Here is a 110,257-nt window from a genome sequence, read left to right as displayed (position 1 = left end):
AGTGCAAACAGAGGAAAGGATGGTGGTGCCCTACGTTCCGTCTAGGAGTGGCTGCCAGCAAAAAAACACTGAAAAGAACGAAACCCCTGTGTATCCCTTTGCTGCAGTGGATGTGTCATTACATTTGCTCCCTCTTTTGGTGGAAAACTGAGATGAACATTTCCAAAACTTCAGCAACAATATACAGAATTACAATGCACATGTTTCCCCAGTGAAAATGAGCAGAGAGAATGCATTGAGTCATCAATAAAGATGTAATTGTGATTCCTTATATTTCATGGTAATGACAGATCAATACAGTATGCAGGCACTTTATTAGCTTGTGCTTCAAATTCACCCAGGCTTTCTGGCCCCCACCACCGCTGCCACTTGTCACCATGAACCAGGGGGCGAGATGGTTGGCCAGGTTGCCTAGAGTTCCTAAGTTTATTCACAGGCCGAGAATCAGCCCGTGTAGCATTTGCTTTAGCATCGAAAATATGGAGAGAGTATTGTGTAGACACCAGAAATTTAAATCAAGTTGTAATTGGTCATTTCTATTTATTTTTTGTGTTTAGCGTTATTTCCCTTTGTTTAATTCTGTGGTCAAATTAAATTGTTATCTTGTTGGTAGGGGCTTAATAGCCCTAGCAAGTAGAAAGATGTTTTCAAATCAAAACAGTGGATGATTAGTAAAGGTTCACTGTCTGTTTTAGGTCGTTCAGCATTTTTTAGCTGAATGCTAGAAAGAAGCAGAATAGGAAAGCAACCACAGGTACATATCAAGACCTTCATTCACAGACTTTAGGGCACAAACATTTCAGAATGAAGTTGATAGCGGAAAGCTGTCAGAGTACCTGGATGAAGGATCTACACTGGTACCAGTATTTTTCTTCTTTGAACTGTAAGTACTTATTCCAGGTATTTTAAGTGAAGCGTGAGCTGCCATACAGTTATGTATAGAAAAAGACTGTGCAAAACCCATAGTCACTCACTCGAAAAACCAGCTTGACAAAAAACGAACGTCTGTACCATGTTGCAAAGCCAGCTCTGTTTCTTAACCTTGGGTAATCAAATGTTGTTGGGCTACCACTACCAGCATGCTTTAAATCTATATTTTGAAAAATGTTGGGAGTTGTAGACTAGCAACATCTGGGGAACCAAGGTAAAAGGTGAACTTTCTAATATACATTAGTTACAATTGTTTTCAAGCTATTTGTACATATAATTGCTATGGAGAGCAATATCTGTCTGCTTATATTCTCTGTACCTCTTGTTCTGACTTCTGAATCAATGTAACAATAGGAGCTGGTTTTAACAGACCCAGAAGAAAAATTACTTTCATAATCTCAAGAGTCAGAACCAGATATCAGCAATTGCTAAACAAATACAGGTTTGAGACCTGTATTTCAGAATGCTTGGGATCTTTCTGTATTTTGGATCTCGACTGAGAAATCATTTAAATATGAATTAAAACCAATAGGATTGTTTTGCCTCCAATAAGGGGTAATTATATCTTAGTTGGGATCAAGTACAAGGTACTGTTTTATTATTACAGAAAAAAGGGTATAATTTTTAAAAAATTGTAAATATTTATTTATAATGGAATGGGAAAAGGCTGTAATTCTGACCTTTCTGGATAATGGGTTTCTAGATAATGGATCCCACGCCTGTGCTGCTTTGTAAGAGGGTCGTAGAACTCCTTTTTGCTGAGGTAGATTATGAAAAAAATGTGATAAATATGCCCTTAAAAATCCTATAAAACTAATTATAGATTGGTGCAAAAGCTGTTAAAATATATAACTTGTATGTAATATAGGGATTCCAGCTTGCTTAAAAAATCAGGGATGTGTCTAATAAAAGCATGTAGCAGGGCTACACTCATTGCATTTTAATGACATTGAAATCAGTGCAGCCCATCAAGCTGGATTTTCTAGATATAAACTTTAATTTTTAAATGATTTGGTAACCCTAAATTCAATAAGGGTCATCAGTTGACTTTTACTTGTCTAAGGTCCTTAGAATCATGAAAGCAGCAGCTGAAAAAAGCAGCTGATCTAAAGAGATTTAACTTGAGTATTTTTCTAAAAAGAAATATTAATGCTGCCAAAGAATACAAAATAAAAGAGTTTAGATGCGCCATACTCTTCACTTCTAACAAAATATACCAGTTTTGTATAAAGTTTTTATCTCTGCTCCAAGCTGACAAGTGAATTCCTTGCAGTAAAGAGAGAGATTGCCCTGCCACCTTGTGGACAGGACAAGCAGCAATGTAGCATAAGGGGCATATTTACTGAAATACAAAACAAAATGTCACTTGAGAGCCACGGTACTGTGTGTAAAATTGCATGTATTTATAGAGGTGTAAAGTAACCACCTTCATAAATATAGCAACTAGTTCTTTGTAATAGAATTTTTACACAAATGCAATGCTTGCTATGAATTCCTAAATAAAGAAACACTAAAGTGCAAGTGCAGAAACACTAAAATGGACCGTATTGTTACAAGTATTTACACCAGTCAACACACTCCTTGCACGTTTGTATGGTTGCGCTGTGTGCCATGGCGTCTGCCCGGCCTTTCCTTATCAATTGTGTGCAAGGGGGCTTATAGAACCTGACCGTGTACCAGACTTGTGGCAAAGCTATTACACACCATGGGTATTATAAAGACAAGCACTGGAAAACGCATAATCATGCATCTGATTCACGTGTTCATTGTGACAGGAATTCTAGGAAATATATTTTGGGAAAAAAGCCTTTTATCTGCATTGCACTTTCCACACTGTGTCTGGTAAGTAAACGACCCTTAATTATATATTCTGTTTCTTATTTTACCCACCCAATATACCCCCAAATATTTTGTTCCAGACTCTCCTGCCTACCAAATACCAAAAGCTACAGTTTAAACATTATTTTAATCCATAATTATCAATGTTTTGATCTTCCAGAACAATAAATGCATCAACCCACTTGTATATCAAATGCAAGAGCATTCCTGCTTCTGCTTCCTATTCTGCATATATTCTAACTTGCAGATATCATAGTTCTACAAAATGAAATACTCTAGGGTATTATTATTATTATTAGCCACCTGTGCTGGGTTATAAACCTGGACAAAGGGGTGTGCTTAATCAGCAAGCAAATTGCGAACATCATCATGATGATGTGATGTTTCCGGCCACGTGATGACATTGTGTCCGCCAGACGTAATTTGAAGAATTTCTGCTCAGAGCTATCCATGAAAGCAAATGCAGTGGCTTAGTGGATAGAGCTCTGGTAACCTGTGGGGTGCTGCCACCTGAGGCAAGATTCTCAACTTGCTTGATGGCAGCAGCGCCCCTGTGCTTTAAACTTGCAGTTCTCCAGATAAGAGGTCATTCTGTAACCAGAAGAACCATTCCTTAAGGTTAATAAAAACATTTAAACAGTTAAAAAAAACCAAAAAACATATCAGCCTGGATTTATGCTGCTTAGTAGCAGGGTCGGACTGGGGGGTGCAGGGCCCACCAGGGCTCCCGCCCCAGGGGCCCTGCAGGTGCCCCAGCCGCGTCCCCTAACCCCCCCCCAGGGGCCCCCCTAACCCCTCCCGCAGGGCCCCCACCTGACGTCCTCCCCGAGCGCGTATAAATTGAACGTGTCGGGAAGGAACAGTCAGTAGGGGGAGCGCCGGCAAAGGTCGGACTGGGCCGCTGGGGCCCACTAGGGCCGGGGCCACCCAGTCCAACCCTGCTTAGTAGGGATGCACCGAATCCAGGATTTGGTTCAGGATTCAGCCAAGATTTGGCATTTTCCAGTAGGATTCTGATTCGGGCGAATCCATACTCCTGGCCGAACAAAATCCTTAAAATGATGTGACTTTTTGTCACATAAACACGGAAGTTGAAATTTTTTTTCAGCGTGCAACGCTCTTTAACCCTTTCGCATCCTGATTTGCATATGCAAATTAGGATTTGGTTCAGTATTCAACCAACCCCAAATTCCTTTGTCCTTTGACAAAGCATTTGGGGTTCAGCCGAATCCTAAAATAGTAGGTGCATTCCTACTGCTTAGTAATCATCAAGTAAAAATAATTATTTCATTATTTCAGAGGAAAAAAGAAATCACTCAGAAGAAGAATTATTTGCTAAAAAAGGACTCTGCAGGAAAAGACATGATTTACAAGCAAACAAACCCACCTCATTACATGAGGCTGATTCTCAGCCTGCAGAAAAACACACCTACATGTAGCTGGCATCAGTTGCAAACACACATGGTGGATATTGGCTATGGAATGCAATCTTCTTCACCAATATCTGGCATGTGTGACTGCACCTGGGCCGGCACAATGGTTCTGGGTACAGGCAAGTAAGGCAAGTAATTCAGCCCCATGTGGCATCAGCCTTATTGTGAATTATTTTACCTTATAGCAATACATACAGACATTTCTGTGCAGGCAGCAGTGAAAGCCATCCTGAAGGGACCCCTAATATCATGGCCATACATGCCTACTGCAAACACAACCTGATAACTAGAAATGTGATTTCTCAGTGCAAAGTGGTCTAATAAAAACTAATTTAAACTTTAAATAAAACCAAAAAGGTTTTTTTTTGTCCCCAATAAGGATTAATTATATCTTGGTTGGGATCAAGTACCAGGTACTGTTGTATCATTATAGAGAATAATGACATTTTAATGAATTTGAAATATTTAATTAAAATAGAGTCTATAGGAGCTTTCTGAATAACAGATTCCATACCTGTATAAGAAAGAATTGTACATTAGGCTGGATCATGAAAAACAAAACAAGAAGAAGTGAAAAAGCAGCAGAGCTGCACTGGATGCAAAGGTCATATCACAAGGGAATGATGTTTTGGTAACAAGCTTATCATCTTGTCAGAAGCAGCAGCAGCTGTTCAGATAAAGACCCATGTGTTAGTAGGTACAACATGTTTGGTAAACTTCTGAGAACTGATCTGACGCCCTTTGTAAAGTCATCTTCAACCAGGGTCCGTTCCTTCCTGCTAGGACTGGGTGCCGACATTGCGTAACTGTCCAAAGTGACCCTCTTTATTTTGTGTAAATAGTAAGGGTGGGTATTAAAAATGTTTAATGACAAAACATTATTGCCAGAAGCAGAAGAACAACCTGGAAAAAACCCACGTAAAATCAGTTTTCCTATAACCTTGCCAAGGTCAGTTTCATACTACGTTCGTGACTCATGAGCATGCTGAGTTTTAAGGATGGGCAAACTAGCGCCCTATTCCATTTATTTAAAATGATCAATACCTTATGAAATATTATACTAATTAACTGTTGGATAAAGGCCTTTTAATGTGACCTTAATTGTAGTAAAACATTTTTATTTATCAGATTCCATATCAATGTTGTTAAAAGAATTGACATAATCATTACAAGCAAATGTGCAAAATAATATGAGGTTCCTTTGTCAGGGGGTTCAAGAACATATTATTCTATATGCTTGAAATAATTTTGCACATTTGCGTGGTCAGTGGGTCTCATATTGTGGCAATTAAAGGTTATGTTTCATACACTTCTGCAAGACTTCTAAAATCAGGCAAGGAAAAACCCAGAAAGTATACAAAGCAGAACATGTATTGATTGCACTTATAGAGCATGCCCATGTTTCCTAAATCTGAATGTCTTTGGAAGCAAGAAAATGTATAGTACACCCTAAAAAGAAGGAAACTACATTGCCAATTTCCAAAACTTTTTTGACTCTGATGCCCCTATATCCAATAATAAAGCTATTCAAAGACTGTACTTATATTTTTATTAAGATATTATGCCAGCATCTAATGTCAAATCAAATAAGCAGCCGCTTCAGAAGGGGAAGATGCACTCCAAAATATAGCAAAAATTATCCGGAAACCTGTTATTCAGAAAGCTCTGCATTACAGGATGGACATCTCCAATAGACTCCGTTTTAATCTAATAATGCAAATATTTTAAAATGATTTTCTTATTTTCTGTAACAATAAAACAGTACCTTGTACTTGATCCCAACTATAATATAATTAATTCTTATTGGAGAAAACAATTGTAATGTGTTTATTTAATGTTCAAATAATTTTTATTTTATGGAGATCCAAATTACAGAAAAATCCCTTATCTGGAAACCAAGCATTCTGGATAAAAAGGTCCCATAGCTGTATTTGTAAAGAGAAAAAACATTTAGGCTGTATTGTTATTCACATTATCCCTTTCTTGTGCACAATCTTTGTTTAATTCCCTTTTCAGTGGGTGTCTGACAAACAGAAAGCTTGTGAGTGTGCCCTTTCTGTTTAACTAATGTTCTACTAATGTAGAAATATAGAACTATGCACTTTGGCTGGTCTCTACATCTTTGTTTATTTATTCATAATCACAATTATTTTTTGATGGATATTTGACAGATAAGCCATTCTTCAACAATTATATATATATTATATTTATACTAAGCACCCCTGCAAACTCTTCTCACCAGCATAAAATGAATACATTTATACATTAGCACAAATTTGAAGTAAGGCAATAGGACCTTGCAGGCTGTTGTGATACACAAAACAGCTGAATTTTGTAGTGGGTCTAGGTTTAGTTATAGCTATTCAATATAAAACGTCTGCAGTTGGACAGGCTATGCACTTCTATAACTTTTTGTGCCCAAAGAAGAGAAAGGGCAATACTGTAGCTGCTCAGTACAAGCTGTATATGCAGAGAGAAGCAGATTAATGGCAGTTTTATGAGTTTTATTTGCTTTATAGTAAGTCTGCCAGAAGTCATAATTTCCAATACATAACAGGAGCCAAGTGCTCTGGCTGTGCAGTTGGTGCATTCAGATGGGAACTTCCCAATGTATTTAAGCTTTAAAAGGATTAGGGTCCAGGGTTTCATATTCCCCCACGTATAACTGTATTGTAAAACTCCCGCTTGAATAAATGTAACAGGTAACAGCACAAGGAGATGGCGCTGCTTTTCTTCCTAAATCTATTCAGTACTGTACAAATCAATTCCAACTCATTTACACTTTTTTTATTCTATGGAGCTGATAGTTAAACAATTGGCTTCACAGACCTTCACAAGCAATAGCACTTGCTATGGGCAACAGTTTTAGCACCCATCAGGAAATTCTTCCTCCATTATATTCGGTAAAATCACTGTTTAGCACCTTTGCTCCCAGAAATAGCATGTTTTCATAATTATGTATTCAATATAGCTGCCTCTTTATAGACTGTAAAAGTTAATCGTTTTAGCAAATTGTAAAAGCAACCAGAGGATGGCAGATCTATGGTTTGTTGGGTAGGCTTGGGGCTGCAGAGCTGCCTGGGTCGTTAAACAAAGTAAAAGAATCTTTAGAGTAAATTTACAGATCCAAGCATTTTTAGCTTAAAAATCATGCTAAAAGATCAACCTACTGACAACTTATCATTTTTCAATGTTCAATGTTGTAATGAAACACATACTTACAGAATATGCAATATATCATAGTCTGAATATACACTTATTCATTAACTCAGTTGCACCTAGATAAAACCTTTTTGAGGAGTTAGAATCTAAAGACAAAACCCTAAATGGTCCAATTTATAGAATTAGCACAGAGATATCCCACACAGGTAAGGGACCTGTTATCCAGAATGCTTGTGACCTGGGGTTTTACAGATAAGGGATCTTTCCGTAATTTGTATCTCCATACTTTATGTCTACTGAAAAATAATATATATCTTATATATATATATAATATATCTTAGTTACTAACAAGTAAATCTACTATGTTTTTTATTATAGAGAAAAATAAAATAATTGAAATGAAATTATCATCTTAAGAATTATTTGATTATAATGGAGTCTATAGGAGATGGTCTTCCCATAAATTTGGAACATAATGCTTTTCCAGGTTAACGGATCCCATACCTGCTCTGTAATCGAGCCTCTTAAACAGTTAAGATTTTAATGGTTATTTAAGCAAATACCACAAAGCTCATTTTTAGATTAATTTTATATAATATGGAGATTTTTTTCACACTAAGGAACCTTGGTATGAAAGTAGCAAGACTAGCTGTTATGCTATAATAAAAAGGGTATCATATTTATGGTGTCCTTTATTATTTGCACTCAAGTATTCATTCTAATCACTTCCATTTACACTGGCCAAAACAAGAAAATACATTAGGACTGCTAATTTTACATAAAAATACAGGGCTCCCTCAGTGTTCCTCAAGCAAAAGCAATGAGGTTTCCATTTCAAAGACTGTAAGGATTAATTAAAATGCACTTATGTCAAACACATTTACCTAGTAAAGAAAAGGTGGCACTTTAAAGAGGGAGTGACATTAAGGTGAAGCACTGATTTAAGAAACATATATATAAATATATCTCCATATACAGGTATGGGATCCCTTATCCAGAAACCTGTTATCCAGAAAGTTCTGAGTTATGGAAAGGCCATCTCCCATAGACTCCATTATAAGCAAATATTTCTAATTTTTAAAAAGGATTTCTGTTTCTCTGTAATAATAAAACAGTACCTTGTACGTGATGCTAACTAACATATAATTAATCCTCATTGGAGGCAAAACAAGCCTATTGGGTTTATTCAATATTTAAATGGTTTTTAGCAGACTTAAGTTATAGAGATCCAAATTACAGAAAGATCCCTTATCCAGAAAACTCCAGATGCCGAACATTCTTGATAACAGGTTCCATACCTGTATCACAGACAACAACACACCTGATTCTTACCTATAGATTTAGATTCGGACAGATTCGCTCAGTACTATATAAATATCTTTGAACTTAAACATATATGTTAAATGAAAAACATTGGGAAATCAAAAAGGATTAAATAAAGAAATCATATCAGTTAGTTTTGCCCTATCATTGTGCATTTAAAGCCTAGAAACCAGGTTATTTGACACAGTGATCAATTGCACCGATCATTTTAAAGACTTTGACCTTCCCACTCACCTGGCATGCAGTTAATTATGGGGTTCAATCAGCATGTGGTGATCAAATTATTATACAAAAAAAAATATTGTGCAGCTAAATTCATAAATGTGGCACAGTTATTGGACCCATTTTCCAGAAACCCATTTTCCAGAAAGTTGAGAATTACGGTTAGCCATCTCCCATAGACTCCATTATAAGCAAATAATTCTAACTTTTAAAAATATTTCTTTCTCTGTAATAATAAACAGTGCCTTTTCCTTCATCCAACTATGCTCATTAATAGTAGAGGCAAAACAATCCAATTAATTAATGAAAACGATTTTTAGCAGACTTAAGTTATGGAGATCCTCATTATTATTATGAAAAATCTGTTATCCAGAAAACTCCAGGCCACATGCATTCTGGGTAATAAGCCCCATAACTGTATTTGTTCACTTTATACTTCTGCATATAATGTAACAAATATATACAGGTACGGGATTATCCAGAATCCTAGAAATCTCATAATATTTAAAAAATAATTTCCTTTTTCTATGTAATTGGAGGCAAAGCAATCCAACTGGGCTTATATAATGTTTAAATAATTTTTTAGTAGACTTATGGATGCAAATTACAGAAAGATTCCTTATCTTTAAATTGCCAGGTCCTGAGCAACAGGTCCTATACCTGTATATATAAACTTGTTATCCATTTAGAGCAAATAATGTTGAAATGTTTTTTCAGTAGACATATGGAGATCCAAATTACAGAAAGATCCCTTATCCGGAAAAAAAAGAGGTGCCAAGTATTCTGGATAATAAATCTTATGCCTGCAAATGAAACCTAGTAAAAACTTCAAATGAAGACATAACAACAAAAAATATTCTTAAATCCATATTGCCACTGGAATCAATATATAAATTGTCAAAGTATTTTGTATTAAATCATGTGAAATGCTGCTTGCAATGGCAAATTCTCCTCCTGGGCCAGGTTGCCTTAGAGTTCAAAAATGTTTTCATTCGTACACGCAAGGAAAAACCATATAATCCGCCGATATACAGAAAATCCTATCCATATACAGAAAATCCTATCCAGCAGTCTCCTGAGAGGGACATAGGGCAGCACGGTGAAAGCAGAGTGAGGGAGGCTCTAGGTGCAAAGATATATATAAGTGTAATGAAGCACACAAAATACGAAAATACAAATATATTTTACAGTATAATATTATCATTGTCAACACACAATCCCTATTTACCACTGAAAGAAAAAAAAAATCAGAATAGTGTCATTTGTTTGAGGGGATGCAAAAAAGTTTCAACAACTAACACAGCTTGTTTCTTTGCAAAATATCCCTTTACTGGTTGTAAAAACTGAAATTGTTTATGCCCACTTCCTTCTGTATTCTGACAAACAAACCAGGCAATTCATGGCAAGGTCAGAGCTGCCAAAATATTCATCTGTTAATCATTTAGACTCTTTTTGTTTTAGTATGAAGCACTACACTTAAAGAACTACAGTCTTGCACTAGCTCTGTACAAATAAGATACTTATCCCAAACTAAATAGGAATATATGCACCTAAAATAAGTTATTAAATACTGATTCACCTGCCAGGTAAAAAAGGTGAGTTGTTAATTTAAAGCATAATCCCTAGCGACTTAAGGCTATAGCATTGCTATCTGTCTGTCTATCTATATGTCTGCCTGTCTGTATCTGTCAGTCTATCTATCTATCTATCTATCTATCTATCTTGCTATCTGTCTGTCTGTTCAGTGGCATAACTACTTTGCGCCACAGCCCCTGCAAAAAAATCTCCTGGCACAGGGATTTATATGCAATAATAGAGGAAGCAGACTCCGTGGTCTGGGCCCCCTATCCCATTGTATCTGGTCGTCTGTCTACATATCTATCTATCTATCTATCTATCTATCTATCTATCTATTCTGATACCATAACATGTGTCCTGTACTTAACCTACATCTTGCATTCAGAAATTGATAGATAAATGATATAAAGATAGATAAATAGATAGATAGATAAATCTATCTATTTATATTTCTATCATCTATCTATCTATCTATCTATCTATCTATCTATCTTTTTATCATTTATCTATCTATTTATCTATCTATCTATCTAACTAACTATCATCTATCTATCTATCATCTATCTTTCTATCTATCTATCTATCTATCTATCTATCTATCTATCTATCTATCTATCTATCTATCTATCATCTATCTATCTATCTATCTATCTATCTATCTATCATCTATCTATCTATCTATCTATCTATCTATCTATCTATCAAATCTATCAGTCATTGATCTATATCTATCTATCCATGCAATTTCTGAATGCAAGATGCAGGTTAAGTACAGGACACATGTTATGGTATCAGGTGCTTGAAGACGAAACAAGAAAACGTTAGCACATACAAGTTAGTCAGGATTCGCTCTCTTATACAGAGTTCTTGTTTTAACCATAATGACTGATCTAGTCATCAGATCATGATTATAACTAATTAGAATTGTGCCATCTTGTATGTATATATATATATATATATATATCTCAAAATATTGAAGGTCCCAAAAGGGACCGAAACGTCGGTTGTACATGCAATTATAATACACAAGAGATTTTTTGAAACACAAAGACCCTTGGTGCTGGCTGTTTTATTTTGATATTTATATGATATCCCGTGCACAGGGTGCACAGGATTTTGGAGTGTGGTGCTGTCGTGTGGACTGTTTTATATATATATATATATATATATATATATATACAGTATATATATATATATATATATATATATTGTAAATAATGTACCACCTGTTGTAAAATATAAAATGTAAAAAATTATTTTATATTTTATTAAAATATAAAAAGGATATTATAAGTCAATGAGGAGTTCCATGACCTGTATAAAAGTACAAGGCCAAAGTTTTCACAACAGGGGGTGCATTATTTATTATAATACACATGTTTCAGTGAGTCATGTGACAGATAAACATCACTAGTGGGGGAATGTAATATATGCTGCAATGCTTTGCTTTTGCACAACAGAAAAATACCATCTTGAGCCCTTTGCATGTCTCTATCTTTATCCATAATTCTACCCTTAACTAGCCCTAAATGTTGGCCCTAGAAATATGTTGCTCATGCAACCTCTTGTGGCACCAATTGCCGAGGGGATATCTTTAAGTATGTATGCACAAGAACACTGACTGGAAATACAGTGTATACAATGTAAAAGAATATAACCACAGTCAAATGATTATATATGCATTTACAGACATGAAAATTAGTGTTACTGACTCAGCCCACCTCAAAATAATGTTTTTTAAATAAACAACATTTTTCCTGTGTTAAAGTGATACTGACATGATTGTTATTGTACACTTTTTATTTCTAAATTACACTGTTTACATAGCAAATATTCATTCTACCATTTAAAATTTTATTTTTGAACAACAATTTTAATGCTGGATTCTGCTGGAGAAGCTCTATTAACTGATGCATTTTGAAAAACAAATCATTTTCCCATGACAGTATTGCTTTAATTACATTTTATTTGACACTGTAACATTATTATGTTTATCTCCAGTATCACAATGCTTGGTCATGTGACATGATACAGACATTGTAACGTTCCATTATGACATCACAATACCCAAGAAGGGTTACATTCATCACAGGCACAGTGTGATCAGTCTATACTCAGACTCAGTGACTGGCAGAGGTGAGTACAAGTTGTGGGATGTTTATTTTTAATTTTAGAAATTAGAAAGTATCTTCCTATATAAATAAGCAAACCTATGTATACTTACCTAAATTATATAACAAAGAATATTCTAATAAAAAATGTATATAAGCAGTATAAAAAATATATATAAACCTCAATCAATAAATAATAACAAAAGCACTTTCAATGTGAATTAAAGTCTATATTAACACATATCAGAATTAGCTGCTGCAGCTGAAAATACTTGATGGTTCCCAAACCTGCCATTGTTGTAGAGTCTTGTTTTAATATACGTCAATACGGCAATTTACAAACATTTTATATTTGTATCCATGGCAGTTGTTCAATACATTTCACTAATTTCACTTGAGTATTAGCTACACCAGAGGTATTCATATATATATATATATATATATATATATATATATATATATCTCTAGTACCACAGTGCTTGGTCATGTGACATGATACAGACATTATGACATCACAATACCCAAGAAGGGTTACACACATCACAGGCACAGTGTGATCAGTCTATACTCAGACTCAGTGACTGGCAGAGGTGAGTACAAGTTGTGGGATGTTTATTTTTAATTTGTTAGAAAGTATCTTCCTATATAAATAAGAAAACCTATGTATACTTACTTAAATTATATAACAAATCATTTTCTAATAAAAAATGTATATAAGCAGTATAAAAAATATATATAAACCTCAATCAATAAATAATAACAAAAGCACTTTCAATGTGAATTAAAGTCTATATTAACACATATCAGAATTAGTCGCTGCAGCTAAAAATACTTTATGGTTCCCAAACCTGCCATTGTTGTAGAGTCTTGTTTTAATATACTTTAATACGGCAATTTTACAAATATTTTATATTTGTATCCATGGCAGTTGTTCAATACATTTCCCTAATTTCACTTGAGTATTAGCTACACTAGAGGTATTTGTATATATATATGTGCCTATTATATATGCAATTGTATGTAATTCAGTTTAACATCATAAAGAGTTTTATAATTGCTACAATGACAAAATTGAAATTCCAGTTTTAGATTTTAATATAGTAACATTTATATGACTCGTTAAGATGTTTATCTCTAGTACCACAATGCTTGGTCATGTGACATGATACAGATATTATGACATCACATTATGACATCACAATACCCAAGAAGGGTTACACACATCACAGGCACAGTGTGATCAGTCTATACTTAGACTCAGTGACTGGCAGAGGTGAGTACAAGTAGTTCTCCAAGATATTCATTTTTATTAGACACTTTGTTATATATATAAATTTAGCAAATATGTATACACTAACAGAGATTAATAAGGCTTTATAAAAATTGTTTTTAAGAACTGATTGTTCTCTTTATGGCTCATTAGACAGAAAGGAAAGCCCATTACAGCAATTGCTGGAAAAGGGCTCATGACTGGGCGGGACAAACTGCCAGACAGGGGTTAATAGTTGGGGCTTAGTATTTAGCATTTGGGGGGTGGAAGAGAAAAACGGAGTCCCACCCGCCCTCCCATTGTTACCCTTTGTGTTAGTTGTCACAAATGTGGCCTGGGTAATGGGGATACAGGTTAAGTTGACACAAGAAGGTGAGTATTTTGGGGATATAGTGAAGCAAAAAGCTAAGGGAGGATGGCCCGTTGTCACAGCCGGGCGGCGGGTCCCTGGCAATGGAGATAGATTTTGTTGGCAGTGCCGAGTTTAGCAAGTCCCACTTGTTCAATGGGACATGGTTCTGGATGTTTCCTCTCTAAGAGCGATGGGTCTCTGGGAGGTGTTACGTTATATTGATACCTTGGTTAAAGCATGCAACCCTGCATACCCACCATGCTGGAAGGCACGAGAGGCTGGTGGCCGGTACGGTTGTCATGCACTTAGTTTGGTCCATTGCCAGGGACTTCAGAGCGGGAAGAGGATTACTGTTTAGTATTTGTTAATATACTTGTTAAGACTGTTATTATTTACTTGTTATTTATATTTATGGTTATATATTTTATTGCTTATATTATGTAATAAAGCTGTGGCCAATACATTTTCCAATCAAAGGACAAGCTGCAAGTGGTGATTATTTCTAGGCCAGTAGCTTGGGGCAAAAGGAGGGCAGGTATTTGGCCCTGCCCAAGTTATGTCATTCATACATAAATAAAGCAAATCTACTATACAATATTATATTTACTAAAACAAATAAACATATAAAATGTGTGTTTTTACTTTACCTACATATACAAAAAATTATAAATGAATTTGTATGTAATAGAGTTAATGATCATATAGAGTCTTATAAATATTACAATGATATAATCTGCTTAAAAAGCTGATCTTCGTATTCAGATTGTTACTAGTGATGAGCGAATCTGTCCCATTTTGCTTCACCTAAAAATTTGCAAAACGGCAGCAAAATATGTGAAACAGCGAAAAATTAGCAAAACATGTTTGCCGCGCAATATTTTTGTCATTCGCATCTTTTTGACATGACCGTGCTCTTATTTGACACGCGTGCACCTTTTTTGCTGCGACCGCTTCTTTTTAATGAGACCACGCCTATTTTAATGCAACCGCGACTTTTTTGACACGTGACAAAGTTTTCAGCGGCGAATTTTCTCTGAAGTTTCACAAATCAATTCGCCAATGCTGAAATGCAGAAATTCGCTGCAAATCTATGCCTGGAAAAAAAATTTGCTCTTCACTAATTGTTACCTTATAATTTTTAACTTAATACCTAAATGCTTTTATTTATCTTTTAACTATCTTTTTGTAATCTGTCGTTTCCCCTTTAGACTTTGGTTATACCATGGCCTCTGCTAGAAGCTTTGGCTGTTTCAGACAGCTTTTAAAACCTTTAAACAAACTTTTTAATATCAAAAAATCATCAAAAAATAACAATGCAAGTTCCCCTGTGGGAAATGCCGAAAACAAGAATAAAGCTGGATTTTTTTCAAAGCTTCATTTTTTCAAGAAACGAAATGTAAAGACAAACACTATAGAGGAAGAACCACAAATCTGCACCAATATAGAAGAGCTAAACACTGCCTTAAACTCTTGCATAACAGAGGAAGTGAGAAACGAGCTCCCCGTCCCCTGCAAAGCAGAGCAAGAAAGAAGCTCAGACTTCAGTGCCTGCGCAGATGAGGAATCGGTATGTGAGCTCTCCACCCTCTGCTTAATAGAGGAAAGCACCAAAGAGGCGGCAATTGTGGAACCTGAAGAAAATACAGAATCCAAATGTGAAAATGAAAATGAACAGAATCTCTCAACCAACAGCCTAGAGGAAGAGAGACCTGTGACATGCAATGAAAAGCAAGATGATTCCACAACTTGCAAAAAGGAGGAACAGAACACTGAACCTGATTCCCCTCTTTGCAAAATAGAGGAACATCAAAGAAAAAAGCAGAAAAGAACCAGAAAGGTGACAAGGAAAGGGAAGAATAACAAACAGACCATCAAGGTGGAATTAGAAGAAAAACCCTCCACTATCTGCCCAAAGGAGGAAAATAGCAAAAAGATGGCCAGAAAAGAAAGGAAAGCTAAGAAACGCCTTATCAAGGCTCAAATAGAGAAACAACCAGATTGGGACTCTGTAAGCTTATACAGACCCTTATATGCCTGTATAAATGAGCCATCCACTTACAAAATAGAGGAATGGAAAACAGAACCAGACTTCACTCCTTGGATGACTAAGGAGCATGAAATCACACCATTCTCACATGAGAAAAGAGACAAAAAGGAGGCAAGGAAAGGAAGAAAGTACAACAGACAGACTATTAAGGCCGAGGAAAAGAAAAAGAGAGAAAAGGTAACAGATGAATTCAAATCACACACAAGATTCTATGCGGATGAGGAGAATGAATTCTCTGATGATTCTTGTGAGTACTTTAGAGTTCCAGGCCAGCCCTACCCTGACGGGACTGATGCCTGGATCCCTGAACTGAACCTGACAAAAGAGCATAAAATGGCCCTGCGAGGCAGGGAATGTCTGGATGACAGAATCATTGATGCAGCTCAGTCCTTGCTGAAAATCCAGTTTGAGGCAGAGGGGCTTCAAAGCTGCCTCCTTTCCCAAATTGGATTTCAGCCAGTTAAAGGACCATCAGTACAGATTCATTATGACAGTATAGAGAGACATTGGTTGACAAGCTGCTTTAAAATGGATCATGTGGAGATTGCAGACAGCGCTGTGATTAAACACCATTGCAACTTACTGAGGAAGCAAATAAGTGAATGCTATGGTGCGCTGGTAAATGATCCTGAAGGAACTATGGAAATACTGGATGTTGATGAACAAGAAAACACTCATGACTGTGGGGTTTATGCTATTGCTAATGCATTTGAGTTCCTGTCCGGTGGAACCCCCATCTGCAAGTATGAGAGCAAGAAAATGAGAAGACATCTCATTGGTTGCTTTGAGAGAAGGAAGTTTACTGAATTTCCTAAAAAAGTAGATGCCTGTGTGGTTGAATTGGAACCCAAACTGAACATTACATGGCTGGATAGAAAATGAGCTACAATGAATCAGCTTCTGAATCTAATCTGACAAAAGATGGAGATACTGTAAGTTACTTCTACTAATTCAAAAAAGGAAGGCAATATCATGGGAAAGACCAGCCAAACGATATAGTCTCCCAGCAACGTTAATCCTGGGATACTGAAGAGACCGGAGAAGAGACAAGAAAAAAAAGAGACAAAACCCGGTCTACTGTAAGTTACTTCTACTAATTCAAAAAAGGAAGGCAATATCATGGGAAAGACCAGCCAAACGATATAGTCTCCCAGCAACGTTAATCCTGGGATACTGAAGAGACCGGAGAAGAGACAAGAAAAAAAAGAGACAAAACCCGGTCTGTAGTTGGGAATCTGATCAGCTATTATCCTGGCTTTTGCTTCAAAAACCCAGTGGGTGAGCTTTAGCCTATAGGATAAACCCATGTAAATGAGATTTTTTTAGGAGCCTTAAGGAATTTGTTCCCAGAATCCCTTTGGTCTATTTGCATACGTATGAGGCGGTCTCCTCAATCTTTTTGACTTGTTTGTGAATCCCCACTCCTGGCTCTACCTAAGCTGATCAGAAAACCCTGCACTACACTGATGAGCCCCAAGAAGGGCGAAACCGGTCTGTAGTTGAACATCTGATTGTTCTAAAAATTTGATAATAAAAAAACCACACAAATACATTGTAGAATTGTAGAGTTTTGTAGCAATTATACCTATATTGGCTAATAATAAAAATACATTGCAAGCTTCAGGAGCTCGAAGGCCCCTTCGTCAGGCAAAATACAAATGAAAACTGGAATGGCACAAAATTTCTACTGTTTGATCAGAGAGAAGTGTTCATGAGCAATAAATTAGGAAGTTACAGATAGATAGAGATAGCTTGTGAAGATAATAAAAGTAATGAATTTTTATTAGGATGGGTTGTAAACAGTCCAGGGGTCTGGATTCAATCAGGTCAGATAGTGTGACATGAAACCTGACCCCAAATTAAGGCCCTGTCTTAATGTGTTGAATAACTCCATACATTTGAATTCATAGATCTTCCTTTCCTGTTCAGTTTCAAAGTTCCCTTTTAGAATTAACATCTTCATTTCCTGAAGCCTGTGGTTCTGATTGCAGAAGTGTTGTCCCACTGGTGTATCACATGCTTTGGTCTTGATCTTATATGTCTGTGATGGTTCATCCTGATATGTTTTTGCCCTGTTTCTCCAATGTACATTCCTCCGGTAGGGCACTTAGTACATATGATCATGTACACCACATTGGAGGAAGCACATGTATAGCAGTCCCGAGTGGTGTAGACTTTTTGTGTATTTGGTATTGCAATTTGATCTTGGCACAGGATGTATTTGCAAGTCTCACATCTTTTGCTGTTGCAGGGCAACAAGATTTATATAATTTCTGTAGTGCAATATTAAAGTTTATTTCGCTCAGCTAACATGATAAAAAGGCCCCCTTTAAGCAGGAGTATATGAGTAGTAATGCTCCTCCTCCCCTCTATAACTAGTATATATGTTATTAAGTACCCCAATAGCCAAACTTACCTAGTGGGGAACTAACTTAAGACCTCGGTGAAGGCCTTATGATCAAACTCAAGCTTTGAAAAATATAAGACTTCACATATATTTAATTTCTTGAGAATTTTAGGTCTTAGGGGCTGATTCATCAAGTACGAGTTTGAATCCCGAAATGGGTAAAATTCAGATTAGATACATAATTCTGATAATTTCTGATGATCGGAAATGTCACAAAAATGCTTATGAAAAAATCGTATTAACCACAATAATATCGTATTGGCGATCCGAAAGTCATGAAATTTTCATATCAGAACGATCGTAAATGGCGGGAAAACCTTTCTGACTTTGATCCTTCTGTGCATGATTTTGGAAGCCTCCCATAGGACTCAATGGCACTCTGTAGCTCCAACCTGGCCCAAGGAAAGTCTCCCATAGGGCTCAATGGCACTCTGCAGCTCCAACCCGGCCCAAGGAAAGTCTCCCATAGGGCTCAATGGCACTCTGCAGCTCCAACCTGGCCCAAGGAAAGTCTCCCATAGGGCTCAATGGCACTCTGCAGCTCCAACCCGGCCCAAGGAAAGTCTCCCATAGGGCTCAATGGCACTCTGCAGCTCCAACCTGGCCCAAGGAAAGTCTCCCATAGGGCTAAATGGCACTCTGCAGCTCCAACCTGGCCCAAGGAAAGTCTCCCATAGGGCTCAATGGCACTCTGCAGCTCCAACCTGGCCCAAGGAAAGTCTCCCATAGGACTCAATAGCACTCTGCAGCTCCAACCTGGCCCAAGGAAAGTCTCCCATAGGGCTCAATGGCACTCTGCAGCTCCAACCCGGCCCAAGGAAAGTCTCCCATAGGGCTCAATGGCACTCTGCAGCTCCAACCTGGCCCAAGGAAAGTCTCCCATAGGGCTCAATGGCACTCTGCAGATCCAACCTGGCCCAAGGAAAGTCTCCCATAGGACTCAATGGCACTCTGTAGCTCCAACCTGGCCAAAGGAAAGTCACGATAACAAAGCTTGAATGAACAACGAAACTTTTGTACTCTGCGCTACAAATACAATTTTGTCGCACAAATTGTTGCGCTTTTTGTCGCAAAGTACGAAAAAGTTACTCAAATTAATGAAAAAGTCGCAAAAAATATGCACAGTATGAAAACTTCGAAAAAATATGTATTCAGAAGCGATCGTACTTTGATAAATGGGCCCCATAGTTTCCTTCTGTAATGTCTACAAATGCCAGTTATAGACATATAACATATAGTCCATTTATCAAACAGTGATTAACTGGTGGCACAGAAATGTGATTCGTTTTTGAAACCACAACTAAATTAATTTCCACTAAAACCATGAATGTTTAGTCATTTATTAAAAGATCTGAATTTAAAAGCATAAACAAAATTAAAATGTGAAATGAAAACCGAAAGAACACAAAAACCACACATTTTGTGTGGTTTTTATATTTTTCCATGAATTTTCGTGGTTTTATGCTTAATAAACTTTCAAAATATTTCAAATGGACAATTTGAGTTTTGGCACAAAACACAAATCATGAAAAAAATGAATGTTAGTAAGTGCTCCTCTTAGAGTGTAAGCCCCAATGACAAGGTTGCACCTGGATCTTTCTCATTAGGGAAACTATAAGCTGGATTGATAGACTACCCATTGCTGTTTTTTTTTAAAGGCAGAATTTAATTGCTGTCTGAATTTTCCCAGATGACTTGAATGCAATATGCTGTACATATAACTGTTTTAAATAACAATTAAAGAGTTAAATACAGCGAGTGGAATGTTAGAAAATACACACCTTTATAGATTTGCCATTTATGCCACTTGTTTTTTTTTTCTCCCCATTTTACGCCATAAAGGGTAATTTTTTGAGCCATAGGGTAGGGAGCAAAGTTAAAAAAACATAGTTACATAGGGTTGACAAAAAGACCAGAGTCCATCAAATTCAACTCTTCCAAGTAAACCCAGCACACACAAACCCATACTGACCAATCTATACACTCACATCCAGACCCATACTGACCTATCTATACACTCACATACAGACCCATACTGACCAATCTATACACTCACATCCAGACCCATACTGACCTATCTATACACTCACATACAGACCCATACTGACCTATCTATCCACTCACATACAGACCCATACTGACCTATCTATACACTCACATACAGACCCATACTGACCTATCTATACACTCACATACAGACCCATACTGACCTATCTATACACTCACATACAGACCCATACTGACCTATCTATCCACTCACATACAGACCCATACTGACCTATCTATACACTCACATACATAAACCTATACTGACCTATCCATACACTCACATACATAAACCATATATACCAACATTAATACTAACTGTAGATATTAGTATCACAATAGCCTTGGATACTATGCTCGTCCTTAAGGGCATTAACAGAATCTGTAATTAAATCAAAGAAAACATAAATTTTTGCTTTTCCTTAAAACTTAACTTTTATTAATAAATTGATAGCTTTAAAATCACAAAATCAATATGAGCCCCAAATTGATTAACCATAAATAAGTTGATGAATAAAAAACACACTTAATTAAGTTAAACCCGGATATTGTTCGTTCTCAGTTCATTACCTTAATTAGATTCCTTCAGCCCCAAGCATAATCCGGTATAGAATGCAGAGAAGCCAATATAATTTATTTACACACTATATACAGGGCGGTTAAATTTTTGATACCAAGGCAATGGGAGAATTAGGTGGGGAGGATATACAGAATAAATGAGTAATAGCAGAACACGATACACAGCCTGCTCCCTAACAACCCATTCGCTGCCCCACAGCTTTTCTAACCCAACAAGCGATAATTAATCAATTCTCCCCCAGTCAGTTTACGATTCAGTACATATACTGGTAATGGCGTGGCTATCAACAGTCACCGATTTCCCGCAGCTATCGAGAGCCGCAAGCGGTACATATATTTATAATGGCACGGGTGTCACAATAGCGACACCAGTTACCCCGCAGCTATCAAGAGCTGCAGGGAGTACAGAAACTTATAGTAGTGTGGCTTTCATTCCAATTCCCCAATTTCATTTCAATTCCTCGCAGCTATCAGGAGCCGCGTGCACCCCAAATCAAAGCTATCTAGGAGATTACGACCAGAATCTGCCCCAACCTCACTGCCCTCACCGTGAAAAACCCCCTACGCTGCTTCAAATGGAAACTCCGTTCCTCTAATCAAAAGGGAAGGCCTCTGGTGTGCTGGTCATTTTTATGGGAAAAAGAACATCCCCTATCTGCCTATAATCCCCTCTAATGTACTTGTACAGAGTAATCATGTCCTCTCGCAAGCGCCTTTTTTCCAGAGAAAACCTTAACAAGGCCACTTCGGCAAATCATTCCTAGTAGGTTCTTGAACTGCCTGAAAAAGTTGTCATTTAGCATATTTACAAACCCACTAGCTTTTTCTGACTTGGCCACCCCATTACTCCAGTAAATGTCCGGATAATTAAAAATTAAACAGGTGTAAATCACTATTTTTTAGTACTTAGCAGTCAAATCTGAGTTGAGAACCTTTGATTGAAGGGCCTAGCATTCCAAAATAGAGCACAAGGACCTGCACTTACCCCATGACTTAAAATGCTGCATTCGGCAAAAATGTATTAATGAGGGGAAGGGGTGGCAAGTAGGTGTCACCTTTTCTGTCCCCTACCTTAACGCAACTTGCTAGATGCATAAGTCAGGAAATGCAGGTCTAAAGATCTAAACTTTTGTCAGGGACCCCATGATTCCATAACAAGGATAAGGCAGGGTCGCTTTAATGTACCAGCAGGCCCTGGGCAAAATTTCATTGGTGGGCCCCCACTGCCCCAAGAAACTTGTGAAAAAATATCCCTCAAGTAAATTGAGTTCAATATAGTAATGCAGGCAATAAAGACATGGTTTGCGCTTACTGAAGTAGATTTGATCCCCAGGTGTGCCACCCTGGGCCAACAACATGGAAGCAAACAAATGATAAAATGGTGATGCCACAAAAAAGGCAAAACATAAAATAACTACACTCTTCCAGCTGATCAAAATGAGGGGTCTGCCAAAAGTTATCCCAGATGAAAGTGTGCTAGTGGGACAGTTATCCTGGTAGACCCTGGCCCCCCTTTGCCCATTTATTAAAAGGGCCCTGTCTGCATCAGCTCCACCAAGTTTCCATAAATATTGAACCCTAGACTAAAAATAAATCTGTTCTGGGAAACCTAGTGCATAAGTTAAAAGCCAATGGCTGCAGAACCTATTGAGAGTCTACCATCCATGCCCGCTCTATTTTGGCTTGCTTGGGCCAATCTCTCTCCATTGTTCAGGTCGGCACTGAGCATTATCACTGTTACAATGCATATTCATATAGTCATAGGCATTTCTGTTCAGCAAGTGTTTACAGGTTGCACCCTGAGCACATGAAGAGCAAACAAATGAAGCTCCAAGTTAATCTCTGGCAAAGCTTCAGCATGGTTAACAGCAGTGTCTTAATTAGAAAAAAGAATGGCAATAGTACTTTTAATGAACAGATCTAAAATATCATTGCCTTGGAATATAGGTCAGAGCAGAGAATTAAATCTTGATTTATGAAAAATGCATTTAGAGCTCATTGCGTTTTCCATACCGTGGCAAAGCAGCATATCAAAGAACAAAAACCATCTACTGTACAGCTGAAAAAGTTCTAACAATGTATCCACATGATGGCAGCATCTACAATAGAATGCATAGGCACTTTTTTTTAAAGCCCCACCACTGATATTTAATGTGTTTTGTCTTTATTGCCTACAATGTCCCTCATATTAACGTGCTGATTTATTTCTAACTACTGTGTGCTGTGGCATCTGCCATGTAACCTATAGCCATAGCTGGTAAAGTGGGACCATTTACTTTGCATACAAAAAAATATTACATACAAAATTTCTATATTTTCAGACAGGTAAATGAAAACAAATTGTGTGCAATTAGTTTATCCTGTGGTGAAAAAAAGTCAATCTTAGCACAGAAAGAGTATGCACAGACGTGCAATTCTATGCCTGCAAAGTAACCCATATCAAGCAATCTCCATTAAGACTAATGACAGATTGGCTGCAGGGCCACATTTTTAATATAGGCACCGTGGTCCGTGGCCCATGTCTAGGGCAACAGCTTTAGGGATGTCTTTAACCAGGGATTAGTGGGTGGACAGTTTCTCAGCAAGGTTTGCGAGTTTTGCCAGCGGCAAACTTTTCTACTAGACTGTGTTAGAATTTTTCCATGTGGAAAATAAACACTCCCAGCAGGCATAATTTTTGCCCCTTGACTGCCACATTAGCTGATTAGCTGCATTCACTACGGTGCATAATTAATGGAAAATTAAAAGGGGATTTTAGTCAACCTGACTTGCAGAATTTCTGGCCTGGGAGAAAGGATACCTGGATGGTATTTTGTCCTATGTAGAACAGTTGTAGCATAGTGGAAAGAAGGGGCAATGTATATGCTATTGCTGAGCTAAAAATGTATTAAGCACAATATATTTTTACATTCTCATGGACCCAAAAGCATTTTTTGTGGGATTTTTTTTTATCATTTTACAAGATGTGAAGTGACATGCCCCAAGTTAGCTTATCACTAGCAATCATTAAAGGCATGTATGTCAAACACAAGGCCCGGGGGCCAAATCCAGCCCACCTGGCTGTTTTATGTGGCCCTTGGCGAGTGTGTCTGACCATCCAGCCTTATCAATTTCCATTTTCCTCACATAGTAACTAAGACTAAGGGGTATATTTATCATGCTGTGTAAAAAGTGAAGCATTACCAGTAATGTTGCCCAAGGCATCCAATCAGTAATCAGATTTCAACAGTAGCAAAGCATCTACTGGGGTTTTTCAGATTAGGGATCCTTCTGTAATTTGGATCTCCATACCTTAAGTCTGCTAAAAAAAACAATTTAAACATTAATTAAACCCAATAGGATTGTTTTGCCTCCAATAAGGATTAATTATATCTTAGTTGGGAAAGTACTGTTTTATTATTACAGAGAAAAGGAAATATATTTTAAAAATGTGAATTATTACCTTAAAATGGAGTCTATGGGAGATGGCCTTTCTGTTATTTGGAAATTTGGATAACGGGTTTCTGGATAAGGGGTCCAATACCTGTACAAGGTTCAGAAGCAGAGATGGGTGAGAATGGGATAGCAATGAGTGCAACATTCTGTTACCAATCCCCTGATCATGCTATTGCATTGAATGCTAATTTTCATGCCAACAGTTAACATTTTTTTCTTCAATTTAAAAAAAAAAGACACAGGGATTCTGGGAAGTGGAGGGAGTGACTTCCTGTGTCAGACGTGGAGCTGCTTTGTACCTGCTGTGAGGTAATTTGCTACAGAGCTAAGCAGCAGGAACAGAAAGAAAGCAAGCATAGCCATAGATAGAATATCACAGAGAGAAGACAACTTCTAAACACAGAAACTTGTAGACAGAAAAGTGAGAGACACAGAGAGAAAGTGAGGGAAGGATTCTGTGAGGTAATAGGAAAGCACATACTACTAATAGGACTACTAATACTATTAATAGGAGAAATCAATCAAACAAAGACATATTTATAATTGTATTACCACAGCAAGCTTCAAGTTTAATCCATTTGCTGGTAAAAGCCGATAGATAAGAATCTTTTTATGTAAATGGCCACACTGTAAGCAGCAAACAAAAAGCTTACACTGACATGGCAGCTAGGGTTGCCACCTTTTATTAATGTAATATCGGTATTAGTGTGAGGGAGTAGGATGTGATGTTACACAGGGGTGGGGAAATGGGCAGGGTATAGGCGGGACTATTCTTATAAATTACATTTGCCACTAAATTTGTAATTCCAGCCTCTTTTCCAACAGGCAATTCATGAGCTGCCATTAAGGTTGTCACCCGGTCTGTAAATCGCCAGCTAGGGTGCCTATATTTTCTTTCTTTTATTTAAAAAATTAAATACCCTCAGCCTCCGCAACAGAACTGGGAGGGTGAGGGGAGTAGGGGGTCGCAGGTTGTAAAGAATTGTGCGAATGTCACTTCACTAGCACGAGGTATGTGCGCGCAACGTCACGCACACCGTACATGTGATGTCACACGCACAGCATAGGGGCGTGTTTAGGTCTAGGGTCTGCCTAGGGCAATATACCTGTATTCCTTACACTAAGGGGCATATTTATTATGCTGTGTAAAAAACTGCGAGAACATTCGCCACACATCTTCAGGCTTCACTGTGTAAAAAAACAGCGTAAAAGCTGTGTCATTTTTGTACATGTTTTTTTCTTCCGACAGAACTAAAATAATGGCGTAAAATCTGGCGTTCAGAAGGCGATGTTCTCCGTTTAATTTACACAACTTTTTATACTGTTTTTTCAGCAAATTTGTTTTACACAGCATAATAAATATGCCCCTAAAAGTTAATTCAAAGGTGAATAATCCCTTTAACATCTGCCATGCAGGGGTGTTTCTTCCATCGCTTCCTTGGCATGTTGCACCTTCACATGCAGAAAGGGTTGACACCTTTTCCAGAGCTGAATATCAGTCCCCCAGTATATGTTTTTTATAATCTATCACCTTTTCCTATTACTAACATGAACTGCACGCATCATTTTTACCATTCAGGTGCACACTATGCAGAAACATGATGTTTTTCTGTTATGAGAGATGCAAACCACAGTTTAGGATAATGCTCTATAACCTGACTAATAACTGTGTCATACAAGTTATCAGCCACTTCACTTATGTGGGAGTTTAACTGCTGCTTTATAGCCCACTCATTGGCTTTTCGACAGTAGTGGAAATCTGGCCAAAGTTACTAATCCTTACCCCCGTATGTAATAAAATGCCCAAAGAATATTCAAGATCTATTCAAGAATAGATCAAAAACCTCTTCTTCAGCCCAAAGCAGCTGGCCCTAACCCTCTCATTGTAACCCACAACAACCTAAATTTTACAATCAGAATTGTGTCAAACCCCCATATGTTATAAAAGGGGCTAAGTTTGCCCAGAAACAGTAACCCCTAGCAACCAATAAGATGTTTGCTTTTAAATAGGTGACCAGTAAATGCTACTTACTGATTGGTTGCTATGGGTTACTGCACCTGGGCAAACTTAGTGCCTTTTGTTACATAACCCCCAAAGAGTGGAAATGAAAAATGGATGGCTAAGGAGGAATATACAGCCACTTTCCTAGACCTGCAGAAGATACTTATTTTTGCAACATGAACCTTTTCAAACCGTGGGTATTCCCCAACACATTGCGTGTTTCAAGCTGACCTACACATCAATGCCACTGATCTCATCCAAATGTCATTATGAAGAAACATCATAGCTACTGCGTAAGTAATGTCAACATTTAATTGCAAATCTGATGATATTTGCATTGTTTCATTGTTTATTTAGTTTTGAAGTGCAGTTTGTGGGTAAACTTTTCTGACTGTATTTACTGAGGTATGGAGTAGTTAAAAAGTCTATTTTGATCTTACATGAAAGGAAGTCAGTGGGTGGATTAACAGCAAAATGTTTTATAAATAGCACAGTTATGGCATATTGAAGAGACTTTCGTCTGAGAGAGTTTTAATTTGTCTGTACCCTGCCCTCACTATTTATACTTTAGGTGAGAATATCTATAAGTGAAATCATCATCTTCTTTTTTTCAGATAAGATCATTATTCTGAATACAACAGTATGATATGCTATAGTACAATTGGCATTACCTTGGCAGCAGAAACTGGTTTAAGCGACTGTAGAGCTAAGTAGAGTAAATTATGAATGTTCTGAAGTAGTGTGTGCCGTACGTGTAGAAATGTAAAAGGCTGTAGGCAGGAGGAAAAAGAGTGTTTTTTTTTTTTACATGAGGCCATGCTTACTGTTGAATTTCTTTTTTGGAGTCTTGTAAAGTAGTAGCTTTAACAGCAAATCTTGCTGCAATATGCATTGTACAGATCAGTATTTCTGCTTTACTTGAGTAGAAGGGTTAAGCTCTTATAAAAGAGTAACAGAACCTTTGCTGAATTTCTGTTTTCTCCCTTAGCATTGCCAAATGTAAGGAGCTTACGAATCAAGTTTGATAAATTTGATGCAGGTCTATTTATAAAGAGGAAAAAAAATGTAAGCAAGGTCATACTGCTAAGAAGCCTCCTTGCAGGCAAAAGTGGGAATAGCTGCTGCCTGCTGCACAATGCACAAAATTTGATCTACCCTATTATGTAGTATACAGTGTGTTCTGTATGCTGCCCTCAGTACCTGGGATCCTCACTTATATTTGCTTTCAAATTATGGCAATAATATGCTGCTGACAATTTTCTTTAGCCAGATCATCTTATACTCCACATGTTTGTATAACGGGCTTATTATAATTTTCTATTTATTATCTATTTAGTGCCAACACATTTATGCAGAGATTTGCAGAGATAATATGTCATTCATGTCAGTCCCTGCCTCATTGAAGCTTATAACTTTAGATTCCTATCACATTTACACACAGTAGGGTCATTTTTATCAATAGCCAATTACCTGCCAGTGTGTAGGAAGAAACCAGAGTACCTGTAGGAAACACATGCAGACATGGGGAGACATGCAAACTCTTTTTTTCCAATTACTTTTTCATGGCTACTAAACCCCAGAAAATACCCTGCCATAGACAATACTGAGAATTGCCTCTGCTAAAACACACATTGAGACTGTTATCAGTAAATGATCAGTGTTGTCTATTTTAGTAGCCACGACAAGTAGCTGCTACTAGTAGCTCAATGTGTCTTCACCCTTACAATATACCAGAAGAACAGAGTAAGACATAAGGTGCAGGGTTGGGCATGATCAAGATAACAGCTTATAGTGTAATGTGTTACACTAAATTAGCATAAGTTTATTTAAAGAAATCTGTTTTAAGAAACCGTTTGAACATGGAAAGGAATTCCAGAAAAGGGATTCAGCCATTGAGAAATCTTGAATGTGTGTATGTAAAGAGCTAATAAGTGAGGTGTTGAGGAGCAGATTGTTAGAAGAGTGTAATGATCACTATGGTAAGTACCTGGGGATAAGTTCAGAAATATAAGGTGGGTTGAACTGCTTTGAGCCTCAGTGTCAGTAAGTTACATCTTATCCTAAATCGTAGTGGTGGCCAGTGTAGGGAAGTGGTTGAAGAGGTGTAATGGCCTGGCAGGTGAATTTATTATGGATTGGATGGTGGCTATATTTTGAAGGAGAAGTCAATATTAGACTTGACAAGAGATTGAATTAGATTTTTTGTGGTACCTGGTGTGATAATTAATCACAATAAGTATATAGTGACAATATTTACTGATGATAGTTAAGTCGCTAACTGTAACAGAAATTTTAAGACAGAGATAAGAATTTACCCTAGCAACCAGAGAGTAGTTTAAATACCTGAAAGCATATTAAACTGCAAGCTGGAAATAGATAGCAGTGAAGGATGGCACATAATAAAGAAACTATTTAAAAAATGAAGACCCGTTGAAAAGTTGCTAGGAATAGGGCATGCTATAACACAGTTAAAGTTAACTTGTCACAAAACACCAGGAAATACCCTGCCAAAGACAATACTGAGAACTGCCTCTGCTAAAACACACGTGGAGACAGTTATCAGTAAATGATCAGCATTGCCTATTTTTTTAGCTATGGCAAGTAGCTGCTACTAGTATCTCCATCTGTCTTCACCCTACACCTTCACCACATGGCAGACACTACTTTTAATGCCCATTGGTACATACTATTCCATCTTATACCATTTTATTTTGCCATGCTGCATGCGAGGTTAAAGCCTATCCAAGCACACAGTAAACAAGATATCACCCAACCCCACTGTGCAGTGATTGTATTTGGTAAGGTCCGGTGGTGTTCTTCAGGAGAAAGCCTGTTAAAGGTGTTGGGGTTATCAAAGGGGAATTTAAAAAAAAAAAAAAAATCCTCCGTATTCTGGATATGGTACATCTGTAAAAACTGTGAAGAATAATTCTTAAAGTAGCCACCACAATACAATTATAGTCCTTCTCCAAAACTGGCTTTGTAAGAGACAAAATATTCCTTATTTGGTGCTCGTATTTTTCAAAGTACATATGATATCAACCAGTTACATTAACATGTAATGCTGTCTTGTGCATTTCAGATGTCTGGGAACCATGGCGTCATTCCAAAGCTGGATTTAGAAGGCATGAGTAAGAACATGGAAAAGATGTATTCTGATCTTAAAAAGCTAACAGGCAAACACTGATCTAAATATTTATTTAAACTGCAGTATCATACTATATGAAGTAAATAAGGAGCTGTGCAGACTCTGGCCCTGGGAATAAAGAATTTTTCTGGGAGAGGAAGTCAGATACCTGAAGAACATGTTTACAAAAAAAGGAGACAAGAAATCTTGTATGATGCCTTTCAAACACAAATACAGGGGGAAAAACCATGAACCTCAACTTTTGGAAAACAGTAACACAATATTTTCCAAAACAGGCGCTACATTGTGACCATATTAGAGCTTTGTGTGCAAGTTGTGGTCTATAAAATCTAGCTTGCACCGGCAGTTATGCTGGAATTTCAGGGTGGAAATGGTACATTGTGGGTTAAAAAAATCTAAGTAATCTGAAATTGCACTTTGCACATTGCAGTGACATTTGTAAAGGATGTGGTGTTGCACCTGAACAGACAATATATATATATATATATATATATATATAGACTCACTTAAGTTAGAAACTATGGGACTTTGATATTCTTCCTTTTATCTTTTACCACTTAAGCAATTAATCATGTAAATGTACTTTTGTATTTGTTTATATACTTTTCTTGTATTGATTCTTGCCTGTTCTATTATTGTATTATAAGTTACAGTGCTAAATGTATTATTTGTTTTTGTTTATATTCTTTTAATATAGTGACTCTTGCCTGTTCTATTTTTGCATTGTTACAGTGCTAAATGTATTTTTGTATTTGTTTATATGCGTTTATTGTATTGATTCTAGCCTGTTCTATCACAGTACAGGTATAGGACCCGTTATCCAGTCTTATCCGTCTTTCCATAATTTGGATCTCCATACCGTAAATCTACAAAAAATCTATAAAACATGAATTAAACCCAATAAGATTGGTTTGCATCCAATAATTATTTCTTAGCTGGGAACAAGTACAAGGTACTGTTTTATTATTACAGAGAAAAAGGAAATCTGTTTTAAAATTCTGAATTATTTGATTAAAATGGAGTCTATGGGAGACGGGCTTTCCGTAATTCAGAGCTTTCTGGATAACGGGTTTCCGGATAAGGGATCCCATACCTGTACTGCATAAACAATTAGGACTATATAAATACAAATGTACATGCATACATACATACATAGGGCACATTTCAACCTGGGCCTAAATTACTTGCTTAAAGGAGAAGGAAAGGTACAATTACTGGGGGGTGCCAAAACGTTATATCCCCAGAAATTGTAATCACTTACCTTATACCCTTGGCTAGTGCACCAGCCTGGGGCAGGGTCGAACTGGGGGGTGCACCCTGCAGGTGCTCCCGCCGGGCGCGTCCCCTAAGTCTCTCCTCCTCCCCGCAGGGGCCCCCCTAACCCCCCTCGCAGGGCCCCCCACCCGATGTCCTCCCCCAAGCGCGGGTAATTTAACACGTTTGGAGGAGCGGTCGGGCTCACGGGGGGTGTAAGGTAAGCGATTACAATGACTGGGTGGTGCCTAACATTCTGGCACCCCCCAGTGATTGTTCCTTTCCTTCTTCTTTAAGTCTACCCTAACTTTAGTTGTGGCCTTTCATCCAACACCAGTGTGTACCTACCATGAAACTATTCATCTATAATAAATACTTATGATCATGGTCCGACTTTCTTCCTGCACTCCTGGTCCCCCTTTGCTGTATTTTATTATTTATATATATTGAGCACAGTAAAGTTGACTTATATTGGCTGTCGAGTTTGCAGCTGATCAGGCTATGTATAGGGCCAAGATGATTAGGCCTTCTCTAATGATATCAAATCAGAAAGGCTGGAAAATCCCATTAAGCAAAGATTATATTTTCCTGTGATTATTGCGCCCCCTGCAGGGTCTTTATGTGATCCGGCAATAAAACACCTGATGATTTGCCAGACAGAGTCAAACCCCTGTGTTTACTTGTCTCACCCCATTGTCTTTCTATCCTCTGTGTGGAGAAAACTAGAGATGCCAGTTGTGCATGTTATTTGTAATTCAAAAAGAGAGAAGGGACAGATGACAATAAGTGATGAGCAAATCAGTCCAGTTTCGCTTCGCCGAAAAATTCGTGAAACGACATCAAAATGTGCCAAACGTGTTTGTCGCACGATTTGGTGTCCATTTTGATGCAACCGCAACTTTTTTTGATGCAAAACAAATTTTTCGGCTGTGAATTTTCTCTAAAGTTTCGCCAATGTCCCAGTGCCTTTCAGCAATGCCGGTAAATATCTGTGCACAGAGTACAGTCACTGATCCTATAGAAAAGTAAAACTTGCAAGGAGGAGCTGTGCCAATGCTTGCTTCATCCGATAGCACCTCTGGCTTTGCCAAGTGAGAGTGTGGTCAATTAGCATTATTTGGGCAGCATACCTGGCTGGTTCTTGCATTTGCAGCTAAAAATACAAAACACAAATAATTCCACCCATCTGAACTGCAAATATAGACTGAGAATGTATTTTGTTTCTTTTTGAATATTGTATTTAATTTTGAGCAAAGAATTCATTTGAACAACCAGTAATATTGATACAATGTCGCTAAGGTTAAAAGGCTGGTAGTTACAGTACATGTACAGAATGTGTTACATTTCAGACTGGAAAATGCACATTAAATTAAGGAAAAAGGAAAAACCTGCCTGAATTGCTTCATCTTTTTATATTCACAGGTAATGACTGCAGTCTTGTATTTTTCTCTCCTATTATAGAGAAATCACAGTTGCTACTCTGTGATCTGAATTTAGCATGCAACTACCAAGGAAAAGAGAAGTACATAAGAAAGGCTAAGGATAAAAATATTTTCAAGAAAGAAAAAACTAGCATGTTGCCCCAGGGAGACAAGGTGTTCAACTAAACATGGCCTTTATTGCATTTTTTGTTCACCGGTTTATGGAACATTCAGTTTTCTAATGTATATTCTTCTGTTTTGCATATCTTACACAGCTAACATAGCTACTGTTAACATAAATTATATTGTCACTACAAATCAAATGTGGCTGGCCTTTGTTTTATCCCTGCTTTTTTGAGAGGGGGATTTTGTAGTTTATTATGGGAATTATTCAAATATAAGACAAGTATGCTTATAATGGTGACATGCTGCAAACTGCATTATAGAAGATTATAGAAGACATGGGTTATTTATACATGGGTTCTTGATTCTGTCATGATTTTTTTGGTGTACTTTTTATTTCTTAATTACACTGTTTACATTGCAAGTAATTCACTCTATCATTTAAAAACTTTATTTTTGAAACAACAAATATATTTTTTTTAGCTGTAATATTGGTGTGTAGGCGCCATATCAGTGCATTGTGCCTGAGTCTGAGCTTTCAGAAGGAGCCAGCGCTACACATTAGTACAGCTTTCAGGTAACCTATTGTTTCTCCTACTCCCATGTAACTAGAGGAGTCCCAAGCCAGACTTTCTTGCCAATGAGTGCCGGGAGCTGCTATCTTGCTCCCTTCCCATTGTTCTGCTGATTGACTGCTGCGGGGGGGGTGATATCACTCCAACTTGCAGCTCAGCAGTAAAGTGTGACTGAAGTTTATCAGAGCACAGGTCACATAGCTGTAGCACCCTGGGAAATGAAGAATATGGCCAGCCCCAGGTGAAATTTCCAAATTAGATATTAAAAAATCTGTTTGTGTTGTTTGAAGAATGGATTTCAATGATCTAAGTTAAACATGCCAGTATGTAATAGTTTTGTGATGTTGTAGTAGGCTGTGAACTTTCTGCAAACCTCCCTGGGCAAGTCATTCAGTTAAAGCTTTGTAAACTAAAAGTGTCCTAAAAATGTTGTCATTTGACCTGAATTATGCCCATAACAAGGCTGAATCAGTCAAAAGCAGCCCCCAGTCACAAATAAGAGGTTCTTATGGCAAACTGTACTGTGTATTACAGGGAACTGCAGGAAATGCAGAACTTTTGGTCAGTTTAAAGCATGTGTTGGAAAAAGTTGCATTGTGGGGAAAAATCATGGTGGATTGTGCAAATAGTTAATATGGCACTTATTGTCATAAGAAAGTTGCCAGATCAACAATAACTCAGTGAATATATGGATAAGGCCAAATTATTAAAGCAAGTCTAATACATTATTAGATTGCTCGTCTAATCCTAATAATTTTGAGTCAATCAGTAAGCGTACCTGAGTAGGTTGCAATATGCTAGACCTTGTGAAGGGACCAAAGCATCAAATATTTAGGCAAACAGGCTTCAAATTAATTACACCCAGAACAGACAAAAGGGGCATTCCTGTCTAGTGCTATTCAGAATCTGTGTCAGTTAAGTCATTTATTTAGATTCTAGCTGGGGGGTGAGAATACAATGATTTATCTGTCTAAGGACCACATCTGACATAGCTATAGCTGAAAAGACTCAAATTGAGAAAGCCAGTCAGCTCTGTTACGAATCAGTGGAAAAAGCATAGGCAGGGTATTTGTTTTTATAAGGCTGTTGTCATTAATTAAGTAGGGCAAAGCTTGTTTGTTCTTGTAGTGGGTAAGTCCCTGATTTATTTGAAAATATTTTGCAAAGGATTTCAGATTTGGGGTGACTAGGCATGATCTTACATTCCTTTGTTTATTAAGGAGCTCAAAAAAAGATAGGGACCACCACTTTTTATATGATTCAAGGCTTTTCTAAGAATTATCAGAATAGATTAGAAAGTGCATTGTTAGATGCACTATAAAGGGCATCTAACAATAAAATAATTTGGTCTTAAACATTTTATGTCATATTCTGTGTGTGTTGAGTCATTTTCTGTTGACTAGTATTATGAGCAATGACAGGCGGAGAAGAGTATTTTGTATGGGGATAAAAGAGTTTAGCTCTGTGACTAATATAACACAAAATAAATTAATAAAAAGTATTAAATGTTGGAGATGGAGAAATGGATCAGCTTTTAAAAAGGTAGGTCATGAATGTGGGTGCTTGGGTGTAGTTGCTGTGTTCCACTCCCTTAACCATGCTAAAAACCTAATTTGAAAAGATCGATTATGCACATTTTCTAATGAGTAAGAACTATGTTTGTATTGCAGCATTACATAATGACATCTGACATTATCTGTACTACAAAAGAAGGTAAATAAAGGAAGCTAACCCTATAGGGTCAGGTTGGGGATCTCAAATTAAGCACCACTAATAACACAGTAGGGGTTATTTATTATGTGCAAAGTGCAATCTGCCATGTATATTCATTTGTGCCATGTATATACAGTATATACATTTCTGTAGGCTTCTGTGTGCCCCCAAGGAATACAGCACTGTCTTCAGTCCGAAACACTGAATTTATACGTGGAAAGCAGATGCATCCCACGCACTCCCTATTCCCTAACTTGTGATTCTAAGTGACAGAAAGTGCCAAGCAGGTAAAGTCTGTACCTGGGCCGGGTACTTACTGCCCTATGGCAGCTAGTAAAGACAGGGCTGCTCTGCTCCTGCCCATGCTTTGCATTTAACTAATTTTTTGTATTCCACGCATAAATGGCTTTTGATTTTTACTTTTTTGTAGAAGAAGTATATGTGAACCAGGCAACTTAGAGTTGCTGGGCTATTGGTAATTGCTTTTAATAATAAAACTTTAATAATAATTCCTTATAATATCAGTGTCCTTGATTACACTGGAATCTACCCAGATGTGACTTACCGAAAGCAATCTGTACAGTGGTACAAAAACAATGCACGCCGTTTCTAATATCCTTCCTATGGTGTTCAGTGCAAGACATATGGTATTGACGCACTCTATAAAGCAGTCTTTTAATATTATCAAAGCCGCCACTAGCAGGAAAAAATGTTCAAATATTCTCTCAGCATTTATTAAGGATTGCTTCATTCCATTGTACACATATTAAAACAAATGAGTACATCCATACAATATAATTGTGTAACATGGCACAGTGAAATTAATTCAAAGCCCTAGTACAGCATTTGTTGGTGAACTCAGGGGAGATGGTATCATGAGAATATTTTCTTGCTGGGTTAGGGTATACAAAAAGAGCTTGAGTGAACTCTGTGTAGCAAACATGGCCATTCATCACAATTAGTTGTGGCAAACAGCTTTAGAACTTTCTGCTTATTAATAGAGAGTAGTGATGGGCGAAAAGTTTCGCCAGGCATGGATTCGCGGCGAATTTCCGCGTTTCGCCATTGGCGGATTGTTTCGCGAAACGGATGAAAAATTTCGCCGCGGAAAAATTCGCCGCACGTCCAAAAATTGTTGCGGCGTCAAAAAAGAATAGTCGCGGGCGACGAAACAAGAGCCGCGCGACGAAACAAGAGCCGCGGGCGACGAAACAAGAGCCGCGCGACGAAACAAGAGCCGCGGGCGACGAAACAAGAGCCGCGCGACGAAACAAGAGCCGCGCGACAAAACAAGAGCCGCGCGCGACAAAATAATAGCCGCGGGCGACAATTTTTTTTGTCGCACGACATTTTCGCCGCTTCGCGAATTTTTCGCCGTTTCGCGGATCTTTTCAAAGATTCGCTAATTTTTCGGCGAAGCGAAACGGAACAGATTCGCTCATCACTAATAGAGAGCACTTTTCACACTCAGTGCAATCATTCTCAGGTTTGCTCTGTGTGGCACCAAGCCTGTGTTATCTACGAGTGGTATTTTTCATTACTGCAATAAACATTACTGCTGTGAAACTACTCGCTGAATGCCCAATAGTATGTACAGATAAACACAAATTTTTTATTAACAAGAACTCCAGTGGCATCAGCAGCCTAGCAAGAAATAGCAGTTACTTAGTATAACAACACACTGAAATACAGATTCCCACAAGCTGTTTTTTTTCTGTCCTTATAGTCGGCACTTGCTGCATTTCATTGCATAGTCATATCTTATATTGCACACAGTTAATAGGAGCAGGTTATGGATTTCTTTTATCAAATGTTAAGAGATGTCGCAACACAATTTAGATATTACTGAATATTCACTTTGCATGTTGCCGAGTCTGTTGGAGCAATATGGTTTTACCACCATATCGGAATGAATAAAAGCAATTTGATGGTATGCCTGCCTTCAGGCTTCGAAAAACTTCATTTAAAAAAAGAAAAACTGAGTTAAAAATTTTAAAAAGAACGGTGTAACTGTTATCCTTTGGAAAGCTTGACAATAACCAGTGTTCACCAATGAGTAAATGATGACTATTTGTTGTTAAGTTAGGCAGCAACCAGCAGCAAATGTAAGCATACAGTGTTGCCTCGAACTTTGATCCTTTCCATCAATAAGAAGAAGTGGTGTTTTATGAAAGTAGTCAATAATTTCCTCCACTGAAGTAAAGGTCTGCAAAAAACAGGGAATTTTGTTAACGATTAGCAAATTACAGAAAATCACCAGAAAAAATGGTGTAAAATCAGGGAAATGCATTATACCTTATATATTGGTGGGACCCCAAGACAGCAGCGTGGAATTATGGAAAATTTAACCAACCAGCTTTAGTGTTTTTAGAATATAGTGCGCATTCAATGAAAAGTTCAAGATATTGCATCATTTCATTGTAATTTTTGAAACTCTAACTGGGGATGATAAAGAGCCCTTCCCTGTATCACCTTGACACTTGAATTTCCATGCGCTATATCTCCATTCCCCTACTTTATGCACACTGCAATAAAGGAGCCACAGAGCTGAGGCTTAACTACCTTATGGGCGACTAACAGAAACTTTCCATCAGTTCCAATAATCCTTGATGTTTGGGCAGTATGGTGGAAAATGGCCAAACTGCCCTACCGAGTATCTATGGTCAGCGTTACACTACAAAATGTAGTGTAATGGAAATTTTTACAAATTTCAACAAATGGGGGGTTAAGAACCTTTAACTGATTAAGACTAGGATCTCGGCACAATGAGGGCTGCCAGCACATGATGATATTTTTTTTTTCTGCCATTTTCTTATAATTTACATTAACTTCATACAGAATTAAACATAGCTTAATGGACTGCTAAATTATGATTATTTTTGACTATATATATTTGAGGCCCCCATTTCTGTTTCCTTGTAACTGGAAATGCAGTGAAGCACTCTGAAAGCAGAAGTTAGCATTCATGATCCACATAGATCGCATTGCAATAAAACCAAAAATGAGAGACTTTAATCCACAAATTGTTCCTTTAAGTTCTTGTGGCCAACAACAATGCATAGTCAAACTCCAGAGAAATTAGAAGAATAGTTAACGCTAAACTAGTACTTCACGAATTGATAATAAAAATAAAAGGGTTTTGTTTAGAAAGCATTTGTTTCATTGAGGCAGCAAAATCAAAAAACAACATTGATATGGGTGAGAGACTGGAAAGCTGGTGGCAGAAGGTTGTAGCATCCCATTTAGAATAGCCTGGGAGTATTTTGTTTTTGTGAGCGGAATCAGGGATTTTGGTAATATTAAGGAAAATGCTATAGGGAAACAATATCATGCAAAGCTACTAACCCCCAATTGATTATCTATTTATCTTACTTGCAGAACAAACATAAATGAAGGTACCTCCTGTCCTCTGAGTCCGGTCCCCAGCATGTATAGGCCATTTGTCTGGTCCTGTCGAATCTGAATGTTGTAAACCTTGTTTCTGTATAACACCATTAGAACATATGGATGTGAAGCCGTTGACTTGGAGCTGTTTCTCACCAAAAATGTTCCATCCTGTAACAGATAGTGAACAGAAGTGACCAAATTCATAGCTACAAGTACACTGAAAGTTCATTTTTCTTCAGAATGAAGATTTTCCCATTGCCTCTTACTCCCAGATTACTAAACAGACATCCAATGAGAGTTCAGATGAGTTCAGTTGGCAGTTGTTGCAAGGTCCCATGTGCTCATAACAGGCAGTATAGATCTGCTTTTGATGAATTAAGTGCAAGCCCTGCATCAATAGGTGCAGAACACGTGCACCAAAAGAATAGGGCGCACATGTCACATGCAGGCTGAACACCAGAAATTATGCCAGAAATATTTGGCACAACTGCACCCAGTGTGTCCAATTTGGTTAATCGGACACAAATGTGGTAGGCGTAATTGCATCAAGAGAATCATCTGTTTGGGTGCAAAATGTTGCTGGGATTCTGCATTGTGGGAAAACACATGGCTATTGCACTTGAAATTGCACTTTGCACTCTGCACCCAGGGTTCCACATCATTTGTTGGCCAGCTTTTGCAAAGTTCCCTGCAGTTGCACCTTTATATCACATTGTATAAAAATGGGGTTATATATATCTGTTTCATAGACAAGCAATCTACCCTAAAGAGTTGATTTCCTGTTACCTTGTGAATGAAAATGGATACATCTGGAATAACTTACTTAGAGAGAGAGAATACTTATGGAGCTATTCTTTCGAATGAAAGCTGAAGAGAACCAGCAGAAGGGAGTCACCAAAGGTCTGCTTTCTCTTTTCTGGAGTAGATCCATTCCAAGAAACATGTTTAAAGGAACAGTTCAGTATAAAAATAAAACTGGGTAAAATAGACTGCACAAAATAAAAAATATTTTTTATATAGTTAGTTAGCCAAAAATGTAATCTATAAAGGCTGGAGTGGACAGATGTCTAACATAATAGCCAGAACTCTACTTCCTGTTTACAGCTCTCTAGTCTCTTAGTTAGTCAGTGACTTTAGGGGGGCCACATGGAACATAACTGTTCAGTTAGTTTGTGAGCACACAGGTCAGATTCAGAAGCAAACTAACTGAACAGTTATGTCCCATATGACCCCCTCTCAAGTCACTGATTGGTTACTGGATGCTAACAGCTTAGACTTAGAGAGCTGTAAAGGAGGAAGAAGTGTTCTGGCTACTATGTTAGAAATCTTCCCACTCCAGCCTTTATTGATTACATTTTTTCCTAACTAACTGTATTGAAAACATTTTTTATTTTGTGCAGTTACTCAGTTTTATTTTTACACTGAACTGTTCCTTTAAGCTGCTGCTGGTTAACTATGCTTTTTTCAGTTTTTTTTTTTTTTTTACTATTCCTTGTCTGTCTTCAACCACTACCAGGAAACAGTTGTTCGTTCATTACTTTTGTCAGCCTATCTCACTGGCCATATACCTAGCCATATACCACATACCAGAAGTATGATACTTTGCCACCATGACCATACTCTGTTTGTCAGAATCCCCAAAACTAAGTGGTAGATAAAGGTGCAGGCAGCAAAACAGATTGTAGAATGAAATGAAAGGGTATTTATTTACCTAAATGAAATGGTTTAAGATTGCATACCCAATAGCAATGGCTAGCCACACTGTTTGGGAACTACTTCCCTGTGAGAAATGGCACACAGTTGCATACAATTTGGGTGGGATGCTGGGCCAATTTTTGGTGAACTTTAAACAGCTAATCCTGCTATAAATAAAAAAAGTAATTACTAAAAAAAATAAAAAAAATTACAAAAAATGTAATTCATTCATATAACCACATCTATAAAGGCCAAACTGACATAAATTAAGCATATGCCTTCTTTACATTTTCTTTATACAGGTTATAAAATAAAAGTATCTTCACCAGGTGTTATTATATCATGAAATGGTAGAACTGATTATCTACTTGGTTGTTTTTTCTTACCTGATTGATTGATCTTAGGGCTGTTTCAGCTTCTGATCTTGAAATATTGCCAGTATACCACTGGTCTTGAGACAGGCTCTAGTATATTAAATTACATTGGTTAAGTGTTCCCCACAGTAATGAAAACATTTAAATGCAAGAATTATTTGAAATCGTGCAAAAATATTAATACAAAGTAAACACTTTTTTTTACATAACTATATGTTTCTGCTAAGATGGATAAAGATGCATTAAAAGATTACATGTTTTACTGTGGTTACTGAAACCACATGTGAGTTCCTGAACTCCAAGCCAATTACCTCGGACTGCTGATCATTTTTTTACCCGAGTATTTTTTTTTCAAAAAAATAAAAAGCTTGGCAGGTTTTAGGTAACCTCGGCAGGTTAAACTCATACATCTGTAACCTATTGCTCAAGCCCTAAGGCCCACTCATTAATAAATCTACCACCACCCTTAATTAAAAGGGTGAAACCTTGCTCTTGCAACATCAAATATAAGGCAGAAGCCTATTTTTTCCTCTTAGTATTGCCTTTATTATTTATATTTGAACGACGTCCCTTATTAAATGGATTAAGGCTGTCTGGACTTAAAAATGGAGGCAGGGGAGCTTTGACTGGGTTAGGCAGGCTTAGGAAGAAGAGGGTTAACTGGAAGAGTGAGGGTGGGGGGGAGGAGTCAGTGAGCGAGGAAGGAGCAGGAGTTTGGCCAGAAGCCTCACTTTGTCTCTGGCAGCAGTGGGTAGCAGCATCCCAGGAGCCAAGAGATACAATCTGTAGTTCATGGTGGGTATATACAGTAGTAGCAGTTTAGTTGGCAGGGGAATGCTTGTAGGAGTGGGGAATGGAGGAGGTATCCCCCCCCCCCATCCTGTAGAGTTGGTTGTGACCTCCCTGGTTATGGTGCTGGGACAAAAGGGTTTGAGCGAGGCTTACTTGCTTCTACTTGCCCATCCATGTGCAGCAGCACAGGGATGGCTGGCATGGCGGGGGGCCCATTCACTCAGTGGAGTACTATGGGCAGTGTCGGACTGGCCCACCAGGATACCAGGAAAACTCCCGGTGGGCCCAGTTGTCAGTGGGCCCTCCTGCTCCTGAGCATTTGGCCTACTTCATGGCCATTCCCTATTTCTGTATGGGAACAAAGAGGAAAAATAGATGGAAGGATAGATGCTAGCATGTAAGTAAACATAATAGGAGAATAAAGATGTTGAGTGAGGAAAGAAGGAAAAATATTTTGGAAAGTGGGCCAATAGTCTATGGTTTTCTGTTGGGCCCCTGGGGTCCCAGTCCGACACTGACTATGGGCAAGCATTCAGCATTTCATTTGTACCAGCTGATACATTATATAGCTTTAAGAAGGGGCTGGATTGCTGAGGTAATTCCAATATTTACAATGGGTTTATAATATCAACTTGGCAATCATAGGTCAGTAGGTTTGGCAACTGTAGTGCTAAAGTTATTGGTATCATGCATAGTTTTATTAAGATGAGATCATGCATTTGACATTTGTACTTAGAATTTCTGATGGGGTAAAGCTTTTGATCTACATCACTATTTGCTTTCTGGATTTTGTAGAAATGGTCTCTAGTTTTACATGATCTGGTTACCTTACACTAGATTAGTGTATTAGTTATCATCACTGTAATAATATGTAGTATAAATGCTACAGGACAAGACATCTCCTGTTTGATCCAACTTGCAATCAAAATTTAAAAGGGATTCTTTACTTTTTCCTCAGTGTGCTGTGTGTTTCTCACTATGCTTCACTGATCTGCCCATACTTGTCCATACTAGGCAAGTGATGAAATTAAATATCAGGGTTTCTGGAATAAATATGGAAACATGAACTTTCATTGCTATTATGCGTGCTGTGAGTCTGGGCTGGTAACAGTGAGCTGAAAACACAAAGTAAGGATTTCTAGCCTACTTTTTTAGTTGACCTTTAAGGGAACACAACAAGTGGAAACTAAGTACAGGTATGGAACCCATTATCCAGAGTGCTCAGGACCTGGGGTTTCCAGATAAGGGATCTTTCCAAAATTTGGATTTCCATTCCTTAAGTCTACTAAAAGATAATTTACACATTAAATAAACCCAATATGATTGTATTGCATCCAATAAGGATTAATTATATCTTAGTTGGGATCAAGTACATGGTATTGTTTTATTATTACAGAGAAAAAGGAATTCATTTTTAAAAATTAGAATTATTTGCTTATAATGGAGTCTATGGGAGATGGCCTTCCTGTAATTTGGAACTTTCTGGATAATGGGTTTCCGGATAATGGATCCCATACCTGTACCTCTACCTTATTTCATGTATATAACTAAATTCTGCCATATAACTAAATGATGCTATCTGCTGCAAATATGTCTAACTTATTACCTCTTTTTCTGTTGCTGAAGTCTGATTATAGCTGGTAGGAATAGGAGCTGGCGGCCTGCCGTTACATGTTCCTTCTGAGAAAGACCGATTCATATTACCTAAAAGTACCAAGAAAATTACCATGGAACACAGTTCACAGAATGGTCTGAGATAAACATCTCTTTTAAAATAAGGTTAAATTAATTTACACTAGATTACTGTGAATAACAGTATAAAAAGGAGAAGAGTGTGGTACACACTCTAGCATCTAAGTATTAGAAATGTTAATAGTAGCCCTGGCCAGCATCTTAAACATTTGAAATACAAGATAATAATTATCCACATATGGTTGGGTCTGCAGCTGTATTATTAAAGATATACATTCAGATGAAGCATGTTTTCCTGGGACATGTTTATAACTGTGTAATAGATGATCTGCACATTTCTTCTGTCCCTCAGCCTGTTTAACAGATCTTGTTTGTGCTAAGAGACCCTGCCCCTTAATCTTGAAGCTTTGTATCTATTTATAAAGTACTGCTGTGGTTGCCCTATGCAACTTGCCACGGTTTGCCCTATGACTCAGCCAATGCAACTTGCCACGGTAATGTAAGCAAGACCACTGTCCCACTGAACATTGACACAGCTATTTGGCTTCCATTGATATAACTTTCCAATTAACTTTTTAGTCCTGCTATCCTGCAAAAAATGTTTTGGTAGGCCACGAGATACCTTCCGGGCCATTTCTGAATACACTCAGTATCCCTCTTAAGTGGCTTTTGGTTGAGCATAAGTAAAACCTAACAAAATACTAAGAAAATATTGTCTAGCTTTTGATTCAGCTTTATAAAATAATAGGTACATACTTTAGAGTCATTTTAACTTATTGCTGCTGTATTATCTGTATTTATTATTATACTTTGTATTTATCTATTATCTTATTAACACCCTGTTTGTATTAATGTATTCTACTGTACAGCGCTGCGTACATAAGTAGCGCTTTATAAATAAAGATATACATACATACATTTTGAATCTGTATCACCAGTATGTTCTGGCCCAACTTTTTGGGCATTCTCCTGTACTGATATATCATGATATATCGTGGCTGTTTGGGTTTACTAAGAAAACACCTTCAGCTTTCTTTGTGGGGCATGAATATAGTTATGGATATAATCATTTTGGGGACTTGAGTTTGTATTTATACAGCTGTGACAACTCTGTCAGCCTTTACTTGAGGAATCAATGCATAAGTGTTAATATTTAAAAAATAATATATAATACCTTGTTTTACTTACCTGGTTTATGAGGGGGAGGTGCTGGTCCTGGTGGGGATGGACTGTCGATATATATAAACAGATGAAAAAAAGCACATTTCTTAGTTTATTACTCAAGAAATTAAAGGTCTGCTAGCACCAAAAATGAAAATTATTTATTTGATTTGGCATCCCATTTTATTCTACCTTATAAATAAAGAAGTTTTCTTTGATGATTTGTTGGTCATGTATGGAAGATTTAAGGCAAGGTTTGCTGGTACAGGTATGGGACTCGTTATCCAGAATGCTCGGGACCTGGGGCTTTCCAGATAAGGGGTCTTTTCAGATCTCGTACCTTACGTCTACTTAAAAAATTATTTAAACAGTAACTATCCAATAGGATTGTTTTGGCTCCAATAAGGGGTAATTATATCTTAGTTGAAATCAAGTACAAGGTACTGTTTTATTATTACAGAGAAAAAGGAATAATTTAACCATTAAATAAACCCAATAGGATTGTTCTGCCCCCAATAAGGGGTAATTATATCTTAGTTGAGATCAAGTACAAGGTACTGTTTTATTATTACAGAGAAAAGGGAATCATTTAACCATTAAATAAACCCAATAGGATAGTTCTGCCCCCAATAAGGGGTAATTATATCTTAGTTGAGATCAAGTACAAGGTACTGTTTTATTATTACAGAGAAAAGGGAATCATTTAACCATTAAATAAACCCAATAGGATAGTTCTGCCCCCAATAAGGGGTAATTATATCTTAGTTGAGATCAAGTACAGGTACTGTTTTATTATTACAGAGAAAAGGGAATCATTTAACCATTAAATAAACCCAATAGGGCTGTTCCGCCCCCAATAAGGGGTAATTATATCTTAGTTGGGATCAAGTACAAGGTACTGTTTTATTATTACAAAGAAAAAGGAAACAATTTTTAAAAATGTGAATTATTTGATTTAAATGGAGTCTATGGGAGATGGGTTTTCCTTAACTCATAACTTTCTGCATAATGGGTTTCTGGATAAGGGGTCTGATACCTGTATAGGATCTGTTTTCTGAAATGATTGGGATTTGGGCTTTCTGCATAAAGGATTTTTAGGTAATTTATATCTCCATACATTAAGGCTGATTATGCAGCGTAGTTACAATCAAGTAACAGATACTGTTTAATTATTACAGGATGAAGAAAATCATTAAAATAAACCCTATGGGGGATGGCCTCTCTGTAATTCAGGGCTTTCTGGATAATGGATCTCATCACAAAAATTGGGTAAGGAAGTTTTTTAAACTAAATGACAAAATGACACTTAAAAACATACTTAAAAGTACATCATTATTTAAAATGTTCAGCCTTATTGTCACATACCCTTCTGTAACTGGCAATCCAGGAAATGAATTCTTCGCAGACGGCCTTGGAGGAAAAGTATTTGAGGAAAATCCAAGGCCTCCTGGTGGAGGAACTTGCCGCTTAGGTGCTGTTTGTATAAAAAGTACATTCCTTTTAAAGTTAGGTTGCTTAAAGGAAAACTATACCCCCAAACAACGTAGGTCTCTATAAAACTATATTGCATAAACAAGCTCATACTGTATGTAAAACCCCGCTTCATCTAAATAGGCCATTTTCATAAAGATATACTTTTTTAGCAGTATATACTATTGGGTACTCCTAAATAGAAAATTGCCATTTTAAGAATTAAGGGCCGCCTCCTCGGATCATAGGATTCACAGTGCACATAAACAAGCCAAAGCACACATACATGCTAGGCCCCATCAGCCAATAGACAGAGTTCTGTCTTTTACTCCCACACTAATTCCTGTTACAGTTAGAGCTGCATTATTTCCTGTCAGGTGGTCTCTGAGGGAGCACCCAGCCCATCACAACGTGGTGGATCAAGGGAAGTGATGTAAAAGGGCAATATTTACTGATATATATTTATATATATATATATATATATATTCCAGTTTGGCGAGATTCTTTAATAAGTCAACATAATATAAACTATCACTTTAAGTATTCATCCTAGGGGTAAAGTTTTCATGGATTACTACTACTGAATGTCTTAAAACGGATCTATTATGTGCTTGCTGTGTGTATATATATTTTATTAAATCAATTTTTATATCTAATACAATGTAGCTAAACAAATGTAAATGACAAATTATTTCTTCATTTTAGGTTTTAGTGTATATTTATATTATGTCTATCTATTACATTTGGGTGCTTTAAAGTCAGGGGTGAAAAGCAGGGAATGCTGCTAGTGATGATTGAATCTGTCCCATTTTGCTTTGCCTAAAATTTGCAAAGTAAAATTCGCAAAACAGTGAAAAATCCGAGAAACGCGTTTGACACGTGGCTTTTTTGTCACACAAGTCTTTTTTTGTTGCATGCGTTTTTTGGGGTTTTTTTTGCTATTTTGCAGCGACCGTGTCCATTTTGATGCGCCCGTGCTCATTTTGACACGTCCACACCCATTTTTCATATTCAGACAGTTATTTAGTTACACTGTGCATACAAGCAAGACTGTTTGGCTTACCATCTTCTTCTGGCTGCAAAAAACAACAAAACAGGTTATTATTAGTGTTATCGATGCAAAAAACTCAATTACAATTCAGATACAACACATTAACAATGTTTCTGGTGTTTATACTTATATTATAGAGAAAGAGAACGCAATTTCTTTTTTTTATTAAAACACCCATACCTGTTATAAATGTAATTAAAAATACAATAGATGTCACTTCACTCCTCCCATTCCCCCTCCCTCCTGACTGCCTATAATTATGTAGCCAGTAAATGGGCATCAGGTCCCATATTCTGGTACATGCACAGAATTTTGGAATGATACAAAGCTTGCCTTAATAACAGCGCCAACAAAATGGTTCCTGCCTGCTTGTTGTGATTGTGAATTCCAGACTGAAGGAAGCAAGATTTAAGTAATTTATATAATGTAAGTAAAGTTTATTTTGCTCCACTACCATGATAGAAAAGGATTTTAAATTATCACTTAGGGTGACAGGTCCATTTAAAAAAACAATTGATGCAGAAAATTGGATAGTGAGAAAGACAAGGTTTTTTTACACTGATAAAACCAATTCCCTTCTTGATTTCATATTGAATCAGCTGTACATAACAACTGTTACAGTATGTACAGGTATAGGATAATTTATCCAGAATTCTTAGGACCTTGAATATTTTCCAGATAAGGGATCTCTTTCTATTGCTGCTAAAAACATTTAGTCCAATAGGGTTGTGTTGCTACCAATATGGATTCATGGTACTGTTTGTGTATTCAGACCTACTACTTACATTGAATCTTTTGTCCATAGGTAAACTGGGCCTAAAATGAATAATGTAAAGGAAATTAGACTGACAATCTATGTTAAAAAATGTACATAATTCCAATAACTAAAATATAGTAACAATATTATTATCATCATTATTATGCAGTACACTTTTTTTTCAAATTAAATCTCCTACTTTACAGCTGAAAAAAATGGATTTTGTCACTGATCCTGGCCATGTAAAATCCCCAAATAGGATGATTCCATTTTTTTAACCATTTTTTTAAAAATAAATACTGAATACAAAGAGCAAAACAAACAGTTTTGGGAGATTTATCATTGCAAAAACATGCCACAACCAATTCCGTATACTGTACCTTGGACTCGGTATTCTCCTTTCAAATGGCTGATTGTTTCTTTCAATGGGAACGGGGGGTTTTATAAGATTTGATAATTTTTCAGATGCCTGTTGACTAAAACAGACATAAATATTCAGCAAAAGCCACTGCAGTCACATTTTGCCTGGAACAATCCAGTTACTTACCTGATACCTGCATGTCCAGTCTGAATCTAGGTTAAGGAAAAACAAGTGCAACAATTATACATGTAGCCATCCTCAAACTGAGTTTTCTTAATCACAGATCAAGATTAGTTAATGAATACCCTGGATCTTCAGTTCATACAAACTGGAAGCTAACAAGAGGCATCACTATCATTTCTTTGTTTTCGTATGTTTAAAGGTGTTGATCACCAATATTTTTAGATAAGTAAGTCCGATTTTTTGTGCCTATGTTGAACAAAGTATAGATATGCATATAATTCCTCTTTAAAGGAGAAGGAAAGGTAAAAACTAAGTAAGCTTTATCAGTAAGCTCTCTCCCCTCTCCTGCTTCCTCTCCCACCAGAATGCTAAGAACTCCCTCGCCCCTCCCTTAGGAATGTGTGATCTCAGCTATAACGGCTAGACTGCAGGCAGGAAGCTACTAGAAATGGCAGCTTCTAAAGCAGTTTACTCAGGTATGGTAGAATAAATATATTGTTCTAGGTGGCGCTAATGTGGCAAATCTACTGGCAGTACAATTCCAAAATGACTTTCCTTCTCCTTTAACAAGCCCACAGCAAAACAGGAGCTTCCTCTACAAATGGGGTTAGCTGTGCATCTTGGTACACAAACTGCAGTGTGGCTTTAGAGAGGGTGGGGTTGTGCCTTGCAAAATAATTACAATTAAGGAACTGTATTGCATCTGCAAATTCTATATTAATCACTGTGTATAATTAGAAAGCCAAGGACTTTTGATAAAAAATAATGTAGGACCAGTAGTATAAACCTGAAATTCCCTTGGCTTGTGGATCTGACAAATATACACTGCTCAAAAAAATTAAGGGAACACTTAAACAACACAATGTAACGCCAAGTCAATCACACGTCTGTGAAATCAAACTGTCCACTTAGGTAGCAACACTGATTGACAATCAATTTCACATGCTGTTGTGCAAATGAAATAGACAGGTGGAAATTATAGGCAATTTGCAAGACATCCCCAATAAAGGAGTGGTTCTGCAGGTGGTGACCACAGACCACTTCTCAGTTCCTATGCTTTCTGACTGAAGTTTTGGTCACCTTTGAATGCTGGGGGTACTTTCACTCTAGTGGTAGCAGGAACAAAGATTGGCAAATTCGCCACTGGCGCCCTGTGCTCTTCACAGATGAAAGCAGGTTCACACTGAGCACATGTGACAGATGTGACAGATGGCGATGAGCGAATTTTTTCGCCAGGCATGGATTTGCAGCGAATTTCCGCATTTCGCCACTGGCGAATTGTTTAGCAAAATTTCTGTGAATATTTGATGCGGAAAAATTCATTGCGCGTCAAAAAGGGTACGGTCACGTAAAAAAAGGTCTTGTTTGCGTAGAACAAGGGCGCAGTCGCATCAAAACGGGCCTGGCCACGTCAAAAAAGTGTGGGCGACAAAAAAATATACACGGGCGACAAAAAAATTGAATTTTTCGCCTTTTCACGAATTTTCTTGCCGTTTCACGAATTTTATGGCGAAGCAAAACGGGACAGATTCGCTCATCAGTAGTGACAGAGTCTGGAGATGCCGTGGAGAACATTTTGCCTGCAACATCCTCCAGCATGACCAGTTTGGCAGTGGGTCAGTAATGGTGTGGGGTGGCATTTCTTTGGGAGACCTCACAGCCCTCCATGTGCTCGCCAGAGGTAGCCTGACTGCCATTAGGTACCGAGATGAGATCCTTAGACCCCTTGTGGCACCATATGCTGGTGCGGTTAGCCCTGGGTTCCTCCTAATACAAGACAATGCTAGACTTCATGTGGCTGGAGTGTGTCAGCAGTTCCTGCAAGACGAAGGCATTGATGCTATGGACTGGCCCGCCGGTTCCCCAGACCTGAATCCAATTGAGCACATCTGGGACATCATGTCTCGCTCTATCCACCAACACCACGTTGCACCCCTGACTGTCCAGGAGTTGGTGGATGCTTTAGTCCAGGTCTGGGAGGAGATCCCTCAGGAGACCATTCGCCACCTCATCAGGAGCATGCCCAGGCATTGTAGGGAGGTCATACAGGCACGTGGAGGCCACACACACACTACTGAGCCTCATTTTGATTTGTTTTAAGAACATTACATCAAAGTTGGATCAGCCTGTAGTGTTTTTTTCCACTTTAATTTTGGACTCCAAATCCAGACCTCCATGGGTTGATAAAGTTGATTTCCATTGATAATTTTTGTGTGATTTTGTTGTCAGCACATTCAACTAAGAATATTTAATTTATTCAGATCTAGGATGTCTTATTTTTGTGTTCCCTTTATTTTTTTGAGCAGTGTATGTTACCTCAGATGCCCCAGCTTTACCATCTCTGCTCTACTACTACTTTTTCCCCCTCTCCTGGACAGGTCTCCTTGCCTTCTTTTGCCTCTGAACCTTTACACAGAACCTGTCCATTGGTATGTTCTGTTCTTAAGGCAATTCTTGCAAACTGCAGTTTTCATTGACCCTACTTTCCTTACTTTGCATACTTTCCATATCTCATGCAACTATGTGTAATTCATCAGGCTGCACTAGCAATATAACAACAAGCTGTATGTAGCATGTATGTGTGCAAATAACTTTGCTAAATAGCAGCTAAGTGAATACACCTGCTAATAGCACCTCAATTTGCACTTTGTAGTTGTGCTTACTTACTCCTTTTTGTGTAAATAAGCCCTCATATGTTTATATTTATTAGAAAGGGCAAGTGGGCAAGCCACTTTTTATCACATCATATTTTGATTGAGTAATATAAAAGCAAAATTCCTTTCCAGCTTAAAACACAAAACAGCTTTTCAACTATGATACAGTATCTATAACAAAGTTAAAAATTATTTTATTTTAAAGTTATTTTTTTACCTTTCCTGGAATAGGTGGTTTCCCTGAAAAAGTGAGAGAAGGAGAGAGAAGGGATAATAGCAATTAATATAGTAATAATATAGTGTGTAAACAGTGCAATGCAGAACATTACTTTGTGCACTTGACAAAAACTACATTATTACTTTTTTTTATTAAAATAAAGTTGCAGATATGTGCATACAGGGGAGACTACTGTTACAGGGGGCAGTAGAATGTATTCCAGTCCCTTGTAATATAAGCATGTCAGGACAACATGAGAATGAGACAGAACTAATGGAAACAAAACTCTTTCAGGAATCTACTGTGCACTTCAGTGCAAATCACCAGTATAATAGATCACCCTGATACACTGTCCTGAGACTACAACATATGTATGATGTAGAGGGTGATATTCTGAAACAATCTGCAATTATTTAGCTTCTTGTTAAACTCCAGATTTTAATTTAATTGCCTGGCTGATGGGTTCTAAATTACCCTAGCAACCAGTCAGCAATTTGAAAGAGAGACTGGAATTTGAATAGGAGAGTGACTCAAAAGAAAGAAAAACAATGAACAGTGACAATAACAATAGTTGTTTGGCTGCCTGAGTCAGTGACACACATCTAAAGCTGGAAAGAGTCAAAATAAGCCAGTAAATAATTTAAAAACTATACAAATTGATAATTTGCTAAGAATTTGCCATTCTATAACATACTAAAAGTTAGATTAATGGTGAACCACCCCTTTAATTGAAGTTTATACTTAAATTTGCCAAGGACGGGCATGGATTTGCAGTGAATTTCCGCATTTCGCCATTGGCGAATTGTTTTGCGAAACTTCTGTGAAAATTCGCCTTGGAAAAATTAGTTGCGTGTAAATTTGTTTTGCCACGCGTCAAATTGGTCGCGGCAAAAAAGCGCGGGTGACAAAAAAAATAGACGCGGGCGACAAAAAAAAAAATAGACACGGGTGACAAAATATAGCCGCTGGCGAAAAAAGGCGCGGGCGACAAAAAAAATCGTGCGACAAATGCGTTTCGCAAATTTTTCACCATTTCTCAAATTTTCTTGCCGATACCTCTTCCAACATTTGGCGGATAGGTCATTTCAAAACTTGGCTTGATTGTACGATCAATGCTTGGACCGAGTGCTTCAAAAAACAGTTAAAAAGAATATAATGAACAAAACAAATGAGACCAGACCAAATGTATAGTAAATATTATTATAGCAAATGAACACAGATACATAAAATACTCACTATTCGCTCTGTTTTCTTGATTTGATGAGGGTGAATACCCAGGAAACTGATACAACAAACAAAAACAATAAGAAAAAGTTTCCCTTTTACTATGTCTCTGTATGTAACTGCTTATGTTAGATAAATATTTGCCATCTTTGGATATCAATATTAATTGCGGGAAGCACAGAGATATTAAAACATTCTAATTTCATTACTGGATTGCCCCCTGATAGTTTGTATGAATTGGTGGAAGCATGGGGAATACTGTCGTTGCATTTTGGGTCAGCTGATGGTCATCATTCAACCTTGTTATGTTTTTGGTTTATCAGCTTTGGTACAATTGCACTGAAGGTTGATTTGCCAAGTCAGCAATTTCTAGGCATCTCTTTCGGACAATAGATCTTAGAATGGAATCAGAAATAGAAAATATACATGCCTGGTCAGGGTCCTAAATCCATTGCTGGGTTGAATACTAATGGGGGTATGTAATAAAAGGCACTAAGTCTGCCCTGGAGCTACCCATAGCAACCAATCAGCAGGTAGAATTTACTGGTCACCTCTTTAAAAGCAAACAACAAACATTTTATTGGTTGCTATGGGTTACTGCTACTGGACAATAAACCCAATATGGGGGTAAGACTACAATATGTCCATTTTCCACCTTCTTGCATCCAGACAATAAATAATGTCCCTTCTTTACCTGCATTAAAATTTAAATATTAAAATTTACATTTAAAAATATTAAGACAACACTGCAGAGACAGTTTTTTATTGGGTTTAATCTAAATATATTCATATATTATTTTCATTTTTTTAGGTCAACAAACAACTTACAGTATGTCCCCTGTTTGGTGGAAGTCCTGGATTCCCCGGCCTCTTTGGGGGCTCTGGAGGATTTTTGGTAGAATTTCCAAACTCTCTGTCTAAATATTCAAAAGAAATATTTAATAATTAGAAATGTTTATTAACTCAAAACTTCAGAATGTCTAACAATAATATGGTCATACATATAAAACAGGAGCTTGGCTTGAAGCCTTGCTTGCATATTAAGCACCTTTCCATCGATAAACATTTAGGGGGAGATTCAGTAAGACCCGAACGCTGGAGCATTCATACGAACGCTCCGAGCGTATTCTCGCTGTTTTTTCCGCGTGCCCGCATAAAAAATTCGGAAAGGCTCTGCCGCTGTTTCCAATGGACAGTACGAAAATTTTGTGACTTTCGGATCGTCAATACGATATTATCGTGAGTAATATGATTTTTTCGTAAGCATTTTCGGGATATTTGAGATCTTTAGAAATTTTTGTTTCCAATCCGAATTTTTCCCATTCGTGATTCAAATTTGTGGATTAGTAAATCTGCCCCTTAGAGTATATTTAATTTTTTTTTAAAATAATAAAGCATATTTTTCCAGATTTTTTTCCAAATTTTTAGAAGTGTTAATTGTATGTAAATTGAGTTTATGGGTTTATGGTAATTAGAAAGGTACACAATGTACCTAATTTACCTGCATAGGGGGAGTTAGTTACATTTGGCTTTAATTGAAATATGGGAGGATGAGCATCTTCAATATTGGGAGGAGGTGGCTCATAATCTCCATTTTCATTTTCATCCTCTTCATTTTCTGATGCTGGGCGTTCATAGTCATCATCATCAAACTCATTGGGACTTTCATAATCCTCCTCCTGTTCATATGTACATTAAATATGGATATAAAATTAGTAATCAGTTGGATATAAATGACATTTTCACATACTGAGAAACCATTGCCCTATACCTTGCCAATACATACTTCAAAAACTGCAAGTAGTGAATGGTAGTGATAAGCAAATCTGTCACATTTGCAAAACTGCTTAAAAATGTGTGTAATGGTAAAGAAATTTGGGAAACATGGCTTCCACACCACTTGATGCACACAACTTTTTCCTTATTTGTCTGTGACTTTTTTTTTTTACACCACGACTTATTTTGATGCATTGACCAGATTATAGGTTTAGGCCATGACCAAGACCTGCTAGTCAGATCTGAGGACAGATTACAGATTGTGTAACAGAGGATGCCCCTTCTTCATTGCACTTCATAAAGCAGAAGGTTGCACTGCCCATTAAGATTAGATGGGTTTAATATTTGATCTGAGGTGTGCTCCATTTTTTTTTTCTAAACTCTAATCTAACTGCATTATCTATCTGAAATATATCACTTGGGTATGATTACTTACAAATGAGTCAGAGTCAGAAAATTCTTTGTCTTCAGGAATAAATTCTAAAAGAATAAGGAGATAGGATAAATTGCATTTATTAAGACATAGGGCTATGCCACACACTGAGCTACTTGTAGCCAGTTCAATAACAAATTGTCTTTGCTAAAACACTAGTAGAAACAATTATCAGTGGTGTCTATTTAGTAGCCACAACAAGTAGGCTGTGTGTCATTGCCATTAAAGGAGTAGGAAAGGTACAATCACTGGGGGGTGCCAAAATGTTAGACTCCCCCCAGTCGCTTACCTGTTTGGCGCTCCTGTTAGCAGAAAACTGCACCAGCCCAGGGTAGCTGCAACTGAGCAATCCTCTTCCTCGACTTTCTTCTGAATCCCGGGGCCCTGGTGCAATTCTCTCCTAACAGGAGCACCAGCCCGGGGTATAAGGTAAGCGATTACTGTCACTGGGGGGTGCCTAACATTTTTGCACCCCCCAAATGATTGTACCTTTACGTCTCCTTTAATGCTAAAGAAGAATCCAAAAACCATTTGTTATATCCTTATATCAACAAGTACTGACAATGACACCTAATAGTATGAAAAGCTTTTATCTTAACCCCCCCTTGTAACTAAGCTGAAACGCTAAGCAATGGTACGACACTGTTATTCCGTTTATTCTGAGATGAATTTGAAAAACCTGCTTCCAGCATCAAGGGACAATATTAACAGGAATCTAAGCTTCCAGTGATAAATGCACAGATGGAGCACAATTTATTTTCGCATCAGGCTCACAGACCATGCACAGCACTTACATTTCATTAGGAAAAGGGTTGTAGCAGTGTGAGGCAGAAATCTATAAAAAAGTGTTCTGCTTCTGTAGTCAATTGAGAAAAAAGCAATTTACATGCTTTATTTATATGCGCATAGCTATGAAGTTTTTCAATGCTCTTTAAACAGAAAACAAACTGGTCATACCCCATCTTTGCTTTTTTGGAGGGTGGGAGGTTGTTACTGACTAGATAAGGAACCCTCTAATGGTAAATAAAAAGGTTGGTCTAAGGCCAGGATGTATAGAGTCACTGTTGCCCCTGTGAAAACTTACCCCAATGGCGAATAGAAAAAATAAAAAATATTTTAGAGTATCCACTTCAAGAACAGAAAGTAGTGTGCTTCATGCATATTATTTTACTATTAGAACCCCTGAGGCCATACCTAGGTGGGATCCATGTATAGGATTTGGGAGAAATTTTCCACCCCATCCTACAGCCCGGCACTCATTGCTTAAATCTCACAAGTTATTTGACTTGCCCCATGTTTTAGAGGCCACAGAAGCACGACCACGGGTGATAAGCACATTTCTTCATTTCCTCAAATCATCTCTAACACATTGAGCCCTTTGCCCTCAACCCCCCACATAGGATTGGACTGGTTGACTGATGCAACAAACAACCATCTAGTACAAGGAAGAAGAATGAGGCCCAGCTCTACTGCAAATGGAAAGAGCTTCACAACTACAGTAGGTCAGAATGCAACTATAGCAATTTTAGTTTGGCTGGATTAATGTGGAAGCCAAGTCAGAAAACACAACACAGATTTATGTACTAGTGATCATAACGTACTAGTGATCATAACGTGGTCTTCTTCAAGATGCAGACACAACTGCCATTTTATAAATGCCTGGTTTAACCTCATCTTGAGAATGCAGAAAAGTTTTGGGCTTCTTTTGTTTAAGAAAGATATGAATGAGCTGGAAAGAGTGCAGAGACATCTAACTGGTCCAAACTGGTAAAAGGAATAGAGCAATTAAACTACACAGATCAATTTAGATTTGTTTACACTGGAGAAAAGGTGCTTGTGATATTAACTTTTTACAAATATATTTGAGGATGCTCTTTACAGCAGGGATTTTTCACATGGCACAGAACAAAGGGCAAGAGGCATGGTTTGGCCAAATTCAAATCTTTAGGTAGGACTCCAATTTCCCTAACTCTGAAACCGCAAAAGTCAAGACACAAGGTGATAGTAAAAGAGAATGGGTCAAGCCAATAGAATGTTAAAAATGTGAATTTAGAAACTTTCTAAAGAAATTGAATTCCATTGTAATGGAAAATAAAAGGAAAAACGGGAAGGTAGAAAGTAAAAATGAGGATTAGTAAAGATGGGAAGAGTAGAAATGAAGAATGTAAAACAAATGGGTCACATTTTCTTGCACGTGTTTTTGTATGATCCATACTTTTAAGTATTTGCTATGGAAAAATTACCAGTTTCCTGTGGAAATCTCGGGATTGCTGTCCTGTCCAAAATATAACATGATTATTAAAATACAAAAAATCAAACATTTTATGGAAAAAACTAAATGTAATGCTGAATGTCAGAGAACGTGTAAAAAAATGAAAACAAGAATGGCATAAATGTGATAAAAATAACTTTTATCCAGAAACCTGTTATCTGGAAAGCTCAGAATTAATGGAAGACTATCTCCCATAGACTCTATATTAATCAAATAGTTCAATTTTTTAAAAATTATTTCCTTTTTCTCTGTAAAAATAAAAACAGTGCCTTGTCCTAATTAAGACTTAAAGGAGAAGGAAAGGCTAAGTCACTTGGGGGTGCCAAAATGTTAGGCACCCCCAAGTGACTTAGATCGCTTACATTTTAGAGAGAGAACAGCACAAGCCCGGGGTAGCAGCGAGCGCTTCCTCCTTCCTTTTTGCTTGCATGTGCATGCGCAGTAGAGTGAAAAGCCGAACTTAAACATTAAAGTCGGCTTTTCACTCTACTGCGCATGCGCCGGCCCACGGATTTCGCCGGCAGAAGAGAAAGGAAGGAGGAAACGCTTCCTACAGGTACCCTGGGCTGGTGCTTTTTTCTTTCCTTCCCCTTTAATTCATTCTTATTAGCGGCAAAACAATTCTGACGGGTTTATGTAATGTTTAAATGGGAAACCCCAGGTCCTGAGCATTCTGGATAACAGGTCCCATACCTGTAATGACTTTATTATATATAGTTTTCATTAGTGTTTGTATTTTGCAAAGACACCCAAAAATTCAGCAAAATTTATAGCATGACCTGAAAAGGAACCATAAAACTCTCCTGTCATAATGCTAAAATTAGCTTTTACACTTTACACCACGTTAATATTATTATTACAAGACTTCAGTAAACATTGGAACTGTGTTAATTTTAGCACAAAAACTTTACAGCCCTAATAGGATAGACAATTTAAACCTTAGTAAACAGACGCCATAGGTAAGGGTGAAGAAAGACCAGGGCACAAATCATCCTTCTGAGTAATAAACAAAAGGACAGATTCAATTTAGTGAGAAAAAGTTATCTAAGTGTTTATAATATGAAAACTTATGGGTGAGATTTAATACAAAGAGAAGAAACATTTCTCCTAATTCAGTTCCAGAATTTTCCCATAGACTTCAATACAGTTTTTATGCGATAAACAGTGAGATAAGTTTTTCTGGATTGAATTGCATCTCAAATTGAATTTTGTCAATTGGTTTTCATGTGATAAACCTTTTTCTCACTAAATTTAATCTGCCCCAAAGGGTAAGGGGTGGGGAGTTCTTTGCAACTACAGCAACTATGTTAATAATAATAATAATAATACACAGTTGTAGCCAGGTCTTGATCAGTTACAACTTCTCATGCTCCTGTAGGAGGATTGCAGAGAAGAGGACCCATCAAACCTGATGTGCTACACTGCCTACATTTAGGAGATCTGATCCTCAGTGGTGCAGTTTAGAATGGGGGGGAGTAAAAGCAGGCTTTGAAGGTGTGCTCAGTAGTGATGTATGGGTCGGCCTGATACCCATGGGTCAAGCGTGTTGAGGCCAACCTCGGCACTTCACTTGCGGTTCACGGGTGGGTTTCACGGGTGGGTTCAGGTTGAGCTCTTCCACTCGCCCTCCCTGCCCGCGACCTTACACTGTCAACTTCCTCTATAGACGCTAGCCCAACACACTCCGCCCCTTTTGTGATGTCATTGCGGGTTGAGTCAGGCGTGGGTCTATAAATAGAGGAGAGAAGCCGGGTCGGGAAGGGTTTGTGTTGGGAGCGGGCAGGTTAGGGTCGGGTGCAGGTTGAGTTTTTCTCGACCCACACATCATTAGTGCTCAGTTATTACTCAGGCTGTAGTTCTTCTTTAAAACAGTAAAGAATTTGTCAAAAAAACTGTATGCTTCTTGCCACTCAGTCAAGCCACTATAGTAAACAAATTAAAGTGAAGTACATACTTTTTCTGAAAGAAGCCCCTCTTCTCATCTTTCTTGTTCATGTGTTGTTGGATTTTTATCAGCATTCTAGAGACACAGATTGTTACATTTTAGCAAGGGAATCACAATACTGTGTGTAAAACTCTAGGGGCATATTTATGAAGGTGTAAAAAATTATTTACTAAACTAATCCAGCCTTTAAATACATGTTGAGATGAACATAATCCTATTGGATTTTGTACTTTGAATATTTATTTATTATCCATAAATCCCCAGGTCCCAAGACTTCTGGATAACCAAGATCCCATACTTATAGTAATAAAGTTACATATTTTAACATGTATCATTTGTTCTGTGTTCAGCAGTCTTAATTAATTTTACTACGATCAGTTAAAAGATACGATAATGTCTTGAGTTCTGCATAGCAGGTTCATGTAATGATGAATTATCTGCCAATGACCGGTCTTCAACCTCTGCTGTAAAATGATGTCTTTTAATAAGGATATTCACTGTTCTTGAATATTATACTGTAAAAGACCCATAGTTCATTTTAAAGGGGACCTGTCACCCAGACATAAAAAGCTGTATAATAAAAGTCCTTTTCAAGTTAAACATGAAACACAAATTCCTTTTTTTTATAACACACCCATACCCATTATAAAGGCATTTAAAAATCCCAGCTGTCAATCGTATATTGCTTGCCCCGCCTCGATGCCTTAGGCATAGAGCCGGGGCAGACAATAACTTTAGCTTTCCTTTCAGCACTACCTAGATGTCACTGCACATTTCACTTTTCCCCTCCCTCCTCCTCATTCAATTGTGTAGCCCAGGGCCGCCATCAGGGGGCACAGCGGGGACAGCTGTCCCGGGCCCGGGCGATTTTTACTTTTAAAGGGGGACCGGCGGCGCTACAGTTTTCTTAGTCGCTCGGGCCCCCTTTAATAAAATCCGGGCCCTTTTATTGGTCATCTGGAAGGTTGCGCCCCGTGTGTAAGTGTGACGTCAGTACGCACGGGGCGCAACCTTATAAAAGGGCCTGTGTCCATTCGCGTGGAGGCCTAAGTGTAGAGGCATCGCCTGAGAAGGATCTGATGCCGCTGAAGATGCCGCCCCGCCGCTGAAGATGCCGGAGCTGCCACCGGAGAAGCCGAAGAGGAGAAGTAAAACTGCTGCAGGTCGCCAATGTGTTAGGGGGGGCTGCGGGGCACACTGACCACCAATGTATTAGGGGGCACTGCTCTTGGAACCAATGTATTAGGGAGGCACTGCTCTTGGCACCAATGTATTAGGGGGCACTGCTCTTGGCACCAATATATTAGGGGGCACTGCTCTTGGCACCAATGTATTAGGGAGGCACTGCTCTTGGCACCAATGTATTGGGGGGCACTGCTCTTGGCACCAATGTATTAGGGGGGCACTGCTCTTGGCACCAATGTATTAGGGGGGCACTGCTCTTGGCACCAATGTCTATGGGGGCACACTGACCACCAATGTATTAGGGGGGCACTGCTCTTGGCACCAATGTATTAAGGGGGCACTGCTCTTGGCACCAAAGTATTAGGGGGGCACTGCTCTTGGCACCAATGTATTAAGGGGGCACTGCTCTTGGCACCAATGTATTAAGGGGGCACTGCTCCTGGCACCAATGTATTAGGGGGGCACTGCTCTTGGCACCAATGTATTAAGGGGGCACTGCTCTTGGCACCAATGTATTAAGGGGGCACTGCTCTTGGCACCAATGTATTAAGGGGGCACTGCTCTTGGCACCAATGTATTAAGGGGGCACTGCTCCTGGCACCAATGTATTAGGGGGGCACTGCTCTTGGCACCAATGTATATGGGGGCACACTGACCACCAATGTATTAGGGGGGCACTGCTCTTGGCACCAATGTATTAAGGGGGCACTGCTCTTGGCACCAATGTATTAGGGGGGCACTGCTCTTGGTACCAATGTATTAGGGGGCACTGCTCTTGAACCAATGTATTAGGGGGGCACTGCTCTTGGCACCAATGTATTAGGGGGCACTGCTCTTGGCACCAATGTATTAGGGGGGTACTGCTCTCGGCACCAATGTATTAAGGGGGCACTGCTGCTTGGCACCAATGTATTAGGGGGGCACTGCTCTTGGCACCAATGTATATGGGGGCACTGCTGCTGGGCATCAATGTATTAGGGTGGCACTGCTGCTGGACACCAATGTATTAGGGGGGCACTGCTCTTGGCACCAATGTATTAGGGGGCACTGCTTCCTGGCACCAATGTATTAGGGGGTCCCTGGCTACCAATATTTGTGTGTCCTTTGTACTGATGGGAGGGGTCACTGGGGGAGGGGCCATTGGGGGCAGGGCATGGGAGGAGGAGGGCCCAGAAAATTTTGTTGTGAGGGGCCCCGTGATTTCTGATGGTGGCCCTGGTGTAGCCAGTGCATGGGTAGGGGCATCAGGTCCCCCCTTCTGGCCCATAAACAATATATTGGGGTGATACAAAGCTTGCCTTAAAAACAGTGTCCACAAAATGGTGCCTGCCTGCTGGCTGTGATTGTGTAATTCCAAGACGGAAGGAAACAAGATTTATATTATTGATATAGTATAAGTGAAGTTTATTTTGCTCAACTAACAATATACATAGTTACATAGGGTTGAAAAAAGACCATTGTCCATCAAGTTCAACCCATAGAAAAAACATTTGGAGTTATTCCTTAGGGTGACAGGGCCCCTTTAAGGAAAAGTGGCATACGGTGCTGAAGAACCTTTTATATATTTAAATTCATAAATGTTCTTGCATAGAATACAAATAACCATTCTGGCAGAAAATGCAAGGTGGCCATAAAGTTTGTCCTGCCCTCCTGGCCTTGGAGTAGAGGGTTAATTTCATTTTTTTAGATATAATTATATTAACACAAGAATATATATGCCATTATTATTGCACTGGTTTCACATAAAAAATAATCACAACAAACATTAACATCTAAGCAGCTTCATTGCTTTTTTTTGTGGCATATATTTTGTAATCTCTGGGGCAGTAGCAAAACATATGCATACATGGCAATTCTAATACTTTATTACCGAGCAATTTCCAGCTTTGCAGGAAAGCGACGACTTGCTTGAAATCACAATGCTCTTTTTCTATAGAATTGTCCATGTTTAGCAAAATGGGTCAGGTAAGTCATGGGTCAGGTAAGTCTTGCTTGCAAATTAGCACATTCCCCATTGAAATTAACAATAAGGTAATTCCCAGTGTTTTGTTGGCTGCCCACCAAGCTGAAATTCATGACAAAATACTATTTACAATTTGTGATGACCAAATTTTTTCGCATGAATTCGCAGCGAATTTCCGAATTTCGCCTTTGGCGAATTGTTTCCCCCTGTAATTGTTTAAACATGTAATCTCCTGTGTTTTTCACACCTTTTAGTTTCTGCATTGTTCACCCCCTGCAGTGTTCACACCTCAGGCTGTAATCACCCCCATTGTTCACCTCTTCACACCTAAGACATTGTATGTAGTGCCTGGACTATGCTGCCTGTGTATATAGCACACACAGAGAGCTTAGGGTAGGCAAAGTATGGCACATAGGCAGTATAGGGCAGGGAGGGTATGGAACACACAGACAGCATAGGGCAGGCATAGTATGGCACATAGGCAGCATAGGGCAGGCCGAGTATGGCACACACAGGCAGCATAGGGCAGGCAGATTATGGCACACACAGGCAGCATAAGGGAGGCAGAGTGCTGCCTGTGTGTTCCATACTCTGCCTACCCTATGCTGCCTGTGAGAGGTGAACCTGGCAGGGGTTTGTTCTGGGAGTTTGTTAGTAGTTGGAAACAGCCATTAAATGGTCCCTAAGGTGTGTAATTATGTGCTGGGGGTTGCTGTGCTATCCACAGGGGAGGAGGAGGCATATGGATTTAAGGGTGTGTCTTAATATGACATAATATAATTCTTTTATATTTATAATTCTTTTTTATGGGGACCAAGCATTTGGGTTTTTGCTGCACTACCACCATTGTGATAGAATGGGTGTGGTTTGAAGTGGGTGTGGTTCAAAAAGGGAGAGTGGCCAAAACTGGCTTCCATTAGCGGCCCTCCACCATGTATGCTAGAGAAATTCCGGCCCTCGGCACCGCAGAAGTTGGACAGCACTGATGTAACAGAACCCACAAGTGCATGCATGTTAGTTGTATTAAAACCAGGATGCTGTAAAACTCAAAGTAAATGTAAAAATGGAGAAACTGTGGAATTTGCTCATCAAAGTAATTCCAGAAAAGGAAGGTTAAAGTTAATAAAATATTTTGTTGTTCTTGTTGAAAATTACCAGAACTAATATATATTGTACAGTAGTGATTTAGACATTAGTCCTACAGCCAGGAGAATGAAGCCCAGCTTCTTTTTCAAACTGAAGAGGCTTCATGTTTAGGTCACCTTGTTATTATGGGTGAATTCAATTATCCAGACAATGGTAGTAGTAACGGGCTAGCCAAATCAGAAAAAGCTATCAGGTTTTTATTTCAGGTAGTTCAGGAACCTACTAGGAAAGATTCTCTTTTGGATTTGGTAATTCCAGAGTCTGAATTCATCTCTAGCATTTGTGAGGGTGACCATTTATGGAATAGTGTCCTTAACATCCACGCTTTTGAGATTATATTTTTGAGTCAATTTTATAAGGGAGTAATTCAAGGCACTAAATTTTAGACATTCAAACTCTGCCAGTATAAGGGCATCTCTACAAAATATTAACTAGGAAAGGTGTTTCAGATTTTCACAGGAGATGGGTTGGGACCCTTAGTATCAAAGGGGGGTCAACTAGTTGACAAGAACAGGGGGAAAAAAGCAGACATTCTGAACTTTTATATTTTGTTTGTCTACACAACTAAGGAACCAGATAATGAAGGTTTTAATAACATAACTATTGATGGATGGTGACTCCGAAGGATATCCAAATGAGACTATAGCATGTAAAGGTAAATAAAGGTCCAGGTCCTAATGGATACTAAAAAAATCTTATCTCTGTGATTGTCAAAGCTTTTTACTTAATTTTTCATGATTCTTTGACATTTGAGATCTAGCATGATGAGAGATTGGCAAATTGCTAATGTGGTGTTAGTTTGACATCAATGGTAGCAAAGCTTTTGGAAGAGGTAATTAGGGATAATATACTTGAATACATTGCAAATCACATTACTATGAGTTTGTGCCAGCATGAGTTAATGCATAATAGATCTTGCCAGACTAATCTGTAAAGAGGTGAGCAGAAACCTAGATCATGGGATGGCAGTGGATGTAATCTACTTAGATTTTAATAAATCATTTGCTACAGTACCACACAGAAGGCTACTGGTTAAATATTGGCATGGAACATTATATTTGTACTTGGATAGAGAACTGACTGAAGGATAGATTTTAAAAAGTGCTTCTCTAATTGAACCAGTAGTGTTTATGGAGTTCCACAAGGGTCTGCCCTTGGTCCTTTGCTTTTTAACTTGTTTATTAACCTTGAGGTGGGCATTATAAGTACTGTCTCTATTTTTTGCTGATGATACTAAATTGTGCAAAACTAGTTCCATGCAAGATGCTGCCACTTTGTAGAGTTATTAGAGAGAACTGGACAGCAAACTAGCAGAAGATGTTTAATGTTGATAATACAAGGTTATGCAGTTCAGTGGAAAAAACATAAATGTGAGTTATTTACTAAATGGTGTCATGGGGGTCTCCTTAGTTCACAATGATTTGGGGATTTTTATGTGGATAACAAACTATGCCAGTGCAGGCAATGTCACTTTGTGACTGCAAAAGCAACTAAATTATTGTCTTGCATTAAAAATGGCAGATGAAAGCATCATTTTGCATCTTATAGGTAAGGTGACAACTTGAATATGCACACACAGCTAGCATAGGGCAGGTAGATTATGGCACACATGGGCAGCATAGGGCAGGCAGAGTATGGCACACACAGGCAGCATAGGGCAGGCAGAGTATGGCACATACGGGCAGCATACAGTAACACAATGCTGGCACTGCTCCTACAGTCTGCACAATAACTATGTATTAAAAAATCTTTTTAATTGCAGTGCCACCTCAGTATATGTTCTTTTATAGTGTGCAGGGTGTATTTGTGGGTTTCTACTGCTCCTACAGTCTGAGGTGGGAACAGGTGGGGCTTAAAGTCTGAGCAATGTGGTGAACAATGCGGTGGATGAACAATGTGGGGATTAAAATGTGTGAACAACACAGGGGATTGCATGTTTAAACAATACAGGTGGATTACAGCCTGAATCTGAGGTGTGCACCACCATGCAGGGGGCCAGTTAATCTCAGTACTGATACCATTTAAATCTTACACAAAGGTAAACCATCAAAGCAGCCAGACAGGTGGGGGGTCACACAGAGGGGGGTTACGGGCTGCCAGTTGGACAGCACTGTAGTAGAACATAGGATGGAGTGCTTCCACCAGTAAGAAAACATCTGTAAGGGTCAGGTGCCTTCTAGTATAGGGGCCTCAAACTACCAGGGGCCCAGAAAATCAACCATTTGAAAAACAAAAATATTGTAGGCACAACTGTTGCTGTGAAGCAGTGGAAGGTGCTCACAAAAGTGGTAACATTTCAGGCCAATTCCAGGCCCTTTGTCAAGCCTAGATGGTGTAACAATCAAAGAGAATTTAACCAGTAATTAGTTTGGGGTAAAGTTCAACCCTGCAAGTGCAGTGATAGGTTGATGCTATTCCAGTCACTGACTGTGCTATTAAGTTTCCCTTTTTTATGTAAATTTTGCAGTTTCATATTTAGCAAGGTTTTTTTTAAAGGAATAGAAAATAATTCAAGTATCTTTTAATGCGATGTGCCTTATGATGCTCCTGTGGGTTAAATCATTGCGTAAGTCCCAAAATATAAGCTTCTTATTCTTCTTTAAGTGCTTGCTTGATAATACACAGTTGTCCAATCAAATGCAAATCGCAAATTTTCTGGCGAAGCGAAACAGGACAGATTCACTCATCACTATTCATAACATCACAGAATGCATTTTCACTGCTTCAGAGTCCAATCCTGGTTACACTCAGTGCTATGAGAATTGGGAGCCGCTGCACACCTATTTAATTCTTTACAGCAGTTGCTTCAGTGTCTTTCATGAACTATGAACAGAACAAAGAAATGTAGATGGTACATTCCTTGTCTAACACACACACATACGATATATACCCTAAAACAAATAATAACTGCTACAGTATGTAAATACATACAGCAACTGATAAACACAATTTCACAACCAAAACTTTCAGGCTCAATCTGTTACTAAACTAAAGCTCCCAAAATGACATGTCAGCCTCTTGGCAGGTACAATGCAGTATCAGCTGTACAATTATATTGACTCTTACTGGAGAAAATGGAAAGAACAAATAAATCTATTCATTTAGACCTGCAAGTTAGGGAGAATTGCTAAAGAGCCCTTGTGTTACAGTAAGCTCAATTGCTTTATCCACATCTATATACGCAGCCATGTAACTTAATTCTGAATTTAACTTTCTTCTCCCCCTGTTTCTTGCTCTGGAAACACTTTATTGCGACATTGTCTCCAAGAGTGATGTAAAATTGCCTGTCACCTTGCTATTTATGATATCCATGACTTATTTGAATGTACAGGTAGCACAACCATGTTTGTGTTAGTTTCCCTCACTAATTGAACAACCTCATCCAACTCATTTTCCACACTGAGACAAATGACTACAATGTAAATAGGTTGTCTATTTAACTTTAAATTGCTATCATGTTGTTACATACAAAATATATGTTTCTGGGCAAATATAATTGTACATACAATGTTATACTGGAAGTTTTATTACTAATGACACACACACACACACACTAGCCTAAACCTTCCTGTTGGAGGAAGGAAGTATATAATTAACACAGTGCTTACACAGAACTTAACTTTCTTATCTCTGCTTCCTGTATTCACCCTTGCAGAATAGCTGCAGCCACTGCTTCTCTCTGACTCTCACATATGATGAAAGACATTGCCACTTTAAAGTTACGATATGGTCACTGGTGTGGGGTATGCCATTGCTTTATGGCTTTAGTTGTGTGAGGCATACACCATTACAGAAGTGTGCATCAGTAAAATCTTACAACTGAAAGTGCAATCATTTACAAAACATAACTAATTAATCCATATTTTGTTAAAAGGTTATTTAGGCTTAACATTGGGGTTGGGGGTCTAGCACAAACCAGAACTGATGCCATTTTCTATGAGAGCCCTATAAGATTTCATTTGACTCCTTAATGCTTCTATAGTATTCAAACCCTGTTTGGACCCTGATTTATTATTTTAATGTATTCCCTCTTTCCTAGACTATCTCCTATTTCATCAAAATTATGAACTGGAAGCTAAAATGTAACTGGAAAATATGCTAAAGCTCCCCCTATTGTAAACTATAAGGATATTAAAGGACATGGAAAGGAAAAGTCACTTGGGGGTGCCAAAATGTTAGGCACCCCCAAGTGACTTAAATCACCTACCTTTTACCCCGGGCTGGTGCCCCTGTTAGGAGAGAACAGCACCAGCCTGGGGTAGCTGCAGCGCTTCCTACTTCCTGCTTCCGTGCATACATGCGCAGTAGAGTGAAAAGCCAAACTTGAACAGAGAACTCAGCTTTTCACTCTACTGCGCATGCGCCTGTCGTGGGGTCCCGGAAAAACGAAGCAGGAAGGAGGAAGCTCTACAGGTACCCTGGTGCTGTTCTCTCCTAACAGGGGCACCAGCCCGAGGTACAAGGTAAGCGATTAAAGTCACTTGGGGGCGCCTAACATTTTGGCACCCCCAAGTGACTTAGCCTTTCCTTGTCCTTTAAAAGTCACAAGTCACGAGGAGTTCCATGACCACATAAAAGCAAAAGAAGTTGAAGGCTGGGTGCTTTTATACAGGTCATGAAATTCTGAGGTGACTTACAATATCCTTATATTTTACAACATGGGGTACATTATTTATCATAATACACAAGTTTCAGTGAGTCATGTGACAGAACTTACATCACAAAGCTCCAATTATAACTGATGACATCATTAATCACCATTTATAAGGATATAATTTACAGGATATTCATGTCTCTTGGGTATTATGTCCAACCTTTGTCAGGGCCCAATTACTATATTTGTAACAAAGGTTACAGATATAGGAAAGCATTTGTGTAACAATCATTCAGACAACATCCCAATAATATCTGACATCAGATACGTTTTCATCTTAAATATCAATCTACTTGTCTTCAAGCAGGGCTTTAATTTGTATATAAGGGGGGCAAAATCTCACTACCTGCCCTTCAAGCTAAGCCCCCTGATGCCCTTCCCACAGTCACAATTTGGGACTTTGCGGGGAAGAAGTCATATACAACTGCATTTTTTTATGCTATGCTTATTATCATTATTATTTATAAACAAGGTGACCTAGTCTTTAATAGCCTTCTGTTATTAAATACGCATTTTGGTTGACAATGACATGAAACAGAGCTTCTACTTTGTTGCTTAGAATGCAATTTTGTTATAGATATATCAACCAGACCACTAGCTTTTAAAAATATGTAGTAATTAAGCATGTATCTGGCTTTTACAGAATGTTAAAGTGTCACACATTCCAGCAATGCCTGTGGTAAAGGTTGTGGTCAGTAAAGCTGTAGTATCTAAAACCGCAGATGACAGGTGCTTTTCTTAAAAAAAAAAACCCTTCCAATCAGAAAAGCAGTATTTAGGATCCCATACAGCGGTGGTTATTTTCACCAACTTCCTTAATTCTCTGACAATGACTTGCATTTTCAGGCTGTCTGACAACTGGACTGAAATGAGCAGGAGAATGCAAAGCCCAAGGTCAGTCAGCAGTATGTGTTTTTATGAAAAGAAGCCACAAGCTCTTCGCTTCACTAAACCATTGCCTGTAGAGTAACATATGCTAAGTTTCTATTCCATGTGAAAGCTACACAGCTTGCACGCATGGGAACAGGGATGGGTCTACTTTCTGTTCCTAAAGACATTAAATAATAATGGTTGATTGTTTCTGCTCTGCTGTTTCTAATATAATGTGGTTTCTAATTGTTAAGATGTGTATTAGCGGGTGTGCTCTCATACAGATCTCATACCGCCTCGTGTCATGTGACATGAAGTTTGTCTGTCCATGAAGAAGTGTTAATAAAGTTGAGACTTCTTGAAGGAAGAGAAACATGGTGTCTGTGTGCAGTTTCTCTTCTGATGGAAAGGAAAGCTCACACGAGACTGAGCTAATACTTACCAGTTATCCCATCTCTTAATTACAATGGTCACACTCGTATTTTGAGTTTTTAGCTTTAGGTTTAATGTAAATATTTGCATTTTTACGGAGTAAATATATTTACCCAGTTTTATTCATTTGACTTTATTTACTGGGCTCTCTACACCTTGTATATAATTCTGTGACAAAAACGATTGATTCGTTATAGCTACCATTTGATGCCAGTGACACTATTTCCTTAGTAACAGAGAATGCCAGTGTTACTGGGTACTGAAGAACTAGTCCCTTTTCACTCAGTTATGTGTTCTCTTTCTGGTATCCTGCAAGCTACAAATTATAAATTATTATTTTTTTTAATTTCTAAATCTTCTGATATTCTCAAAAGCCCCATGTCTGAATAGCTTTTATTTAGTATTAGACAATAGCAAATCATATCTATTTATACTTTTGTTCCTCTACGTAAAAATAATTTTTCCTGTGTCTGAATTTAATATAGGATTTGTGCTGCCAGCAAAGGAATATGTCACATTAAAGCAGGCCTTAAAAATGTTTAATTCAAATAAAAATTCAAATATTTTTATATTTAAATAAATAGACTGAACTGCTGTGATTCCTTAGATCTGTCTCTTTTGTTCTGTCCTCTAGTATCCAACTGCTTTTTTGTTTATCTTATTGGATATCCACTTGCTTTCTAAAACTCAACTAAAAGGCAACTAGGCTGCTCTAGAGTCATATCTCTCTCCATTCCTCATGTTCAGTCTCACAAAATCTTGTTGAGTGATGCTACAATAAACTGCAGGAATATGTCTCATTCTTATAAGGGGGAACTTCTAAACTACTTGTCTGCTCATTAATCATCTTCCCACCTATGCTGTTGTATCCTCTACATTATTGGCCTACCGCTCACTCACTTCTACTCTCTCCAACTCATCCAAAATGCCACAGAAAATCTTCCTTACCTGCCAAACCACCTCTGCTGCACCCCTCTGAAATTTAATACACTAGCTACATATACATTCTCCTATCACATTTATACTCCTGATCCTTAATTACATTAGGTTATTTTCAACAATGGCTCACCTTAAATTAAAAAATGTATGTAAAAACGGCATAAAATCGGCGTAATTTTTTTACGCGTTTTTTCTTCCACCGGAACTTATGGAAAATAATGGCGTAATATCCGGCGTTCAGATGTCGATCATTTCCATTTATTTTACACAGCTTTTTACTCCGTTTTTTCGGCGAATTAGTTTTACACAGCATAATAAATACGCCCCCTAATGTACTAGAGAAGTTCCCTACCTACATAGCATATGTGGCCATTATACAAGATATCTAACAATCTGTTAAAATTCTTCACACTAACATTATAATCTTCCATTAGAAAAAAACAAATCATCAGTTGCCACAATAACACATCAACCTTTGCACATTTTGCTTATCGTCTCATTTATAGCCATGGACTTGGACATGGTCATAAATAGTTCTCCAACATAAATTTCCACATACAGACATATATCTTTATATCTTGTATCTCACATATACCTGACCCTTTTAGATTGTGAGCCCTTATGGGCATGGCCCTTATTATACCATTTGTATATATGTCAGTTATGCACCTTTATGTACAGCACTGCGGAATATGGTAGCACTTATTATCATATCACTTCAATATTTGACACATACTGTATGCCCCAATGAGTAATACTTTACACATGCCCAATGAGTAATATTTTTCTTTCATAAGTCATCTTAGGTTGTGGTTTACACATCCTTCTTGTCTACAGACATTTGGTTGTTTGCTCAGAAACCACTTATTGCTAATCTTCTTACAGCATATGTATGTATGGTACTTATGCACCCTTATATACAGCACTATGGAACACAGTAGCACTTATTATAATATAAGTTCAATATCTGCTACACATGCCCCAATAAGTAATATTGAATTTACTTCTCTGTGCTGCAATTCTACCCATCTTGTGTTATTACAATTTATGTGAAAAATGATAAATTAAATAATTCCATTGTAAGGAATAAGTCTTATTTTCTAAGATAAAGGAAGTTATGGCTTCTTCTACATTCTGAGAAAACAACCAAAATGTCTGTAGGCAAGAAGAATGTGTAAACCGCAATCTAAAGATGACATGAAAGATTCAATATAGAGAGAAGATCAATTTGTGTGCATTATTTATACAATTTGACTTACTGTATATGTGGGAAGTGAGCTACGCCACCATTATGGAAAGTACCGTTTCATATTGCTGCAGGTTTTCCAATATGCACAAGAGTCCCCTATAATCTATAGACTAATGTTTAATATAAAGGAGTTTACCTTTGCTTTTGAGTTAGCATTTTGTCAATAGGGAATTGTTTATAAACGGAAAAAAAGATCATTTGGGTTGTGTGCATGTGCTGTCTTTGTTAAACTAAATCTTGCTTTTTAGTTGAACTGAAGCTGTCACCAATTTGCCTAGAGGGGGTAAAAGTTCTCTTGCAATCGGATTAGTCTCCGGATCAGCTTGATACTGAAAGCAATCATTTCAGTAACATATTTTCTGACTTGCTAAAGGCAACCGACCCTTTCTTAAACTGTGGTATCCGTACATTAAACTATTTCATGTATTTTTTATTACAGCCACTTCACTGAGGGGAAGACCACAACTTCACAGTTCTCACCTTAAAAACCTTTTTTCACCACACTGTCTAAGCTACCTCCTGGATAGATTCAACTGGTCTGCATAGTGTTGTTCCATTACAAACTCACTGAACAGATTAAGTGAAGGTGAAATCAGAAGGGAACTCACTTTAAATCCACATCATCAAATCAAAGAAGTACAAATTACAATTACTGTCAGATTCTTTAGCAGATCTCTATGTATATACAAATAGCACCATTACGACTAAAGGTGGGCGTACATGCTAAGATCTTCTCCCTATATCCCCACCTACGGGTGGGCGATATCGGGCTAATTTGGTCATTTGGCATTGGGGGCCAAACGATTGAATTAGAATGACGGGTATAGCCGTCTGTCGGTTCGGGGACCGCATCACACCTGCCCTATCGAGATCTGGCCAATTTCAGACCAGATGTCAGTCGGGCAGGCCTGTCATTAGTGCCCATACACGGGCCGATATATTTATATTTATTTGTTAAGTGGGAGGTACTATATTGTGTTAAGTAGACAGTATGGCATTTCGGCATCTTATCATATACCAAGAACATTCTGTTTCTGTCTAGCTATATTTATCTTTGTTGGACCAAAGCATTTTATGCAGTAATAGCAGTGAGTAATGGCAGCCCCAAAGAACATGGAGTATTGGTATCAGGGTGTCAGCAGTTTGTGCTGCCATCTTCCCCTACAAGATGTAGTGATCTAAGTGGGTTCTGGCATATCCATTATACATGCAGTTTGTAATATCATTTATACAGTGACCCTAGATACATAATATATCATGGTGTTCCTTTATGTCATTATGCTTTGACATCAGTGCATGCTGGTGTTCCTCACCAAGACTTTATACAGTGGCACCAGTGCATCCAGGCTCCCCTCCCTGTACAATATCCAGTGAAACCATGCTTCACCCCACACACATTTGTATAGCTTCCTTCCATGGGTTCATTTTGTTTTCTTTAATTGTTGTAGGTAGAAATTCTGTTTTGTTACAGGTAATAACATTATCATATCATGTTCGTAGCTATGACTATACAGCCTCTGACTTACATACAATCCTTTGAAAGGCATATATATTGTTATCATTAATTTATATAGTGCCCACAAGTAATGCACCATTTTAAAGCAAGGTTATGGGAAGAAACAGTAGCACTGGAGGGGGAAAATTTTACATTCTCAAAATAATTTAGATGCATCATAAGGCCAATATTTACTAAATGTACTTTATTTTAAGGGCATTGCTAAATCATTTAGGTTAAGTTAATTTGACCTGCTACAATTTACAAAATGCAACAGTAAAGGCAACATCAGGGCTGTTCAACTGGAGACCCCTGGGCCGGATGTGGCGCTCAAAAAGGCTCTATAGATTTCACAGTATGGCATCATAATTTCAATTTAATCCAGCCCTCCAACATGCTATATGAGTAATAAGCGGTCCTCTACATGTAAGAAGTTGGGCAGCACTGGCCTATATTATTGTATTTTTGTAATAGAATATTATAACTCAACTTACTTGGAATGGTATATTCTATGTCTCTGAGCTGGACAGGATAAGTAACTTTATTTATTCCATTAGAGTGACATAACTGTGAATAAGATATCTCTCCAAATAGAAAATCATATTGACAACACTGTTGCTGATGTTTGCCCTAGATTCTTGCTGATTTTAGTGCAACGGGAGTTTTGTCAGTGTTCCTAAGTGATACCCACCTACCAGCACATGTCTCTGTCTTGTGTTTCCCATTCAAGTGAACAAAAGCAGCTGCCAGCGGGGAAGGGTTTCTGACTTCTGCATGCAGGTTTTGTGTAAGGCAAACACCATGTGTGCTATTATGGAAATGGTGCGCTGTCATTTATTCCTACTACACAGGAACCGGCTGTCATCTTTCCTATACAGAGCTTATGTTGAAAGTAAGTATTTTTGTGCCAAAGATAAATGCCCTCTCCAGGATTTTTGTGTTTTCTCATCCCTGTGATATATGCCGTCCGCAATAGGTAATGCTAAAAAAATTAATATTTATTTTTAATTAACATTAAAAAAAAACCTCTACAGGAACTTGATATCACCAAAAAAACTATATTTTTACATCTATGTTAATCCATTATTAAATGTTTCAAAACCTAAACAATAGATAAAAACAAATGGATTACCCAAAGTAAGACCCCTCTATAATAAAATAGGGTAACTGCACACTACACATAGGTTAATATAATAAAATGTCTTATATTTGCCTACATATGGTAAACTAATTTAACCAATCAGATTTTTGGGGGGGGTTTCAAAACATCTGACTAGTAACTACTAAATGCTGTTAGGTTGCCATGGGTTACTAGACCATACCCCCCCCCCCCCCGTATATTATTTGTTGTGAAAAGAGGTAGTTATTTTCAAGAATTAGATGACTAATTTAATGTTATGAACACACAAATATAATTGATGTGCTCACATCTAAAATAAAGCTCTCCTCAAGCAAATGTTCTTGATGTGTCTTATCAGAAATGGTAATTTATTCTTTACTGAGGTTAAGTTTAGCATGACACGCTGACATTTTTTCAATACACCATTTCCACATAGGGGTTGTGTACTCATGACAACATGTTTCTTGTGTGGCAAGGAGCAAGCATTTATAGAACAGAGGCATACAATCTGCACTTATAGGAAAATTATATGGTGCCAATGCATCCCCATGATTTATAGGACATAGATGAGCCATGGAATTCACTTACATGTCTATTGCAAGTGATTTCAGGAACAAAAAGAGCAGGAAGGGGTACAATGCACAAAAGTCACCCTGAACTTAACACCTGGTCAATGGCTTCCTCATTATTATTGGCTATCCTATTATCACACATCATCAGTGTTTAAATTTGAACTGATTTTACATTCTTAGAGATTCATTTGCTTTCCCGTGATTTTGTGCGAATGCAGTGTATGTTTTCTGTTATTTTTTGTAATTTTGATCAAATAGGGAAATATTCTGATCATCCCAAGCAAGCTATACATTTCTATATTTATTTATACATTTCTATATTTATTGCCCAGTCCAACCTGACCTCTTGTAATGCTATTAGATCTTATCTCTGATTCTTCTATTATTTGAGTCTACCTTTATGCCACCATTTCCCATATAGCATTCCCCTTTCCTTCATATCATCACACCAAAATAGCTGCACTAATATTCTTGACAAAAGAAGCCAAACCCTACTGAAACATCTTAAAAAAATCATCAAAACATTTTCGTTAGTGGCCAACTAAATATATATATATATATTTCCCTAAATTTGCTCTATTTAATAGACCCAGAGGGAAGTGAAAAAAGAGAAAATTTCACAGATGATGGGGATAAGGGAACCAAGACTAGGAGAGAACGTGACTTGAGTGTTGATGATTAGTCTATAAATAAAGGGGTAGTTTACCTTTAAATTGACTTTAAGTATGTTAAAAATAGTCAGTTCTTAGCAACACTTGAGCTCGTCTTTGTTCCTTATTAGTTGTAGTTTTTGAGTTATTTGCATTCCTCTTCTGACTCCTTCCAGCTTTTAAACGAGTGTCAAGGACCCTGGCAGCCAGATCACTCTGTGAGGCTACAATTGCATTGTAACTTTTTATTACTCGTCTTTCTATTCAGGCCCTCACCTATTCATCTTCCAATCTCTCATTCAAATCACTGCCTGTTTGATGGGTTAAACTGGATCCTAGACCAGGTAGCTGCTGAAATTTCAAACTGAAGAACTGCTGAACAAAAAGCTAAAGTACCTAATGCTAAAATGTCAGGATGGCTCCTCTCCCACTGATAGTGTGCTCTGCTTACATTTTTTAATGCTGGAGAAGTGCAGTAGCAAAATCTGTGTCAATGTAATTACCGTATATACTCGAGTATAAGCCGAGTTTTTCAGCACCAAAAATGTGCTGAAAAAGTGACCCTCGGCTTATACTCGAGCATATGGTTTTGAAAGTTAGTGTCTGACAAGTAACTGTCCGTGCGCGCAATCGCCCCCCCCCCCCCGTGGATGGACGCATGCATGGACGGAGGAGTTAGGTACCTTGGCTTATATTCGGATCGGCTTATACTTGAGTATAAACGGTAACTGGATTCTACAACCAGAGGCCAGGACCAGCATGAAGATATCTTTGCTCTAATATTATGGAGCTGCCAGCTTTGTCATTTTGTAATGCGAGGAAGAAATATATTTGGCTTGTGAAATAAGAAACACACTATGGAGAGTAGTAGTCAGCACCAAGCCTTGTGATTAGTTAGAAGTAGTGCAGGTTCCCCAATGGCCACTTTCCATCGGCATATCCTGGTACAGAAGAACAGGAACAGCACCTCTTGTCTTTGTAGATTAAAATGCCTTTATTGCAACATTTTTTGTGGCAAACAACAATAGCAGCAACGTTTCAGGTCACAAGACCTTGATAAAAAAGCTTGATAAAAGGTCTTGTGACCTGAAACGTTGCTGCTATTGTTGTTTGCCCCAAAAAAATGTTGCAATAAAGGCATTTTAATCTACAAAGACAAGAGGTGTTGTTCCTGTTCTTCTGTACCAAAATAAGAAACACACTACACAAGAACTGATACAATGAACTATACCACCAAATCAGAATAACAGCACAACCGCAGCATGGTATTGTTAAAAAAAAAAAAAAATCTTACTCCATGTATTGCAACTGATGAAATTGTTATTTCAACTTATATACACTATCACATTTACAAATTATCCAAGATGTAATTAAGAACTTAAGTGTAATTTATACTCACGGTACTGCTACTTTGGGAAACTTCTGTATTTCATTTTCAGTCATTTCCTGGAACCAGAATAATGAATATTAAAAAGAAAGCCAAATATTTATGGTACATGCAGTTTTCTCAGCCTTTAAAAAGATCAGGCAAGATTCCTTATCAGCAAGAAAGTACTTAATAGCGAAAGTCTTCAATATTTAAAGAGCTATGAAAATGTACAATTTAAATTTTCTGTTTGTATTAGTCAAATATTCAGATATGACAGTTACATTTAGGTCGGAGAGCTTCTTTTGCTTCAATAAAAAGCTTTTGAAGATGCTTGATAATTCCAACTGGCTTCATATTTGCCGATGTTTTCTTGCTTGTTCCCTCCCTTATCTATGAGTTCTTGTTAGCCTTTTCTGTCAGTGTCAGTTGGGTAAAGGTGTGGCATAGTTTATAATTCAGGGGTGTGGCTTTATATAATTTGGGGTATGGCTGATAGGAAATGGTCAGAGATAAGTGAGAACAATTAGAATGGACACAATCTCCTACACGTCCTCATGGAATATACTTAGGGTTAAGACACACAGAGCTACTAGTAGCAGCTACTTGTCATGGCTACAGAAACAGACAATGCTGATCATTTACTGATAATTGTCTCTACGTGTGTTTTACCAGAGGCAATTCTCAGTACTGTCTATTGCAGGGTATTTTTTGGCTTTTAGTAGCTGTGACAAGTAGCTGCTACTAAGTAGCTCCGTGTTTCTTGACCCTTAGAGACCAAAAACATTAGGCCAACACATAAATGTCCATGTCTTATGTATGATTTAGCATAGATATTGAATCCAGCTGGACTAATTTACAAACATAGGTACTACATTTCACAAATGCTTTTTTTGAACAGTCTACTACAAGTTGGAAAATATATGGCATGCCTGATTTGTTGCTACTCGCAACTGCAATTGGACAACTTAGTGCCTAAATTGTTTAGGAAAAAAGTTGGCCATACACTATCAGGGGGTTGACAAATGTTGCTAATCCAGTAATTTGGAGTATGGGCCATACAGACACATTGATCAACAATGTCATCCAAATGTCAAGCCTTTTGCTGAACCAAAGAAAGACCCAAAAAATAAATGTGATAATGCAACATTTTTTTAAATTGCCATGGTTTCAGAATTAACTTACAGGTGTGTTCTCTGACTGGCTTTTGATAAAACCCCTCCATGCGTGTATTTGTAGTACGGCCAGTAAGATTACACTGGTGTAGAGGTGGATTTGATTGATAAAACATTCTTCAAAAATGGGGCAGATTTAAGATAGAAAAGTAAATATAAAGTAAGGATCTGATTTGTTGTCACTAGAACTTATACAATTTAGTACTTAAGTTAGTAAATCAGCCCCAGCCTTTGAAATTATTCTTACAATCCATCTTGTGCTCAAATACATTAATAGTACACTTTAATCATATAATTCACAGTTTTGTTTAAGAGTCAAGCTTGCCAAACACTATCAAGGATCCCCAGCAGTTTGAATTTGTTTCTATTTTTTCTTTTTAACTTTCAGGACAATTTTCTGACAGGCTAGAAAATGTTTAATGACCTGAAACATTTATCAGACAAGATCATTGTGTCAGCTGCTAGAATGTGGTTGATTGTTTTAAGTAAAAATGTATTTCCTATGTGGTATTAATGGTTAAGGCAACTATTGGTATTTAGCATTGGTACCACTAGTAAAAACAATAAAATAGTTAATAAATTGACCTCTCGTTGGTTGTTTATTGGAGGAGCCCTTCACATTTTAGTGCTTATTGCAGGGAGCCCTTACAATACATATTGATCCCATTTTATTAGACTTCTAACACAAATTGCAATATAATGTTTTAATAGGGACGTTAGTGAATTGCTAGGAACCCTGAAGAACAGTTTGATCATTTCACATTTAAAAAAATTCCTGACATAAATGAGTTTTTGAGGATGTGCGAGTGAATATCATTCTGTTCAATGAGATGTTGGCCCTTGGTGCAAGCACAGCAGCACTAAGCACTAACACCTAGCTAAAGCATTAATCCCAAGTACAAATTACATGTGGGGACAAAACACTAGGACAAATTTAAAAAAATAATAATAATCCAAAAATATTGGTAATGCTTTACAGAGTGCTAATTATTATTACCACTAAGTAAAATTTACCAATACATGTATTTCTGGATAAGGGATCCCATACCTGTACCTAATAATGTGTGGTTAGAGTTTGTGTTCACTTTGCTTATTGCAGAATACAGTGATATATCATAGCAAAATTTTGTAATGTATGTGATAAATACAGGTATAGGACCTATTATCCAGAATGCTCGGGACCAAGGGTATTCCGGATAAGGGGTCTTTCCATAATTTGGATCTCCATACATTAAGTCTACTAAAAAATCAATAAAACATTAATTAAACCCAACAGGATTGTTTTGCATCCAATAAGGATTATTTATATATTAGTTTGGATCAATTACAAGGTACTGTTTTATTACTACAGAGAAAAAGGAAATCAGTTTTAAAATTTTGAATTATTTGATTAAAATGGAGTCCATGGGAGACAGGCTTTCCGTAATTCGGAGCTTTTTATAGTGGGTTTCCGGATAAGGGGTCTGATACCTGTACTCTAGGATATGAAGAAAATGAGCTAATATGATCACTGCTGTATTGATAAATATTGAAACAGGTCTGCGCTCTCAATGATTTCTGGTTTATAACTTAATTTTTCATTTCACAGCCTGAAGTATTCAGCTCCCAAAAATGAAAAATTAAAAAGCTTTATATGGTTTAATGTATAGATCTACAACACTTTTCAGTGACTTTTTGTCACAGCATTGGTGCTTAGTGCATTTAAAGAAAAACTAAAGAATATAATAGAATACTTAACCAACAAATAGTTTATATCATATATATATTGCCCTGTCACATCTATTACATTGAGCCACCATTTTATGATGGGCTGTGTGCTCCCTCGGAGATCGTCTGACAGGAAATAATGCACCTCTAACTGTAATGGGAAGAATTAAAAGACAGAACTTTGTCCATTTATTGGCTGATGTGACCTAAAGTGTGTGTGTCTGCCCTTGGTTTGTTTGTGTGCACTGCGAATCATACAATCCCAGGAGGCGGCCCATAGTAATTAAAATTGCAATTTTCTATTTAGGAGTACCCAATGGCACATACTAATAAAAAAGTATATTTTTACAAAATGGTTTATTTGTAGGAAGCAGGGTTTTACATATGAGCTGTTTAATGCAATACATTTTTATAGAAACCTACACTGTTATTTGAGGAATCCCCTTTTCCAGAAGGAATTTCTGACTGACAATTCTTTTTACACTTTTCTCCACTAAGGTACAGGGTGAGAGTTAGGGCGCTCAACACTAATCAATCTAACTAATGCAACACAAACACATTAAATGAGAGTTAGGAGAAGGCATGATTATAAAACCAATTATAAAGGTTCTGAGGGAACCCTAGTAAAGTCCTACATCGCAAAGCAGGCAAGGTATAGAGTAAGAACCTCCACTAGTTTCGAATTTTAAGCAAAAAATAATTTTTACAAAATAGAGCTCTTTTTGTTTTCATTTTTTTTACTAGTGATGAGAAAATCTGTCCCAAATGTTTGTGGCAGTTTCGCTATAAAATTCACCAAAGGCAAAATGCAGAGTTTCGCAGTGAATCTATTACATCTAACACCAGTCAGTTTCTCATTAGCAGACAATGTGAGTATGGGCGTTGCAGCATATTGATAATGTTTGGACATTGGCATTTGCAATTAAAAAAAAAAACTCTTTAGCTGTTTCCTTATAATGTTTTTGTGTCTATTGGATCTGCTACTCTCATTGAAAAAACACTGCAGGTGGACCCAGTGCTAGAAGATAAACTATATGGATCACCTTATTCTAAATTCACATTTTTAGCTTGTGGGTGCTTGCTAACATATATATTCTTCACATACAGGTATAGGACCCATTATCCAGAATGCTCGGGACCAAGGGTATTCCGGGTAAGGGGTCTTTCAGTAATTTGGATCTTCATACCTTAAGACTACTAAAAAATCAATAAAAATTTAATTAAACCCAATAGAATTGTTTTGCATCCAATAAGGATTAATTATATCTTAGTTGGGATCAATTACAAGGTACTGTATTATTACTACAGACAAAAAGGAAATCGGTTTTAAAATTCTGAATCATTTAATTAAAATGGAGTCTATGGGAGATGGGCTTTCCGTAATTCAGAGCTTTCTGGATAACGGGTTTCCGGATAACGGATCCCATACCTGTACTGCCTTAAAAAGACCAGTGCATTAACCATGGAATCAAATTCTTACCAAAAATCTCTTTCCGGTAATGCCTTGCTTTTTGACCAACTTTTCACAATCACGAAGGTTGTGCTTTTAAAAGGAAACAAACATAAAGGCATTTAAAAAAAAAACACACACACAAATTAATTACATTTTCATTACATAGACATAGAGTAACCAACTCATTAAGAACTTAAGAACTGATTATACCTGATAATGACACAAATAACGGTTTATAACAATGTATGGGTATTCATATGATATACTGTATTCTATAAAATGGCTTTCTGCTGACTTCATATAGATTTTATGGTGTTGAGGTAATAATACCAAAGCAAATTAGGAAAGCATAGATTTAAATATAATTATCTCATTCACAAAAAATCCTTAAATCTCTCCTGTTTATACATGACACATTAATATTAAGGAGTAAATGATGGATGCATAGAGAGACTTTTATATATACAGCAGAACCCCCATTTTACATTTTTCAGGGGACCAAAAAAATAGTATAAAATCAGGAAAATGCTTTATGCACTATATAATGGTCGAACCACAAAAAAAGGGTATAAATAAGGAAAAACTTTAAATCAGGGTATGTAAAATTGAGTTTTTACTGTAGTAGTAAGTTTGCTAAAAAATATTTTATAATTTACTGATCTACAGGAGAAAAAAGTAAATGATTTGACAAAGCATTGATAGCATTTGAGATATTGCTTGTAGACTAGCATTGATGCTACATTAGTATTATTCTTTGGTCTATATAGTCAATGCAAATGTTGTTTGCGTGTGGGTATGTGTGTGCATTAAGATACCCACTATGGAACCACATTAACCACTGACCACAGGTGTTGAATATGTAGTGGACAACACTGCCAAGCTACAAGATATCTATTTCATTGCTGTTAATGGCAATGTGTTACTGAATATGTTATTCCATAGGCTGCTAGCAAAACAAGTAGAAATGGGACCTGTTATCCAGAATGAATGTCACCTGGGGGTTATTAGATAAGGGATCTTTCCGTAATTTGGAATTCCATACCTTAAGTCTATTAAAAAAAACATTTAAACATTAAATAAACTCAATAGGATTGTTTTGCCTCCTATAAGGCGTAATTATTTCTTAGCTGGGATGAAGTACAAGGTACTGTTTTATTATTACAGAAAGAAGGAAATATGTTTTAAAATGGGCCTTCCCATAATACTGAGTTTTTTGGATAACGGGTTTCTGGATAATGGATCCCATACCTCTAAAATAATGTAACATTTTTTAATGACTTGTGCATGAGACTACATTAATTTAAAGCCCAGTAACAACACAATTTTAAAAGAGTTGTGTCTGCATTTAAATATAGTGACCTGCCACCCTTCACTTGCCAATTTGCACATTTCATTCCAGGGTTCTAACTGAGTTTATATAAAGAAACTACTTTGCCAGCTGATATTCAGGCTTCAGTTGTGCTGTAGGCCCCCCATTTAGAATCCAACTGTTTTAAACATTAAGTAAAAAATAACAGGGAACGGGGGTAATTTATAGCTCACTACATGCAAAACCTCTCTCATGTAAAACAGAGACACATTCAACATTTGACGTTGTTGCCAAACCATTATAAGGCCTTTAAAGCATTTTGTCAAACATAAGCGAAGGTAAGAAACAGCAGGGAAATAAAAGGTGGAAGTACAGCCAGTAAAGGACATAGGGGACACAAAACATTAGTGAGCAGCAGTAAAAAGGCTACAGTATTCCAAAAAGTTCCAAATTTGAGCTCAGAGAGGTGCAGCATTACTTTTATTTTGCATGGCACAAGTCTAGCCTGAATGCTAACACATGGCAAGGGTTAAACTGGCTCATTCAGATGGAGCAAACATTGTGGCATCACAGAGCTTATATGGCACAAATGGTACAATATGGTTCATGCCACAATGTGTGAAACATCTAGATAAAATGAGCTGTGTCTGTATTTCAGCAGACAAATTGCATATGGGGTAAGAAGGACTATAGCTAGGCAGAGACAAAAAGTCCAATAAACAATTCTGTCAATAAGAGGCTAGAAGCCAAGAACAAAATAAATGGGTCCCTTCTATCAAGGTCTCACAATATTTAGGAGAGTTGGAAACTGAAAACACAACTTAGTTCTGAAAAGGAAACTACTGAAAAAAGTATTTATTACTGAAAATAAATATGTTTATTTTATGTACAAATCTTAGAATGCAAGTGGTAGAAATATACTAAAAAATATATACTTTTTCTTTTCTTAGATAATAACAGCTACAAAATGCGTATCATTAAACATTCCTGCTTGCATTCTAAGGTTCTAAAAACAGGTTCTAAATACTGTGTTGTTACTGGCATTAAACAGAGTCTCACCACCTCCTGTTGACTTCTATAGGAACCACTTGATACCGCTACTGCAGAAAGTTCTTAGCTCTTATGAGCTGTGTGTGTGTGTGTAAAATGTATAACAGCAGAATACATACAGTATATATATAGTTTTATATAACAGTACTTACAGCTCTAAAATATTCAATGAGAGCTTCAGGGCTCCAACAGCTGACTTCGGAACATGAAGGGATGCTTCGGAAATCCATGTTTTTTCTCTTCTTTCTTTTTTTTTACAGAACAGGTTGTTTCATATTAGTCAGTTGCCTTCACAGTATCCCTTTGGCCAAGCCAAGAAGTTTAAAGATGTTGTCTATTCCTGTGAAATTTGTAGTCAGTGCCTGCTTTAGTTAAACAATACAGACACAATACACAATGCAGCTTTTGCCATTCAGTTACACTGAATCATCTTTTGAAAATGCAACTTCCCCTTGGTGTGAACGTTCGCTTCTCAGAAAAAGGCAACTGACTTCCTGTACCACTTCCTCAAATGAGACTCGTTTATGGTGTTAAGCTGTAGCTACATTAAAAAAAATAAACAAAACAATTATTAATCATACTCCTTCCCTTACAGCACTATTAATAGGGAATTTATGGCGCATACTTTATTTAATGGCACACAATTCTCTATTAATTGTTTGTTAACTTTGGAACTGTATTCCTAAATACTAGGCATGAAATTACAATTCAGATTATATTGAAAAAATGCAATTTATTGGGAATTGTGTACGAAATAATATAGTTATTGAGGTAACAAAAAGGCATAATCCATGTCTGTGAGTTGCATCTGAGAATAAAGGTTTAGAGGGGTGTTAGAGCTCAGTGCTACTTCCTAGCTCTAATACCCCACACAGTAGAATGGTGTTAGACAGCTCCGAGGTGCATAACATATCCTGCAGAATAGACACCACATCTTGAAAATGTGATCAAATCCAGCAGGATTCCCTCGTCTGAATTTTAGCAAAGAGGCCACATCCATTTATTTAATAAAATAGAAGTAAGGGGTCTTTGCAAATTGCTCCCCTGGTAGTTACGCCACTAGTGACTGTGTTAATCAGCACTGTATTGGTGAGGGGTGGGAGGCATGTGGGTGTCCCCCCACTTGTCCCCCACAACCCTCTAATTTGTACATCATTCAAACTTGCAAAGTAAAGAGCGGCTTAAGGTGGCCATACACGGACCGATTTTTTACTTACAAACGACCGATTCGCGAACGATCCGATGCTATCGTTAAGTTATCGTATAGTTGGTGGTGTACGAACGATCGTCGGCCCACTAAACGAGCCGACATTATCGTCCCCAAAATCGATCGGCCAGGTTTAAAAATTTTGGTCGTTTAACGATAAAATCTGCCAGTTGGTGTGAGTGTCAGACATTTGTCTTTCAACGATTGTTCTCTGCGCATGTCACGATTGCCAGCAACGACATCGATCGTACGTAGATGTACGATCGTAGGTATTTTACGATAATGATGCGACAAAATCTTTCCCGAATTATCGTTGCCCGTGGATGGCATATCGTATGGGAACTCGATCGCCATACGATCGTTTGTCGATATAATCGTTCATCGCACAACGAGCGAAATCGCCTCGTGTATGGCCACCTTTAGGGCTGGCCTGTGCCCCATGGCGTAAGGCATTGACTACAAGGTTCTAGAACTTCACAGGAATAACCAACATCAATTTTTTGGCTCTACAAAAAGGATACTTCAATGGGGGAATGTAAAAAAGACCTAAATGGAAAAAAATGCATACAAATATGAATAACAATTCACATATTGCAATGTAATATTGATCATTAGACTGTTACTGCATTGCAAATTTGAATTGCACATTGCTAACTTTTTAAGGCATGCATGAAGGTGGCGTAATCTTTTGAAGCAAAAACAACTTTTCCATTAACAAGTTTGATTACATACACTAATGCATTCTGGCTTTGCTGTTTGCCAAGTAAATTCTAACAGCCAACAGTACATTTAGACGATTCAGGTAGCCCACCAACTAATGAAGATTAATCTCTTTAAGGCACCAGTTGTTATCACTTCTTTATTTTGTATTACAGGTTGATGATCTGATCCATAAATGAAACTTTATCCACATTTGGAATCTTCCAATGAATGCTCTTCCTTTCCACACTAAACAAACTTTCGCCTACTACTACTCTATTAAAAGGACCTTCATATGGATTCAAATGGAGGACTGTTTACAATCTCTACATGTGGTTTCTTTACTTTTTGCCAAATCCCAACAACAGCACTGTGGGCTATCTACGAACTCTTAAACCTACATAAACCTACAGCAATACCTGAAAATCAAAGTGACTGTATTTTAATTCATAATCTTTGTACCCTGTATAATCTATTCAGATGGTTGGAAAAGTGGGGAGTATTTTTCTTGGAAATCCATACTATTGTTTGTTGCTTTTGTTATCGCATATACCTACTCATAAGAATATTACTATGTACCATAAGATAAGATGCTGTATCTCCTATGTTTCAGCAATAATTTGAGTTTTATAACATAGTTGAAGGGAGGACTGTAGAACTTTCTTGCAATATGATTGAAATTATACCTATAAGGGGCACATTTACTAATCCACGAATCCGAATCCCGAATGGGAAAAAATCGGATTGGAAACAAATATTTTGCAACTTTTTCGTATTTTTGCGATTTTTTTGTCGCCGTTGCGACTTTTTCGTCGCCGGTACGACTTTTTCGCGAATTTTCGTGACTTTTTTGCATTGAGCGCTCGTAAACGGCGGGCAAACCTTTCCGACTTTGCATGATTTTGGAAGCCTCCCATAGGACTCAATGGCACTCTGCAGCTCCAACCTGGCCCAAGGAAAGTCTCCCATAGGGCTCAATGGCACTCTGCAGCTCCAACCTGGCCCAAGGAAAGTCTCCCATAGGGCTCAATGGCACTCTGCAGCTCCAACCTGGCCCAAGGAAAGTCTCCCATAGGGCTCAATGGCACTCTGCAGCTCCAACCTGGCCCAAGGAAAGTAACATAGTAACATAGTAAGTTGGGCTGAAAAAAGACACACGTCCATCAAGTTCAACCACAATGCCTATATATAACCTGCCTAACTACTAGTTGATCCAGAGGAAGGCAAAAAACCCCATCTGAAGCCTCTCTAATTTGCCTCAGAGGGGAAAAAAATTCCTTCCTGACTCCAAGATGGCAATCGGACCAGTCCCTGGATCAACTAGTACTAAGAGCTATCTCCCATAACCCTGTATTCCCTCACTTGCTAAGAATCCATCCAGCCCCTTCTTAAAGCTATATAATGTATCAGCCAGCACGACTGATTCGGGGAGGGAATTCCAGAACTTCACAGCTCTCACTGTAAAAAATCCTTTCCGAATGTTTAAATGGAACCTCCCTTCTTCTAAACGGAGTGGGTGCCCTCGTGTCCGTTGGAAGGACCTACTGGTAAATAAAACATTAGAAAGGTTATTATATGATCCCTTTATATATTTATACATAGTTATCATGTCACCTCTTAAGCGCCTCTTCTCCAGTGTAAACAGACCCAACTTGGCCAGTCTTTCTTCATAACTGAGACTTTCCATACCCTTTACCAGCTTAGTAGCCCTTCTCTGGACCCTCTCTAACTCAGTAATGTCCCGTTTGAGCACTGGAGACCAAAACTGAACAGCATATTCTAGATGGGGCCTTACCAGCGCTCTGTAAAGGGGAAGAATAACCCCCTCCTCCCGTGAATCTATACCCCTTTTAATACAGCTCAAAACCTTGTTTGCCCTTGCAGCTGCTGCCTGGCATTACTTGCTACAGCCAAGTTTATTATCTACAAGGACTCCAAGGTCCTTCTCCATTATGGATTTGCCTAGTGCAGTCCCATTAAGGGTATACGGGGCTTGCATATTTTTACATCCCAGGTGCATGACCTTACATTTATCCACATTAAATCTCATCTGCCACTTAGCTGGCCAGATTGCCAGTTGGTCAAGATCCTGCTGCAGGGATGTCACATCCTGGATAGAATTGACTGGTCTGCAGAGTTTTGTGTCATCTGCAAACACTGATACATTACTCATAATACCCTCCCCTAAGTCATTTATGAACAAATTAAACAAAAGTGGACCCAGTACAGAACCCTGAGGGACCCCACTGAGAACCTTATTCCAAGTAGAGAATGTACTATTAACAACCACCCTCTGTACCCGATCCTGTAGCCAGTTTTCTATCCATGTGCAAACGGCTTCACTAAGACCAATAGACCTTAGCTTAGAAAGCAGTCGTTTGTGGGGAACGGTATCAAATGCTTTGGCAAAATCCAAATAGATGATATCTACTGCATCCCCACTGTCCAGCTTCTTACTTACCTCATCATAAAAAGCAATTAAATTGGTCTGACATGACCTGTCCTTCATAAAGCCATGCTGATTACTGCTCATAATGGCATTCTCCACTACATAATTTTGAATGTGATCCCTTAACAAGCCTTCAAATAACTTGCCCACCACGGATGTCAAACTTACAGGCCTATAATTGCCAGGCTGAGATCTTACTCCCTTTTTAAATATGGGAATGACATTCGCCTTCTTCCAATCCCTAGGTACCATACCTGATGAAAGAGAGTCTGAGAATATCAGAAACAAGGGCCACTGCAATTCTGCCCCTAGCTCTCTCAGTACCCGAGGGTGTATTCCATCTGGCCCAGGTGCCTTGTTTACATTTATCGTGTGTAACCCTTTAAGCGCCATATCCTGTGCCAACCACTGTGTAGTTGGAGCTGAGGCAACAGTGAAGCTATTGGGTGGGACTTGGCCCACTGGCTCCTCTACTGTATACACAGAAGAAAAGAACTGGTTAAGCACATCTGCCTTTTCTGTATCCGCTGTAACCATATTGTTATTATAACTCAATGGGGCCACACCCTCAACCTGCATCTTTTTACTATTAATATACTTAAAAAACTTTTTGGGGTTAGTCTTGGCCTCGGCCGCGATGCGCTCCTCATTTTCTATCTTTGCCTTCCGGATTGCTGTTTTACAACACTTGTTATAGTGTTTATAATCATTAAACGCAGCTACTGTCCCCTCTGACTTATATTTCTTAAAAGCTTTCCTTTTTCTCCCTATTAACTTCTTTACCTCAGAGTTAAGCCACATAGGGTGATTCTTAACACTTCTACTTTTTCTTATTAATGGAATAAATTGAGAACAGTAATGATTTAATATCATTTTAAATGACAACCATTTCTGCTCTGTGTTTTTATCAGAAAACATAATGCCCCAATCTATGCCCTGAAGCGCTGCCCTTAAGGAACTAAAATTTGCCTTCCTAAAATTCATTGTCTTTGTTGCCCCCGTGTAAATTTGTTTCCTGCACCAAACATTAAATGAAATAACATTATGGTCACTATTACCCAGGGGTTCAACCACTTGCACATTTGCTATACGTTCTGGGTCATTAGAGATCACTAGATCTAGTATAGCATGGTTCCTGGTTGGCTCCTCAACAACTTGTGACATAAAGTTGTCATGCAGCAAGTTTATAAACTTGTTCCCATTTACTGTCCTGGCAGTACTATTGCCCCAGTCAATATCAGGGTAATTAAAATCCCCCATTATTATCACTTGCCCCAAACTAGCAGCCTTTTCTATTTGCAACAGGAGCTGGGCCTCCTCCTCTTCGCTTACATTAGGGGGTCTATAGCATACCCCTACAATTAGTTTGGTAGATTCCTTACTATCTGTGAGAAGCTCAACCCATAAGGATTCAGCTCCCTCTGTTAACCCCATAGGGCTCAATGGCACTCTGTAGCTCCAACCCAGCCCAAGGAAAGTCTCCCATAGGGCTCAATGGCACTCTGTAGCTCCAACCTGGCCCAAGGAAAGTCTCCCATAGGGCTCAATGGCACTCTGCAGCTCCAACCCGGCCCAAGGAAAGTCTCCCATAGGGCTCAATGGCACTCTGCAGCTCCAACCTGGCCCAAGGAAAGTCTCCCATAGGAATCAATGGCACTCTGCAGCTCCAACCCGGCCCAAGGAAAGTCTCCCATAGGGCTCAATGGCACTCTGCAGCTCCAACCCGGCCCAAGGAAAGTCATGATACTGAAGCTTGAATGAATCCAAAACTTTCGTACTCGGCACGACAGTACGATTTTTTCGCGACGGCGACGAAAAAAATCGCAAAAATACCAATCATTATGGAAAAAACGCATTCGGGCGCGTTTCGGATGTTCGTGGATTAGTAAATGTGCCCCAAAGTGAGAGAGAATTTATAACTTCTGTGGATCTCTCTGGATAAGCTGATAAAAAGGTATCGGAGGAGGACTTAAGACCCTAGTGTTGCTGCCCTTATCTTGATAAAGCTAGCCACCATTGTCAGAATGTCCTTACCCTGACATCTAACTTTGAATTGCTTATGTTTTATTGCTATACCACACCTATTTCCATATGCTCCTTTGTCTCCGGGGGTTCCCAATCCATATGATAATGTAAGCTGTTTCACAGCTTAAGAGGGTATGTTGAAACACTCACTTATGATGGGTAAGTTCTGTATAAAGGGACACATTAAATCCCCCAGTGTCCCCTATAAAGACAACCAAAGGCAGGTGAGGTAGGAGATAAAGGTATATAAATATACTATATATGCAAAATATAAAATAGAATATAAAGTATATATAGTATAACATCTTATAAAATCACAAGGGCCAGACATGATAGTGCTGACTAGCTAAGACCCTTCATGCACGTTGTTATTTGCACAGCTGTAACCACAGAGCACACAGAAAGTTGTAAAAGGGGTATCATATACTTTGAGATAAGGTATGACATCTTCTATAAAGACTGAAACTTTCAGGGTCTCATTGGAAGCTGTTAGTTACACATTTCAGTTGCTGTTCTGTGTTGCTGATAGCTTCCACAAGACTCTGTGTTTGTTTGATTAATAAATAACTCATTTCTTGTACTGAGAACCTTGTTGCAGGGTCTTGTTGTGTAATAAGGTTCTGGTCGGTTAAAATTACCAACACGCTAACAAGCAGTAACAACGGTAGATTGATGCAAGGGCAGGGGCATTTATCCACAGGCCGAGAATGAGCCTGATTTATAACACAACCCATAGTTCAGGGTCGGATTGGGGTGTCTGAGCCCCACTGGGGCTGCCGCCTGGGGGACCCCCACCCCGGTGGGGCGCTGCTACACTTAAGTGTACCCCTCCCCCCAAACATGTACCACACTTCTTTCTTCCCATGATAGGTGGGGGAGCGCTGGTGCCTACAGTTACTGGCGGGGGGAGGAAGAGGGAAGGGGCCTGGGTCAGCGGGGGGCCGCGGGGCCCACTGGGCTATTTTTTCCAGTGCCCGTTGGCTCCCAGTTTTTCCTATTTATAATCACAGACAGTAAAAGTGGCAGGGTTTTTGAACTGGACTGTGTCTGGGCATAATTGAAGTGGTCTAAACTGAACTGATTTTTGATTTAAAATGTTGAGAAATCTGACAAACTATTGTAAATCTTTTCTGTTAAACAGTTACAGTCTTTTTTGCACTTTGCACACTGCACACCTCCCAATGCTGCCTGGAAAAATCATTGTTCAGCAGCCAAAGGCCAGAAGAGGTTTCATATTGGAGGTTTGTCCTCTGACAAGGAGATTTTGCTATACAATTTGAAGTTTGAAGAGGGCTTATTGTGACAATGTTAGGAGCATTGTATCAAGATTAGAAAACACTGTCATAGTTTGTTGAAAGCAATCCAAACCAACAGAATACATGGTTCCAAACAAAAATCAAGAACCAATAACTGAGCGACAACTAGCAGCTATCAGTCTCCTTGTGTGATATAATCCCAGTATGGAACTGAAAGGCAACATTATCACTGACATTTGTTCCTACCGCCTCTGTTGCCCTTGCTTCTCTGTGGGCTTGTTGCTCTTTTCCCAGATTACACAGGGATCAGTCCCATTTGCCCACTAGATGGCAGCATTTGTAAATAGGTTCTAGTCAGTGGAAAGTAACTGGCACTCATTCACAGATACTGAATAATAAATAGAAGAATAAAAGGGAACAATAACACCTGTTTATTTCCTCAGTTGTACAGCCTGTAAAGTAGAGGCCTTAAACTGATCTTCCTTCTATTCCTGCTCTGTATTGCTAACAGCACAGACATGCAGATACAGCACCACAACTAGCAGCACTGCAATGCTCAACTTTTATTTATTCCTTTCCTTTTCCCTGCTAGCCAAAACCATGCCCTCTCCTTAAGCACACATGAATTCACACAAGGCCATACATACTGACAGGCCATTCTTCCTCAAAATCTGCTTCCCCCACGGAGGAGTTCCATTGTATCAGGCTGGGAGAGCTGCAGCTTTAGATTTATTTATTCCAGTCTCCCCTTTTTCCTCCCTTTTACTCTGTTCCCTTTTATTATTGTATTTCTATTTTTTCTTTTGTTTATATTTCCTGTATTTATCCTTATTCTTCCATGTCAGTCAGTATAGATTCTAGCTTGCTACACTGACTATGTGACAAACAAAAGGGTGCAGAGAGTTACAACGCACACAATTTTTATTCCAACTTTGCATCCAGAGAAGCAAAGGAACTTTATTCACACACAAGCAGTAGATATTAATCCCACCAAGCAGGTTAACACACCTCCTACACAGTTACCCCAAGTAATCACACACTACTGCCCTTCCCCCCTTCCACTTTCAGCCTCCAGTACTACTGATGAGCGAATTTGCCCTGATTCGCCCGAAAGCTATGGAAAAATTGGCGAAATGGCAAAAAATGTACAAAATGCAGGTGCTACGCAACTTTTTTTAATGCAACCACGTGTTTTTTTATGCCACTGCGACCTGTTTTGGAGCAAACACAAAGCACAGCTTGGGCACTGTATGTGGGACACCACAGAGGGGGGAAGGTTTACAAAGGAGAGGAGGCCCCCTATATGGCTAACAGCATTCTGCCTTGTGTATCTCTGAATGACAGGAATCCTGGAGGCTTCGATGTGGAACTCTGTGTGAGGAACAGAAATAGATAATCTGCTGCAGTGTTGTGCATTGTGTAACTGGGATCCACTGGCATAACTACTCTGTGCCCCCCCCACCAGCAAAAAAACATTCAGTGTGGCCCTGTGCCGAGTAGCAAATGCAAAGTGCCCCTTCCCTCCCCCACACCCACCAGCGCACTAGCATATAAGTCTACTCTCTCTGGAGATTTACAGGCAACAATTGAGGAAGCTGGCCCCCTCGTCTGGGCAACCTGGTCCCCTCGGCCCCCCTGCAACCGCAGGGTCTGCTTCCTCTATTGTTACGCCACTGCTGTGGTGCTTTAGTCGGCAACCAGTGCCCTGATCTGAAACCTGCCTCCCTGCAAGAAGCTTCCTGTTAATAAACTGTGCCTTTATTCATCACATCTCGTGTATCATGCCTTCTTCTTACATCTCTGCCAGCCACGGGTAGCCCCATTACAACTTGGCAGCATTGGTAATCATTGCACAAGCTGTTAGAAGGAGTCTTTAAATCTTGTTTAAAATGGCAACTTTAATAAAAAGTCTTTAACAAAAAGCACCATTTTTTCCCATACACATGAATTATTTACTGTGCATGTATTTATAGTGAACTTTATCTTGCTCAAAACTTATGGAGGGGAATATAGCAAATTAGGACTTTTAGTCCTGTTACGGTAAACTGAGAGCAAATTGATGGAAGAAAAGCAGTTGTCACATCGGGCAAATTCTCTGCTGGTGGGAAACAGGCACAAAATCACCCACGCGTGCCGCCTCCCATAGACTTGGAAAGCACCTGTTGGTGCCGGCTGTCTCAGTATGTGTATGAGTGTTTCTGGTGTGAAATCAGGGGTAAGAGGCTGTTTCCATTATAATTCCATGCCAGCAGAAAGTCTACCTGATAGGACAGTGTCTTTTGCAGGGATGTAGCGAACCTCAAAAAAAAAAGTTTGCGAACGCGTTCGCGAACTTACGCCAAAAAGTACGAATATTCGCAAACTTTGCGAACCCCATAGACTTCAATGGGAAGGCAAACTTTAAAACCTAGAAAAGCCATTTCTGGCCAGAAAACCGATTTTAAAGTTGTTTAAAGGGTGCCACGACCTGGACAGGAGCATGCTGGAGGGGGATCAAGGGCAAAAATTTCTCTGAAAAATACTTTGTTGACACAGCGTTGCATAAAACCGCAAAGGCAGCTGGCAGACCTAGCGGAAATAGCGTTTTTTGCTATTTCGCACTATTAGCACCATGGAAACGGGATTTGCTGAAAAACGCCATGTGTGGCAACACCCAATGTTCGCGCGAATAAGTTCGCCGGCTAACAGTTTGCTACATCTCTAGTCATTTGTTGTTTAAAATCTACCATTTGTCTGCGCTAATATTTCCCTTTGTCTCCTTGCAGATCGTTTTCTGCCTTCCCATCACAACAACGCAACGTGTACTGGATTTTCTGTTGTATAATTGTGTGGTTTCGAAAACTGTATGTCTTTGAATATGTTATGTATTAATTAACCTAGCTTTACAAATTCGCTTTGTTTTATGTTTCTGAAGTTTAATTTTGTTGAGTATGTAGCCCACTTTATAAATAGATGTGGCACTACCTGCTGATATGTCACTATACTTGGCGCTTTCAGGAGTCCTGAGCCCCGCTTACTTTGGGGAACAGATATTTCTTTATACTTTGGCGTGCCTCCACCCAGGATAGGGATAGAATGAACTATAACTCCCCTCCTGAGAACTTGATACTGTACTGCAATGTGGGGACTCCCAGCACTCCTGGTACCTTGCCCCCTCTCTGGGGTAGTTGCTTACCCGGCAGTGTGGATCCTCCGTGTATGCAGAGACAGAACACTGGATGGATGTTTAACCAGTGGAACTTATTTATTGTCACAGATGTATCAGACAGGCAGGTTACACACAGGAGCAATGTTACAGTCAGGGTATACTCCCTCTTCCTTAAGAGACCCTCTCTCCACGAGATATTAGCAGTACTCCCGCCAGATGATTCCCTTTAGGGGTTCCCTCCGGTACTTCTCGCCAGAAGCCCCTCTCTAGGGCACTTCCCGGTACTACACGCCAAGCGGACACCCCCTACGAGACCTCACCCCGGTACTTCCACTTAGATACCCCTGGATTAGGCAAATCTCCTACACTTAGCACTTTACTCCCTGACTCCAGCTATGAGTGCTGGTGGATCTTATTACAGTAAATTCTCCTGTAGGGGCCACGCTGCCCAGCTAGATAACCTGCCTACCACTCCTAGAGCGGTCTATAACAATTACTCACTGTCTAACTCTGACCTGTTGTTAACCTCTTCTCCAAGAGGGGTCCCAGGCTGAAAGACCTGCAGGCACATGGCTGCACAGCCTTATATACTGTGTGCACCCTGTGGCCTAACTATTGAACTGCAGGGAAGCTAACTCCCTGTTAACCCTTATAGTGCCAACCACCCAAGGTGTCCCACTACTAAAGTACTACCCTCCCTTGGGGTCTATCCTGGGGGCAACCATCCTAGGGGACCCAATTTTGGGGAACCCTACAAGTATATAGCCATCACCTAATTTACTCAGCTTAACTTGTAACTAGTAAATACCAGTGTTACAGGATTATTGTCAATGTAAAGTTTATGTAGATGAGATACTATATTATAAATGGCATGTGATGTGCGCACAAAATGTTTTTGATAATACATTTAGCTATTGGTGTATGTCCACTTAGAGCTGAATAAACTGGAGGTTTACACATGCCACTGTTGAATCCTGGCATAGTTTATTACCCATCATATCATCATATTAACACTTTCCATACACCTGGACAGTTAAGGTGCGCCAGGCCACTGGGCCCCAACCTTCTACCTACTTCCCTGATTCACCCCCAGGGCACTGGCCCCTTTCTTCCTCCTTGTTGAAACCTTGACTGCTTTTCTACCTAACCTGCCACTAATTCTCACCACCTGCAGTGAGCTCCAACAACCCTACAACTATCTAACCTAACTATTCCTACAAGATACTTATCTAAGGTGGCTAACCTTAGGCTCCCTGCCATCATACACTATCCCCTTCTCATCCGCAAAAGAGAAAGCTGAACCCTTCCTCCTCCTGCTTAACAGCACCACCTGGTGGCCTCACTAAAAGAAATAACATTTATATAATATAACATCCTACTCCTTACTTTTCCCCCAGGATTTCCCATACAACGCCCTTGTTGTAATGCTGTAACCTAATTAACCTTCTAAAACACACTGCTAAAAAACTACTAAAACACCTGCTATACTGAATCATCTGAGCTAAAGGTTTATTGTAAATGCAATGCCAAAATGAATGGGGATGGGGGCATCTATGCCTTGTTTTATTTTTAATTGGAGGTAATAGCCTACCATTGATACTCTAGCCATGGGGTGCTGATATAATTTCAAATTAGAGAAGGACACATAGCTTTCACAAGTAATGATGGGAGAAATGTTTTGCCAGGCATGGATTCGAGTGAATTTCCGCGTTTCGCCATTGGGGGAGTGTTTCGCGAAACGGATGAAAAAATTCAGCAAAAATTGTTGCCCGCTTCAAAAGAATAGCATATACAGTATTATCTAAAATGTTTGTAACCTAATTAACCTTCTAAAACACACTGCTAAAAAACTACTAAAACACCTGCTATACTGAATCATCTGAGCTAAAGGTTTATTGTAAATGCAATGCCAAAAGAATAGCCGCGTGACAAAAGAATAGCGTCGCACGACAAAAGAATAGCTTGCGGGCGACAAAAGAATAGTCGCAGGCGACAATTTTTTTGAGTCGCGACATTTTCACTGTTTCGCTAATTTTTCTTTTGAAAGATTTCGGGAATTTTTTGGCGAAGCAAAACGGGACAGATTCGCTCATCACTATTCACAAGTGGTAATTGCCAGGTGTACTTGTAATAAGATCCTTATTATGCTGCCATTAAGCTCCCAGTATAAAGGCTGTTTGGTCAGTAGAGATGTAGCGAACCTCACAAAAAAAGTTCGCGAACCCGTTCACGAACTTCTGCCAAAAAGTGCGAACTTTTGCGAACTTTGCGAACCCCATAGACTTCAATGGGAAGGCAAACTTTAAAACCTAGAAAAACCATTTCTGGCCAGAAAACTGATTTTAAAGTTGTTTAAAGGGTGCCACGACCTGGGCAGTGGCATGCAGGAGGGGGATCAAGGGCAAAAATTTCTCTGAAAAATGCATTCTTGACACAGCGTTGCGTTTTGTGCTGTAAAGGGCAGAAATCACACTACATTTCTAAACTTGTGTAATAAACTGCTTTTACAAGGACTATTGGGTTACAGCAGATGAGATCAGCAGGACAGCTGTCCCCAGCAGCTACATACAGAGCAGTAGAAAGTAGATTACTAGTCAGCAAAGCTACCTAAACTGCCCCTCAAACCCCTGCACAGCTCTCTCCCTATGCTAACTCAACAAGCACACACAGGCAGAATGTAAAATGGCTGCTGGGCTTCGGTTTATATATGGAAGGGAGTGGTCCGGGGGTGGTCCAGGAGGGAGAGCTGCCTGATTGGCTGCCATGTATATGGTGGCTCTGGGGTGAGAGGTCAAAATTTGGCTCCAGCTAAGGCGAACCCAAAATTGCGAACTTCGCTAAAAGTTCGCGAACTTGCGAACTTGCGAACACCCGATTTTCGTGCGAATTAGTTCTCCGGCGAACAGTTCGCTACATCTCTATTGGTCAGGGTGTAAAAAAAATTCTTAAGCCTACTGGCATATACACTTGAACCCAAACTAAGTAAAATTATTCTTAGAGTTTGGCTCATCACTGGGTCTTAATTTAGTTTAGGTAAGAGTATGTTTGTCCATGCCATTTTAACCCTAATTGTGGAGGTGCCTTTCAACAAAGAACTGAATAACACAAAGCTGGGACTAGTATGGATTTCAGTTCAGGCAATAAATTATGTTTCTTTCTTTTCCCAGACCCCATCACTCCTAAATTAACTCTTTATCGCTACTGGGAATGAATGAAAACAAACAAGCAGAACCTGGAAAAGGTGCTCCAGATAAGGCAAAGGGCCCACTGGAAAAAATCCTGGTATAGCATCAAGTTTTTCCTCACACATTCCTACAATCACAGGCCCACCTCTGCCCCACCAATTTCCCCACCCACTATGCCCATTTCCCTGCCTAGGCAACCAATTTCCCTGCCCATTACCCTGCCCTAATCACCTTTTCCCTTCCCAGTCCACTCATTTTTAAACAGTCCATAAGTCTTTATTGTATGACATCATCATTTTAAAATAATTCAGTAATAACTGATCCACTAGTCCACTTCACACCATCAGTTGGACAGCACAATGTTGAATAAAGTATGTAAAATATTAAGTATGTCAAATATTATTTTATTTTATCTGTTCGTTCTTCTTTTCTGCGTTCCAGTGCTACTTTTTGTTTTGTTAATAAACCTAATGCTTGTGCTACAGAAGTAACTTGGTTCAAAAAAATCTTTTTAGCCGCTGTATATGAAAGAAGAACTACTGAAAAAGATGCCCAGTCAGCAGCAATTTGTTGCTTTATCTGCAATATATGATGAAAATGTATAAGGCGCAAATTTAAACAAGGCCACGCAATTATCCCAAAGACACAGCATATTCCCAGATGTAAACAAAACCATAATGCCGTTAAGGATTTTATACTGAGTGCATATTAATATTTAATGCCATCTACTGTATTGATAAACAAAATGGAAAATGGGTGCTGATGCCATCAAAAAAGAAAATATTCTGGAAATGCCTAATTACATTATCATTTCTGGGTTATTTGAAAAATCAGGGATGTTTTTAAAGGGCAGTTCCCCGTCAAATTAACTTAACTAGTATGTTACAGAATGAGCCACTTTTCAATTGGACTTCATTTTTTATAGTTTTTATTCATCTTCTTCTTCCGACTCTTTCCAACTGTTAAATGGGGGTCACTGACCTCAGAAACCAAAAAACTATTGCTTTGTGAGGCTACAATGTTATTGTTATTGTTATACTTTATGAATTATCTTTATCTTCAGACCCTCTCCTATTCATATTGCAATCTCTGACTTACACCACTGGTTGGTTGCTAGGTAATTTTGAACCTAGCAACCACATAGCTGCTAAAATTCCAGACTGGAGCGCTGCTGAATGTGAACAAAAAGGCTTTAATAAACAGAAGATCCTGGTATTACATGTAATCAGGGCAGGTCTTCTAGCTGGGTTTATAAAAGTGTCCATGAGTTAACACATGATTTAAACAATCCTATTTAAAAAATATATTTTTTTTAAAGCATAGCAATCTAAATAACAGAAGGAAACCTGAGCTCCCAAACATTTTAGATAATACTATATATTCAATGCCAGTAATAATTAATCCCTGAGGTCCCAAACATTTTAGATAATACTGTATATTCAATGCCTGTAATATAAAATCCCATAGTATGTTTTATAGTTTGCATCTGTCTCAAGATAATACATTAAGAGAAACATCCAAACTTAGACCTTGAACTATAAAGCAACAATTTTTGCTGTGCCAGGCTTCCATAGGGCAAGTTCCAAGTGCGTGCCCTCCTTTTAACCCGTATTGCATTAAGCCATTAATCTTTGATGTCAGAAGCAGCAGAAAAGCATACCCAGTGCAACGCAGAGTTAGCTGCCACTTCAGCTCCCTGAGGAGGAAGATATTTGAGGCTTTGTGTCTGAATCATCCATCACAGTATATACTGTTAATATATAGCTTGAACTGAATTAACTATCTAGAGAGGAAATAAGTTATCACTTGTATGGCTGATAGCACACTAGGCACTTTCCAGGCACCCAAAATCACTTCCTGCACCCCCATTAAACTTTGGCAGCACCAGTATTGCCAATGTTCGGCCAAAATTAGTGAAATGGATTTCCACGTTTCACCATTGGTGGATTCCTTTTTTTGACACACGTTTTTTTAACAGTTTCACAAATTTTCCACCGTCTCACGAATCTTTTTAAAGATTTGCAAATTTTACGCTGAAGTGAAACAGGACAGCTTTGCTCATCACTGGCCAAATTGCTTACTAGAGCCATTTCAGCCCCAAATAGTGTCAGTACTAGTGTTTCCCATACAGTGGGAAACTTTGCTGCAATTGTTTTTTTTTTTTCTATACCTACTTTGTTGCTGCCTGGAACTTGGGCATCTCATGATTCTATAAACTATAAAAGTTAATAACTCCAAAGAAAAATACACCATTTTAAACTAGTAAGCTGCCAGCAACTTTCCCATGTAGTATGCAAGGACTATATGCCCTTGATACTAACATTCTACCCTTCTCCTAAAATAAGAAAATTACTTTTGGTGCCGTGGCAGGACAAACTGAATAGTGTGATTTAGCAGCAACAACTCTGCTATTGTCTTGGCAAAAAAGCATGGCCTTTGACTTTTCCTACATGCAGGGTTTTGGTGAATATGTCCCGATATGTCATGTGGTAAAGCAACCAGAGATGGCCAAGCAAAGAGATTTATGGTTGCTGTGATGGTATCTCAGAGAATTCAGTCCAGCGTGTCCAGATGGTGACTGTACCAAAGGTGTCTGGTATGGCTGCTCTTGGGGTAAAGGCAACTTGGTACAGTGTGGATAGTGCATTTACAAACTGACTGTGAGGAACAAAATACTGAATTTAAAAGTGAGATTGTGAAGACGTCAATGGGCCTAGAAACTGTCTGGCTGAGCCGTCAAGGCCATTGTCTGAAAAAAACACTAATATTGCCACAAAATTAGGTGTTTGTATGCCTGCGATAAAGAGAGTAGATGTGACCCTAATAGCTATGATTGATGCAGTAGTAAGGGTAAAATGCTTAAAAACAAATGTGACAAAAGCAAATGTTGCCAGTGTGAATAGTACTGAGTGTGCAGCTCTGTTCCATAAAGTTTCTGCAACTAATAAGGGATATTTTCATTGAGAACTGTTGAACAAAGAGAGCTCTAATTCATAAACAAAGAGTTAAAGCAAAATGTTGAATGTACATTTTGTTGAAATTTAGTAGCTTTGCTCCTGAATAGGGATTTCTGACTATTCTCTGTCTGGCTTTGGAACTGGTTAGACAACTCCAGGTGTGATGGAGGCTTCTATATAGAAAGAATAAATGAAGATAGATGTTTAACTGATAATTTATTGTTATTATGATAAACAAATATTTAAAAAGAGATTGCATATTCCACAGTACAATAGTAGGGTTTGTACTGCCCAAGGAGGTAAAGAGGGCCCTACCCATTAAAGCAAAGGTCACAATCTAAAAGAATAAGGGGATAGGAGACACAACGTTTTGGGATGGAGAAATCAGTTGAGAAGTGAGAGGTATAGCTAAAGTGTATCCTAGCTTCTCTAAAGAGATAACATAAAACATCATTTAAAAGGTAAAAAAACAAGAAGGAAGTGAGGTATTAGTAAGAAGACCATTAGAAGAGTGTAATAATTGGTATGGCGAGTACTTGGAGGCAGCTTCGAAGAAATATAGTAGGGTGAAGTAGAGTTGTGGACCTCTTTGAACACCTCTTTGAATCAGAAGCATAAAACTTTGTCCTGGAGCCAATGTGTGAACTGGCAGAGTAGCATGGCATGTGAAAAGTAGTTGGTGAGGTTTATAAGTGGTGACAGTGTCTGGAGAGATAGGACAACTAATTGTGAATTGCAGTAGTCAATATGTGACATAATGAGAGATTGTATTAGAATTTAATGTCATCTCATGAGATGTTTTTTTTTTCTTTGCTTTTTCAGATGGCAGGTTATTAGTAAGTTGTCTTAGTGTGGTTTCTGAAAACTAGATAATAGTGGATAGTCATAAAAAAAGAAGGCCAATGGGTTGCATATTTACTAGTAGTTAGGAGGAAAGGTAAGTGAGAAAGGAAAGCAAACTGATCCGACAAATGTTTATAAGATAATAGGGGTTAATAAGAGAGGTTATTTGTATTATAGAAGTGTTTGTACATTTTTGAAGTAGGAAGTGTACAATACAGTTGGAGTTAGAAGCAATAGGAAGCAGGTATTAGGAAACCCCAGCTCTTGACACTTTCTCTTCAGTTACAGGGAAGTAGGAGCACAAAAGAGAAAGTGGAGTGTTTAGGGAGGGGGTGGATGTAAAGTAGTATCATTTGTAATGACATTGCTTAGCATCCACTTCCTTCCCAGAACATTTGCCACTCTCCTATTTATATATACTGTATTTATTGTACCATTAAAACCTGAGAGTGACTAGGCCATTATTTGCTGGTGCCACTATGCCATTTTATGCTGGCAGCCACTGTGTTAATATATGAAAGAATTATCGTGGCATTAGATACTGGGTGTTTAATTATATTATAGCGTTTCGGGGCTATTATACATCATACATTTTTTTGTGGTGTTAATGTGTCCTTATATCCTGGGGCCCTGCACCATTATATTCTGGATTCCCTATGTCTTCATTTATTTGAGGTACTGCATTTTATGCAAGACTAACTGAGCCAATGATGGTGAATGCAATTACAGTTAAAGCAGGTTTTATTGATGCCTGTAGGCCAGATGACTCACATACTATAGCTCACCGTTCATTTGAATGATAAAAGTAGTGTGGCCATATCTGCCATATCATCTAATAAAGCCCACTGCACGTGTAGGACGTTAGCAGCACAAACAGCAGACTGAGCTGACAGCCTGACCGTGTCCTTGCACACCAAGGGGAGGGAATTGGATGGCATAAATGCCAAAAACACATATTATTTATAGAAAGTATTCAGCTCAAATTTTGACTTAATTCAACTTTTCTGGGGGGTTTGGATTCAGCCAAATCCTGAGAGGAGAAGTCAATCTAAATTTAATATAATTAGTATGGTTTAAGTTTTTATGCATTTGTTGTAAAGCTAAATGGTCTAAAATTAATCCTCCTTCTAACATTTTATGGGAAACAGAGGGGGCTCGGTCACTCTTTTCCTATCACCTCATGAGCTGTTATTTATGATGTGAAGAATAACAGTTGTGTTTGTTCCGAACTATGCTTGTACGATCACTGTCACAAATGGCTTGTTTATTGTCTTTCTATATTACTACAAGATTGTTCCAAACAGTAGTGATCCTTGTGGGACTCGTTTTAGTCTATACAATGTGTGTCTGGTACCTTTGACTAATATTCTAGATAAAAATAGCTGAAGAGAAAAAAATCTCTTTTTCCTCCATATCTTTGTTTGCTTGGCAAGATTTAGAAATCACATAGAAACATATTATACACTTTAGCTTTATAATTAGGCAAAGTAAATGGGCTAGGCACAAACAAATACACTTAAAATTACTTTTTTTAACAGTTGGATGGTTGGGTTTACTTCTCACAAGTAAACATATATTTTTCTAAAACAAGGTTTATACTTATATAATGAACATTTCAGTATGAAAGATGTAAGCCTGGATCCAAGGCCATTTTGGCCATGCCTTTCCTTCCCCCATTCCTCCCCAGCCCCACCTCTGTCCCGCTGCTTTGGACAATATGGGATGACTTCAGGTTGGGTTGCCACCTTTTAGTTAGAAAAGTCATAACAGGGGGTGGGATGGGCAATGTCATGAGCAGGGCAGGTGACACCAGGGGGTGTGGGGGTGACATTGCATGGGCATAGGCGGTGGTGTAAATAGGCGGAACTATTATGCAGCAATTGGCTGTTCACCATATCATTCACTTCCGAGTCTTATTCAGATTTCTTCATTTGGAAATCCAGCCAGGCAGTTTTCACCTTGACAGTCCTTCTGAAACTGGGCTGTTTGTGTGAAAGCAGGCAGGTGGCACCCTTAATTTCAATATTTCAATAGAGTGCAAATTAAAAACAGTGGATGAGGGGGTGAGGGGGGCTTAAATCAAGGCGAGTTTCAAGAAACAATGGCGAGTTGAAATGTCTATAATGAAAAAAAAATATATATATAATTAAAATGCTTGTCAAAATCATCTGTTCCATTACATACGGTAGTTACATAGTTATGTTGGGTTGAAAAAAAATCCATCAAGTTCAACCTCTCCAACCAAACCCCAGTGCATATACACACTCTTACCAACCTATCTATGCACTAACATATATAAACTATATAGGTATAGGACCCGTTATCCAGAATGCTCGGGACCAAGGGTATTCCAGATAAGGAGTCTTTCTGTAATTTGGATCTCCATACATTAAGGGGCAGATTTATCAAAACACGAGTTCAAATCCCGAATGGGAAAAATTCGGATTGGAAACGAAAATTTCTGAAGATCGCAAATATCACGAAAATGCTTACGAAAAAAATCGCATTAGTCACGATAATATCGTATTGGCAATCTGAAAGTCGCAACATTTTCGTACTGATATGATCTTTTTGCGCTAAAAATATGAAAAAGTCGCGCAGGCGTCGGATAACAGATCCCATACCTATACCAATATCTATACTAATTGTACATTTTAGTACAGGTGTGGGATCCCTTATCCGGAAAACCCTTATCCAGAAAGTTCCGAATTATGGAAAGCCCACCTCCCATAGACTCCGTTATAAGCAAATAATTCTAATTTTTAAAAATGATTTCCTTTTTCTCTGTAATAATAAAACAGAACATTGTACTTGATCCCAACTAAGATATAATTAATCCTTATTGGGGGCAAAACAATCCTATCAGCTTATTCAATATTTAAATGATTTTTAGCAGACTTAAGTTAAGGAGCTCCAAATTACAGAAAGATCCCTTGTCCGGAAAACCCCAGGTCCCGAGCATTTTGAATAACAGGTCCCATACCTGTACCACAATAGCCTTTGATATTATGCTCGCTCAGCATACTGACCATTATTAATAAATATGATGAAATGATAAATGCAGGATAACTTATTTGTGCTAATGTTTTACTGATAAATCCACAGAATGGAGTGTTTTCATATATATGACTTCAGATCATGACAAGTATCCTCAGGGTGGATGTGCCGGGTTTGCTGCTGACTATAGGCTTCTTGTGCAACATTTCATACTTTGCACTCTCTATAAAACCCAGTTTAGGTAAATTAAGTACTTAGGTAAATTAGTTTTTACAAGGGCTGATTTTATTTGCCATAAAAGGTAAATAATTATCCGCTACTTTGTATGGCCACTGCTGCCAAGCATGCCACTGACTGCAAGACTTTATGTAAATATCCTGATGGCCTCACGCTTGAGTGATAAAGCTAAGCTGGTTTATACTCTGCAGAGACTGCGATTGCACTGCTCTTGGGAATAAGGGACACAAGTGCTTTGTTAGGGAAATTATGACAGCGTAGAAAGTGGTATTCTAAGGTAATTTGCCAATGGTCTTCATTTTTGTTTTTTGTGGTTTATGAATTTTTTTTTGGTGCATCCCTCATGCTTCGAATATTTCATTGTTATTGCTTGAAGGAGACACATGTTGTGAAAATTAAGAATGTTCCAGTGTATTATACTCTTATAAATATAGAAGGAATGTACTTAAAACAGTTTTGCTTTGGGCTGATTTACTGGGAAATTCCCCCAATTCTCTGGATGTGCAGGGGAGCTGGCGGCACTCAGAACACTGCACTTTAGGAGAGGAACCAATAAGCAGCTAGACTGACCTGATAGGGAACTGAAACCTGTCTTTGCTTGTGTGACTGCAGGACTGTGATTGGCTATGCCCTCCTACTGTGCTTCTGGCAGGGACCGTTAGGACACACCCACCCCTTATTTGAGGGGACCAGAGAGGATATATAGGGAGCTCCAATAAACGAAACATTTTTACAGACAGTATTAATTTTTAGTCCAAAGTAACCCAGCACCATATAATATTCATAATTGCCTACAAGGATTTTTTGTCATTTATCCAATATGTCTCCTTTAATTATCCCAGCACAAGGTGAGATACAATACATTAAAATTAGCGCAATTGTGCTTGCACTTGGACGCAAAACGGACACAGTTGTGTTGAAAATGTAGCCTTAGATGCCTGTTCCCTAGTATTTATTCACTGTGCTGCAGGGATTGACACAGGATGTACTGGGAACCCTGGAGCTACAGAGGTGCCAGTAACTCTAGCTTTCCTCTGTGTCGACAGGCACAAATTATTTAAAAATATTGGAGCAGCTTGTTTACATGTGCTTGGTTTAATATGTCATTCGCAACTCCGTTTTTGACTACCTGCAATTTGGCTTCTATTTAATACACTAAACAGAAACTGGCTGGCACTGTATAAAAAAGGCTGATGGGGATAACTATTGTACTAAAATACAAATTGTAACCATTTTAACCAAGCAATGACACACATTGTCATCCAAACATTTAGTAGTTTGCTGTGTACAACACCCAGAATTATTTTCCATTCATTTCAATGCCAATCACTGCTCTGGGAATGCACTGTCCCAATGTGGTTGATTGCCTTAAGCAAGAGCACTAAGTAAATCACTTGTGTAGTGACGACTGAAACTGGCCTACTTTGCTTTGCTGAATAACTTGTGAAACCATGGTTAAACTCATGAAATGCCCAAAACAAAAATCAGGGACACAGTTTGCTAAAATCTTTCTCCTTCATTTTGTGTACCAATATTGGCTTTTTATTGTTTCTAGCAACTGTTCAACTCCAGAATGTGGCTTAGAGCGAGTGTTGGCACAAAGGTGCTTCTATCAGTGGGTCAGTGCCACAGTGAGGGTTAGACTGAGTGTTGGCACAAAGGTGCTTCTAGCAGCAGGTCAGTGCCACAGTGAGGGTTAGACTGAGTGTTGGCACAAAGGTGCTTCTATCAGTGGGTCAGTGCCACAGTGAGGGTTAGACTGAGTGTTGGCACAAAGGTGCTTCTATCAGTGGGTCAGTGCCACAGTGAGGGTTAGACTGAGTGTTGGCACAAAGGTGCTTCTATCAGTGGGTCAGTGCCACAGTGAGGGTTAGACTGAGTGTTGGCACAAAGGTGCTTCTATCAGTGGGTCAGTGCCACAGTGAGGGTTAGACTGAGTGTTGGCACAAAGGTGCTTCTAGCAGTGGGTCAGTGCCACAGTGAGGGTTAGACTGAGTGTTGGCACAAAGGTGCTTCTAGCAGTGGGTCAGTGCCACAGTGAGGGTTAGACTGAGTGTTGGCACAAAGGTGCTTCTATCAGTGGGTCAGTGCCACAGTGAGGGTTAGACTGAGTGTTGGCACAAAGGTGCTTCTATCAGTGGGTCAGTGCCACAGTGAGGGTTAGACTGAGTGTTGGCACAAAGGTGCTTCTATCAGTGGGTCAGTGCCACAGTGAGGGTTAGACTGAGTGTTGGCACAAAGGTGCTTCTAGCAGTGGGTCAGTGCCACAGTGAGGGTTAGACTGAGTGTTGGCACAAAGGTGCTTCTAGCAGTGGGTCAGTGCCACAGTGAGGGTTAGACTGAGTGTTGGCACAAAGGTGCTTCTAGCAGCGGGTCAGTGCCACAGTGAGGGTTAGACTGAGTGTTGGCACTAAGGTGCTTCTAGCAGCGGGTCAGTGCCACAGTGAGGGTTAGACTGAGTGTTGGCACAAAGGTGCTTCTAGCAGTGGGTCAGTGCCACAGTGAGGGTTAGACTGAGTGTTGGCACAAAGGTGCTTCTATCAGCGGGTCAGTGCCACAGTGAGGGTTAGACTGAGTGTTGGCACAAAGGTGCTTCTAGCAGCGGGTCAGTGTCACAGTGAGGGTTAGACTGAGTGTTGGCACAAAGGTGCTTCTAGCAGTGGGTCAGTGCCACATTGAGGGTTAGACTGAGTGTTGGCACAAAGGTGCTTCTAGCAGCGGGTCAGTGTCACAGTGAGGGTTAGACCGAATGTTGGCAGAAAGGTGCTTCTAGCAGCGGGTCAGTGCCACAGTGAGGGTTAGACTGAGTGTTGGTACAAAGGTGCTTCTAGCAGCGGGTCAGTGCCACAGTGAGGGTTAGACTGAGTGTTGGCACAAAGGTGCTTCTAGCAGCGGGTCAGTGCCACAGTGAGGGTTAGACTGAGTGTTGGCACTAAGGTGCTTCTAGCAGCGGGTCAGTGCCACAGTGAGGGTTAGACTGAGTGTTGGCACAAAGGTGCTTCTAGCAGCGGGTCAGTGCCACAGTGAGGGTTAGACTGAGTGTTGGCACTAAGGTGCTTCTATTAGTGGGTCAGTGCCACAGTGAGGGTTAGACTGAGTGTTGGCACTAAGGTGCTTCTATCAGCGGGTCAGTGCCACAGTGAGGGTTAGACCGAGTGTTGGCACAAAGGTGCTTCTAGCAGCGGGTCAGTGCCACAGTGAGGGTTAGACTGAGTGTTGGCACAAAGGTGCTTCTAGCAGTGGGTCAGTGCCACAGTGAGGGTTAGACTGAGTGTTGGCACTAAGGTGCTTCTAGCAGCGGGTCAGTGCCACAGTGAGGGTTAGACTAAGTGTTGGCACAAAGGTGCTTCTATTAGTGGGTCAGTGCCACAGTGAGGGTTAGACTGAGTGTTGGCACTAAGGTGCTTCTAGCAGCGGGTCAGTGCCACAGTGAGGGTTAGACTGAGTGTTGGCACAAAGGTGCTTCTAGCAGCGGGTCAGTGCCACAGTGAGGGTTAGACTGAGTGTTGGCACAAAGGTGCTTCTATCAGCGGGTCAGTGCCACAGTGAGGGTTAGACCAAGTGTTGGCATAAAGGTGCTTCTAGCAGCGGGTCAGTGCCACAGTGAGGGTTAGACTGAGTGTTGGCACACAGGTGCTTCTATCAGCGGGTCAGTGCCACAGTGAGGGTTAGACCAAGTGTTGGCATAAAGGTGCTTCTAGCAGCGGGTCAGTGCCACAGTGAGGGTTAGACCAAGTGTTGGCATAAAGGTGCTTCTAGCAGCGGGTCAGTGCCACAGTGAGGGTTAGACTGAGTGTTGGCACAAAGGTGCTTCTATCAGCGGGTCAGTGCCACAGTGAGGGTTAGACTGAGTGTTGGCACAAAGGTGCTTCTATCAGCAGGTCAGTGCCACAGTGAGGGTTAGACCAAGTGTTGGCATAAAGGTGCTTCTAGCAGCGGGTCAGTGCCACAGTGAGGGTTAGACTGAGTGTTGGCACTAAGGTGCTTCTAGCAGCGGGTCAGTGCCACAGTGAGGGTTAGACTGAGTGTTGGCACAAAGGTGCTTCTAGCAGTGGGTCAGTGCCACAGTGAAGGTTAGACTGAATGTTGGCACAAAGGTGCTTCTAGCAGCGGGTCAGTGCCACAGTGAGGGTTAGACTGAGTGTTGGCACAAAGGTGCTTCTATCAGCGGGTCAGTGCCACAGTGAGGGTTAGACTGAGTGTTGGCACTAAGGTGCTTCTATCAGTGGGTCAGTGCCACAGTGAGGGTTAGACCGAGTGTTGGCACAAAGGTGCTTCTAGCAGCGGGTCAGTGCCACAGTGAGGGTTAGACCGAATGTTGGCACAAAGGTGCTTCTATCAGTGGGTCAGTGCCACAGTGAGGGTTAGACTGAGTGTTGGCACAAAGGTGCTTCTAGCAGTGGGTCAGTGCCACAGTGAGGGTTAGACTGAGCACTGGCAATTTCTTTCTGTGTCTCAAGGAAAAGTTTTTTTAGTGGCCTTTCCTCACATTTGTTCCTGCTCATTTCCCGCAAAACAAAATGCATGGTGAAATTCTAGCGCACATGCCTATAAAGATAGACTGCTATAATGGCATTTTTCAATCGTACATAACATAAGATTGCTATTACAGGAATAGGACCCATTATCCAGAATTCTCAGGGCCGGGGGTTTTCTGGATAAGGGATCTTTCCGTAATTTCGATCTTTGTATCTTAAGGCTACTAAAAATCATTTAAACATTATATAAACCTAACAGGATTGTTTTGCCTCCAATAAGGATTAATTATATGTGAGTTGGGATCAAGTACAAGGTACTGTTTTTAAAAATGTGAATTATTTGATTAAAATGGAGTCAATGGGAGATGGCCTTCCCATAATTTAGATCTTTCTGGATCACGGGTTTCTGGATAAGGGATCACATACCTGTACAGGTTTCCGTATGTCATCTTCTTTTCCAGCCTACCTTTTATCAAATTGCAGATTCCAAAATATTGTACCCAAAACAGAACATGTATAAATATTTATGCATTGTATAAAATACCTAGGAGCTGAATGACATGCATTGCAGTTTTATTTTGTTACATGATATCAAAAATGAGTATTTTTAATATATTTTTGCAGGTAATTGTTGTGGTGTTTATATCAACAGCCATTTGATTTACTGTCATCTGCCATGTGTGCATATTATAACCAGCACTGTAATGCCTAAAGGAAAAGGAAAAACAGCTGAAAATCTTGTTTTTCATTAAAAAAAACTGCTGTTCCGCCATATATTAAGTGGCAGTTTAATAGTCGCAGTTTAAGGTAATATAAGTTTAAGGTAATATGCTGTCTTTCTAATCGAATGAAAATTCCTGGCAGTGTAAAATCTCAAGAGCAATCAAGACGTATTTGTTCATGCAGTGCATGCTACCCTGATACTGCTGCCCAGGTATAATCTCTGTTTCCTCAGTTGGTAAATATCTCAGCATTATTCCCTAGGAGTTCTTATATTGAAAGGAAAATAAAGCATGCTTGGCTACATTAAAAACGTCCTGGTGTTGTTCCGGTACTAATATATCCTATATAGACTGGGGGAGTTCTCTGCTAATCAGGGGGCTCATTTACTTATACAAGTGCAATTTCAGATGCAAATCACCATGGTTTTACCCATAATGCAGTATTTTTCCTATAATTCCGGTATAAGAAGAGTGTTTGGATGCACGTAGGGGGTGTAATATTGTGCCTCTTATAAGTTGAGCGTCTACCATTAGTAAAGAAGTCCTATTGTCTGGTGTTAAAAGGGGAATAGATTAACCCATGAAAAGAGTAATTACGTTTTACAAAGCACTTATCAGGCCCCCTATAGAATACTGTAAATACTAAGTCATAGAGGAGAAATAGGAGAATAGTTAATTAACGTGCCAGGTAGGCAACATTCTAAAGACTTAAAGAGTGGTTCAATTTTAGGTTAACTACTATTATGTTATAAAATGCTCTTTTAGTAGCAACTTTGCAACTGCTTTTATATGGTCATCAGACTCCTCAGTGACTTGTAAAATCCTTATATTTTACAATAGGGTGTACATTATTCACTATAAATATAGAATAGAATGATCTTTAATGGTTCTTCCTCTTACTCGATGCAGGAACGAACACAATTGGCACCCAATTGGCATTAAAAGGTTGAGCTTCCAAAAACTAAAATCTAAATAGCTTCATAAATATGAGTGAATTTACATGGAGCAGCATGGTGTTGAAGTATTGATGTGTGGTGTATTCTATAACAAATATGCCCTTTAGACTACACTGCCTGGGGCTGAGAGAATATAGGCAGAGACTGCTCCAGAACTGACTTCTAGAGGGAAACCTGCCTACTGCACATGGCTGTTTGCCAGTTAGGAAGAAGTTTTGATGTGATCTTCCCTAGAAAAATGCAAGTAGTGAACCTAGTTCTGTGATTTTCGACATAACATTTGAGTTGGTGTCCTGCAAAAATAGGATATTTAAATAAAATGGGACACGTTTAGAATATAGGAGCATGG

General features: G+C 38.7%; 1 protein-coding gene across 3 annotated transcripts; it reads right to left on the bottom strand.

The window, feature by feature from the left end:
• Positions 1 to 35,677: 35,677 nt before the first annotated feature.
• Positions 35,678 to 83,201, bottom strand: lcp2 (lymphocyte cytosolic protein 2). 3 transcript variants are annotated; one of them, NM_001128017.2, is given in 22 exon segments: positions 35,688 to 35,975; positions 36,426 to 37,176; positions 38,370 to 38,525; positions 40,439 to 40,516; positions 42,825 to 42,922; positions 44,099 to 44,139; positions 45,437 to 45,545; positions 46,605 to 46,617; positions 47,378 to 47,408; positions 47,730 to 47,825; positions 47,897 to 47,922; positions 50,765 to 50,787; positions 51,821 to 51,892; positions 52,001 to 52,046; positions 52,817 to 52,905; positions 53,490 to 53,667; positions 54,201 to 54,244; positions 56,441 to 56,472; positions 58,424 to 58,489; positions 76,089 to 76,135; positions 80,418 to 80,480; positions 82,902 to 83,167. In NM_001128017.2, coding segments are annotated over 21 exon segments (1,515 nt in total). In that variant the 5' UTR covers positions 82,980 to 83,167; the 3' UTR covers positions 35,688 to 35,975; positions 36,426 to 37,047.
• Positions 83,202 to 110,257: the final 27,056 nt, after the last annotated feature.

The sequence above is a fragment of the Xenopus tropicalis genome, chromosome 3 (assembly GCF_000004195.4).
Source record: "Xenopus tropicalis strain Nigerian chromosome 3, UCB_Xtro_10.0, whole genome shotgun sequence".
Taxonomy (NCBI): domain Eukaryota; kingdom Metazoa; phylum Chordata; class Amphibia; order Anura; family Pipidae; genus Xenopus; species Xenopus tropicalis.
The sequence above is the reverse complement of the archived record's forward strand: the minus strand, read 5'-3'. Positions and strand labels throughout refer to the sequence as shown.

What these genes read in the sequence shown, in the direction of transcription:
- lcp2 (XM_031897667.1), bottom strand. Translation starts at nt 82,979, where the DNA reads ATGGATTTCCGAAGCATCCCTTCATGTTCCGAAGTCAGCTGTTGGAGC. An exon ending in CACCAAACAGGGGACATACT is followed by an intron (nt 52,047 to 52,816) that starts GTAAGTTGTTTG and finishes TTGTTGTATCAG; the next exon opens with TTTCCTGGGTATTCACCCTC. An exon ending in ACTGGACATGCAGGTATCAG is followed by an intron (nt 47,826 to 47,896) that starts GTAAGTAACTGG and finishes TGTCTGTTTTAG; the next exon opens with TCAACAGGCATCTGAAAAAT.